General features: G+C 32.2%; 5 protein-coding genes and 4 long non-coding RNA genes across 10 annotated transcripts; 5 read left to right on the top strand and 4 right to left on the bottom strand.

The window, feature by feature from the left end:
• Positions 1-40,738: 40,738 nt before the first annotated feature.
• On the bottom strand, positions 40,739-42,428 carry LOC140175878 (uncharacterized). The gene is made up of 4 exons (XR_011866814.1): positions 42,187-42,428; positions 41,537-41,629; positions 41,021-41,180; positions 40,739-40,828 (listed from the first exon to the last, which is right to left on the bottom strand). It is a non-coding gene; the product is annotated as an uncharacterized lncRNA (long non-coding RNA).
• A 14,928-nt stretch (positions 42,429-57,356) lies between these two features.
• On the bottom strand, positions 57,357-59,892 carry LOC112716087 (uncharacterized). The gene is made up of 2 exons (XR_003160156.2): positions 59,693-59,892; positions 57,357-59,183 (listed from the first exon to the last, which is right to left on the bottom strand). It is a non-coding gene; the product is annotated as an uncharacterized lncRNA (long non-coding RNA).
• Positions 59,893-91,561: 31,669 nt separating this feature from the next.
• On the top strand, positions 91,562-95,236 carry LOC112716086 (uncharacterized). The gene is made up of 7 exons (XM_025767936.3): positions 91,562-92,327; positions 92,794-92,832; positions 92,960-93,030; positions 93,227-93,291; positions 93,619-93,708; positions 93,795-93,887; positions 94,498-95,236. Exons 1-7 carry the CDS (start codon positions 91,951-91,953, stop codon positions 94,906-94,908), a joined length of 1,146 nt encoding a protein of 381 aa, XP_025623721.1. The 5' UTR covers positions 91,562-91,950; the 3' UTR covers positions 94,909-95,236.
• A 1,538-nt stretch (positions 95,237-96,774) lies between these two features.
• On the bottom strand, positions 96,775-98,371 carry LOC112716085 (lachrymatory-factor synthase). Its single transcript, XM_025767935.3, has 2 exons — positions 97,796-98,371; positions 96,775-97,126 (listed from the first exon to the last, which is right to left on the bottom strand). Exons 1-2 carry the CDS (start codon positions 98,258-98,260, stop codon positions 97,124-97,126), a joined length of 468 nt encoding a protein of 155 aa, XP_025623720.2. The 5' UTR covers positions 98,261-98,371; the 3' UTR covers positions 96,775-97,123.
• A 7,772-nt stretch (positions 98,372-106,143) lies between these two features.
• On the top strand, positions 106,144-108,071 carry LOC112716084 (small ribosomal subunit protein mS33). The gene is made up of 2 exons (XM_025767934.3): positions 106,144-106,456; positions 107,713-108,071. The coding sequence occupies exons 1-2, from the start codon at positions 106,230-106,232 to the stop codon at positions 107,801-107,803; spliced, it is 318 nt and encodes a 105-aa protein (XP_025623719.1). The 5' UTR covers positions 106,144-106,229; the 3' UTR covers positions 107,804-108,071.
• Positions 108,072-113,805: 5,734 nt separating this feature from the next.
• Positions 113,806-114,868, top strand: LOC112716083 (uncharacterized). Its single transcript, XM_025767933.3, has one exon. The coding sequence runs from the start codon at positions 114,080-114,082 to the stop codon at positions 114,701-114,703; it is 624 nt and encodes a 207-aa protein (XP_025623718.1). The 5' UTR covers positions 113,806-114,079; the 3' UTR covers positions 114,704-114,868.
• A 6,713-nt stretch (positions 114,869-121,581) lies between these two features.
• LOC140175877 (uncharacterized) lies at positions 121,582-122,352 on the bottom strand. The gene is made up of 2 exons (XR_011866813.1): positions 122,213-122,352; positions 121,582-121,902 (listed from the first exon to the last, which is right to left on the bottom strand). It is a non-coding gene; the product is annotated as an uncharacterized lncRNA (long non-coding RNA).
• A 467-nt stretch (positions 122,353-122,819) lies between these two features.
• On the top strand, positions 122,820-126,017 carry LOC112716081 (uncharacterized). 2 transcript variants are annotated; one of them, XR_011866812.1, is made up of 2 exons: positions 122,820-122,966; positions 125,117-126,017. It is a non-coding gene; the product is annotated as an uncharacterized lncRNA (long non-coding RNA). The 2 variants fall into 2 exon arrangements; XR_003160154.3 differs by lacking the exon at positions 125,117-126,017 and adding an exon at positions 123,569-123,876 and having other exon boundaries at positions 122,827-122,966.
• A 3,220-nt stretch (positions 126,018-129,237) lies between these two features.
• On the top strand, positions 129,238-137,829 carry LOC112717795 (protein FAR1-RELATED SEQUENCE 5-like). Its single transcript, XM_025769734.1, has 6 exons — positions 129,238-129,346; positions 135,121-135,233; positions 136,176-136,744; positions 136,859-136,918; positions 137,023-137,114; positions 137,567-137,829. The coding sequence occupies exons 1-6, from the start codon at positions 129,238-129,240 to the stop codon at positions 137,827-137,829; spliced, it is 1,206 nt and encodes a 401-aa protein (XP_025625519.1).
• The last annotated feature ends 6,350 nt before the right edge of the window (positions 137,830-144,179 follow it).

Below are 144,179 nucleotides of genomic sequence, written 5' to 3'. Positions count from 1 at the left end.
TTATTGACAACTAACAACAAATTAAATAATAAAGCTGAGGCCTTTACAGAATGAACCATGGTAATTTGTATTTGTACATATTAAGTCCAATCCGCTATCATGATTCATGAGTAGTCCTTTTTATTATTAATTGGTCCACTAGCTAGCAATATAGCACTGCAACAATTAATATAATCTTTCTGTTGATGATATGCATGCTTGATATAGAGAAAATCAAATTCCATGCATCTATATATTTAGGCTCATTTTTAAACACTTATTATTTATTAAATATCGTTATATTTTTTTTGTTAACCAAATACATTTTAATTTTTTATTTATTATATTTTATATTAATAGTTTAAATTTAAAATTTAAGATATAAAGTATTTTATTTTTATTTTTTTACTTTTAAGAACAAGTTAACTTTTAAAAAATATTATACTCCTTTATTTTTTTGCAGCATATTAGCATTCACTATATATTTAATACGATAAATATTTAACGTATTCATTTTATGTTAAAAACTAAATATACCATCTTGACGAGTTAATATTCAATTTAACTAATAAAATTTGAAATCACATTTAATTTAATTCTTAAAATTTTAATGGACTCAAATTATATCTTGCAATTTATAATTATAATTTACATTAATTTTTGAGTTAATCTCTATTAATGATGTGTTGATTTGATACATTAATTTGTTATAATTTAGATTTTTCATTTAAATTTTATGTGATTAAGATTTATTAGAACTTCACAAATTTGATTGTTCTCAAAACCACAAAATTTTCAAATTGAACTTGTTATTATCGTCTTCATACATGAGAGTGTTGGAGATCTAATTAAACTTTTAGAAAAATTTAGTAGATATTATTCACATGAAATTTATGTAAAGAGTCTGAATCTTAACAAGTTTAAGATAACGTGCAAAATCAATATACTATTTATAAAAATCAACTCAAAAACTAAAATAAATTACTATTATAAATTTTAAAGACCGAATTAAGTCCATTGTAATTTTAAAAATCAATTTAAATTCAATATAAATTGAATATTTACTTTCATTTTAACTATTACTTGTAGTAAAATGCAAAATCCACATAAGATAAGTTTGTCTCTTACAAATTATTCAATATTAAAAGGAACATATGTGTATGAATTCAATGTATAAAATTAAATAAGTACAAATAATGCACCATATTGAAGAAATACGTATTACTGTGTATGCATGTACAAGTTTGGAGACAAATCTAAATCACTTTATTATATACACTTATTAGGTTATATAGCTAGCTAGCCCTTCCCAGATTTCCAAGACAAGTGGAACTAACTATATTGTTTTGTGTCTATAGCTGCAACTCGTGAAGGTTCAGAAGAATAGTGCATGCATTTAGAACAAGTTGCACTGACATGCCAAATCCTTACCCATATACGTGGCCACCTTTCTATCATTCAAACGTAACTAATTAGAGAACAAAACACAACTTAGAGCTAATTACATAAGATTGTTGTTTTTCCGGATATAATTGTCTTCCGGTCTTATTTTGTATGTAAGGTACGCCAGCTTAATTTCATTCACCAACAATAACCTTATGTGATTAGTTCTAAGTTGTGTTTCTTTGTTCCTTACTAGTTAAATATAGTGTGTATATATATTTGGTAATGTTAGAAAGAGAATAAACAAAAGTTAATTACTTTATTAAATTTAATATATATAATTTATATAAAAAATAGTAAGAAAATATTATCTAAGTTGAATTTTGAATTGATATTTTTATTTATTTTGTATAATTCTAGCCGTAATTCAATTGATTTTGAAGAAATAAAATATTTGAATCAATTATATTGCATCAAGACTGAAGATAAGAAAGATTTTTTAGAAGATTTGTGGAGATTCAAAATTAGAGAGAGAGAGAGAGGAAAAACTATGAAGGGGTAAAATTTTGGATACGGGAGGAGAAGAAATTAAAAGATGTTAAGAACAACCTAGTTTTTTTGGATCCTTGATGTTTTTCTACTTTTTTTATTTATTAATATAAATTGTTTTAAGATTCGGATTCAGGGATTGATCTATACTCCTGATTGATGTATTAATGTTCAAATATTAGAATATGCTAAACAAATTGTTACCCTAAGGTCACTGCACTCGAGGAATTATGGACTTTGACTATAGTTAAGAGTAATTCGATTAATGATTTCATTAAATAAACGAAAATAGAGAACGGTAGGTATTATATAACCTTGAATGCTAGATGAAGTTAGTTTTAACACTCGTCTCTCATATTTTTATTCTCATATTTTAATTATTTTATTAGGTTTTAGATTTTATTTATCTATCCATTCTATTATTTGAACACTCAAATAATGACAATTATTATAAACAAATTAGTAATTGATTAACAATTCTCATCAAGAGAATGGCAACCCTTTTGTTCGGTTTTTTTTTTATTACTTGTGATCTCTGGAACACTTGTCAAAATTAAATCGTATAAATTAACTAATTTGGGTTGGTCGAATGGTCAGCTTACCCATTCGCTTAAATAAGTGTGGGATGTTCGAATCCCGTCTTTGTGTATGCAACAACCTAGATAACCAACAACAAACCCTTAAATTGAACTCCGGTCCACATAAATTAGTTTTTAATGGCTTGTCAGATTGGAAAATATCGTAGGCAACAAAAAATAGTATAAATTTGATAATAGTTCGTTATTGATTAACTCTCAAGAAGAGAAATTAATGACTTTAACTAACGTATTAATCTAATCAACTTGAATTTATCAAGTGGCTATTTCTGTTTGTAACAATTCATTAACTACAGACAAATTCTTAAATAGAACTTTTTCGATTTGTGACGAATTAATTAGTCTTTGACATAAAAGATACTCCAAAAAAAAAACTAACATTTTATTTAAATGAGACCAATTATAAGATAATATCAGTTAGCCAAATTTTTAAGCTAAAACTAAATCAATATTCTTATTTCCGTCTTAAATTAATTATTATCGCTTTTTTTTTTTAATATTAAAAACTCAACACATACATATGTGTATGCGTTTGTTTGTTACATATATTCATATTTTGAAACGTAAGAATATTTCCTAAAATTTCGTTTGTGAATTTGTGTTTTAATTTAGAGGCCTGGGAAATGGAGGAGAAGGATTGAAAATGCTTATAATGTTGCTTAACTTTTGAATTCTACAATATATATAAACCCTTTTATTATTTCTAATTCTCTCTCCTTCCAAAAGTCCTAATTAACTCGCAAACAATGCAACTCTTAAGAAAAATCAATAAGTAAACAATAAAATCTTAATATAAAGTAAGACTATATGCATGGTTACATTTTAAATAAATAAAGTGCATGCACTCTTGTAACCATGCAAAAGTGCAAAAGTGACATTATTTATTTAACATCTGTGAAAAAGACTTCCAACAAATTTCCTTACGTTGAATCTTCACATCATGCAAAATAGTGACATTATTTATTTAACAAAAGTGCAATTTATTAAAAAAATCTTTTAACTGAAATTATTTCTAGTTATTAGATATACCTGTAAAATCCACAGGTAACAACTTATTTCCAGCTATAATTGGCTTTCTAATTTTTATTAATTTCGTTAAAAATTGATATTTTATTAAATATCTTATTAGTTCCTTATTTATGTATCATTCTCGAAACATATTTTTATAAATATATAACCAAATGTCTTCTTGCTTTATATTGTGCTTATAATTTTAAAATATATAACCAACTACTGTCAAATATTTTTTTTATTCAGGAATTACTTTTTATATTTAATTGAGTAAATTACTAAAAATGCACTCAAATAATTGTGTCACCGATAAAAATACACTTAAATTTTGTTATCGACAAAAATATTCTCAAATAATCTAAAAATGCGACAAAAGTATCCAACATTAAATATATATATTCTCAAAAAATACTTTAAAAATTGAATTTTGATGTAATTTTTTGCAAGCATGATTGGAAATATAAAATATTTATATTCTTAAAATTTGGTGATTTTTCACTAAATATATATTTTTTTGTCAACAATCAATAATACTTTTAAAAAATCACAAAAAAATATAGTTAGCAAAAATTACCAAATTTTAATAATAAAAATATCTCATTTTTTAATCATATTTACAAAAAATTATATCAAAATTCAATTTCTAAATCATTTTTTAAAAATACATATTTAATATTGAATATTTTTGTCGCATTTTTAAATTATTTAAGTGCATTTTTATTGATAGAAAATTTCAAGTGTATATTTTTGTCAACAATAAAATTATTCGAATACATTTTTAATAATTTACCCTATTTAATTTTAGACTACCAAATTGAAGGATAAGAAATCAATGATTATACGTGTTTTACATATAAAGAAAATCAATAATCGATTCATGTCTTTTCCGGTTGTTTTTTTATCTTTTATTTTTCTTTATTTTCTCTTTATTTATTGGCATGCACCCACGGTCATTGTCTCTTTCCTTGTTTTATTTTTCAACTTTTTAGTCACGTAAATCGTGGTATTTTCTTCTATTTTATACTTTCGGTTGTTTTTTCCTAATGCACTCATAAAACTTGCGATTTACTTGTATGTATGCATTATTATGGTAAATTATTGGTTTTGCATGTGTTTTATAAAGGTTTAATTATTCTGTTAATCCCTATAATTTCGCAAAATTTTTAGTTAAGTTTCTATACTTTTTTTTTCGTTTTAATTGAGTCTTTGCACCAATTTTTTTTTAATTGAGTCTCTACATTTTTTTCCTTTTATTTGAGTCACTGCACCAAATTTTTTTTTAATTGGGTCTCTATACAATTAAGCTAATTATTAACAAGAAGGACCTAATTAAAAAAATGGTGCAAAGACCCAATTTTAAAAATAGTATAAAAACTTAATTGAAAATTTCGCAAAATTATAAAAACCAATAGAATAATTAAACCTTATATATATATATATATATATATATATATATATATATATATATATATATATATATATATATATATATATATATATATATATATATCATCTACAAAACTCACGATTTAAATAAAAAGTGAGAGAACAAAAATTTTATTGGAATTAGTTTTAGGACAATTATGTAGTACTATTTTTCAAATCATTTATGGAACTAAATTATCCAAAAAGTGGAAACTTCAAATTGGTAACATTTTTTAAACGTCGCCAAAGATATATAATTATCATTGCTAATATAATGGATTAAGATATTATAAAGTGAAAAAGTTGGTAAAGTAATAAAATAAAAAATTAATCACTTTTAAATTAAGATAGTAAAATATACATTTCATAAAAGTTATAAAATCAATAGTAATTAATCGCTCATTTTACCAATTTTTTCAATTAAAAAAAGAGAAAATTTCACTTCTCTCTTCTACGAGATGCTAAAATGACATTCCCTTCTCCTATATTTTATAAATGTACATTCCCCTCTCTTCTAACTTTTAAAAAACATCCTCTTTAATCTATTTTAATTTTTTGTGTTAACAAATATTAACTTTATCCAATTTTTTAAAAAACATAAATTATTTTTTGAAAAAATATCCATTAGAAAAAATTTTATTTTTTATCATTAAATTTTGCTTACCAAAATACTTTTAATAAATTATTTTTTTTATTAATTAAATTGTATTTTTATTAAAATATTTTTAAAAAATTAATAATTAAATTATTTTTTCTAAGATACCTACTTTTCAATAATTTTTTAATTATTAAATTGTGATTTTACCAAAATTTTTGTTAACAATTATTTTTATATTTTACTATTATTTTTTTATATCAATATATATTATTTTAACGTTAAATAAAAAATCTTATCACTGTTAATATATATAGCAATTAATATATATTGATATTAAAAAATAATATTACTAAAATTTTCTATTTAATGTTAAAATAATATATATAGATATTAAAAAATTAATAGTAAAATATAAAAAAATTGTTAACAAAAATTTTGGTACAATTATAATTTAATAATTAAAAAATTATTGAAGGATATTTTAGAAAAAAATAATATAATTATTAAATTTAAAAAAATACAATTTAATCGATAAAAAAATAATTTATTAAAAAATATTTTGGTAAGTAAAATTTAATGATAAAAAATAAAATTTTTGTTAATGGGTATTTTTTTAAAAAATTTACTTATTTTTTTTTAAAAAATGGATAAAGTTAACATTAGTTAACCCAAAAAGTTTAAAATGGATCAAAGAAAAAGTTTTTTAAAAGTTAGAAAAGAAAAAAATATACATTTATAAAATAAAGAAGAGGAAAATATCATTTTAGCATCACAGGAGAAAGAGAAGTAAAATTTTATCTTAAAAAAAAATCTAAATTCCATCGTAATAATATATAGCTAACACATGTGCGTGCATTCAGTACATTGCATTTAAATTGTTTGACTTAACACAAAAAAAATAATATTGGATATTGACACCAATGCTAAAGGAGCTTAATTACTGCATGTAGTTCATGAAAAGAGAAACTTGATTTTATGGATTATCCCTTTCATGAAAATGACTTTGGACACCCCAAAGCACAAACTAATTTAGGGTTTAGGACCACCATATAGTTAATATTATTTGTAGCTAGTTGCTAGTTGTTACCCCAAAGCAAAAACATGAGAGCTATAACAAGTGCCATATTCTAGCTATGACCCCAGGCCTAACTAGGTTTTCTGATCTTCATGATAATCTTTATCGGTCGTGCCTAGGGTAAGATCATGGAAAATTGCAATTTTTTTTTTCTTTTTTTAGATAGTGTTTTTCATTCATAATGAGTAAAACACGGAAAGGATAGTAAAGTTGATAAATGCAAAGGTCGCTACTAAGGGTCACCACTCATAAAAATAGAAAAAGTAATTTTTATTTTAAAGTTGTTTATTTGACCATAATTAAAAAATATACTCTAAAAGATATATATAGATTAATAATAAAAGTATAAATTATTAATAAAATTAAAGATTTGAGAGAAAAAATAATTATATTATATTAATGATTTTAACTAATTAATTTAAACAACGACACTAAATTTTTTAAATTTATATAAAATAATTTTTTTTTCAAAATCTCAATTTCATAATAAGTTTTATTCAAAGAATTGAAAAAATAAATAAGAATTCTTAGACTAAAAGTAAAATAATTAGCAATAAGAATTATTAGATTAAAATACAGATATTCAAAAATTAGAAAAAAATATTTAAAAAATTATAAAATTGTAAATAAAAATTCAACTCGTAAAAATTATGGTAAAATGAGAAAAAATATCAAAATAATAATAAAATAAAAATAAAAAAATAATATTATAAAATTTATAAAAAATAATAAAAAATAAAACAATCTTTTAATAAAATTTTTGTTACAAATTTAAAATTTAAACAAATTAAAAAATTAGTATTAAAATTAAAATAACGATTATAAAAATCTAAAAATACTTTTTAATAAAAATAATATTTTTAATTTATGCTACATGTCAATAATTTAATACATAATAATCTATTTAATAAACGAAATCAAACGTCTCTATTTAAAGATATTTTAAATATCTTTTTCTCAATATCCACTTTTATATAAATGTAATTAGATCGAGATATTTATGTTTGATATTCTTCTTATTTTTATAATAATTATTGGTTTTAACTTAACCAATATCACGAATTGAGGAGTTTAACGTTTTTATTGTAAAGCATTTTTTATGGATATATAGAACCAACGAATTGAAACCGCCGCAAAAGGTCCTGACAAACACTTGAGTTAGATGTCATAAACAATAATTATAGTAGATGGATATTAAAATTAATTACTAATATAAATATATATTAAAACATAAAATATAAATTAAAAATAAATTAAATATTATATATATTCATATTAAAATATATAATTTATTTTAATGACTGATTTTGCAAAAATTTACATTTTTGTATATACAAAAACATCTTAAAATTATTTAATAACAAAATTGCTGAAAATTAGTACTTATAAGTTATAATGATCATATTTTTTTTGTGCAGTCCCAATCCAGTCTAAAAATTAATACTATTATTTGATTTCTCTTTATTAGAAGTGGGTAATGGATAAGGTAATAAGACAGGATTTAGACCTAAGTCTAATTTTATTTATGGGTTGATTTTTTTTATTAAAATTCAATTATATCCTATCCCGTCGATTTATAACATACCAATCCTAATTCTTCTTATTTTCATTTTGCAGGTATCCGACTTTATCTTTGAGATATAAAAAAAAATATAATATTCAATAATTTGATGAGATATTAAAATTGTAATTTGATATTTATATATCACTAAATAAATTTAATTTTTATATAAATAAAAGTAATAAAATTTCAATTGAAAATGTTGACATAGTAATAAAGGTATTTATAGAAATGAAAGATTTTTTTTTTGACACACACGCATACGCACACGGACAGAACATATACACGCACGCACACACACATAGAGTGCGGGTTAGTCGGATAGGATTAAACTTTAATAGTAACAAATCGAGTTCAATCCTACTTATAACAGATTGAGTTGACAATCCTACGTGACCGAATTAGATCGAATTAAATAATTGCGGATAGAGTTACTATTGTCACTAATGCTATTCTCCCTCAACAAAACCAGAATTAAAAATTAAATGGCGTCTACATTATAAAAAAAAATTGAAAATACTATCATTATCATATATTATTACAAAGGAAATTGAGCAACAAAAAATCTTAATATATATAATTATCAAAATAGAATAATATAATATGATTAATAAATTTTATTATTTTTAATTAATATTTTAAATTTTAAATATTAAATATTAAATTAAAAAATTTAAATTATAATTTTAATAATATAAAAATAAATTATTAATCTAAAATACTAACTAATATTAATAAAGAATATTAATTCTCTAACATTTCTCATCAAAATATCGCACCACTGCCCGAGAATTTTATGTTAGGAGATATAACAAATTAAAAGAGATCCGATATCAAAATAACCAAATGTGTAGCACGCAATATGCATCATATGCATGCGAAGAAAGAGTGTTATTATTGATGAACAACTTAATTAGCTAGCGAGGGAGAAGAGGAAAGGGAGACGTAATTAACTACCTAACATTCACGAGTTTCTTGACTTAACATTTTAGGTTTTATATCGCACACCTTTTTTCATTTGTAGGGTTAAAAGTTAAAACCTCCTATAGACATATAATAATATATAATACAGTTAACTTTTAGGTTTCATATCTACATCCTATGTGTAAAAAGAATATGATATTTTTTTCGTGAACTTTTTAAATTTTGAGTACTTAATAATGTTAAAGTTAAAGGCAAAACTTTTAAAAGAGAGTTAAAGTTAAAACTTAACTCATTTATGTTAACAATAAATCTAGGCATCCAAATATTTTATAAATTAATTTTTTAATTAAATTATTATTTTTTGTTTTTACGTATTTGGATATTTTTTTGTTATTATTTCTTTTTTTTTTTCGTTGGCATCCCATCATCATCTGTTTTTGTTGCGCACTTCTTTTTTTAATATTTTTATTGACATCTCTTTTTTTTCTCTTCATTCTCCTTTATTATTATCATTATCATCTTCTTCATTTTCATCTTCTTCTTATCTCCTATACACACACACACAACACACACACACACATATACATATACATATATATACATATATATATATATATATATATATTCAGAAAATTAGAGTACATAAATTTTGATACACAACATAAAAATTTTAGTTCACAATATAAAATTTTATTATAAAATACAAAAATTTTTAAAACATTACACGCTAAGAATATTGACATCCAACTGACAAAATATGTATAATACAAAAATTTCAATGTACAATATAAAAATTTTGGTACATAGCACAAAAAATTTGGTACCCAACACATAAATTTTTGAAGGATTACGTCAAAAATATGACATCCAACCAACAAAATATGCACAACATAAAAATTTTGGTCATAGGATAGAAATTTTGGTACATAACACAAAAATTTTGATATGCAATAGAAAAATTTTTGGAAGACTATATACTTAGAACATTGACTCACTCAACCAACAAACTACATTTACAACAAAAAAATTATGTGCTATGTCCAAAAATTTTTAGATTATATTAATAAATTTGTGTTATATGTAAAAATTTTGTACTATATCAATAAATTTATGTGTTCTCTAATAAAAATGTAAAATAAAAAAAGTGACGACATATACGCATATTTTTTTTTGCTGGACTTATGTTAATTTGTAGTTAGATTAGGTTACAAAAATATTTGCACATATAGTAATAGCGTTACTGATATGCTAAGCTAACTTCCTTTGGGTATGATATAGAAAATTACTGTTATGTCACACTCATAAAACTTTATTAGATTTTTTTTTTGGGTTTGGTTGGATTATGATCACCTATTCATGTTTTTGGTTGAGCAATAGATATTATTATTGTTTTCTTGTATTCTGATTTTCTGCCATCGCATTTTCTCCCTTGAAGGAAAACTCCAAGGCCCAAAGAGAAGCAAACTAGAACACTAGAGATTTTGAGCGTGGCTGTTGTCTAGGCAACTATAAATCAAAAAACCTATGACTATATTTTTTCCGGTTATGCTACACATACAAATCTTTTTAGTTTATAAGTCTTATAAATTGGTTCAAATTCAACAGAAACTACACTCACTCACAAAAACATGTTAACACGCACATCACGTTTCCAAAGCGTTCCCTCACCATTAAGAACGACTCTTCTTCTTCTTCCTTGATGAAAATCATAATTGTCTTTTTTTTCGCGTTTCTCCTCTTCCTCCTCTTCTTCCTTCTTCTTCTCATTTTTCTTTGTGTTTCTCCTCCTTTTTTCTTCGTGTGTTTCATCTTCTTCATCGTGTTTCTCCTCCTTCTTCTTTTGATTTTGCAACATTATGTATTTTTTCTTTTTTGTTTGATTTTTTCCTCTAAAAAAGAATTAGAGAAAATATGAAATAAGAAGATGAAGAAGAACAGCAGAAGATGAAGAGGAGGAAGATGAAGAGTTCTGAATTATGCAGAACTTATCAGAATAAAAATACACCCAAATATCTTCGTTTTACACCCAAATTTGCTGCAAATACAAAAATGGGTTAAGTTATATGTATACTAAAATCAACCACCAAAGTCAGCCACTAGTATAAAATACTTACTAGAATACAAATAATACATTGAAAATAAATTAAAGCACATATATATTTATACACAAATACATTGGTGGTTGATTTTAGTGGCTAGTTTTAGTGTACAAATAGCATTTTTGTACAGAAAAATATTTTCTCTAATGCTGCATTTTTTTCTTCTTCTTCTTTTTCTTATTTCTTTCTTTCTTTTAGTTAAATGAATGTAAGTTCATCCTATTCCAAGTAATTTTGTAGCATTATGTGTTTTTTCTTCTTCTTTGTTTGATTTTTTCGTTTTTATTCTTGTTAAGAGAGTAAAACAAGAAGAAACTTGAGAAGGTAAAACAAAAAGAAAAAGATGAATAAGAAAAAAAAGGAAAAAGATGGTGATAATGATAAAAAAAGAACCAGCAGAAGATGAGGAGGAGGAAGAAGAAGAGTTCTGAATTATGTAGAACTTATCAGAATAAAAATACACCCGAAATTCCTTAAAATACACCCAAATATCTTCGTGTTACACCCAAATATCTTCGTTTTACACCTAAATTTGGTGCAAATACAGAAATGAGTTATGCTACGTGTATACTAAAATCAGCCACCAAAGTCAGTCATCAGTATAAAATACATACTGGAATACAAATATACATTGAAAATAAATTAAACCACACATGTATTTATACACAAATACATTGGTGGCTGATTTTAGTGGTTAATTTTAGTGTACAAATAGCATTTTTGTACAAAAAAAATATTTCCTCTAATGCTGTATTTTTTTCTTCTTCTTTTCCTTATTTCTTTCTTTCTTTTAGTTAAATGAATGTAAGTTCATCCTTTTTCAAGTAATTTGGAGCATTATGTATTTCTTCTTCTTCTTTGTTTGATTTTTTATTTTTGTTCTTGTTAAGAGAGTAAAAGAAGAAGAAACGTGAGAAGGTAAAACAAAAAGGAAAAGATGAATAAGAAAAAAAGAAGAAGAAGATGGTGATGATGATGATGAAAAAAAAAAGAAGCAGCGAGCAGAAGATGATGAGGAGGAAGAGAAAGAGTTCTAAATTATGCAGTACTTATTAGAATAAAACTACACCCAAAATTCCTTAAAATACACCCAAATATCTTTGTTTTACACCCAAATTTGCTGCAAATACAGAAATGAGTTATGCTACGTGTACACTAAAATTAGCCACCAAAGTCAGCCACCAGTATAAAATACATACTAGAATACAAATATACATTGAAAATAAATTAAATTACACATATATTTATACACAAATACATTGGTGGCTGATTTTAGTATACAAATAACATTTTTGTACAGAAAAATGTTTCCTCTAATGCTATATTTTTTTCTTTTGAATTGAACCACACCTCAGCCACTTGATTGGATTCAAAGCAATAAAAGGAGAAGATGACTTGTAAAGACTTGTATGAGAAAAACGCTTGTAGGTGTAAAATCCGGTCTAACCGTAATTAATTAAATAATAAATTAAATAGGAGCGAATATGGTTAGAAGATTTGGCGATTGGAATTTGATAATTTAAATATGATATTTAGATTTAGTGAATTTTTCTGAGTTGAAAAACATAGTTTCTGCGTAAAAACGCGCACTGGAATTTTAACCGGCAGTACCGGCTGAGATCTGTCTAGTACTGCAGTTGAAAAAATTGAATATGAGTAAATGAGTTTAAGAAATTAGGAATTTTAATTAGAGAAGGTAGAAAGATTTAAAATGCGGTTCAAAGCGCTAATCTTAAAGGTTTTACCCCAAAATTGGGCTAACGGACAAAAATAAGTGAATCGGGCCTAAGTGAGCTCAAGATCCAACATATATAAACATTAGTTATGAGTATTTCAGCTCATTTTACCCTAAAGAAAGGGTTTGGGCGCAGCTTGGAGAAGAGAGAAGAGAAGAGAGAAAACCTAACTCTCTTTGATCTCCAAATCACCATAACTTTCTCTCCAGAACTCCGATTGACGAGCCGTTTGCGACCACGCATCGCTCTTCTCATTCTCTACAGTTTTATTTATGTTTTTGTTTTCCTCTTTAAATTTGAATTTGGTTTGGGTTTTGAGGAAACCTTGTGATCTTGGTTGTTTAGGAGTGCTCTAGTATGAGCCATGAGTGATATTCACCACAAACTTCAGAGGGTTAAGGTAAGAAGTAATCAAATCCTTGTGATTTATTAATTTCATGAATCCTAGGTTAATGTATATATGTGAAATTGATTATGTTAGCGTATTTGGTGATGTTGGTGCACAATTGGGAGATTGGTATTGCTTGAAGAGCTTTGGTTAGGCTTGAAACTAAGGTTGGTAGAGACTTCCAAAGAATAAGCTCAATTAATTTGGCTACAAGAGGTACGATTTAAGTTTCATTTAAGTACCATGTGGTGTGAGGAGAATTCCTAGGCTAGATGCTCCTAGGATTAAGTTTGGATTGTGTGAATGGTTGGTGCTAATGTGCATAATTGATATATAGTATGAATTAATAGTTGGGTTGAGAATTGTGTGAAATTGTGTGTTGGTGTGTTGAGAATATGATGAATTGGATAATGAGTATTGGTTTGTAGATTATGCAATTAAATTGTGAATTTGGGCCGGAGGCTGGAAAGAGGTAAGAAAGGTAAGTTGATGTGTGCATTGTGTGATGACATAAGTGATTGGATGAATTTTAGATATTGAATTTGTGAATGATTGGGTTAGTTATTGAATAATAAGGTTTGAGGAGTTGAAGTGTGGAATTTGATAATCTTGGGTTAAATTGTGTAGATGGGGTATGTTTAGTTTTGGTTGAGATATATTATATGGTCATATATGTGATTATGATTATTGATGCCTTGATGGTATGATGCATGAGAGATATGCATGTTGTGATATATGCCTGATGAATGATTAAGGTTGATTTGTGGGTGAAACCATGTGATGGTGAGTATGATATTGACTATGTATAATGATCGTTGATTGGAAATGGTATTGTTGGAAATTAGAATGAGGAAGGATGTATGACATGTTAATGTGTTTGTAATTTAGCCATTTGTTTGAGATGGGTAAAATAGTTGTATGGCGGTCTTGTGAATTGTGGTAAAGTGTTAATATATGAGTTGAGGAGGCTTGATGTTAATTTTGGTATATTTTGATTGATTTCAAAAAGGGTTGAAATTGGCATGTTTTGGTTGATTTTGAAAAGGGTTCAAAATGGCTTGTTTTGAAAATGGCACTTTGTGGTTTTGTATGAAAATATGGTTTTTGGGCATACATTGATGGGACATAACTTGGTTCCGGATCTCCGTTTTGTGCCAAACTTATTTAGAAATGAAATTGGATCCGCGATGTTTATGTTGTTCGAAGAATGAGCGAAAAATGATTTGAAATGAAGAAGTTATGTCTGTCGGAAGATTGGGGGTTGAATTTGTGAATTCTGCAGCTTTTAACTTAGAAATTTTTGGCAAACGCGCATCCACGCGTAGGCGTAACCAACGCGTACGCGTCGGTCTGCTACAGCACATGCCTAGCCATTTTTTTGAGAGTTGTGCCAGGATTGTGCCAGTTTTGTGCGTGGGACACAAACGCGCCCACGCGTATGTGTGGCTGACGTGTACGCGTCATTTGGCTATTTTTTCATCCACGCGTGTGCATGGGCGACGCGTACGAGTCGATGAACTAGCTAGGGGATGTGATAACTTGTGAATGGAGCAAGGGAAAGATTTATGATCAATGATGATCAACAATGATTGCATGAGATACGGAGGATGGCGATGGAAGTGCGTTATGTGCCATGAGCCGAAGGGCTGTACATGTTAATAAATTGGCTAGTCCTGGATTGGACTGTGAGCCAGATGGCTGAGTTATTGCCGAGTTTCGGCGAAGTCATGTTGATAAATTTGCTAGTTCTGGATTGAACTGTGAGCCGGATGGCTAAGTTATTGCCGGGTTACGGCGGAGCCATTATTGATTATGGCTGAGTATAAATGCATATATGCTATTGAATGAAATGTGAATGTTGCACTTCCACTATCTGAGATACGAGTTTCCCTGGATGAAAGAAGTGGCTAGCCATCACGTGCTCCAGGTGGAGGCTCGATACTCTGCTGATCCTATGTCGTAAGTGTGGCCGAACACTGTGAGAGTTCCGGATGAGCTCGCCCCTGTGGATAAACACCAGTGTGGGTGTTGTATGATTATGATTATGATCATGATGATGATCGAGAATAACTCGAGCTGGGAATGTGCGACAGAGGGACAGTCTAATGGTTAGCTACCAGGACTTGTCGGATTGGCTATATAACCGACAGATGATATCATCAGCCTTAGGCAGGCATGCATCATATTGCATATGTTTGAATTGCTTGGGTGTGCCTACTTGTTTTGAATTGCCATATCGTATATGCTACATTACCTGATTATGTGATACTTGTTCTACTCGTACCTTAGTTGTGCATTACTTATCTGTATTGCTTGTGTTTGTACAACTGAGAGGCCCTCATGCTGGTGTCGGTGGGCGTTGAGGGCTGTTCTTGATGAGATGAATTGGTGATGCGTTTGCATGATGATGATGATTATTGAATGAGATAATTTGAGCTCCTTGGGTAGATGCAATGAAGTGGATTCACATGCTCCTGGTGAGGATATGATGTATTGATATAGAATTGTTAAGACAGAACAACTGGTGATGGTTTTGTTTATGATTCTGAGTCTGATTCGTGGAAGAGTCAGCGAGTTGGGAAACATGTGAAATATGAATTAGACTTAGCATTCCCTTATGACAGTTGCCTATTATGGATTAGCGAGAACATAGGGTGAATGTCTGGTGAAGAGAAGTTTAGGATGCTTAGTGATTTTTTTTATTGCAGTGCATTGTATTTATTTGGCACTTTTACCGTACTAGGAACCCATGGGTCTGGGATTCTCATTCCAAATATATCTCTTGTTTTTCAGATACAGATCCAGGTGCTCAAAAGTGAGCCGTGGTTTGTCTGAGAGACGGCGAAGATCTTTATTTTCTCTACTTTATGTTTTGCTTAGAATCTCTCCACCTTTATTTTGAAAAGATTATATTATGTATTGAACTCTTTTGAACTTGTCTATAGAAACTTTCATGTTCTATTTGGGAGAGATTAGGAGTTCTGTTGTCAACTACTTTCATACTGTCCCCTAGCCGGCCTAAACTTCGCGGGTCGCGACTAGTGGCTATTTACTTATGACATATATATCTATCTGTTATCTATCTCTTAATCTCCTTTATGCCTTTATTCGTATATCGCTTTCGGCTTCACACTTTATCTTTTAATTATCGAAAGTGAGTGATACACCTTCGTGATTTTATTTTTAATCTTTTTAGGCTTCGCGATTAATACTCCTTTCAATTATACTTATATTTGTATATTAAAGATCCACCTGAGAGTCGTACCACCGTAATATCATTGACTTATGACTCGAGCATAAGGATTTGAATATTAGGGTGTTACATTATGGTATTAGAGCAGTTCGTCCTCGTGAGCCTGAGGGATGGAACTGCTTATGCTTCAATGCATACTTTGAGTCTGTGCCTGTGCTAGTTAGGGTATCTAACCGATATATCTAGCATGAAGTTTATGAGTGTACCTTTGGTAATTTGAAGCACTTAACTTGAGATATTGAGTCTGATCACCTCGATATCGCTTGTTTAGTGTGGACAAGATTCGAATGGTGTCTCATAGACATGAATGAAATAATCAAAAACAGGGATTCCCATGAACGAACCGGTGATGGAACGCCGTGACAGGAATCTTGGAAGTGGTATATATAAGAATGGTGTGTTGATTCTGGATTGATGAGTGGAACACTTGGAGGTGGATAGTTGCTTGAACGATTTGTTTAATTATGCTTGAGTTGATTAAAATATGATTATTTAGAGCAGAAGGGGCTTGTAATTGACGTTGGAATAGTTGAATTTGAATGGGAATGAAAATTTGTGAAATTGAACACTTGTGTAGGAATTTAGAAATGACTAATTATCAGAAAACTTATGCTATAGGCCTTGAATGATTAAGATGTGAATTGGAATAACATTGGGTAGATGGCGAACTATTAAGTGTTGATGTAAGTAGAGTATGAATTGGGCTTGAAGTTGGCTGAGTTTGATATTGATCGGCATATGCATGTATTTCTGATTAATGGGATTCATCGGATGCTTAGTATATAAGAGCATGGCATTATGCTTAAGGAGGAATAAGATCAAAATTGCTAAAGAGTGTGTGAAAAAGGTGGTGTCATAGGGAGCACAACCAAGGGTCCACACTAAGTGGACGAGAGCTTAAGGAGAGAGGATACACACAACACTTTCTCCAAGGACGGAATAACTTTGCAACAAATGAGGAGTCCCAAGGGAACGGTAAGGGAAAACAGATAGCGACTGCTTCAGATGTTTTGAGCTGTCAGAGATGTGGAAGTCATCACCCAAATAGGCCGTGCTGAGTGGGGTTAGGTGTGCTACAAGTGTGGGAGATCAGGGTATATGTCTTGGAATTGTCCCTACAGAGAAACTCGGGATGCAACCGAATTCGATTCTCATACCCGAGGTAATTGTAAAATAGCAGTTGAATTTCTTACTCCCCTGCATATCATTAATATGTAATATTCGTTCATGATGCATGACAAGTGTTGATAATCGTTGAGTCCAAGTCGACGATTAGTCGAGGAGCATTAGTTGCTGAGACGGAGCGATATTTAGTTAACTTAGAGGAATAGCTAGACTCTTAAAGGTTAAGAATAAGAGTGACATAGCAGAAGCGAGTTGGATTATATATAAGGGGTCGGAAGTGTTGAGAACTGTACGGAGTTATTGTTCGAAATCCAGTGACAGTGAACCGCAAAAGAGAGAATAGAGCTGATTCAGCCTTTACTTGCTCATCGTTTGAGAGGCGAGTGAAGACGAGACCAAATCCCTATACGAGGGATTTTTTTGAGATAATTTCCGAAGGAACAACAACAACAATCACCAAGGGAGGAGGTATGGAAAGCAACCTCAGAATAAATTGACTTATAGGCGATGTGAAAGCTATCATTCGGGAACTCCATGTTGAGCTGGATTGGAACTTTGCTATAGTTGTGGATGAGCCAGACACATGTCCTGGAACTGTCCTGAGAAGGTCAACTGGAATACTACCAAGGGCCAATAACAAGGTCGTGTGTTCACTACGACGACGGGGGATGCCACTAGATTCGACAGTTTGAAAGGATGTAAGTGAAAGATCGGTAATAACGTGCTAAAGGTACGATTAAGTTGGTATTTGGTTTTGGCTATCATAGATAGAAATCTAGTGAATGCCAGTCATGCTAAGTTGTAGTTTAGTACTTGAGGGAATAAGTGATAGAGCTAGTACTAAACGAGAGATTAGAGTAACGCAGCGGAAACTTACGGAAGCAGTAACACAGGATAGTTACGAATAGGAGCTGTAAAAATTTACTATAATATCTTAAGTTTGAATACTCGAAGGCTTTACTGAGTTACTGCAAGTAATGATCCCCAAATAATTGGAATTGATTGCGGCTATGAACTTTGATGGTTCTGAAATGGATGACAGAAATTATCGTTGATGCGTAATTGGATTTAGATAATGAGTGAGTGCAAGTCGCCATATTTGAGAGATGAGTACTATGATATTTGGTCATGGTGACCTTGGATTTAGATTGAGATTTATAATGATTGGTTTTGAAAGACGAATTTGAAAACCATTAAATTGAAATGCTGATGCGGTACTGAGATTGGTCTGAAGGAGCCCGTAACGGGTGGTAAACTCCAATTTTTGGGGAGGTGCTGCCAAAATTTTTCCTCAAGAATTTGAAAGAGCGTTGGTTATGGTTTTGAAAATGATTTTTAATTTGAGTAACTTTAACAAAAGAAATGTGTCTCGAATGCTTTTATAGATTATTAAAGGAAAGCGGATTCTTATGATTTTGTTAGCTTGTTATTTCAAACTCATTTGATTTTTAAAAATGAAAGAAGTTTTGATTAATTAGTCAAAGACTTTATAATAGCAAGTTATATAGAAATTCGAGGGTTTGGAATAAGAAAGTAGGTTTGGAGGTTATGCTTGGAGTTGAGCTGTGATTAGTGGTAATTGACTTAGCACAGAGAGAGAGAGAGAGGATAAGGATGGAGTACAATTAGGGTATGGTGATGATTTTTGGTTGATTATAGTGACGTGGGATGATGACTATGATTAAGGATGATGGCTATACTATTGTGACATGATTTGAGATTTAATAAGATGTGAGTTGATGAGATGGCGAAAGTAACGAACGAGGCTATCGGTCGGCATTGGACGATTGATCGAGAGCCTCGGATATAGAGGGATCAGAGCGCGGCAACGGAAGCGCGCAGAGTAAAAAAACCTTGGACCTACTATGTGTTGGATATAAAGGCAGACTACGATCACGTACTCGTAGTGATGGATGGAATTTTCGAGGGCGAAAATTTTTGTTAGGGGAGTAGAATGTAAAACCCGGTCTAACCGTAATTAATTAAATAATAAATTAAATAGGAGTGAATATAGTTAGAAGATTTGGCAATTGGAATTTGATAATTTAAATATGATATTTGGATTCAATGAATTTTTTTGAGTTGAAAAACATAGTTTTCTGCGAAAAAATGCGCACTGGAATTTTGACCGGCAGTACCGGCTGAGATCTGTCTAGTACTGCAGCTAAGAAAATTGACTATGAGTAAATGAGTTTAAGAAATTAGGAAATTTAATTAGAGAAGGTAGAAAGATTTAAAATGCGATTTAAAGCACTAATCTTAAAGGTTTTACCCCAAAATTGGGCTAACGGACAAAAATAAGTGAATCGGGCCTAAGTGGGCCCAAGACCTAACATATATAAATATTAGTTATGAGCATTTCAGCTCATTTTACCCTAAGGAAAGGGTTTTTGGTGCAGCTTGGAGAAGAGAGAAGAGAAGAGAGAAAACCTAACTCTCTTTGATCTTCAAATCACCATAACTTTCTCTCTGGAACTCCGATTGACGAGCCGTTTGTGGCCACGCATCGCTCTTCTCATTCTCTACAATTCTATCTAAGTTTTGTGGTGAGTAATCTGCTGTACTCTGCCCAGTTTTCGTTGTCCTCTTTAAATTCGAATTTGGTTTGGATTTTGAGGAAATCTTGTGATTTTGGTTGTTTAGGAATGCTCTAGTATGAGCCATGAGTGATATTCACCACAAACTTCAGAGGGTTAAGGTAAGAAGTACTCAAACCCTTGTGATTTATCAATTTCATGAACCCTAGGTTAATGTATATATGTAAAATTGGTTATGTTAGTGTATTTGGTGATGTTGGTGCACAATTGGGAGATTGGTGTTGCTTGAAGAGCTTTGGTGAGGCTTGGAACTAAGGTTGGTAGAGACTTCCAAAGAATAAGCTCAATTAATTTGGCTACAAGAGGTACGATTTAAGTTTCATTTAAGTACCATGTGGTGTGAGAAGAATTCCTAGGCTAGATGCCCCTAGGATTAAGTTTGGATTGTGTGAATGGTTGGTGCTAATGTGCATAATTGATATGTAGTGTGAATTAATGGTTGGGTTAAGAATTGTGTGAAATTGTGTGTTAGTGTGTTGAGAATATGATGAATCGGGTAATGAATATTGGTTTGTACATAATGCAATTAACTTGTGAATTTGGGCCGGAGGCCGTGAATTTTGTGCCGGAGGCTGAAAAGAGGTAAGGAAGGTAAGTTAATGTGTACATTGTGTGATGACATAAGTGATTGGATGAATTTTAGATATTGAATATGTGAATAATTGGGTTGGTTATTGAATAATTAGGTTTGAGGAGTTGAAGTATGAAATTTGGTAATTTTGGGTGAAATTGTGTAGATGGGGTATGTTTGGTTTTGGTTGAGATATATTATATGGTCATATATGTGATTATGATTATTGATGCCTTGATGGTATGATGCATGAGAGATATGCATGTTGTGGTATATGCCTGATAAATGATTAAGGTTGATTTGTGGGTGAAACCATGTGATGGTGGGTATGATATTGACTACGTATAATGATGGTTGATTGGAAATGGTGTTGTTGGAAATTGGGATGAGAAAGGATGTATGACATGTTAATGTGTTTGTATTTAGTCATTTGTTTGAGATGGGTAAAATGGTTATATGACGGTCTTGTGAATTGTGGTAAAGTGTTAATGTATGAGTTGAGGAAGCTTGATGTTGATTTTGGTATATTTTGATTGATTTCAAAAAGGGTTGAAATTGACATGCTTTGGTTGATTTTGAAAAGGGTTGAAAATGGCTTGACGGGACATAACATGGACTCCGGATTCTCGTTTTGTGCCAAACTTGTTTAGAAATGAAATTGGATTCAGGATGTTCATGCCGTTCGAAGAACGAGCGAAAAATGATTTGAAATGAAGAAGTTATGTCCGTCGGAAGATTGGGGGTTGAATATGTGAATTCTGCAGCTTTTAACTTAGAAAATTTTTTGCAAACGTGTACGCATCGGTGTGCTGCAGCAGATGCCTAGCCATTATTCCGAGAGTTGTGCCAGTATTGTGCCACTTTTGTGTGTGGGGCACAAACGCACCCACGCGTACGCGTCATTTGGCTATTTTTTCATCCATGCGTGCGCGTGGGCGACGCATACGCGTCGATGAACCTTGTGGCCATCCACGCGCGCGTGGAGAACGCATACGCGTGGCCCTGTTTTCATTCCATAGTTGATTTTTGAGTTTTAAAAGCCAAATTTCATACTTCTAAGCCTCCAATATCACCCCTTGTGTATTAAATCTTTATGATATGCCTAGCAATGAGAATAGAGCTGGGGGATGTGATAACTTGTGAATGGAGCAAGGGAAAGATTTATGATCAATGATGATTAAGGATGATTGCATGAGATACGGAGGATGGCGGTGGAAGTGCCTTATGTGCCATGAGCCGAAGGGCTGTACTTGTTGATAAATTGGCTCGTCCTGGATTGGACTGTGAGCCAGATGGCTGAGTTATTATCGAGTTACGACGGAGTCATGTTGATAAATTGGCTAGTTTTGGATTGAACTGTGAGCCGGATGGCTGAGTTATTGCCGGGTTATGGTGGAGCCATTATTGATTATTGCTGAGTATAAATGCAAGTATGCTATTGAATGAAATGTGAATGTTGCACTTCCACTATCTGAGATACGAGTTTCCCTGGATGAAAGCAGTGGCTAGCCACCACGTGCTCCAGGTGGTGGCTGTACCCTAACCGGCCTAAATTTCGCGGGTCGCGACTAGTGGCTATTTACTTATGACACATATATCCATCTGTTATCTATCTCTTAATCTTTTTTATGCCTTTATCCGTATATCGCTTTCGACTTCACACTTTATCTTTTAGTTATCAAAATGTAAGTGATACACCTTCACAATTTTATTTTTAATCTTTTCAGTCTTCTTAATTAATACTCCTTTCAATTATACTTATATTTATATATTAAAGATCCACCCGAGAGTCGTACCACCGTAATATCATTGACTTATGACTCGAGTATAAGGATTTGAATATTAAAGTGTTATAGTATGTGGAGAACAAACTCCTCATCAATACCATAGAGGGGCTGCAAAATACACCCAAAATATACCATATTCAAACAAGCATAAACTATAGAATGCAAATAAAATTATAAAACCATCATAAAAAATAACAAAATTCAGATTCATGAATCATCATTAAACAGAAACTAAAACAATTCAACTAAAAGAATAAGATAATTCACCCTCAGTGAGATGAAAAGTCATAAACTGTAAATGCACCCAAACTTTTCCAAAATATACCCAAATATTCCTGATTTACTCCCAAATGTCTGATATAAAATGCAGAAAATTCATCAGAACTAGTACATTAGATTCAATTCAAATAAGGAATAATGAACAGCAAATTTCACAGACAAGGTTCACGCTTTATTCAACTACACAATTATAAACTACTAACTGGATTTTCAAATTCAAATTCAATTATTAACTGGAATTAAACCACACCTCAGAAATTTCATTGGATTCAAATTCAAAAGCCACTTCGCTCTGGTTCAGTTGATAATCTAAAGTTGAATTATCCATTATTTTCAAAACGATTTCAGAACTTAATTTCAGAAATAATAGAAAACAAGAAAAACGAAAAAAGAGAACAGAGAGAGAAACTTACGTAAACGGTGAAGGAGAAGGGAGAGAGAAATGCATGAGAGAGATCGAAGAGAGAAAATAAGAAAACGCAAAAAGAATTCAAAAAAGAAAACGAAATCCTTTTAAAAAAGGAAGTTATATATTTGCACGTTGATTGATTGAAAAATTTGTTAAGGAGGCACGTGAAACCTACATGCCATAAGAGGCGCATTTTAGAAATTAGGGATTTTCAAGACTTATATAACTTATACAATGAAAAGGCTTGTATGTGGAGATTAATCCTATTTTTTTATGAATCTTCCTAATAAAAATAGTATCTTGTAAAATTTACATATAATTTTAAATCATAATTTAAAAATTAATTTAAATAAAAAAAAATATAATTTTAAATTAACCAATCTAACATACATAGACTTTTATCATATTATCACAAAAAAATAGGCTTAGTTGATCTTATTATATTTTAACAAAGTATCAAAAATTAAAATCATGATAATAATTACCCATAAAATAATAATATATAAATTACAATTTTAACAATTATTAGTTTATTACTCTTTACATATTTTATTACAAAATATCAAATTTTATAATTAGTATGATCATTCATTCATTGTAAATTCTATTATTTTTATAATTATCCTGTATAATTTTAAATATTATTGTGTTAGTACATCTTGAATTTTATCACTATTTTCAATTCAACCAAAATTTTTCTAAGCAGCAATGATTCAATGGAAACTAAGAAAGTCAGTGTACGGAATCCTTCTACCAGCAACATGACACCATTCGTCTAATATTTAATTTTATTTTATATGGCATTCTAAATAAATATTTTCACAGCGGATCAATCATATTATAGGAAAGTTTTGAGGTATGCCACTGTACTTTCCTGCCTCATTGCTATGGTCGTAGTGTGCAGTGCCCTTGATTCTTATAATAAAAAAATCTGATGGTGCAGATTGGGTATTAAAATGATAATGTAGACTCGTAAATGCGAAGGTGCATCGTGAGGATGAAACTGGTAGTATTGTGAACTGTTGGAGAATTTGTGGGCAATTCTATTAGCTCTTGTCGTTTTGTGTAGTCAAGTAATGTTAGCCTTGGTGTCAGCTGGTAGTTGAAGCCATCTGAAGAGTGGGCTGTAGGTCTTGTTTTTGGTATTTGGGCTTATGGGTTCTAATTTCTAAACACTTCTGGTTGAAAAAGTATCCCTTTTTGAGGTGTATATGGAATAATGGACTGCACTCATCAATTTATATGATTTAGTGATAGGCAAGTTGACATTTGTGTGTTAAATTATTTTTGAAATTTTGGGTCAAAAATATTTTATCTGAAATGGAATAATAATAGTAGTAGTAGTATGTTTTAGTAAATATGTATAAAATTTGCATAATATAAAATTTTCTTATAATAGGACATTAATTTTAAGACTTTAATTTGCCTATTTAGAGTAATACTTCAATTCGTTTTTTAATATTTTTTTTCAAAAAAAAAGGAGTTTGACAAATTGGTTTTAATGTTTTTAGAATAATAGATAAATTTGGACATTTTTATTTTAATAAAAAATTATTTATTTACTAATTATGTTTAAAAAATATAATGTACTCTTATAAGTATTATTTATTAAGTTTGCAGAAAACTTTATTTTACAATCACATTCTGTAAAAATTAAATAAGTAAAAAATTAGTATTCTATGTTATGAAGAGTAAGATTTTAAAATTTTAAATTAATAACGGTTTAGTGAAACACGAGTAATTTATTTGCTGTGTAATAATTCATTAAAAATTTAACTTAGTATGATCAGCATGTTATTTATTTTTAAGCTTTTATATTCATAATTGCCTTTGATTTATTCGATTTACGAGGAAATTAATAGTAATTTGATTTTTGGTGAGAGTTAATAAGTTTTATTAGTCGTTTATGCATTATTTGCAAAATATATTGTCACAAAATTATTGATTTTTTTATTATTTAATCTTGAATAGGTTAATCAAGATACAAATTAAAATGTAGGATATAAATATCTAAAAAATATATATGAAAAAATTATAGATTAGATAACACAGACAAATTTATAAGAGGACAAAGTATAAAAGACGATGGTACGCTTTAATTGTTATTAATGTGCATTATTTATGCAAAAACAGAAACATTGATTTTTGCTAAGAGATTAAAATAGCCGGTAAAAGAAGTTTTTTATTGATGAGTAGAAACATAACACGATTGAAATCAAGAAACAAACATGATAAAAGAAGCTTTATGGCTAAGATGGGCCTAAGGTGAAGAAACGTATTGGTTAGTGGGGTCGTAGGAAGTCTCAAGATATTTGCATTTTTCATTCAATTTAGCAACCCTGGCAATACAAGCGTTGTTAGCCTCTTGCAGAATTGTTGTACGGAGATAGTCGTAGTCCCTAATTTTCTGATGTCTCATGTGAAGGACGGTATCGAGCATGTGATAAGCTGCGTCTTCTTTTGCATCCCGCTCAACTAAGAAGTATCTTCCCTTTGCATGGAGATGGATTTCGAACGGTGGCCAGGGAACACAACTTGAAAGGTTTCATTCCGGTAGAAAATAGGCATTGGAATTGCCGCATCGTAACAAACTTTGAGGAGCCAATCCTCCATGCTATTGGTAATGGCAAACGCTGGACTTGCAGCCTGATTTGTTGGAATTGTGTCAAAGTCTAAAAAATATGTCTACTGTTGTTAAAGGTTGAATATATGTACAATAACAAAATGATGATAAAGAGGATGAGTTCAAAATGAACTGTATTTATTAAGTCGAAATAGGTAAGAAATGATTTATTGTGATTCTAGTATAAGTCGCCATAAAGGTAGGAGCATTGTGAAAATTTAGACTTAGAGACTTGAATATGTTGCATGTGAGAGGAAGATAAGGACTTAGATATCCAGTGATACGAAGAGTTAGGAAGGTAGCAACACAACCTAAGGAATCACAGGAAAGCAGAGCATGCAGAGACTACTCAAAATAGATATTGGGGCACGGCGGCCGTATGGGGTTTTCCTTGTCCTCGGTTGTGGTGGCGGCGATGAAGAGGGAGAGTTCAAAATGAACTGCATTTAGTAACTCGAAATATGTAAGAAATTATTTATTGTGCTATCCTAGTGTAAGTTGCCCTAAAGGAGGAGCATTATGAAAATTTAGACTTAGAAATCTGAATTTGTTGCATGTGAGAGGAAGATAAGGACTTAGACATATAGTGATATAAAGAGTTAGGAAGGTAGCAACACAACCTAAGGAACCACAGAAAAGCAGAGCATGCCGAGACTACTTACAGTAGGATATTGGGACACGGCGGCCGTGTGGGGTTTTCCTTGTCCTTGGTTGTGGTAGCGACATCTCCTTTGAGGTAGTCGCTACTATTTTTCAGCAATCTCTTCAATTTCTGTTATGAAAGTATCAATTCTTGTTTAGAAGACGTTTTCAGCCAGAAGTATAGAACGACACCTTGAGCTTAATGTAAGACCCCGAATTTTTAAAAGTTATTAATAAATTATTTATTATCTATTATATTTATTTAAGATTATATTTTTAGAGATTTTTATATACAAGTTGAGTAAATTCTTATTTATTATTTAGAGTTCTTATAATTGAAAAATAGTGAATATTTTATATGCCTTAATTTTAAATATTTATATTTTTAATCTTATTTTATAAATAAAGGAGAATTAATTTACTTATCTCCACTTTTTATTAAATTAGTATTTAACTCAAAATAATTTATAGATTGGTAATTAAAAGGTATTTTAAAGATGAATACTTTATATTTAATTTGGTTTTTAATTATTGTTTTACTTTTTCTAATTATTTTATAAAATTACACTACTACTCCTATTTTTAATAAAAATACCTAAACTAACCCACACCACCCCAAAACCCTAACACACTTACACTCACTCACTCACCTTTCACTCTCAGCCGCACACACCCTCACTCACCTCACTCATCCTCTTTCTCACCAACACACACAGAAACACAGTTTTGAGAAGAAAGAAAGAAAAAAAATAGAAAATGGAGATCAGGGAGTGAGGGAAATGAAGAGGAGAAAGAGAGAAGGAAGAAGACCACGCCGGCATAGGGAGCTCGTCGCCACTGTCGCGTAGCCACCGTCACAGAGCTGTTGAGTAGAGCCGCAAAAAGACAGACAGCTATGCTGCGACAGAGAAGAGAGAACCGTTGTTGTGTGTCCAGCCACTGAGCCGTCATCGTTGACGCCAACAAGGAAAGGAGGAGCGCGAGTTGGGGAGTTGTCGCTGATGTCCCATGCTGTCGCATCTCACCAGCCGTTGCTGTCCATCACCCCCAGTCGTCACTGCCGTCATTGTGCCGTCGAGAGGGATGCCGTCGTGTCACACAGAGAAGAGAGGACAGAGCACGGAGAGCAAAGGAGAGAAAGGGGAGACCCGCGCCCAGGCACCGCTGCTTCTGCCACCAAGAAATGCCGCTGCCGTCGTCAAAAACACTGCCGGTAAGGGTTTTGAGTTTGGTTTACATTCTTTGAGATTCTGGAAACTTTATCATCTATGCATGTTATTGCAGTCACCGTCGGTGAAGTTCTAGTCGCCGCTACCGCTAGAGGTGGCTACTGGAGCTGCTGCCAAACCGGTTCAGAGACCGCTGCTGCTTCGTTTTGTTATTTCAGTAAGTAATTATGTTTCGAAAATTTTCGAGTTAGTATTCTGTTATGTTTGGTTATAAACTTTGAGGTTCTGGTAACATAGGGTCGTGCACGAATGTTGCATGTCGCTTTAGATGTTGCTGTGGTTGCTGCAAAAAAGGTTTGAAGCTGAGGTTGCGGCTTTCGTTGACCACGGGCCGGGAGAAAAGATTTTATGTGATGCGTTTGGGTTACAGGTTCGCTTATCGAGGTAGGAGCACTTTCTAAAAACTTACTTTTGTAATTAGAATTGTTATAAATTGATATGGATGTGCGAAATACATTCTTAGTGATTATGTAAGTCTTATGAATTGTTTGGTTTGTCTTCGATGAATATGGTTGTTTGTTGATTGAATTATTGATTGATTTTGTTAAAATGGAGGTTGTTGAAATTGGTTTGATTTTGAAATGATTTTAATAATTGAAAGTCTAAATTCTGTATTATTGGAAACTGATTTGGTTTTGAACCCGTTAGAAAGGGTTGCGGAATGTTTTGGTTGGGATCTGAAAAGGGTGGCAAATTCCAAGTTTTAGGGGAAGTGCTGCCGAAATTTTTATAAAACTCGAGACTTTATTTAAAATGTTATTTAGAAAATTATGAATTTAAGACTTATATTATTTGACTTGAATTATTTAAGAAAGTGATGAATTATATTTTGAAATGAATTGTTAAAAAGAGAATTATGATTTAGTTTTGTTTCTTAAGAAAAATATTATATTTTGGGTGCAAGTCATTTAGAAAAGTCTTATGTTTTGAGGCCGTTTTAAATGTGAGAAGAGTTTATGTTTTTGAATTTTACTTAAGGATTTCATTTGGAGGAGTTTTAGTCAATTTAAAAGAAAATGGATTTTTATCGAATAACTCTGTTTGCGATGTTTTAGAAAAGTTATGGAATTGGTTTTAAGGAATGAAATTGAAAATGGTTTTTAGTTCAAACGGATTGGATTTTGGTTCTAAATGATTTGGTTTTTATTTGGATTTTCCTTGATTTAGTTTAAACCAGGAAAACATGATTTTAAGAATTTTAATGAACTTAAGGAAAAGGGATTTGGTTGTTCTCCCTTAAAGTCTTGAGACTTTGCTGAAATAGTTAATGGACAACTCCGATTTAAAGTAGCTAAACGGATGATTTTAAAGTGAATTGAGTCTTTTCAAAGAAAATTTTCACTTGATATGATTTTGGAATTGTTGGAAGTTTTGGGAAATGTTATATAAAGTGGTTTTGTTTTGAAAGAGAATTGATTTTTGAGGAAAAAATAGATTATGAGCTTGAAATAATTTGAGATATGAGGATTTTGAAATTGAGACAAAGATGATGAGTTTGAATTTGGTTTCAAAGTAAAGTGATTTGAGGAAAAGTGATATATGGCATGAATGATGATTTGACTTGATATAGATTGTTAAGGAAGTACGGAAATGATGATGAATGGTAATGAGGCTTATGCACTTCTTTTATCTGAGATACGAGTTTTTCTGGGTAAAGAGCAATGGCTTATCACCACGTGCTCCAGATTGAGACTCGATACTCTGTTGACCCTACGTCATAAGGGTGACCGGACACGTATAAATTCCTGGGAAGGGTACCCCCAATGAGAAAAATTTATACATGAATGAGAAAAAGCTATGCATATACTCTTGGGGATGCACGTACAAGGGACAGTCCAGGATTTAGCAGCCGGATTTGTCGGGTTGGCTTGATAACCGACGGATGAGACTCATCAACCATAGGGCAGACATTCATCATATGCATCTATGTGACATTGTTTGGGTGTGCATATTGTAATTAGTTTGCCTATGTGAATAATTATGTTTAACTGCTAATTGCTCTACTTGATGTAATTGCCTTGATTGTATTTGAACTTTCCTACTTGTGTTTGTGACTGAAATTGAATGTTGATTGAGTTGTTTGGGCCTAGGGCCATGATTGGGTTGTGATTTCGATTTAGTAAAGTATGAAAAATCAAACTGGTTCAGCATAAACTTAATGAACCTACACTTGGAATGGCTTGGTCATTCATACTGTCTAGGAAATATTTTAATATTGATACAAAAGGAAATGGTTTTGGATTTTTGAAGAACTAACAGCTTTCTCTTTTAAAAAGGATTTCAGACTTTTGAATGTAAATCTTTGGTTTTTGAAAAGATACAAAAGGCAGGCATTAGTCACTGTACTTTAAAAATAGTTTTATTTTACGTTTCTTATTATAGAAATTCTCTAACCCTATAGTGAGAACCAGCGAGGACGATATTTTCACTCCCCTATAGGTTTTTTCCTTTTTAGGATATGGACGACGAAGATCAGAAAAATTTATTTATTTTGTTCTGTTTTAAAGACGTTTTCTGTTGTATTAGTAACTTTTTTCCTCGCCCTTATCTTTACAATTTTTGTAAGAGGGATAGGAATTTTTAATATGCAAGGCTTGTAAATTATACTAAGTATGTATATATGTATATGATTTGTAAATATTGTATTTGGTTAGTATGTTCGTATTTATGTTTTAAGCTAAAAAGTCTTTTTGAAAGATTAAACGGTTTAAAGTTTGAAGCAGACTCCTATTTTAGTATTAAATATGTTAAGATTCGTCGTAATACCCGATCTATCAGAGTGGCACAGTTGGAAGCGTGACATTCTAATAGCTAGGGTGTTACACTTAACCCACACCATCTTCTCAATTTTTCACAATCTTGCAACCTTATCGTCCATTTGTCTTTCTCACTTTCTCTGCTTTTTCCAAAGAAAATAGCATAGAACAATTGTCTATTTGTCTTTGGCGGGCTAGCTTGTCCCATCCCTTTTTAGACAAGAAGCTTGCTCTGAAACTGATAACATATAGTGGTTTTTATTTTTATGCATTTTTGTTTCAACTAATTAGCTTTGGTGAAAGAATTGAATATTGACACCACAAGAAAACTAGGATTTTGCTACGCTTTTAAAGCGTGGCAAAAAGTTGAAAAAAGCGTAGCGATAGCTTTTCGCCACCTTTTTTGAGCTACTGGCACGCTTTTGAAAGGGTCACAACTGCTATCGTGTCGGTTGCTCTAATGCCATGCTTTTTCTGTCACCACGCTTTTATATTGACACGCTTTTAAGCGTGGCCGTATGTGAAAGATATTACTATGCTTTTAAAGCATGCCAATAGCATGAGATATCGGTATGCTTTTAAAGCGTGCCAATAGCTGGAGATACGGCTACGCTTTTAAAGCGTGCCAACAGCGAGAGATATAGCTACGTATAACACCCTACCATACAGAGTCTTATGCTTAAGTCATAATTCAGAAATGGCAAGGTATTACGACCTCTAAAATAAAAATTTAGTAAGTATAGTAGTATGAATGATTGATTATAACTAGGAGCCTTTGTAGAAAAATGGGTAAACAAAAATCGCAACTCGAACGCGCAACACTCCGATCGATAACGTAACGAACAAGGATAACCAACGCGAGATTATATATATACAAAAGAGTGTCAAAAACAGGAATATCAAGACTCAAAATCCGGCTGCAAAGATAACCGGTCCGAGCATAGCAATATATACATATGATAAAATAAGGAAAACCCCAAAGGAAATCCAAAGGGACACAAATACAGAAACCTATTCTCCAAAATCTCCCATAAGAGGAGTCATCACAGTTTGTATTATTTAATGGAAATAAAAGTATCTAAGCAAAACATATAAACTAAAACATAGTCCCGAGAACAAAGGATCTTCGCAAATCTAGAAGTCTCCAGCATGCCTCAGCGAGAAACCTCACGTCTTGCATCTGAAAACCACAAAATCCGCATGGGTGAGAACCAGAGGTCCCCAGCATGGTAACAGCTTCCACATATATAATACATAATAATAGAGGAAAGTCGAAGGCAATCCTAGAACTTCCTCCAGATAATTTAAAAGCTTATAAACAAGCTAAACCATATAAGGGCATCTGACTAAAGATTCTTCAGTCTAATTAATACTTCCCTTTCCAATTCCTTCAAACCTCCCAACCACCAGTAGGAGTAGAAAATATAGGAAATACAGTTATATCAGACAAGACATATACAAATAGGAACAAATAAGGCATTTAGACAAATAGCAAGTAATATGCAGTCAAATAGGCAATCTCAATCAATTCACATAGTATGCATATGATGAATGCCTGTCCCTAATGGCTGATGATATCATCTGTCGGTTATAGAGCCAACCCGACAAGTCCTGGTAGCTAACCATTGGACTGTCCCTCTGTCACGCATCCCCAACTCGAGTTATACTCGTCATAAACTTGATCATAATCATGATCTATATCCATCACCTTCACTGGTGAATATTTACGGGGGCGAGCTCATCCGGGTCTTTCACAGTGCCCGGCCACACTTATGACATAGGGTCAAAAGAGCTTCGAGTCTCAACCTGGAGCACGTGGTGGCTAGCCATTGCTTCCTCCCAGGGAAACTCTCATCTCCAACAGTGGAAGTGCAACATTCACAATTCATTCAATAGCATATATGCATTTATACTTAGCCATAATCATGGCTCCGCCGTAACACGGCAATAATCTAGCCATTCGGCTCACGGTTAAATCCATAACCAGCCAATTCATTAACAATTATGGCCCTTCGGCCCATGGCATAACAAGCACTTCCACCACCATCCTCCGCATCTCACATAATCATGCTTGATCCTCATTGATCATTCATTTTTCCCTTGCTTCACTCGCAAGTTACCACATCCCCTAGCTTCTTTTCCCATTGCTAGGCTTATCGTAATGATCTAAGACATAAATGGTGAGATTGGAGGCTTAGAAGTATGAAATTTGGCTTTTAAAACTCAAAAATCAACTTTGGGATGGAAACAGGGCCACGCGTACGCGCACTCAACGCGCACGCGTGGATGGCCACAAAACTCATCGACGCGTATGCGTCATGCACGCTAACGCGTGGATTGAAAATTAGCCAATGGACGCGCACGCGTCAGCCACGCATACGCGTGGGTACTCTCGTGCCCCAGGCACAAAACTGGCACAGTTCAGGCACAACCCTCTGGAAAATGGCTGGGCATTGGGTGCACCACATCGGCGCGCCCGCGCACACCACGCGCACGCGTGGATGGCGCTTTCTGGAAGAACGGTGCGTACGCGCCAAGTGCGCCTACGCGCGGGGGATTATTCTGCTAAAATTTTTCTAAGTTAAAAGCTGCAGAATTCACCGATTCAACCCCCAATCTTCCGACGGACATAACTTTCTCATTTTAAATCGTTTTTTACCCGTTCTTCGAACGACATGGACATCCCGGATCCAATTTTATTTCTAAATAGATTTGGCATAAAATGGAGATCCGTAGTCCAAGTTATCCATATTTTCATACAAAACCACAAAGTGCCATTTTCAAAATAAGCCATTTTCAACTCTTTTCAAAATCAATCAAAACATGCCAATTTCATCCCTTTTCTTTGAAATCAATCAAAATATATCAAATTCAACATCAAGCCTCCTCAACTCGCACATTGACACATTACCACAATTTACAAAATCACTATCCCATCGTTTTAATCCACTTCCCCCAAGTGGCTCAATCTCAAACACATTGACATATCATATACTCTTCCTCATGCCAATTTTCAACAACACCAATTTCAATAAATCATCATTGTACACAATCAATATCCTACTCACCATCAACATAGTTCAATCCATAATTCAACCATAACCAATCATCAAGCATATATCACAACATGCATATTTCTCATACATCATACCATCAAAGCATCAATAATCATCATCACATATATGACCACATCATATATTTCAACCATCCAATAACATCAACAATTCAATGCCTATCTTAGGGCCTCTAGCCTAAGTATTTCCTACCACATTACATATTAGATACGAGAAACTGAGACCATACCTTAGCCAATTTCCCAAGCTCAACCGAAGCACTTCCAAACCACTTTTCCTCAAGCTAAGTAAAGAACATAATGAGATAAACATAAAACATAGTTTGGATAGTATTTGGTGTAAAAAATAAAAGAGAATTGATATTGTTTGATATTTATTTTTATGATTAAGATTTGTTAAAATTTGAGTATTCCAAAATATAAATAAAGTCTAATGAATTTAATGGAGGAAAAGTTAGTTTAACCATTACAAAAGAGTTTAATGTATATGAAATTGTTAGTGAAATATTAATAAATAGGTACTAACAAATAGAATGGAATTCTTAGAGTTCAATATATATGAAAATGACATAAATTTGATATGGATATGAATGAAAAGTTGAAAAGGAATTACTGAAAAACGGAACATAACTATTAATCGTTGGGGAGAGCAAACTATTTTATGTGGCAAATACGTAGCATTTAGCATTGAAGTTATGGATCTTGCGGTTGAACATCTGACATTGAGAAAATCATAAGAAAGTTAAACACTATGATACAAATTTTTCATAAAGAAAGGATGTTGGTGAAATATAACATAATAATTGATAATAAAGTCGAAGCAATAACAATGAAGAAAATATAAGTTTATTGAACAACCTAACTGATGCTTCAATATATGAGATAACTGTAAACAAATACCTCATGTTGAAGGTTTTATCACAAATTTCTAAAGACTTCTGGGTAGACAATATTCTCTGTTTTAGTAGTATTTTTAATATGAGCAATAAGAATCTTTAACCCTTTTTAATTTGTGATTCTTGATATGGCAACATAAAGTTGGCCATGCATGAAGACAGGTTTTTCAGTAGCAATCCTATGTTGTCCAATAATTGTCCTTAACTTTTGTTTATGGTCATTGCGTAAGATAGCATAAGAAGAAATTATCTCCTTTGGAATGTAAATGGTAGCCTAACATCTAAGGGGGGTAAGTGTTATTCTAGGAATAAAAACCTTATCGAGGTGTTTGTTCGAATTCAACAGTTTTACTTTAATGACTTTATCTCCAAGTCTTGTTATTATCAATTTGGTACCATTGCAAAGACCTGATGAGTGATCGATATTTCTAATGAGCATAACAAGGCACCCAACTTTTAGTTTCAATTCATGATTTGGAACCCCAGAGCATTTGATTGTAGCTAAGAACTCTGTTGTGTGCATACCTTCAATTCATTGCTACCTCCATTGGGCAAAATTTATTGGAGCTTACGTAAGTCTTTTATTCATTGTTGTTCATTGCCGTGATGTAGTCATTCACTTCATCTACTGCATTAATTGTAGGAGCTAAAATAGCGCAACCCTTCAAGTGGAATTCATTAGGCATGTCAGCAATATAATCCGAATAGATTGCTTTAACGATTACTTGAATCGGATCATTATAATCAGTGATAAGGAATTCAGAGGGTATTTGAATCAAATTGTACCATCAGATGTCCCTTCAACTATTCCATTACCCAGTTGAAGGATCCATTCAGAAAATTGCCTTAAATCTTCTATGCCACTATGTGGAGACATAGATTGTAGCTACATATTTTTTGTAAGTTTTAAAATCTCAGAATGCGAGATATGATGAATTTAAGGAAGCATTAACGATGTCTTGTCTGGTTCCTTTAGGTATCACTGGTAAGATTTGCCTAAAATCTTTACTAAAAATAACAGTTTTACCTCCAAAGGGCAATTGTGGGCTTTGCTGATCTTCAAACCTCAACAAATCTCTTATTGTCTTATCCAAAGCTTAAAAGCAAAATTTGCTCATCATAGGAGATTCGTCCTAAATAATTAGCTTTACTCTTACAATTAACTCTGCTAACGGACTTCCATGCTTGATATTTCAAGTAGAGAACTCTTTGGGGTTAATGGTATGGCAAACCTAGAATGTGTAGTTTGACTTGCAGGTAACAACAAAGAGGCTATGCAGCTAGATGCAACAGTTAACACGATTCGACCATTTGATCTGAGTGTTGCTGATAAAGCTTTCTAAAGGAAAGTCTTTCCTATACCTCCATGGAAATATAAAAAGAATACACGTCCATATTGACTTTGTACAACGTTGATGATCTTGTCATACACCCTTCTTTGCTCTTCAATTAATTTATAGAAAGGCATTCAGTGTGCTCCTTTTCTAATTCAATACGATTATAATTTAACTCATCAAAGATCATATTGTTTCGAGTTCCCAAATGGCTAGTATCTCTTGATGGAAATGGCATGGTGGGATAATTCCTCAAGCTTTTCCAATTACTGTCCAAGATTTGCTCAATTTCAGTTAAGGTTAGCTTCCTTAGTTCTTCGTCACTGAAGATCAGACATGAAATGTTCAAAAAGTAAAAAATAGTATCTAGGGTTGGTGAGCAAAACGCATGGTAGAAAAAATATTTGACAAAAAAAATCTATGAGCAAGATTTAAAAGGAATGAAATTTACATAAAAGCACGTTAGTAGCAGTTGTTTGCTTACCAAAGAGACATGACCCTATGATTATGTAAAATTCTGTCAGACAATAACATGAATGTTTTTTTCCAGACAACTTCAGGTCACACCATTGAATTAGACCATAACAAAGTCGGAAACAATCTTCGCAGATAATGGCCTGAGCCCCAATGACTTGTTTCGTTGATCACATCAATATATTCTTTGTCATCATAAAGCAAGTCACGTGCATAATATGCATCTCGAAATGATTAGTAGATTACCCCATTGTAAATTCTTATATCTGTGTAGGATGTTGGACCCTTTACAATATTTAACAACCTCCTTAAATAATATAGCTCACCAGCTGATGGTGGAAGGAAGATTATCCTTCCAATGACCTGATGACTTCGCCTTGGTTCCCAAGCTCGTGGTATGGGTTTCCAAACAAACTTGGTTGGAAACTCATTATAAGTTAGTTCTTTGGCTTCATGGTATTTTTTGTTAGCTGCAAACCAACCTAAAAACATGGACTCTTTAACAGTAGCCTTTGCAATGGCTTCAACTAATGATTCATCATCTGAAAAGATAACTAGTTGCTGATCTAGCAAATGAAAACTAAGCCTCTCAACAGATGGATTTCTATAGTGAATGTCATAGGAAAATATCCTCCAAAAAGCTTCATAGGGAGATATATATCAGCAATCATAAAACATTTTGACTTCATCAACTGCTATGTTTGAACTTTCATTGCTGAACTTTGTGTGAAAAGATGTTGTCACACGATCATTCCCTTTGTTTACATATTTGAACAAATACTTGTCGATCTTGAGTGGTTACACCATTTAACGTTAATGTGAGCACGGTATTTTAGTAACAACCTATTGTGTGACACGACATATCTGTTATCGAGATGAATACTAGACACTTCCACCGTGCGTTTATTATCTTGACGCTTATAAACTAGGTTGCCATCCTCGTTGACCGTAGTAACTTCATTGAACTTCTTAGAAAAATGACATATACAACGACTTTTTTCCATATAAGGTAAAGTTAGTCTGCTAATACCACATGGACCATGAAGTATAAAACTCTTCACTGCTTTATAATATACATTGTCAACTTCAAGATCGGGAATTTCAGCGCTGACAATTCTGTCTATGTCTGCAGGGGTAGGATATTTATCTTGTTGGTGCAAGAATAGTAATATATGTGCATGTGGAAGACCCCTCTTCTGGAACTCTATCATATAAATAATTGATACAAAAAAAAGAGATTCAATGGAGTTAACATGTAGAATTTTGAATTACAAATCATCTTTGGACATTACCGAATACAATTTTTGAAAGATATATATTAATTTGATACCTGATTTTGTTGCACCAAATAACTTGTTGTATCTAAGATCCTTAATCATCTTGTCTACTTTAATCTTGAATAGTCTACAAATCATGTCTGGCTTGTCTTCTGGTTCGATCTTGTACTTTGTGCAGTACCTCTGTATTTCGTACTATTGCGGATTGCAAGTAAAAGTGATGAACAAATCTGGATAACCAATGCATCTACATATTGCCATGGCGTCTTGATAATTTTGTATCGTGTATCTTGCCCACACTAGTAAATGTTGTCGGCAGTATTATTCGTTTTCCTTTTGAGGCAGCATTGGTTTCCCCGTTAAAAATGACATCTTGAAGCCCATTGTATATTTTAGCTCTAAAGTCCCTTTGGTGGGTATAAACATATTTCAACCTAGAGCTTTCAACAATTGAGAATGCATCAACTAAAAATTGTTGGAATAATCGATGCGAATATAAGAGGACACCATTCTGTGATGGGTGATGTTGGATTTGAAATGCGAAAAAGTCCTGCATGTTTACATTTTTGTTTTCATCTCTTGGCCTTTTTTTAATTCTGTTCAATGGAATATTTGGTCTCCATCCATCTTCACCGTAAGGGAATAAAAGCGGATACTGTAAGCCTAAATAAGAGGGGTGAAGCTCTGTTATTCTTTGAAGTGCCCCTAATTTATTCTCAACAATAATAGCTCACTCTGTCGTAAATCCATTAAAATCACTGATAACTAAGGTCGCACATTCAGATACTAAAGGCAAATTATATCTCCGACCATCTTTTCCTCTTTTCCCTATCAGGCGAAGCTGAACAAAATTGGCAGCTTCGGTTGCAAATGCATCCCGAGCAAGTCAAAATGATTTTGCAAGCACATTATGATCATCAAGCATAATTTTGATAGTGGACACAATATCCGCATGAAGCTTGATCGAATTATCATTAAAGCAGCAAAGAATAGGAAGAAAATTATATAAAAAATGAACAATTGTCGTATTTTTTACTTAAAAATAAAGTTGCTTTTATGATCATTATTCAATAAAATGGTGTGTACATTACCTGTTAGCAGAAATTTTGTATCTCATTTTTGGTATCGTTTATATATATAGATATATATTTGTACAAATTTTGCTGTTCCTCCATCTGGTGGAAGTAGACTTCCCATTAAATGATAGTTTTGGCCATGCAAAATAAAGGTTGGGGGTCCACGACTTTGATTAATCAAGCGTTGTATCTTTCTTCCCAATGATGTTAAAGCAAAAGTGCTCTGATTTTTTATTACTATCAAAGTAAAGTTTTCTCAACAACTCAGGAGGTTCTTGCATCATAGGAAGTTGAACTTGACCTTGTCGACAACATAATGTTAACTTTGAGAGTTTAGGATTGTAATGCTTTTCCGTGCACTCCTCATACCAAAGTAGAGCTCCATAATGGTGGCATGCAAATTTTGGATCTCTGATATCCCAATAAGCTACAAAAAATAGCACATAAGGCTCTTAGTTAGAAGTGCATGTAAACTAAAATAGTGATGTGAAGAGTATTTGTTGAGAGGCATTTACATTTTTAATTTTGCATGCAATGAAGGCTGGTGAAGTTCAATTTATTTCACTTTCAAAGTCCTCACTACAAAAATAATCACTTTTAGCGGCCATTTATTTTACTTTTAGCGGCAATAAAAATAGCCGCTAATACATTTACCGGCAATTAGATATTAGCCGTCTTATGCTTTGCCGCTATAAGATTTTAGTGGCCATTATAACAATTGCCGGTAAAGACCATTTTAATGGCTGCAAAAAGTATATAACTTTTAGAGGCAATTTTCTTGGCAATTTATATGGCCACTAAAAGTAATTCTAAGATGGAAACATTGTTCACTTTTAGTTGCCATTACTATTGCCGCTAAAATCTTTTTTACCGGCAATTTATATGGCCACTAAAAAATTCTAAAATTATAATATTATTTACTTTTAGCTACCATTACTATTGCCGCTAAAATCTTAAAGTTTTTTTTAATTATACTCACTTTATTAATTAGAACTAACAACCTATTTTTTTCTATAATAATAATAATAATAATAATAATAATAATAATAATAATAATAATAATAATAATAATAATAATGATAATTTGCATTTAAATTTTGATTAGAAAAATTTGAAATAAGCTTTCTATTAAAATGCTCCTTTTGACAAACTAAAATGTTAAAAATGATATTTGTCAATACATAATAGAAGTTTATTTGTCATTTCATTGACTTTGAATACATTTTCCAGAAAATAAAAAAAAAAGTCCAAAATATGTTCAATTCTTCTAGGCCAATGCTACAACAAAGCCACCAACTATAAGTCCCACAGTAGTATAACACCATCTGCATAACAAATTGAAATTTAAGTTAATGTTCTAATGTATGGTGAGAAAATCTTGAGTAAGAAACAGGTGCATTATGTGAGAACAGATTCCATTATATCTATTTATTACAAGTGCATATATTCAGGTACCTCATCTGAATGGGAGAAAAGAAAGCGACAACCCAGAAAACAAGGCATGTTTGCAAACCACATGTTGAAATATTATCACAAAAATAAAATAGAAAGTTTCTCTAACAAAGCCAAGAAAAAATTCCGATAATTTTGGACTTCTTTGCTTATATGCAGTTGCACAATGCACTAGCTAGAGCGTGCTATTAATAATTAATTTATACCCTCAATACATGCTACTTCAAATTCAAATCAAACACCACTCCCTGCATAGGCATGTTCAGAATTTATACATATACACGTAGTAAAAGAATTTGATGGATGGAGAAGTCTTGTATAATGGTTTATAAACATACATTAAAAGAAAGCAAAAAAAGAAAAGAAAAGTAATCTTAATGGGTAGTTGGTATAATATTATGTATGGTATTAGTTAATTAGTTATGGATTCAAACAATAATAGATAAAGATATAATCTTTTAAGAAAATAACTATTAGCATCAAACTTGATTTCAAGTGCTGGATGGTGCTAACTCCTGACCACTATTAGCATCAAGAACCTAATCAATGCAGTAATGTCAAATAAAAAAATAGCTCACAAGAAAAAATTTCAAATTTCAAAAATTACCTGCATAAAAGAATTTTCATTGAAATCTTGAGTCATAGATGAACCTGTTAAAATAAATTTACACAAAACTTGTCTCATAAAAGATAATTCAGCCAACATTTTATTTTGATTTTCTTTCATCAACTTCATTTCTTCTTCATGTTTCTCCTTTAGTACCTTTATTTCTTGTTGTAAATTTTGAGCAATCTCATTAGCAAAAGTATCTGAAGAAAATTTACCATAAGATAATTTATTACCTCACAATAAAGAAGGTGTTGGACCAAGTCCTAAACCACGTACGTAACCACTTGTATCACTTCCCAATACTTGAGAATAAATATCTCCTTCCCAAGCAACACCATTATTAGATTCTTCATTAGATAGCTCGTCATTGTTCAACTTCTCTTCAATTAGTTCCTATATAGAAAGATCTAAATGTCACAATTGAGTGAAGCTAAAAAGGAGGATACATGTATGTTCCTATTTTAGAACTAAATGCATGATTTAGTTCCTTTATACTTTTCAATCACAACAAGAAGATACAAATTCATAAATTTTACCACTGCTTTTGCAAATTCCTCATCCAATAGTCTACCATTCTTACGCCTTTTATGAATTTTGAGAAAAATCTCTGCTCGTGAAGGTTCGATTCCAGATAAGGACAAATTTTCAGTTTTCTCATTATATATACTGTGCTGCCTTGCTAATGGTTCCAGATAAAAAATAGTGCATTATTTTATAAAATATCTGAAATAAAAATTACGCATAAGTACCTGTTCATCCATCAATGTTGCAATGCTTTTGGATCCTTCCATGTGAGGCATTTTTTGCTTTGTCCTATTAATCCTATTTGCTTGGGTACGTTTCTATTATAACACATTATGGATTAGTAAAATACACTACTACACACACATGCCATTATTTCTCTATTTTTCCTATTTTCTATATCTATACAGCTTCAGTAAAATAGTAAATTCTATACAGTTTCAGTAAAATTTACTTTGGCCTAAATAATTTGCTGCAGTTATAGCAGAATTAGAATTAAAAAATAAAAAAATGCTAATAAAACAAGTGACGACAAGCCTTATTAGATTCAGTAATAATATTTATCTTATATTTACATGTTAGTTAAGGCTTTTAAAGTACATTTGCTTTATCAGAGAACCAATATGAGACAAGACCCATTGATCTCTTAGGATTCGTTCCGATCTATTCTTCAATAAAACATCTTTGGTTTTGTATTGTCCCAAATACATACCCTTTAAGTCACATTTATAATCTTTCCATTTCTTTTCAAATGATCTTTTTACAAATTCCTCACCACGTATTGGGATAGAAAACTTCTTCTACAAAACATTGAAGCAATTTCTTAATAAATCAAATAAAATTAAATTAGAATCCATTAAGAATAATAAATTCTTACCCTCACAATTTTCAGCAACTTATTTTTCTCCTCTTTATCATAACATCTCCAGTCATCTATGTTTAAAGGCATTATTGAAGGAGTTCTAGCTAGAATACCAAGAAAACTAGCAAATTTTCTGCCTTCTTTTCTTATAGCTTGGTTGCGGTCATTAAATTGCACATCAATTATCTTTCCATGAGGTATGTTCTAAATTTTTTTCAACAATGTAGGTCCTCTAACCCTCTTTGTCTTTGGATGACCTAACAAAAAATGCAATTATTCAGTGAAAATAAATATGAAAATATAATAATATCATATTTAAAGCAATAATAATATCACATAATTCTTCATCTTACTCAGAATTTATACTATTAGAAATACTAGGAGTTTGAAACAAATCCTCATCATTCAATAGTTGCTCCATAAAAGGCAGCACTTCATCAGCATAATTTTCCTTTTCAACAAATCTCACACGATTCTTTTTAGGCACTCTTAAATCTATACTTGAGACAGCACTCTAAAGATCATTATCCTCAATAAGTTTGTGTCTTTTGCTTGCCATTGAAGCACTCATTTCTTCCAATCTCTTTCTCTTCTTTTTTCTACTGGTGAAGCCTTCTTCTTCCCATTTCCTTGTAGCTTCCCCATCAATTTCATGCCTTCTCTTTCTCTTCTTATGTTTTTCCTTTTTATTTGACTCCAAATTATTTTTCAAATTGTTTCCTTCAATATTTGACTTTTGATAGTTCTTCTTTGATACATCCATATCCTGCAAAGTCAATAGAATTTAAAGTACAAAACTTTTACATTTAACAAAATGAAACAAAAAACAGATTATAGAAAAGAGAAAAAATTATAAGAAAAACAGAACCCAAGGATTCTAACCTGAGTTTCCAAAGCTTCTATGTAATAACAGGACAAGGGTAAAGTGAATCAAGTTATATTATACCAACTTTATTAAAGAAATCAGATTCTTACTAACATGAATGTTGTTTTACGATGGAGAAAAGAAAAAGGTATCATAACATATAAACTCCCTAGGTAAACATTAATAAACATAATAAGTAACCAATCTTAAGACATAAAAGACCCTTCAAACTCAAAGGTCAAAATTCAAAACATCAAAGTAAGAGCTATATATCAAAGTAAGGGCTGCATCTGCTTCTCCATGCGTGTACCAACACCTCTCCAAACGAGCATGTGCAGAAAAATGCAAGTCACTTGGTACACCTCTCAAAATAAAAAATATAAACTTAATAAAGAAATAAGAAAAATACAAAAAATGAGAATGCAAAATGTAAAAGTTCTCAAAATATTACCTAACTTACTCAGAATTGTCATCAGTTTGATTTGGTGAATGTCCATGATCAATTACTATACCATTAACCCCACTTCTAACCCAATCATTATTCCCATCCTCAAAGTGACGAATTTCCTCCATGTAATACCCGGTCTAACCGAAATTAATTAAATAATGAGTTAAGTAGGAGCGAATATGGTTGGAATATTTGGCAATTGGAATTTGATGATTTAAATATGATTTTTGGATTCAGTGAATTTTTTCGAGTCGGAAGACATAGTTTTCTGCGTAAAAGCGCGCAGTGGAATCTTGACCGGCAGTACCGGCTGAGACCTGTCTGGTACTGCAGCTGAGAAAATTGATTATGAGTAAATAAGATTAAGAAATGAGGAATTATAATTAGGGGAGGTAGAAATATTTGAAGTGCGATTTAGAGCACTAATCTTAAAGGCTTTGGTCCAAAATTGGGCCAATGGACAAAAATAAGTGAACTGGGCCTAAGTGGGCCCAAGACCCAACATATATAAACATTAGTTATGAGCATTTCAGCTCATTTTACCCTAAAAAGAAGGGTTGGGCGCTGAATTAAGAAGAGAGAAGAGAAGAGAGAAAACCTAACTCTCTTTGATCTTCAAACCACCATAACTTGAGCTACGGAGCTCCGATTGACGAGCTGTTTGCGGCCACGCGTCGCTCTTCTCATCCTCTACAATTCTATCTAAGTTTTGTGGTGAGTATTCCATTAATCTCTGCCCAGTTTTCGAAATTCTCCACTGTTACACGTTTTTGGGAAGTTAGTGTTGAAATCTTGTGATTTTGGGTGTTTAGGGATACTCCAACATGGATTCTAAGTGGGTTCTATCCCTACTTCATATGGGTTGAGGTAAGAAGTGCTCAAACCCTTGTGATTTATCATCTTTATGAGCCCTAGGTTGATGTATGTATGTAATATTGGTTATGTTAGTGCATTTGATGGTTTTGATGCACGATTGGGAGATTGGTGTTGCTTGAGGAGCTTTGGTGAGGCTTGGAGCTAATGTTGGTGGAGACTCCCAAAGAAGAGGCTCAATTGATTTGGCTACAAGAGGTACGGTTTAAGTTTCATTTAAGTACCGTGTGGTGTGATGAGAATTCCTAGGCTAGATGCCCCTAGGATTAAGTTTGGATTGTGTAAATGGTTGGTGCTAATATGCGTAGTTGGTATGTAATGTGAAATTAATGATTGGATTGAGAATTGTGTGGCCTTGTATGTTTGGTGTATTGAAAATTTGATGTATTGGGTAATGAGTATTGACTTGTGGTTTATGAATTTAAATTGTGAAATTGGGCCAGAGGCCGTAAATTTTGGGCCGGAGGCCGGTAAGAGGTAAGGAAGGTAAGTTGATGTGTGCATTGTATGATGACACAAGTGATTGTATGGATTTTAGATAATGAATATATGAATGATTGGGTTGGTTATTGAATAATGAGGTTTGAGGAGTTGAAGTATGGAAATTGGTAATTTTGGGTGAAATTGTATAGATGAGGTATGTTTGGTTTTGGTTGAGGTATGTTATGTGGTCATATATGTGATCATGATTATTGATGCCTTGATGGTATGATGATGCATAAGAGATATGTATGTTGTGGTATATACTTGAGAAATGATTAAGGTTGATTTGTGGGTGAAATCATGTGACAGTGAGTATAATATTGATTATGTGTAATGATGATTGATTGGAAATAGTATTGTTGGAAATTGGGATGAGGAAAGATGTATGACATGTTAATGTGTTTGTAATTTAGCCATTTGTTTGAGATGGGTAAAAATGGTTATATGGCGATTTTGTGCATCGTGGTAAAGTGTTAATGTATGAGTTGAGGAGGCTTGATGTTGATTTTGGTATATTTTGATTGATTTCAAAAAGGGTTGAAACTAGCATGTTTTGGTTGATTTTGAAAAGGGTTGAAAATGGCTTGTTTTGAAAAGGGCACTTTGTGGTTTTGTATGAAAAGTATGGTTTTTAGGCATACTTTGACGGGACATAACTTGGACTACGAATCTCTGTTTTGTGCAAAATCTATTTAGAAATGAAATTGGATCCGGGATGTCCATGCCGTTCGAAGAACGGGTGAAAAATGATTTAAAATGAGAGAGTTATGTCCGTCGGAAGATTGGGGGTTGAATCTGTGAATTCTGCAGCTTTTAACTTAGAAAACTTTTAGCAGAATGACCCTCCACGCGTAGGCGCACTTGGCGCGTACGCGTCGTTCTTCGAGAAGGCACCATCCACGCGTGCGCGTGGTGTGCGCGTGCGCGTCGATGCGCTGCACCCATTGCCCAGCCATTTTCCCGAGAGTTGTGCCAGAGTTGTGCCAGTCTTGTGCCTGGGGCGCAAGTGTACCCACGCGTACGCATGGCTGACGCATACGCATCGTTATCTATTTTTCAATCCGCGCGTCCGCGTGAATGGCGCGTATGCGCCGATGAGTTTTGTGGCCATCCACGCGTGCGCGTGGAGTACGCGTACGCGTGGCCCTGTTTTCATCCCAAAGTTGATTTTTGAGTATTAAAAGCCAAATCTCATACTTCTAAGCCTCCGATCTCACCCCTTATGTATTAAATCATTATGATATGCCTAGCAATGAGAAAGGAGCTAGGGGATGTGGTAACTTGCGAGTGAAGCAAGGGGAAAAGTTATGATCAATGATGATCAACGATGATTATATGAGATATGGAGGATGACGGTGGGAGTACCGTGTATGCCATGAGCCGAAGGGCTATATTTATTGATAAATGGCTGGTTCTTGATTGGACCATGAGCCGGATGGCTGAGTTATTGCCGGGTCACGGCAAAGCCATTATTGATTATGGCTGAGAATAATTGCATATATGATTAATGAATGAATGTGTTAAATGGATAATAATGGAAGATGTTGAAATGTGATGTGTAACCCCGGGTAGTAGGCAGTGGCGTTGTCCACTTGCTCCGGGTGTGAGACGGAAAAGGATGTTTATGATAAATGAGCTTAATTATGGAGTTTTGAATGAATGTATTTGTGATACCTGGGTAGTAGTAAGGGTTGTGGTTCGTCCCACTTGCTCCAGGTTAATGTTTGAGATTTGATAACAATGAGGATTGATAATAGGAAATGAGATTGAATGAATATATGCTTAAGATACCTGGGTAGTAGCAAAGGTTGTGGTTCGTCCCGCTTGCTCCGGGTTAATGCTTAAGATACCTGGGTAGTAGCAAGGGTTGTGGTTCGTCCCGCTTGCTCCGGGTTAATGCTTAAGATATCTGGGCAGTAGCAAGGGTTGTGGTTCGTCCCACTTGCTCCAGGTCAGAGATTGTGACGCCTGGGTAGTAGCCGCAGTAGTGGTTGTTCCACTGGCTCCAGGTTGAGCTGTTAAACACCCGCCTGGGTAGTAGCCGCAGTAGTGGTTGTTCCACTGGCTCTGGGCTGAGCGGGTAGTAGCAAGGGGGTTGTAGCTCAAACCTACTTGCTCCGCAAGGGGTGTTTCTGTCCATGGTTAGCTACCAGGACGTGTCGGGTTGGCTATATAACCGACAGATGATATCATCAGCCATAGGGCAGGCATACATCATTTGCATATGTTTGAATTGTTTGGGTTTGCCTATTTGTTTTGGATTTCTATCTCATATATGCTATGTTACCTGATTATGTGCTACTTGCTCTACTTGTACCTTATTTGTGTATTACTTGTCTGTATTGCTTGTGTTTGAACAACTGAGAGATCCCTCATGATGGTGTCGGTGGATGTTGGGGGCTGTTCTTGATGAGATGAATTGATAATGCGATTGCATGATGATAATGATTTTTGAATGAGATCATTTGAGCCCCCTGGGTAGACGCAGTGATGTGATTTCACTAGCTCCAGGCGGGGGTATGATGTATTGATATAGAGTTGCTGAGGCAGAACAACTGGTGATGGTTTTGCTTATGATTCTGAGTCTGATTCGTGGAAGAATCAGCGAGTTGGGAAACATATGTAACATGAACTAGATTTAGTATCCCCTTACGTCAGATGCCTATTTATGGATTAGTGAGAATCTAGGCTGGATACTTGGTGAAAAGGAGTTTAGGATGCTTAGTGAGTTTTATTGCAGTGCATTGTATTTATTTGGCACTTTTACCGTACTGGGAACCCATGGGCCCGGGGTTCTCATTCCGTATATATCTCTTGTTTTTCAGATACATGTCCAGGTGCTCAGAAGTGAGCTGTGGTTCGTCTGAGAGCCGGCGAAGATCTTTATTTTCTCTACTTTGTGTTTTGCTTAGAATCTCTCCACCTTTGTTTTGAAGATATTATATTATGTGTTGAACTCTTTTGGAACTTGCCTATAGAGGCTCTTATGTTTCCTTTGGGAGAGATTAGGATGTACTGTTGTCAACTACTTTCATACTGTACCTTAGCCGGCCTAAACTTCGCGGGTCGCGACTAGTGGCTATTTACTTATGTTATATATATCTATCTGTTATCTATCTCTTAATCTCCTTTATGCCTTGTCCATATATCGCTTTCGGCTTCATGTTTTATCTTTTCGTTGTCGAATCGTGAGTGATACATCTTCGCGATTTTATTTCTTCTCTTTTCAGGCTTCTCGATTAATACTCCTTTCGAAATTACCTATGTTTATATATTAAAAATCCACCTGAGAGTCGTACCACCGTAATATCATTGACTTATGACTCGAGCATAAGGATTTGAATATTAGGGTGTTACATTATGGTATCAGAGCAGTTCGTCCTCGTGAGCCTGAGGGATGGAACTGCTTATGGTTCAATGCATACTCTGAGTTTGTGCCTGTGCTAGTTAGGGTATCTAACTGATACATCTAGCATGAAGTCCATGAGTGTACCTTTGGTACTTTGAAGCACTATACTTCCGATATTGAGACTGATCAACTTGATATCGATTGTTTGGTGTGTATAGGAACCAGATGGCGCCTCGTGGACCCGCTCGGGGACGTGAGAGAGATCGTACTAGTACACAGGAACCGGAAACCAACTCGAATAACCCGATAAACCTTATGGCGGCGTTGGAGAATATGGCTGCTGCTATGCAGGCCACTGCGGAGGCCCTTGGGCAACAGATAAACAATAATGGCAATGGCGGAAGGGAAGCTCAGGGCCCGATGACACTGGCAACTTTCTTAAAGGTTAACCCACCTAAGTTCAAGGGAACCACCAATCCGACTGAAGCTGATACTTGGTTTCAGGCCATGGAGCGAGCACTGCAAGCGCAGTTGGTGCCTGAAGAGCAGCGTGTTGAATTTGCTACCTATCTGCTCATGGGGGAAGCATCGCATTGGTGGCAAGGGGCTCGACGTCTCCTGCAACAGGGGAATGATCCTATCACTTGGGATGCCTTCCAGGTGGAATTCTATAAGAAGTACTTTCCAAATTCCGCCAGGACAGCCAAGGAATTGGAGTTACTACAGTTGAAGCAAGGTGCTATGTCCGTATCTGAGTATACAGACAAATTTGAGGAGCTATTCAGGTTTTCCCGCATGTGTCATGGAGCTCCGGAAGACTTCGAGGAATGGAAATGCATTAAGTATGAAGGAGGGCTTCGGAGCGACATCTTAAGTTCAGTGGGACCAATGGAGATCCAAACTTTTTCAGAGTTAGTGAATAAGAGCAGAATTACTGAAGAGTGTGTGAAAAGGAGGGTTGCAGAGGAAGGAAGTCATAGAGAGCACAACCAAGAATTCGCACCAAGGGGTCGAGAGTTTAAGGAGAGAGGATACATACAACACTTTCCCCAAGGACGGAATAACTTTGCGACGAGTGAGGAGTCCCAAAGGAATGGTAAGGGAAAACGGGCAGCGGCTGCTTCTAATGTTTTGAGCTGTCAGAGGTGTGGAAGTCATCACCCAAATAGGCCATGCCGATTGGGGTTAGGCGTATGTTATAAGTGCGGGTTACCAGGGCATGTATCAAGAAATTGCCAACAAGGAGAGAGTCAGGATGCGGGCCGATTGCGGCAGTAAGATTGAGGTAATTTCAATAATCAAGCTTAAATGGTAGTGTGTGATTTTATAATACCGCCTGTACAGTAAAAACTCGGAATGTCGAGCTTAATATTAGACTGAGAAGCAAACCAGATGGTCCGAGTAAGGAATTTCCTTAATACAAATGGATAAATGCCTCTGATGTAAATGATTTTCTGTTAAGAATGATGTGTTGTGTTTGTTATATAGTTGGTTAATTTCTGGATTTTTGATGAAACGGATTGAACCCGTGACTTTTAGTTCCTTTGATTTAAATAGATAAGGAATGGTCCTAAATGATGGATTTGGAAACGTTGATTTGAAATACCAGTCATGCTAAGTTGTGGTTGGGTACTTGAGGAAATTATCATTGATGCATAGTCGGATTTAGATGATGATTGAGTGTAAGTTGTCGTGTTTGAGAGATGAGTGCTATGATGTTTGGTCATGGTGACCTTGGATTTAGATCAAGATTTGTAATGATCGGTTTCAGAGGAATCGTTTGGAAACCTTTAAATTGCAATACTGATGCGGTACTGAGATTGGTTTGAGGGAACCCGTGACGGGTGGTAAACTCCAATTTTTGGGGAGGTGCTGTTGAATTTCTTTTTCCCAAGAATTTGAAGGAGTGTTGGTTATATTTTTGAAAATGATTTTTGATCTGGGTGACTTCAACAAAAGAGATGTGTCTCGAAAGCTTTTATAGATTAGTAAAAGAAAGCGGACTCTTAAGAGTCAGCTTCTTAGTCCAAACTCATTGAATTCTAAAAACGAAGAAAGCTTTGATTGATTATAGTGATGTGGGATGATGGCTATGATTAACGAAGATGGCAATATTATCGATGACATGATTTGAGATTTAATAGGGTGTGGGTTGATGAGACGATAAAAGTAAGGAACGAGGCTGTTGGTCGGTGTTGAACGAATGACCGAGACCCTTGGAGATAGAAAAATCAGAGCGCGGTAGTGGAAGCGCGCAGAGTAAAAGGACATTGGAACTGTTATGTGTTGGATATAAAGGCAGACTACGCTCGCGTACTCGTAGTGATGAATGGAATTTTCGAGGGCGAAAATTTCTGTTAGGGGGGTAGAATGTAATACCCGGTCTAACCGAAATTAATTAAATAATGAGTTAAGTAGGAGCGAATATGGTTGGAATATTTGGCAATTGGAATTTGATGATTTAAATATGAATTTTGGATTCAGTGAATTTTTTCGAGTCGGAAGACATAGTTTTCTGCGTAAAAGCGCGCAGTGGAATCTTGACCGGCAGTACCGGCTGAGACCTGTCTGGTACTGCAGCTGAGAAAATTGATTATGAGTAAATAAGATTAAGAAATGAGGAATTATAATTAGAGGAGGTAGAAATATTTGAAGTGCGATTTAGAGCGCTAATCTTAAAGGCTTTGGTCCAAAATTGGGCCAATGGACAAAAATAAGTGAACTGGGCCTAAGTGGGCCCAAGACCCAACATATATAAACATTAGTTATGAGCATTTCAGCTCATTTTACCCTAAAAAGAAGGGTTGGGGCGCTGAATTAAGAAGAGAGAAGAGAAGAGAGAAAACCTAACTCTCTTTGATCTTCAAACTACCATAACTTGAGCTACGGAGCTCCGATTGACGAGCCGTTTGCGGCCACGCGTCGCTCTTCTCATCCTCTACAATTCTATCTAAGTTTTGTGGTGAGTATTCCATTAATCTCTGCCCAGTTTTCGAAATTCTCCACTGTTACACGTTTTTGGGAAGTTAGTGTTGAAATCTTGTGATTTTGGGTGTTTAGGGATACTCCAACATGGATTCTAAGTGGGTTCTATCCCTACTTCATATGGGTTGAGGTAAGAAGTGCTCAAACCCTTGTGATTTATCATCTTTATGAGCCCTAGGTTGATGTATGTATGTAATATTGGTTATGTTAGTGCATTTGATGGTTTTGGTGCACGATTGGGAGATTGGTGTTGCTTGAGGAGCTTTGGTGAGGCTTGGAGCTAAGGTTGGTGGAGACTCCCAAAGAAGAGGCTCAATTGATTTGGCTACAAGAGGTACGGTTTAAGTTTCATTTAAGTACCGTGTGGTGTGATGAGAATTCCTAGGCTAGATGCCCTTAGGATTAAGTTTGGATTGTGTAAATGGTTGGTGCTAATATGCGTAGTTGGTATGTAATGTGAAATTAATGATTGGATTGAGAATTGTGTGGCCTTGTATGTTTGGTGTATTGAAAATTTGATGTATTGGGTAATGAGTATTGACTTGTGGTTTATGAATTTAAATTGTGAAATTGGGCCAGAGGCCGTAAATTTTGGGCCGGAGGCCGGTAAGAGGTAAGGAAGGTAAGTTGATGTGTGCATTGTATGATGACACAAGTGATTGTATGGATTTTAGATAATGAATATATGAATGATTGGGTTGGTTATTGAATAATGAGGTTTGAGGAGTTGAAGTATGGAAATTGGTAATTTTGGGTGAAATTGTATAGATGAGGTATGTTTGGTTTTGGTTGAGGTATGTTATGTGGTCATATATGTGATCATGATTATTGATGCCTTGATGGTATGATGATGCATAAGAGATATGTATGTTGTGGTATATACTTGAGAAATGATTAAGGTTGATTTGTGGGTGAAATCATGTGACAGTGAGTATAATATTGATTATGTGTAATGATGATTGATTGGAAATAGTATTGTTGGAAATTGGGATGAGGAAAGATGTATGACATGTTAATGTGTTTGTAATTTAGCCATTTGTTTGAGATGGGTAAAAATGGTTATATGGCGGTTTTGTGCATCGTGGTAAAGTGTTAATGTATGAGTTGAGGAGGCTTGATGTTGATTTTGGTATATTTTGATTGATTTCAAAAAGGGTTGAAACTAGCATGTTTTGGTTGATTTTGAAAAGGGTTGAAAATGGCTTGTTTTGAAAAGGGCACTTTGTGGTTTTGTATGAAAAGTATGGTTTTTAGGCATACTTTGACGGGACATAACTTGGACTACGGATCTCTGTTTTGTGCAAAATCTATTTAGAAATGAAATTGGATCCGGGATGTCCATGCCGTTCGAAGAACGGGTGAAAAACGATTTAAAATGAGAGAGTTATGTTCGTCGGAAGATTGGGGGTTGAATCTGTGAATTCTGCAGCTTTTAACTTAGAAAACTTTTAGCAGAATGACCCTCCACGCGTAGGCGCACTTGGCGCGTACGCGTCGTTCTTCGAGAAGGCACCATCCACGCGTGCGCGTGGTGTGCGCGTGCGCGTCGATGCGCTGCACCCATTGCCCAGCCATTTTCCCGAGAGTTGTGCCAGTCTTGTGCCTGGGGCGCAAGTGTACCCACGCGTACGCATGGCTGACGCGTACGCGTCGTTATCTATTTTTCAATCCGCGCGTCCGCGTGAATGGCGCGTATGCGCCGATGAGATTTGTGGCCATCCACGCGTGCGCGTGGAGTACGCGTACGCGTGGCCCTGTTTTCATCCCAAAGTTGATTTTTGAGTATTAAAAGCCAAATCTCATACTTCTAAGCCTCCGATCTCACCCCTTATGTATTAAATCATTATGATATGCCTAGCAATGAGAAAGGAGCTAGGGGATGTGGTAACTTGCGAGTGAAGCAAGGGGAAAAGTTATGATCAATGATGATCAACGATGATTATATGAGATATGGAGGATGACGGTGGGAGTACCGTGTATGCCATGAGCCGAAGGGCTATATTTATTGATAAATGGCTGGTTCTTGATTGGACCATGAGCCGGATGGCTGAGTTATTGCCGGGTCACGGCAAAGCCATTATTGATTATGGCTGAGAATAATTGCATATATGATTAATGAATGAATGTGTTAAATGGATAATAATGGAAGATGTTGAAATGTGATGTGTAACCCCGGGTAGTAGGCAGTGGCGTTGTCCACTTGCTCCGGGTGTGAGACGGAAAAGGATGTTTATGATAAATGAGCTTAATTATGGAGTTTTGAATGAATGTATTTGTGATACCTGGGTAGTAGTAAGGGTTGTGGTTCGTCCCACTTGCTCCAGGTTAATGTTTGAGATTTGATAACAATGAGGATTGATAATAGGAAATGAGATTGAATGAATATATGCTTAAGATACCTGGGTAGTAGCAAAGGTTGTGGTTCGTCCCGCTTGCTCCGGGTTAATGCTTAAGATACCTGGGTAGTAGCAAGGGTTGTGGTTCGTCCCGCTTGCTCCGGGTTAATGCTTAAGATATCTGGGCAGTAGCAAGGGTTGTGGTTCGTCCCACTTGCTCCAGGTCAGAGATTGTGACGCCTGGGTAGTAGCCGCAGTAGTGGTTGTTCCACTGGCTCCAGGTTGAGCTGTTAAACACCCGCCTGGGTAGTAGCCGCAGTAGTGGTTGTTCCACTGGCTCTGGGCTGAGCGGGTAGTAGCAAGGGGGTTGTAGCTCAAACCTACTTGCTCCGCAAGGGGTGTTTCTGTCCATGGTTAGCTACCAGGACGTGTCGGGTTGGCTATATAACCGACAGATGATATCATCAGCCATAGGGCAGGCATACATCATTTGCATATGTTTGAATTGTTTGGGTTTGCCTATTTGTTTTGGATTTCTATCTCATATATGCTATGTTACCTGATTATGTGCTACTTGCTCTACTTGTACCTTATTTGTGTATTACTTGTCTGTATTGCTTGTGTTTGAACAACTGAGAGATCCCTCATGATGGTGTCGGTGGATGTTGGGGGCTGTTCTTGATGAGATGAATTGATAATGCGATTGCATGATGATGATGATTTTTGAATGAGATCATTTGAGCCCCCTGGGTAGACGCAGTGATGTGATTTCACTAGCTCCAGGCGGGGGTATGATGTATTGATATAGAGTTGCTGAGGCAGAACAACTGGTGATGGTTTTGCTTATGATTCTGAGTCTGATTCGTGGAAGAATCAGTGAGTTGGGAAACATGTGTAACATGAACTAGATTTAGTATCCCCTTACGTCAGATGCCTATTTATGGATTAGTGAGAATCTAGGCTGGATACTTGGTGAAAAGGAGTTTAGGATGCTTAGTGAGTTTTATTGCAGTGCATTGTATTTATTTGGCACTTTTACCGTACTGGGAACCCATGGGCCCGGGGTTCTCATTCCGTATATATCTCTTGTTTTTCAGATACAGGTCCAGGTGCTCAGAAGTGAGCTGTGGTTCGTCTGAGAGCCGGCGAAGATCTTTATTTTCTCTACTTTGTGTTTTGCTTAGAATCTCTCCACCTTTGTTTTGAAGATATTATATTATGTGTTGAACTCTTTTGGAACTTGCCTATAGAGGCTCTTATGTTTCCTTTGGGAGAGATTAGGATGTACTGTTGTCAACTACTTTCATACTGTACCCTAGCCGGCCTAAACTTCGCGGGTCGCGACTAGTGGCTATTTACTTATGTTATATATATCTATCTGTTATCTATCTCTTAATCTCCTTTATGCCTTGTCCATATATCGCTTTCGGCTTCATGTTTTATCTTTTCGTTGTCGAATCGTGAGTGATACATCTTCGCGATTTTATTTCTTCTCTTTTCAGGCTTCTCGATTAATACTCCTTTCGAAATTACCTATGTTTATATATTAAAAATCCACCTGAGAGTCGTACCACCGTAATATCATTGACTTATGACTCGAGCATAAGGATTTGAATATTAGGGTGTTACACTCCAACAAAGTTTAGTCACCATTATCATTTTTCATTAATTGCTCAAACTGCATGATTTTCTTTTCTCCCATATTATATATGTCTCGAGGACTAATTAGCCTAGGGATAAACCTCTAGTTTGATTCAAAACTAATGACCCTGATATTGGACCAGGCGCAACTTTTGATTCTTTAGTCTCATCGAAAGACATTGCATCATTTTGATATTTATGATTAGACTTCAAGAAGCGTCGATGACCCATGTAACAATACTTTTGACTTTTTGTGAGCCTTATAGAATGAGTGTTTATATTGCAAGAAGGGCAAGCAAATTTACCATAAGTGCACTAACCAGATAAGTTACCATATGCTGAAAAATCATTTATTGGCCACATGAGCGCTGCTTTCATATTAAATGTCTTCTTCTCAAAGGCATCATAGGTTTTCACCCCAACATCCCATAATTCCTTTAACTCTTCTATCAAAGGTTGCAAGAAAAAATCAATATTATTTCCAAGCACTGTTGGTCCATGAATGAGTAACGAAAAAATAAAAAACTCTTGCTTCATGCACAGCCATGGTGGAAGGTTATATGGCATTAAAATTACTGGTCATGTGCTATGTTTACTTTTCATTTTACTATATGGATTAAATCCATCAGCAGCTAATCATAAACGAACATTGTGAGGATCTTTAGAAAATTCTTCATGAGAATTGTCAAAACTTTTTCACGCTTCAGAATCTGCAGGATGTCGCAAAGTCCCATCTTTATTGCATTTGTCATGATGTCATCTCATCAATTTAGAAGTTTTTTAAGATATAAACAGTCTCTACAACCTTGACTTAAGGGGAAAATACCTTGGAACCTTAGCAGGAATTTTTTTCTTATTGTTTTTCCACCTAGAAGCTCCATAAACTGAGCATTCGTTGATGTTCTTATTAGCCAATTCATTCCTAAAAAGTATACAATCATTGAGACAAGCATGGATCATTTCATACTTCAAATGCAATCCCTTGACCATCTTTTTAGTATTATAATAAGAACTAGGTAACTTCTCACCATCGGGTAATACTTCCTTTAATAATCCTAGCAACGCATTAAAAGACTCATTGCTCCATTTGAATAATTGCTTTAGATGGTAAAGTTGCAATAGAAAAGAAAGCTTGATGAATTTCTTGCATCCATGATATACTTCTTCATCTGCATCTTTTAGTAACTTGTCAAATATTTTCACTTCTAGATGAGATTCATTTTTTGACGCATGTTTGGCTCCAAAGTTTGGCTCCTCTTCACCACTTTCTAAAGGGTCATTATCTATGCTCTGGGTAAAGTCATTATAAACATCCTCTATCATTCCTACCATATCATCACCCCTAAAAGTTTTTTCTATACAATTAGTTTCTCCGATAGGGGTATGTGAGTTTAATAATTCTCCATGATAAAACCAAGTGTCATATGATGGCATAATACCATTAACCACAAGGTGATCATAGGCCATTGTCCAATCCACTAAATAGTGTAACACACATTTCTTACAGGGACAAGCAGTTGATTCTCCATTACTATGATGAAAGGCATGATCTAAAAATTTTTTTAATCCCTCTAGATACTCTTTACTAATTCTATCACATTGCATCCATCTTCTATTTCTAGAATTGTCCATGATCCTTCTATAAAAATTTTATATCCTAATTAAAATGAATAAATTAAAAATATATAAGCATCAAACATCAAAGACTAGGAAATAAGGTAACTAATCTCTAACAAAGGTAAATAGAAAAATTAGTTAATTATCACTGACCTTAAAATTGGCAAAAATCTGAATTGAGACTGTTTAATTTTGGCATAAGTTGTATAGGTACAACAACTAATTTTTCTTTTTATTTAAGCTGGGGATTTTTTCCTCTTTTATACCTTCCACCACCTTGTTCTGAAACAATGCAATACAATCGTGTTGTAAGATTTTTTCTAATGTTAAAAATTTGAAGATACAGAACCTGGTGCCAGAATGCATATAATTAATTACTGAACTATTGAACCAATTAAAAACGTCTTTTATTTCTATTTTTTTTAAAAATATATATCTAAATAAATTTTAAATAATTAATCCAACATAGCAATTAATTGACTTTTCAGTTGAAATTGAAAATGGAAATTTAAGTATAGGAAAAACAAAATCATGCGGAGACATGAATGATTTGCAGACATAAGGTTCTAAATAATAATAATAATAATAATAATAATAATAATAATAATAATAATAAGTAGAAAAAAGGCAATCAGATTCATTACTAAAAAGATACAAGGGAAAAAATATAACAAAGACATGCGTGTATGAATTAGACACCACGAGCATAATATATATTCTCCTCCACCTTGAATAATTTAATCTAATATAATATTATATAGTATTTTTGAGACCCACCAAGTTGCAATGAAAACAGACCAATAGTATAACCCGAGTACCTGGGGCTTTGTCATCTCAATTCTCAAAGTCACACTCCCACACACAATAGAAACAAGAATTTTCCAACAGCCACCAAATATGACAACTCATCCTTTCTGTCTCTTTTCCTTGTTCTCATCCAACTTTTATAAATTATCATGGTAACTTGCAGATTAGAGTTTATTTAGATGAAGATTAGATGCTAACTTGTAGAAATAGAGTCCTGCTCAGGCGCAGAAGTGGCTCTAGACCCCAGACAGCAAAACCAATGATACCAATGGGAGGAATAAATTGATGTACAAATTGTACAATGAATTTTTGTGATATAGTGCACTGTGGTCTACATAAATTTGAAAATAAATTAATTAAAAATATAAGTATGTCCACAGAGATTGTATTCTGCAATAAATAGGTGATAAAGGAAGAGATGTGCTGAATTCAGCACTAGATAAAACTCTTGTGGCGTTGCTGCTCCATATCAATCATCACAGAGTGAAGGTACAACTACAATATATATAGCTCCAGTGATATTCATAATATATAACTACCAGAACGACCAAAATTCAGAGGTAACATGGCCGATAAAATTAATCTTACGAAACCATGGTGTTAGAGTACAATATGCATCATGCAATAAAACAATGAGTAACTTAAGAACTCAATTTTTTTACACGAATACCTTTGATAAAAGTATGCCAATTAATTAAGCATATGAAGAGATCATTAATGTTATTAAAATTTTATATACCTAGATCATATTTTTGCCATTTACCTATATTCAATTATTATTACAAAGAAGGCATTTTGTTTATTCCCATTACGGAAGAAGAAAAATGAAACAAATATGGATACAATGATTAATGAAAGGGTAAAAGTTGCTTACAAATCTCAATGTAAGACTGGCAAAAAGCAATATGGATAAGCAAAGAGCAAGAGAAAGGTAGTCCAGGCAGCCCAAAAAGCTATTATTGCAACCAAAGCAAGAAAGTGATTAGGATTTAGGATTGTGTTGGAGCAAATCAAGTACAGAAATATATAGTTAGGGACATAAATGTTTTTCTCTTACAATAGGATACCTTTTTATCCTAAAATCACAAAATTGTCCACAAAATTACTATCAAAATTGTCCAAAATTCATAATATATAACTACCTCATAAATGAATTTACTATCAAAAGACAGATTTATTAAGGTATACAAGCCCAACAAATTTGATGCTATCCCCTGTAACCAAAGGGCTTCTTGCCAGAACCAAAAAGGGTGGTGTACTATTACCACCACCTTCTAAAACTGAAACTAAGGTAGTGCATCACAATTAAACTTATATTTATAATTTAAAATATGAGATGAAAAAGAATAGAGTATGAAAAAACGAAATTACCAAATGCATGCATTTACCCAAGAAGTATCATGAGGCAAATATATTAAAGCACACGTATGTAAGCAAAAGTGAACTAATTAATCAAGTATATTATGGATTATATTATGGATTATTTTTGTGGTGAGTATAGACAAAAATGAACTAATTAATCAAGTATGCCATCTCTTCTTTATATTAAAATAGGGAACAGATACAACAAGAAATCGTCGCTCTGTGGATGGATCACCATAGCAGGAGCTGCATGACCAAAAATCATGGAAAAAATAAGTGCCTTGAGAATTTAGAAATCACCAAAGCTAAGCAATTCTATCTATGACCAAAACAGGTATGAAATTCTGAGAGGACAAATCGAGTCCATTCTTTCAAACTTCAAAGTCACAAAACCTTGACTAATCAAAATTAAGCTTAACAAGGACACACCATGTAACTTTTGAATCTTCAAATTCCAAAAATGGACAAGAAAGCACAAAATCTTTTGCAACAAAATAAAAAAATCACCTGAACAATTTTTCCAAAACCTTCAAACGAAGCAAAAATAGAAAGCAATTTGAACCTAATTAATAAATGAAGAGAAATTAACAAATGAAGAGAAATTATGAAATTATACTGAACTAATGAAGCAACTAAACACATTATTTGAATAGTGAGATTAGAGAGAGCGTGAATTTTCACTTCAAACAAACACAGAGACATAAATCAAATCATAAAACAAACGCAGATCTGAGTAGATCTGGCACGGATTTGACCTAGATCTGAGGCAGAGCATGTAAACAGGAAGACAGATGTGCGTGGCGGCGATGGCAAGACCTCTGACGGCGGTGGTGGGCGGTTGTCGGTGGAGAAAGTTGAGATGGAGTGGGTTTTCAAAGAGTGGTTATCTGAAGCAAGGTTCAGTGGGATATCTGAGACAAGGTTCTCTCTTCTTTGCATAGGTTTGTAATTCAATAAATTAAATAAAATTTTTAGTGGCAATTAAATAATGGCTGGTATTAATTCAAAAAAATTAAAATTAAAAGTAAAAGTAAATAATAATTTAGTGGCAAGAATAATAATTACCATTATAATATATAATAACAATGTCAAATATATAATTGTCACTAAAATTTGTCTTTAAAATTTTTTTATGCATTTTTTAGCGGCAATAAAAATAATTGTCATTATAATATATAATAATAATGGAAAATATATAATTACCGCAAAAGATAACTTAAATTAAGAAATTAGTGGCTATTATGTTATTGCCACTAAAAATTTGTCGCTAAAACATTTTTCTTGTAGTGCCTGTAGTTGAAAACAATGCCAGTTAAAAAATAAACTATTTAATGGATGAATTTTTAGGAAAACATGGTGAATTTTTTTCGGTAGATATTTATACGAAATTATTTTAATTTATATAATAAGATGTATGTATATATTAATTTAAATTTGAATTGCTAACCTATATTGATATCTATAAAAATGATGATGAAAGATATAATATGAAATGCAAAAAATCTTAAAGCGGTTATAATTTAAAAAGCTTCAGTGAAATAATTGCATATATTTATTTTAGAATACATCTACGACAAAATATTGTAAACCATATAAATATTCTTACTATCAGAATGTCACACTTCCGTCTGTGTCACTCTGATAGCGAGGGTATTACGATGACTTCTATAAACTTAATAATAAAATAGGAGCCTTTAACTCGAAACCATATAGCTGTTTTCTTAAAAAAAACCAAAATTTCTTTTTCACTTTTTACAAACATGCATATACAAAACTTCTTATACGAGCAATTTACAAATGTTCTATACATACATATCATTACAATCATGATTCCTATCCTTCTTACAAGAATATAATAATAAAGGTGAGAGGAAATTATAGCATATATATATACAAACAAAAACAGCACAGCTAAGAACTTAACAAAACTTCATAAGCTTCCTCGTCCATCCTGAAAAGAAAAATCTGTAGGGGGTGAAAACATCGTCCTCACAGGTTCTCAGTGGAGGGTCTAAGAATTGTCATAAGTAAATATTTAAAAGAAAACTATTTTTCAACCACAGTGATTATCACTCGTCTTATGAATCTTTTTAAAAACCAACGGTTAATTAACCGAAATCCAAAACTCATATTTTTCTTATAAAAAAGCTTAAAAGTTACTTAGAATGTATGAATGACCAACCTGTTCTAAGCATAGGTTCATTAAGTCTATGTTGAACCATCCAGATTTTTCATACTTTGCTAAACATCAAAGACAAACTATTCACGGCCTCCGGCCCATCAAAAGATCAATCACGGCCTCTGGTCCAAGCAACTCAATCAACATCCAATCATCACAATCTATTTAACTAGTCACAATCACAAGTAATGAAATTCAAACACAATCAATAGCAATTACAGAAATAATAAGTAGGAGTTAAATAAAATCATTCACATAGACAAACCAAATACAATATGCACACCCAAACAATGTCACATAAATGTAAATAATGTGTGGCTGCCCTACGGCCAGTGAGCTTATCTATCAGCTATACAGCCAAACCCGATATGTCTGGTAGTGAACCCTGGATAGTCCCTCGGTGCGCACATCTCTCAAGATGTATTTACTTCCCTTGGAGGAATTATCCAGAAAGGTCTATGTGTTCGATCGCATCTTGCGACGGAGGGTCAACAAAATCTCCAATCTCAACCTGGAGAAAGTGGGGCGAACCACTGCATCTACTTAGGGAGACTCGCGACTCAGATATCTCAAATCATATATCATTTGAATTTCAATTGTAATTCATCATAATTATTACCGTCCTCAACCATATCTCAATATCTCAAGTATTCATAAATATACATATACACATGATCCCCATCATCATCATCTCGTCATCCAATCATATCAACCCAACTCATTTGATAATCAATCATAAGTCTCTATACCCATCTTTATCTCGATTCAAAATCATTCTTGGCCTATTCACTTTCAAGAAAAATATAAATTTAGTTCACATCATGTCAATAATCACTTTTACTCAAATTTTTCCTTTAAAATCAAAACCACTTTTGTAGCATTATCTAAAACCTTCAAAACAACTTCACTCTAAACCAGTTCTCTTTCATAAAACTCATTTCTCACATAACCAAAATTCTCGAACTAACTTCAAAACGGTTTCAAGTTTAAACCTCTTTCAAAAGACTCAAAAATCATTCATTAATTAAACTCCACGGCAGAGTCTCAAGACTCCAAGGGGGCAACAACCAATCTCGCTACTTTAAATTCATTACAAATTTTTAACTTATAGCTTCTTCAATCAAAATCAATGAAATAAAGTTTTTAAAACAAAGCCTCTAGCTTTTATGAAATTAGCACGAAAACTTAACACTGTAAAAAATAGCTTTCTTTCCAATTTTTTTTTAAAATAGTTAAATCTTTATTTCATCCTTTTCAAAACTCCACTTATAAAAATTTCGGTTGCACCTCCCCTAAAACTTGGACTTTGCCACCTTTCTCAGGTCCCAACTAAACCATTTTTTAAACTCTTCTCAACCATTTCCAGAATCAAAATCATTTCCAAAACCAAACCAATTTCAATATTAAATCTTTTTCAAAACCAAACCAATTTTAATATTAAATCTTTTTCAATAAATCAAGAAAATAAATCCAACAAGCTCCACCAGACAAATAGTTACATTCATCTAGAGCAACTCAATTCAATCCATAAGACTCACATAATCACAAAGATATATTTTTCACATCAATATCTATTTATAACGATTTTGTGATATAAAAATAAGTTTTGAAGAAAAACCCTTACCTCGAATCGTGAAACCCAAAAGCCATAAAATGCACTAGAACTCGTTTTCTCTCGGCCTGCAACAGTGACAACCGCAACCACAACTTCATTCTACTTTCGCAGCAACTTAAATCGTGACATGCAATAATCAGAACTCGACCTTACATTACCAAAAGCTCTGAATCTCAAACAAACTTATAACAGAATATTGATTTAAAAGGCTTTGGAGCGAAAATGCTTACCGTAACAAAGCAAGACTGGATGAACTGAACAACAGTAGATCTGCCGGCGGTTTCGGTGGCCACAACCATGTTCCCGGTGACCAGAATGGCGGTGGAGCAGCTCTACAGCGATAACACATGCAGATCGGCAATGGTGGCGCGGGCTTCCTTTTCTCCATCGCGTTCTACACCTTCGATGACAGTGGACAGTGATGAGCTCGATGATGGCAAGGCAAGGCACGATGGTGACGCAGCTGGTGGTGACGGGAGGCACAAACGGCGGCAACTCCACCCCCTGGGCCACCAGCTCGTGTTATCTTCTCCTACTCTTCTTCAATGGCGACGCAATGGTGACACTGGACGACGGCGACAGGGACCTCGACGACAGTAGCAGCGTGCAGTGACAGTAATGGCAAGCTGGACGACAGCTAGGTGCGATAGCGACATGGCACAGTGGCGGCGCAGGGCAGCTCCTTCCTCTCTTCTTTCCTCCTCTGTTGGCGCTCTCTCTTTCACTCTCCTCTATATCAGCATGTGTGTGTGTGGTGTTATGTGTGTGGGTGCCGTAGGTGTGGGGGGTGAGGGCAGTGACAGCTAGGGTTAGAAGAGAGTGGTGTGTGTTAAAATTAGGGTTTGGGATAGTATAAGTTAGGGTTTGTTTTGGGAGTTTTGGGGTTTGGGTAGCGTAGCAATTTTAGTAAAAATAAAAGGGTAGAATAATCATTTAAAACTAACTTTTATAAAAAATAATTAGCTTTAAAAATACCAATTATTCTTTAACTTACATATTATTTTCGATTAAGTACTAATTCAATAAAATTAAAGATGATAAAAATTGATTTTCCTTTATTTCGTAAAATAAAGTTCAAAGGCTTAATATTCAAAATATAGTATATAAAATTCTTGTTATTTTTCAATTACTAAAACTTCAAATTTAAAATAAGAAATTGCCCTATTTATATATAAAAATATCTGAAAATATAATTTTAAATAAATATAATAAATCATAAATAATTTATTATTTAATTTATAAAAATTCAGAGTCTTACACCATATATTTATTTTCTAAAACAAAGCTATTTTATTCTTATATAGAAAAAATTAATTAATTTCATAATGTTAGGAGTAAAGTGGGTTGATTCCCAATATTTGTTATGTTTCCAGCTTTAAATATAAAATGAGTTCTCTTTTAAGGTATAACCAAGGTTCTGAAAATCGAACCGGTTATCGAATCGCTCTAACTATTGGTTTATTGATTTATTGGTTCGACTAGTTCGACCGTACTTCAACCGAAATAATCATTTTATAATAAAATAATAAATAAAATATAAATAAATACATTAAAACATAATTATAATTTACTTATATATATATATATATATATATATATATATATATATATATATATATATATATATATATATATATCAACAAAATGTTATTGATTGCTAAATTCATTGTTTGCATTCTCTTACAGATTATATAACCTGGTTTATTGAACAAACAAAAAAAACTTAATTCGAAACATATGCACAAAATAACTGAAGGGTAGAATAATGCTAATACAAACTGAAATTCTTGCACTAAAACACCTCTTCAAACCCACACATTCAACACATTATTAATAGGGTGTTTGAAAACCCCTTAGAATACAATTTCCACAGAAATTGAATTCAATTCCAATATTTAAAACAAAAATAATTAAATTAGTTTAGATAGAATTTAATTCAATTCCATTGTTTTCTCTTAAAATCAATTCCAACCCAAATAGGTCTGATTTGAAATTTTATTCCATTGGAATTTTACTTAAAACTAAAAATGTCTAAAATATCTTTATAATCTAATCATTTCTTCTTAACTTTTCTCATTCATTTTCTCTCAATGTCTCCCACCTTTCAACACACACACTCTTTTCTCTCACCACTGTTATTTTCTTCCCTTCTTTTTTCTTTAACTCACTTAATATAATATGAGAAAGTCTAGAAAACCAACTCCTAAACCAGCTAACTTTAAACAACTTCATTTAATATTTATTAATTTTAAATTATATTTCAAAACCAGAATCAAATTAATTGACATTAGTTACGTTTTTGAATAATTAGGATTAGACAAATAACCTCCACACAAACCCTAAATACACGCCGCACCGCTTCGTCGTGCCTCCACCGCGCTGTCGTGCCTCCATCGCAGCACAAAAAAAACATTCACCAGTGCAGAAAACAAACATCCAAATGTCTCAACAAAAATCATCTGCCAATACAAAAAATAAACATAAAAAAGAAACATCTATTACCACCAAGGCCCAGGGAAGTAGAGGCCTGCCTTCTTCATCGTCGAGAACACGTGGCACAGGGAGAGTTTGAGACGATCGGCGGCATTGCTTCCGAAGAGCACAGATGCGGCCAAATGCATCGGAGAAGAGGACCATTTTCTTGGTCCAGAATGTGCAGCACAACATAGGAGGAGAAGAGGATGAACGGCGGCGTTGCTTGCATGGAGCATGGTCGTGGCGCGGCGTGGGAGTGAAGAAGGCGTAGTGGCGACATTGGTTGCAGAAAACACGGGGGCGCACGGCTGTGGAGAGTAGAGACAACGGTGTGACGGCCTATAGAATAGGAGAGTGAGGTGGCTGCATGTTTTTTTTTTTTGAAACTAGGGTTAAAAGGAGTATAAATGTTGTGGTTTTTTTTTTCTTTAGTGGCTTTTGGTCTAGTCTAATAGGAGTTGGCAGGAGTTGGCGGACCCCCGATTGGTTACCTAACGGGATTGATATAATATATACCTTTTTTTGGAAAGTCTATTATGTAAATCTAAAAAAATATCCATACGTATAGATTTTATGTGTTTAACTTAGATCAATAACACCAAGTGTTTGCTAACAAATTAGTTCTTGATAGTTCATGTTTGTTTTTTGTTGTTGGTTTGTCGTTAAAATCACTATGACGAACCATTTAATTTTTTTAATTAATAACAATGTTTTTTTAAATTTAATATTTTTAGATTAATCTAGTTTTTATTTTTTTAAAAGAGTTGAACAAATTTTAGTTGAAAAAAATATAATTTTTTTAATTATTTCATATATGTTAATAAATAAATATATTTATTATTTAAACATGATATTATATTAATAAAGGATAAAATATTAATAAAGGATAAAGTTGTCTATTATAAAACTTTAATTCATTTGATAAACATTCCAAACATTTGAAATTAATTCAATTCTATAGTTTTATTAATTCATTCCAGACACTAAAATTTAATTCAATTCTAACCGAAATTCAATTCTTGATAGAATTCAATTCTATACTATTATAAGTTTCCAAACAGGTAGTAAAAAAAAGTACATACCTTGTATTAAATCAAGCAAACGTTCCAATTTGTCTTGATATAAGTTCACTTAGTCCTAAAAATACATATGTCAAGCACTTCAATCAAACAAATAGAAAGAAATAAGCATGCAACAAAGTTAGAGCTCATTTGGTTTCCATTTATAAGCTGTAACATATACTATGATAAAATTTTCACAAAGAAGTTCTTCAGGAACATACAAATTTTAACGAAAGAAATATAAATCAAATAAGTCCTTTTACAAAACTAGCATAAACTTACAAGTTCTAATTTAATAGGATGATCACATGGGTGAAACTCGCTACACCTCAAATTCACTGTAGACAACAAAACAATAATATTAAGGAAAAAACAAAACATTGCATTGAAGCAGAATAAAAAAAATTGACATGGTCAAATTACAGAGTGCTAAAACAGAATCAAAACAAAATTAAAGTGAATAGAATCACAAAATATCATAATAAAAATCCAAGAACATCATTAACAATCATAGATTAAGATCAGAATATTAGTAAACTATAGATTAAGAATCCTAAAAAGAGCACAGAGGTGAGGGAGCACCAGAAGGTTGGACACAACAAAACTGGAGAAGAGGTGGCCTAAACTGCCGTGACATTGGAGCTGAAGAGGGTGGTCCGTAGCAGAACTGGGGCAGAAGAGGGTGGAGCCAAGCAGAAGTAGAGCAGAGAAGGGTTGGAGTGCAGTAGAACAGTGCCGATGTGGCAAAACAGGAACCCTAAACTCTAAAAATTATACCCTAAACCCTAAAAATTACCAGCAATCTAATAACAATACAATCCAATTACAATATCACAGTAACCCACAACAACCTACTCTAACCCAGTAATATCAACAGTCAAAATTATTCAACCCATTAACAATAGTAAAATTCATAGATTAACTAACAACAACTATTCAAAATTATTCAACAATAATTCAACCCAATAACAATAGCAAGGTTCATATATTAACTAACAATAATTATTCAACAATTATTCAACTCAGTAACAACAGCAAGATTCACAGATTAACTAACAATAATTATTCAACAATTAGTCAATTATAGTTACAAAAAAATTAATACCTAGAAGCTAGAATAAAACAGACTGAGCAAGAAGGGGATAGGACACGACTAAAAAGCTGACGCGGCTGAAGGGATAGGAGCGCTTTGGAACAGAGCTGGCACCGGCGGGACAGTGGCTGCGCGACAGAGGTAGGAGGCGACACCAGTTGCAATGACGACGGTAGTTTCAAAGTTCAAACGGTGGCTGCACGATGGAGGGGAAGGAAGTTGCAGTCGTGGCTTCGAAGTTTGAAGTTCGAATTTGCGATGACGGCGGTAGTAGGCCGGTTGCTGGACGGAAGTAAGGGAGTGAGGGAGGAGCTCGATGAGAAGAAGGAGAAAGAGAGTGTCTCGAGGGTGATCACTGTTGCTGTGCTGCGCGTTTTGCCATTTTGGTTAGGGTTAGATTGGTTAGGTTTCTCTTAGACCAAATAGCATCATCTTGAGCTAAATTCAGAAAATCGGCTGACTTCCAGTTCGGTTCAATCGACTACTTCTCGGCTGGTTCGACGGTCCAATGGCAATTTCTGAAACTCCCAGTTTTGGCCTTTGATGGATTCGCTGTTTCCATCGGTTCGACCAGTTCGATCTAGTTTTCAGAACCTTAGATATAACTTTTAGTTTTTATATATTAAGGCAATTTGGTTATAAATTTTTTTGGGTAAAATCTTTGCGATGGATATTTTATACTACTAATAAAATTTTCATTTTTTCTATTTCAAATGTTTAAATTTGAATTTCTACTTATTATATTTTAACTTTTTATCTAGCTTTTTATATTTCTTATTTTGATATTCTTCACATTATCATACTCTTATGCCTATTCACTAGTTTTGGATACTGACGATGTCAAATAATTGAAGCGGGTCTTTAACTATGAGGACAATGACAGAGAAAAAATAAAGTGAGAAATTATGCAAAAGATAGAAAAAAAATGGAAGGAAACAAGGTCCAAGTTGTTTCATAAGTTTTATGATGAAACAAAGACTTCTGAGAAAAATGCTAAGTGTCACCCATTAGGAATAAATGCAAATCACTGGAAATGGTTAAAGGACAACACAAAGGTAACAAATAATGAACTGGTATTTCATTCTCTCCAATTTGAAACCCTTCGAATTGCTGCTAAACATGTTTAATTCATTGTAATAATAGCAAAAGTATTCCCTAAAACACATTTACTTTATATTTGTTTCCCCTAAACCATATATGGCTACGTTAAATACTCTTTAAGTTTTATTTATTTATCCTATGCTCATATGTGTTTGTTTCTTTATTTATAGGAGAAGTGCAAACAAAATGCTTTAAATCATTCGAAGCAAGCTTACACACGTACTTGGATTTCCAAAATATTGGCAAGATGAAAAGACGGAGACGTAATCAATTTATATTTTATTTTAAATTTTGCTTTGTTTTTAATAATATAATGTTGTTAGTTATAGGATTCTGTCAATATCAATGTTATAGGAGAAATGATAGGGAAAGTGCATTAGTAGAGGAAAGATATAGAATATGGTTCATAAAAAAAGGATGGCTCGTATATCCATGATGATGCGCGTGTTTTTGGTGTAAGAAATGTTTTAAAATTTTCTACTTCTCTTTTTGTGTTTATAATGGTAAATTTAAAATAATTATAATCCCAATTCTAGTATGTTTATAGGAAGCAATTGTGAATATTGAGAACCAAGATGAATCCTCCAAGGAGCTTTCACAAAATTTGCTTGCACAGGTCCTTGGAAATGAGCACCCAGGACTAGTTTGTGGTGTAGGTTTTGGACCATGTCCCACCCAAATTTTTCGTAATACTACACAGTAGTCGAACTCTAATGTGCAAATTGAGGAGTATCAGAAGACAATTGCAGAATTAAAGGTAGAGGCAGCAAAAGAGAAGACAAAGAAACAGACGATGGAGAATCTTTTGAGATACCTAATCCAACAGCAAAGAGATAATTTGCTACCTGATAATGTTGTTGCAGAGCTGGATTCTTTGAAAAGTGCACCAACTTTATCACACACAAGGCCACCTTCTTCTGGCAATCATGATCTGCAAGAAAAATCATGAGATTGAGTCAACTGAAATAGAAATTATAGAATTTTCGTTTGTTTTAGTGTTCATTGTTTATTTACCTAACATTACTTCTTTTTTATAGTGAATTATGCACTTAGGACAAATTGCTATTATATCCATTATTTTTACCTAAATATATTTTTGTTTCTTATAGCATTTAGTTTTTTAATTTGATTGAATGTTACTTATTTTAATTAACTTTTTATAAATTAAAGCAACATACATACATACAAAATGACACAATGTAAAAGGAACAAATATATTAATTGTGGCATACAATAAAAATTTAGTTAAAAAAAAAAACACAATTTGGCGATAGTTACTAATCCGCCGCAAAATGAATGATAAATTAAGTCTGCTGACATTTTATAATATAGCAGTGGTTATAACCGCCGCAAAAAAGATCCGCAGAAAAATTCTTATTTGCAACAGTTATTCTAGTGGTTTAGAGAAACCACCGCTAAAGATTTAACAGTGCATTATGTTGGAGTGATTTAAAAATCGCCGTTATTTGTCTCTAGAACCGTCGCAATCTGTCGTGATTCTTGTAGTGTGAGTTGAGTGAAGAGATGAGAAGAGCTTTCTTTTTTGAGTGAGATAAAGTATTGAATTGAAAAAAAGGTCAAATATACAATTTGTCTTTAAGGTTTGTGATATTTTTAAAAATATTTATAACATTTAATTTTGTTCAATTTTGTTCTTAACATTTTCAGTTCATTCAAATTTTTCCTTAACATTTTTTATTTGTTTCCTAACTATGCCTAAATATTTTCAATCTTGTTCCTTGATTTTTATGGATGGAATTAATATCTAGAGATAGTTTTGATGCGATCCAAAAATGTTAGAGACAAAATTGAATGCAATAAACATTAAGAGTATTTTTTAAAATGTTAGGGATAAAAAATATATTTTATCTGAAAAAAATTAGAGAAAAATCTAAATTATTTTGAAAATCTTTTTTGCTATGTTTGTTATCGATTTTTATCTAAGTCACGTTTTACAAGCGTAACGTGACCAAATTTCTCATTAATCACTATTCGCATAAAAATGTGGTTATTGACCACTTTAGAACAAACTTTTGAAGCGTAGCTAAAAAAAAAGATAGCGACATAACCACATACATTTTTTGTCGTCTTTTACCTCTCATTATCAAATTTTGGTGCATATCTTTAAATCGTATAAATAAATTTATTTACGGATACAATACACACACAAAAATTTGTCAAATAAAAGAGGGTTAAATTTGAAAAGAGAATTTTAGATCACGAAAACATACAAAAATGGTTAGAACACTTAGAAAACATCTTTGACAATGACTCAATTTAATGTTGTCCAAAAGAAAACTACAGCTAGGACTTGTGGCAGAAACTAGTATTTAATATAGACGATATAAGTGATTGGGTATCTGTGTTAGTGGCGGAAAATATGAGGTACCATTTTGTCTTTTTCATTATATGTTTGGTTTAGGTCCCTCCAATTTTGAGAGCTAATGATATTGTTGTAAGCTTGTTAGCCTAATTGCAAACAAATAATGATGTCTATTTGGCTTTTTGCTGCCCAAAGGACAATCAATCTACTAATTATCAATTATTTTCAATGATTATACTAGGCTTAACTTAATAAAATTTTTTAAAGGGATATTGTATTTTTTAAAAGAATAGACTCTTTATTTTATATTTAATAATAAAAAAATAAAAACGTATTTATACTTTTTAAAAGTACAAACTCTTCATTTAAAAGTAAAATTTTTTTAAGATGTGTTTTTAAAAATATTTAAGGTAGAATTTTTTAAAATTAGCTTGTACTTATTAAAAATTAAAAAATATAATATAATATTATACATTAATTAATTTTTAAATTTAACTTTTTATATTTATGCCTGGTATGATCCTTTTTTAATTTTAAAATTTATTTTATCAAATATAATTATAATGCTTGTACTTATTGAAAATTATTTTTAGTTTGATTTTACTAAATAAAAGTGTTATAGTTTTTAAAAACAGCTGTCTTTTAAAAGACAATTTTCATAAATTACTTTGAAAAAGTGAAAATTTTACCACAAAACTTTAGTAGTAGTTCTTCGTATAGTGTAACCTTGTTCTTCGTATAGATATGGTTCTTGACTCTCCGAGACTCCGACTACGGGTGTGTTTGGGAAATCCGTTGGAAGGGAAGAAGCACGTTTAAATTTCTTGAAAGTTTCAACTTTTGGTTTGGCAAATTTTTTTCTCATGAACGCAGAAGTGATTCTGCTGCCAAAACCAGCGTTTACAAGAAGCAACTATTTTTAGCTTCTACGTTTTCTTAACGGGCTTTTAGCCATAGATACTAACCTTTTATTTACTTTTTACCAACTTTATCCTTTGTATATGTTATTGTATTATTTATAAAATTCTTGTTATTTCTATTTATATGAGCTCTAATCTTCTATTATTTATTATTTTTATTTTTTTAACTATTTGTTTGACATTATACACTTTTATAATCGTGATTTTTATATATTATGTTTGTTATTATCTTTTTATAATATGATTTATTAATTCTATTAGGTAAAGTAAATTAAATAAAAAAATTAACTGTAAATAATAATAATAATAATAAATTATAACATACTAAAAAAAGAGTACTAAAAATACTAAAAATATATTATATAAAAAGATCATTAAGAACTTTTAGATTTGTTTCAATCACTTAATTTTTTTTATTATTTTCAGTACTATCTTTTATAATTATAATTCTCTTATACTATATTTTAGTGTAATTTTTTATAATATAGATTATGATTCCATTAAAAAAGATAAATTAAATAAAAAATTAATCATATATAATAATAAAATCATAAACGTTGGATTTCAAATTAATATTAAGAATAAGATTATTGAGAGTACTAGAATAAGAGTACGATGTAAAAAAATACTAAAGTAACATTTAATACTTAAAAAATGTAACATATTTGATTAAATATTCTTATATATATATATATATATATATATATATATATATCTAAAATATATAATTTTTATTTTTATTTAAAAAAATATTTTGTCTATTTTTATATGTTATTTTTATTTTAGTAAGTAAATATTAATTTTATTATAAAATTAACTAATAAAATCTATTTAAATATCTAAATTAAAACAATAGGATAATATAAAAAAAAAAATCTAAGTTGATGTCTATTTTAGTAATTTTTTATCTAAAAGTGATTTTAAATGGTATAAGCCAAACAACATTTATTTTACTATAATCCATTTTGATACAAAAATTACCAAACATAAATCACTTTAACACAAACCTACTTTTGACCAAAATCAAGTTTGCAAAATCAATTTTATGCAAACTTCCGTTTGCAAACTGTAATCCAAACACACAATATGTTTGCACGGTCTTATAAGAAAATGAGTAAGGTTTAAATCTTGACTTTTTGATGAGCTATTAATTATTCTGATGAGGAGGCTGGGATTCAACTTTGTTATCAACAAGTTATACCTTAGATAACTTCATTATATCTCTTGTTATAACAAATAGCTATATATAAAATACATATATAGGACTTACATGTTCTAAAAAAATCCATAATTACCTAGCTATTTATAAAAGAATATATAGTTACAAATCTTTTTGAACTAATATGATATCAAATGTGCTTAAAAATGTTTAATTATTCCTAATAAAACAATTTCAACTGGTATTACTACTAGTTAAAAGTAAACATCTCATTCAATTTATGTCTATCTTTACAAAGGACATTATAACTCTTGACAAAAGTAAATAAATAAATAAATTGATCCTTAACGTTTGCCATTGATTGTGGTGACGAACAGAAGTTGATGACTTGACATATTAATTCATTGAGCTGACTTTTAAGTATCGCGCTAACCAAAGGCAAAATTGTTTACACTTGTTAAATGTATAAAAAGACCACAATAAATTTGAAAAAAATTATATTATATAATAATATTTTTAACAAAAATAGTTATTAGTTAAAAAATTTTAAAGATAATAATTTAATTATTTATCAAATAATATAAACTAAAATTTAATTATTTTATACTTTTATATTAGAGTTTAAAATATTATTTTAATGTAATTTTTTAATATTATAAAAAATTTATTGCATAATAATTAATTTAATAAATAAAAATATTCATATTTTTGTATTAATATGTTTTATATTTATTTATATATTTAAAAATAAAAAATTATATTATTATTTAAAGTATTATATATTAAAAAATATTTATTTATATACTAAGATATTATATATTTATTAGAATTTATCAATACTTTTTTTATATTAACCTTTAATTTTTATTTAATAAAATCTGATTATTTATATAAATATAACACATCTAATACACAGAAAAATATTGTGCTTATTTTAAACATACTCATATTTTTGTAATTAATTTTAATCAAAGTTGACCCAATAAGTACTAATTGGACAAACAAAAACTATGTAGACCACTCAATGCGTAAAAGATACATAAATGTTAGTTGAAATAAAAAGATAGAAATATAAGTTGAATAAACGAAAAAAATAAAATTTTAGTTGAATAATACAAAAATATAATTTGAATTTATGTATTTATCATCAATAAATTTATATAATTTCTTTCTAGAGGATTCTTTTTAAAAATTTGTATTTATACTTAAACAAAGTATGTGTTCATTATCATAAAATTTCAGTATTTAATTTATTGTCAACAAACTTGTGTGTGTTCTTTTAGTATTTCTCTTAAAAAAGTTATGTGTTAATTTTCAAAAAAAATGTTTATTATCGTAAATTTTTTGTTTTTTCTTCCTAAAATTCTCTTAGAAGAAGTTATGCTTACCTTCACAAATTTTTGTATTTGCTATCAATAAATTTTTATATCTTTTTTTTGTTTCTCTTCAAAAAGTAATGTATTTATCAAAAAATGTTCTATGTTTATCAATAGAAGTTAATCTCTTGAGTAAAATAAAGAGAAAGCACGCATAAAAATGTTTAATTATACTTTGTTATAAAATTATTAACTTGACCAATGTTCTGAAAAATAAATTCAAATTGGTTGGTCTGATCAGTCGAACCAGAAATCGGTGGCTTTAGCAGCTCAGGTAATAAGTAGAATCGCTTTTTTGAAAATTTAATATCAAACCATAAAATTGATCGAAAACTAGTCAGTCAAACAAAATTGAGACCCATTGATTTTTGAAAAAATGTCCAATACGATATCGTTTCGCAAGATTAAAAAAAAAAAGACAAAACCTTAAATTTTTTCTTCAACCCATACCCCTCTTCTCATCTTTGAGAATGCAGAGAGGCAGTCTTAAGCATCCATCTGCTCGCCTTCTTCAAGCTGTCCAGCCACCACCACCATTGTGTCTACTCCGCCGCTGTCTACGCTGCTCCAATGTCGTCGCAACGCATCTGTTCTGCCTCTGTTCGCCACACTTCTGCGTCTGTTTTGAGCTTCCACCTCCTCTATATCGCCATGCGTCCGCCACTGTGCTCCCTCATCATTGCATGTTTGACCTACAGGTCTCTAGGCCTCATTTCTACTCTAGCTCTCTATTATCACCATGCTTTCACCTCTATTTTGCCGAGCTTCCTCCGTGGTATCCCCATGCTTCTATCACTGTTCAGCCCTCCTATGTGCTCTTTCTCCATCACGTATTGGAGCTCTAGTATCACCTGTTCGAGTTTTAAAACGTGTGAAAAGTGATTTTTTTCTTGTTTTTATTCTTTCTTATACTTGGGTTTCTGTTCCAATTCTTTCTTGCTCTAATTATTTTAGATGTTATTTTGATGATGATCTTAATTCATGTTCTTGATATTGTTAATTTGGTAATTTAATAAATTATTGTTGAAGTATTGTTCTTTGACCTTGTGATTGTTAGATAGCTGTATTTTTATCAAATTGTTAATTTAAATAATTATTCTTATCTTAGTTTATGTTCTTGATCTTGTTAATTTGGTAATTTGATAAATTATTGTTAAGGTGTTGATCTTGATCTTGTAATTATTAGGTTATTGTATTTTTTCCCAATTGTTAATTTGTATAATTGAACTTATCTTAGTTTATTTTCTTGATCTTGTTAATTTCATAAATTATTGTTATCGTTGTGGCATTGTTCTTGATCTACTTGTGATTGTTAAATTGTATAATTTTTGTGATTTTTAATTCATTATTCTTGTCACTGAGCTGTTGTTAACAAAACTTTGTTGTTAGATAGATGATAGTATCAATCAATTTGATTAAATGAGTCTAATTGATATTTCTTAATTATGGATGATAGTATCAATCAAAATGTACTTAGAAAAAAATGCATATGCAAAGAATAATTTAGCTTCTAATCCTCTTGGTTCCAATGGTGTTTCTCATTCTCCTAATTTCAATGATCGTCAATCACAAACTTGTAATATTAAGGAAAAAAATAGATTCATCTTGGAAACATGTTGCTTTACAAGTAGTGAGTGAAAAGTCGCATTACTAATGTTTGTGTTTTCTTAGTACTTTTGGAGGAGGGGAAACTAACAGAATAAAAAAATATTTGTCAAAAATAGATTAAGACATTAAAAAGTGTCCTAAGCTTCCTTACGATGTAGAAAGATAAATGGAAGGTTTATTAAAAGAAATCAAGAAAAGTAAAACTAGTAAAAGAAAAGTAAGCTTTAATGAAGATGGTGATAATGAAAATGAGGATGCAATTGATAAAGCAATAGTGCAAGAAGAACAACAAACTCCGAGTCAGCTACCATCTAACAAGCAAGTAGTTGGAAATGATCCAAAAAAGAAAACAAGAATCATTACTCCTCCTATGTTTGCACCAAGATCAACTCCAGGAGCTCAACTAAGTCTGAAAAGTGTGTTTCAAAACAAAGAGGTGATACATGAGGTTGATAAGTGATTTACTAGATAGGTTTTGGATTGTTGAATTCCTGTCAATGTGGTTATGTCGTTAATTTTTCAAGATATATTGGATGGTGTTGCTGGCATTAGGCCTAGTTATAGAGGTCTTTCTTATGATAAGTTGAGGGATCACTTTTTATCTGATCTCAAAGAGAGTGTCAAATGGTTGTTGATAGCTATAGGAGTATTTGGAGAGAAACTGGATGCACTCTCATGGCTAACGGTTGCACAAATAAAGACAAAGAATATTGATTAACTTTATTCTTTATTGTTCGAAAAAGTTGTGCTTTGTGAAGTTTCTAGATGCTTCAATGTGGTAAAATAATTGCTCCAAGCTTGTCTCTCATTTTCGAAGGTGATCAAAAGAATTGGACTTGGATCTTATTCTAAAAGATAAGCAACATGGTGTAACATCCTACCATACAGAACTTTACTCTTAAGTTCATAAATCAGAGATGGTGAAGTATTACCACCTCTAAAAGTAAAATACGTATACTTATATATATAATAGTTTAACTAGGAGCCTTTAAAAAAAAGTTGAACAAAAGGAACTCGAGAGTCGCATCACACTCGAAATGGTTAAGCTTAGAAGAAACAGATAACAGCGTACAGAAAAATAATGTACATATATATATGGAGTTCTAAAAAAATACATGTAGGGAGCTCCAGACTCGACCTGTTAAGCAAAGGCTGCCAGAGTATATATATATACAACCCAAAACATATAAATATAAATCCTATTTCTTTGAAATCAACCTCTCAAAGGGACAAAATACAAGTTATATAAAGTGGAGAATATGTACATGTCTATATACTAAATACAAACTACAACTCTCCAAAATAAATCTTCACTTGCATAAGAGTCTCCAACAATGCTCAACGAGGTGCTGTAACACCCTAACTACCAAAGCTCACGCTTCCGGCTGCGCAACTCTGATAGCTCGGACATTACGACGACACTTATACTATTTAATACTAAAATATGAGCCTGTTTAAAAACTTTAAACCGCAATACCATTCCCAAAAATACTTTCGCCATACAACGTACGTCCATACATACCATACAACTTACAGAAACTCATAAAGAGTACATCCATATATATATATACATACATATATATAAATAATATTACAAACATTATCCAGTACAATTCCTATCCCTCTCATAGAATATATCAAGATAAAGGCGAGGGTACAAAAATAATAATCTAAAGCAATACAGAGCATCTCAATAACAAATAATTAAACTTCTCGTGACTTCTGCGCCCATATCCTGAAAGGGGAAAAATGTAGGGGGGTGAGAACATCATCCTCGAAAGGGTTCTCAGTAGAGGGTTTTTGGGAATTACTGTAATAGGATACATGAAGATAAACCGTACCAGTGATTAATAACCATCTTATGCCTCTTTTCAAAAACAACAGTTTACAATAAAAGTAAAGTCAGAAATCTTTTCTGAAAGAGGAACTGTTCAATTCTCAAAACATCAAAGCATTTCAAAAAGGTTTATCTATACTGAACCAAAATAACCTTTCATATCTTATTCCAAACCAGAACCACAAAACCGAAATCAACCATCGGTCCATCTCATTCAACCACGATCCTAGGCCCAAACAATCCAACCACAACCAATCCACCACAATCCAACAGAGTTCCAGATGCAAACACAAGTAGGAAGATGCAAACACAAACAAACAGTTATTACAAGTAGAACAATTAGCAGTTAATCACATAGGCAAACCAAGTACAATATGCATACCCAAACAATGTCACATAGATGCATATGATGCATGCCTGTCCCTAGTGGCTGATGATATCATCTGTCGGTTATAGAGCCAACCCGACAAGTCCTGGTAGCTAACCATTGGACTGTCCCTCTGTCGCGCATCCCCAACTCGAGTTATACTCATCATAAACTTGATCATAAACATGATCCATATCCATCACCCTCACTGGTGAATATTTTGGGGGCGAGCTCATCCGGGACTTTCACAGTGCCCGGCCACACTTACGACATAGGGTCAACAGAGTATCAAGTCTCAACCTGGAGCACGTGGTGGCTAGCCACTGCTACTACCCAGGGAAACTCGTATCTCAGATAGTGGAAGTGCAAAATCACAATTATCAATAATTCAGCATATACATGCATTCATTCTCATCCGTGGATCAACATCCATCTCAGCCATCCGGCTCACGGTTCAGTCTAGAACCAGCCAATATTCATAGCATACACAGCCATTCTGGCTCACGGTTCAATCCAGAACCAGCCAATATTCATAATCATACACAGCCATTCCAGCTCACGGTTCAATCCAGAACCAGCCAATATTCATAATCATACACAACCATTCTGGCTCACAACAAAACAGCACTTCCACATTCAAAATCATCAAATTCATGAAATCGGCATTTAAGCTATAAATCATTTTCTCTATTCATTTCACTTTGAAATCAAGTTTCAACTCTTTTCAGCCTTGGCTTTAGAAATCTCGTTTCTCAAATCATCTCAGACTCATAAGCCAAATTTACTCAAAGTGAGTTCCCCTTTTAAAACAGAGCCACTCTCGACATTCTCTTTCCAAACTTCCAAACCATGGCAAGTTAAGGATTTATTTCAAAGCATTCAAAATCACCCATCCAACAATGGGATTTTATAACAAAAGTCTCTCGGCAGAGTCCCAAGTCTTTAGGGAAAGTCAACCTATATCAATTCCTTAAAATTCATTGAAACTCTTAAAATCATAGATTCTCGGTTCAAGTAAATAAAACTGAATTTACTATAAAACCGGCCATACAAAATCGCAAGTTCCAACCCGGTCCAAAAATCAACTCATTTGAAACGGAACCGGTTCATTTGAATCAAACCACTTTCAGGTTTCTTTTTGGAACCCATTTTTCTTCTCTTTTTTTTTTAACTCTTCCAAAATGCCTCAAACTCAATTACTCAATCAAAAGTCTAGATTCCTTTGAAATCACTAAAAGCTCCTTTTTATATTGAAATCAATACTAGAGCATCATTCTTTCCTTCAGTGATTCAAACGGTAAACATAGTTCGTTTCTAAAAAAGTCGAACTCAAGGCATAAAGTTCACTAAATAAATTAAGCTTGAAAACATCAATATTCTCTTAATAAATCAAATAATACAACTTCTCAAATCCAACCCTTTTCAAATAACTTTTCAAACAAGGCTAGAATTTTGTAGAAATTTCGGCAGCACCTCCCCTAAAACTTGGACTTTTGCCACCCGGTTCGGGTCCCAACTAAACCATTTCTCATTCCTTTTCAACAGCTCAAAACCAGAAATCAATTTAAAGCAAGCTAAATCCAACAATCGCCTCAGTGGCGTATCTCAAGGATACCATTTCATAATTAACTCAATATCAATCGATATAACTCATTTTCAAAGCTTTAAAGAAACGGTTCAATAACAAAACATTTGTCCAAAACCAAATCAATTAAAATAAACCAGGCTGAATTCAAAAGTGCATTCGACTTTTCACATTATTGAAATAATTGACTCAATTCAAACCAATCCTCAACGGTATAAACTCAGATTTTAAATCTTTAAAGAATCAACTTCAAAACATTATATTTCACAAAGCCGCACAACAACTCAGCCAAACCAACATCCATAATCATTCAAGTCAATCAAATAATACATAAGGCAGATACAATCACCAAATACACAATCTCTCACATCAGTATCCATATGTAATAATTCCAATACACAAAACATAGTTTTTGGAAAGCGCCCCTACCTCAAAACGCAATTCCATAACTCAAACGCACCACAAGAAGTCTCTATCAACCTGAAGTTACCGGCAGCTCACATCACAGCTTTGTTCACTTTCGCGGCAGCAATTACAACCCTTACGCGCAACATGTGGCTCCGATAGCTTAATCCTAGAAAACATTATTATTGCGAAACCTTAAAACACATCACGGGATATGAACTGGCAAGGCCTCGAGGCAGAGGTACTTACGGTAACTAAAGAATACTGACCGAACCAAAGAACACAAGCCTCAGCGATGGTTCCATTAGTAGTTCCAGCAACAGATGAAGCAGTCCCCAAAACGAATACTACTTGTAACATAAATCTCCAAACAGAGCCAGCAACCATCTCCAGTAAAGGCAGCGACAATGCAACTTACTAGAACCATTTTATTCAACACAACTAGTGTCAGCAACAATGCTTCTAGGTAGGAATGAATTAATGGAACAAGAGAGAATCGGAAACAGGGTAAGGCTTACCTAACAGCAGCGATTCCAAATGGAGCCAGGGCAAGACCAGAGCAACACTAACTCCACAGCGGCAGTGGCGCCTGGTCAAAATCCAAAACCCAGGAGCAGAGGCAGAAAGGCATCTCCTTTCCCTGATTCACGCGGCGCTGTTCTTCGTGGTGCTCAATCGGTGATGGCATGAGCTCCGGCGGCAGTGGACTATGGAGAGGTCAACAGCGGCGAGGCATAGTGCGGTGGTGACGCAGCTGGCGGTGGCTCTAACAGCGGCGACAGCAGCAATGTCCTCCACCCCCGCGCGAGCGCCCTCTAATCGTGGATCTCCGAGAACAACGATGACGGCGCGGCCACACGGAACGGCGACAGGGACTTCTCCTCCTCGCGACGGCAACGGGTCGGGACGGGCGGATCTGCGGGGACGAGTCAGACCCGCGCCTCCTCTTCCCGCGACTAAGCTCCCTCACTCCTGTTCTTCCTTCGGTGTGCCATGGCGGCGGCGGTTGGCAACTCGGCGGCGACGGCGATGCCCACCGTTGCTAGCCGTGCCTCTCTTCCTCCCCTGCCTCCCTCTGTTCCCCCCCCCCCCCGTTTCTTCCTAGCCCTTTCTTTCTTGTGTTTTCGTTTGTTTGCAGCTGCTGCTGCTGTTAGGGTGCTGGTGTGGTTGAAAGGGAACCGGGTAAGGTTTTTAGGGTTAGGGTTTTTCTTTCAAAAATTAGGGTTAGAGGCATTTTAGTAATTTCAAATAAAAATAGGGATATTATAGTAATTAGAAATAAATTCTAATCCATTAATAATAATGTATAAAAATAATATTTGCTCATCAATTTCATAAATTATTTTCAATAAAATGTCCCCACCAAATAATTAGAAATAATATACTTATTTTCCAAAATAACAACAGTAATATTTGAAATATTACTTATCTAATCCAAATCATGTAAAATCCCTATTATTTCATAACTGCCAAATTTATAATCTAAATATAGAAAATAATTCAATAATTATAAAATTGGATAATAATCATAACTCATCTCAAATTCAATAAATCAAAACTTGCCTTAATTATCTTTAATAAAATAATTTCTGAAATTAAGGCTACAAATAACTATATGATTTGAGACTTGATCATAATAAGACTTTTCAAAAGTTTTGGGTCTTACAGGTGCCTCACGTATTGCATCTGAAAAATAATAGAACATGTATGGAATGAGAACCGGGAGGTTCTCAGTATGATAAAGGCGCCCATATAGATAATACATAAGATCTCGGAAAGCCAAAGCCATTCTAAAAGTCCAACAACCCATATCAAATCCTAGAATTCACACTAAGCTAGAAATATGGTGACTATATCTAAGGATTTTAGTCTAACTCTTCGTTTTCCATTCTCTACAAACCTCCAAATCACCAAGTGGAACAACCCTTAGCGTCTCCTCCAACTACCAGAGGGATCTCTCAGAAACAAAAACAAGCAAGATAGATAAGGAAAACACAAATATAGAAAGCAGATACAATAAATATATTAGGTAGCAGTTAAGTACAGTTAAGCAAATAGGTAAGTCAAAATAAATGCATACTCAAACAAAACATACAAGTGCATACGATGCATATCTGTCCTATGGTCGATGAGCTCATCTGTCGGTTACACAGCCAAACCCGACATGTCCGGTAGTAAACCCTAGATAGGAACACCACAACACGGAGCAAGTGGAACCAAAATGCAACTCTTGCATCTTACCTGCGTAACTTGGAGCAAGGGGGATAACCTCAACCCTTGCCTCTTACCCAGGCGGTGTTACAATTCCCAACCTAAAACAAGTGTGACAAAACTTAATCCTTGCATCTTATCCGGTGTCTCGAACCATTACCTGGAGCAAGTGGATCATGCCACTGCATCTTACCCGGTGTCTCTACTTTTATCCGGAGCAAGTAGACAACACCACCGCATCTTACCCGGTGGTATATCTCAATCAGATTAAATTTTGATTTTCAATTCCATTTTCCATATCATTTCAATTTATTCAAAAATCATAATTAAAATCAATCCTCAGTATTCATATATATACTTTCATACTCTTTCCTCCTCATAATTATTTCTCAATATCACACTTCATAATCGTCTTCTTTAATTTACTATTTCAACCCCTCAAATCTCATCCCTAACCCTTCTACTCTCTATTTCACCTGCTCTAGAGTTGTAACAGGGCTTACAAAAGGTATAAAGGTTAACAAAATCAAAAACACAAAAATCCATGCTGCAGCAAAACATGGTGGTTATGTGAACACATGCCACCCATGTACGTGAAAATTTAAAGAATTACAGTGCCGCATATGCATGCATCTGTCGACGTACGTGAGATTTCAATTTTACAGTGCCGTGTACGTATGACCATGTCTGCATAGGCGAGATTTTTGGGCAGAGTCTAATACTCGCGTACGCATGACCCTATCGCATACGCACGCATATCAATATGTCCAAAAAGTTGTTAAGTTCAAAAATCAGTTTTTCACACCAAACTTCAAACGCGCATAACTTTTTTGTTAAAAATTATTTTCAATCCATTCTTTGAACGTTATAAATTTCAAGAATTCAATTTATATTAAAAATAAGTTTTACAAGATTTAGGGGTCCAGAAACCAAGTTATGGCCCGTTGAAGTTGGTCAGAAATAGATTTTTACCAAAATTTTACCAAAGTCCTCCATTTTCAAAATCCTCAATCCAATTTTAAATTTAACCATACCAATTCCATACTAAATACTCCTACACCATAACAAATACTCCTCAATTTCTTTTCAATCATTCCAACACCTAAGCCATTCAATTTCCAATTTGTTCATTTCAACAACTTCCAACAATTACTATCCACACAATAATCACACCAAGTATACACAATTCCAATCCATCACAATCATTATAACACCCTATCACATAGAGCTTTACCCTTAAGTCATAAAACAGAGGTGGTGTGGTATTACGACCTCTAAAATAAAATATGTACATAAAAATAATGGAAAGAAATTTATACCAAGGAGGCTTGAAGGAAAGCTTAAGCAACAAGTCGCAAAAGAAAAGCATATCGGTCACGTAAACAGTTACTTAGTTAAGAAGAAAAGTAAAGACATAGGTGCATAAAGAGCAGAGTATCCAAAATACAGAATATCAAGCTCTAGACTCGAGCCTTGAAGCCAGGCTGGCCGGAGAATATATACATACATACATGTATATAAGTATATCCTATAAAATCCCAACATACATAAAGAAAGCACCTAGTTCTCCAAAAAGCCTCTAAGAGGATTAAACATAAGTTATTTATACATAAAAGAGTCTATAAATATAAATACATATCCAACAGCCCAAAATATAACATCACAACTTCGCTTGCAATAGGAACCTCCAAACGCTCACCGAGGCGCATCTCGACCTGCATCTGAAAAATGACAACATTTGTTTGGAATGAGATGAGAACCAGGGGTTCTCATAATGTTAATGGTTCCCACATAAATAATATATAAGGTCCCAAAAAAGGCAGAGACAATTCTAGAACTCCGACACTCAGATTAAAAACTTAGAGTTATACTTTAAACCAAAAACCAGGTGAACTATCTATAGTACTTAGGTTCTAGTCCAATTTTAACTTAACACCTCAATCTCTCCTTCCTCCAATATTCCAAACTCTGGTGGAACTGCCCTCGTTACTCTTCTACCAAACAAGGGGCCTCTCAGTTGCACAGAAAAATAATACATACAAGGGAAACACAGATAAAATACAGTTACAGCAAGTACAACATATAGCAAATAAGCATAGATATTCAAATAGGCAAATCCAAGTAATGCAAACTCAAACAAGACAAACAGATGCATATGATGCATGTCTTTCCTACTAGTCATGAGCTCACGTGTCGGTTATATCGCCAAAACTCAACACATCTGGCAACTAACTTGGATGCCGTCTCTCGTCTGCACATCTCCAGGAGGCATAACATTGAGTGATTAGTGCCTACCACCTTCTCTTGGAGGCATACACAAGGAAAAATGAATCGGGGGATTAGTGCCCTACCACATTCACCAGAAATATATTTAGCAAGTCATATCTATTTATAACAATTCCAATTTAAAATAAATTAGTTTGTATAAAACAATCCCCTACCTTGATTACGATTTAACCACGTGGTTTCTGGCAGTCAGAACGGCGATGCAAAGCTTCGATGGTGACTGGGCAGTGATGAACGGCGGCGCAACAGCCACCCAGACACGACGACAGCGAGGCCAGCAACACGAATGCGATGGCAACTCCGCGACACCCCCTTTCACGCATCTTCACCCTCCCTTGTTCGCGATTCTAACGGCGGTGGCAAGAACGGGTTCGGCGGCAGAGATCCGACAAAGCTGGTGGCGATGATGCGACGGTGGCTGCGAGGCATGGTGTAGTGGCGGTGCGGCTCCTCTTCAATGATGATGACCACTCCTCTCTCTCAAGGTTGCACTCTATCTCCCTCTCCTCTGGTCTCGCGACGGTGTGGCGTCAGCGGCGGCGAGGCCCACCAGCTCCGGCGTGTCTCTCTCTTCTTTTCTTCTCCCCTGTCATGGCTCCCTCTTCTCCTCCTCTCCTTCTCCGCAGCCCCTCCCCTTTTCCCATTTCTTCTTTCTTTTCTTCCTTCTTTCTTCTTTCTAAGTTGTTGCTGTGTTATTATTTTTGTGTTTAGTGGGTGTGTTCCTGTGTGACCGTGAGTGAGGGGGTGAGAGAGTGAGTGTCACGTGTGAGGGATGGGGGTGTTATTTAGTTAGGGTTTGGGGTAGATTAGAAAATTTTAATAAAGATAGGGATAATAATATAATTTTATAAAACAAATAAAAAGATAAAATAATAATTAAAAACCAAATTAAATGTAAAGTATTCATCTTTAAAAATATCTTTTAATTACCAATCTATAAATTATTTTCAATCAAATACCAATTTAAGAAAAATTAGAGGTAAGTAAATTAATTCTCCTTTATTTATAAAATAAGGTTAAAAATCTATATATTAAAATTAAGGCATACAAAATACTCATTATTTTTCAATTATAAGAACTCTAAATAATAAATAAGAGTTTACTCAATTTTTATATAAAAATATCTAAAATATAGTCTTAAATAAATATAATACATCATAATCGCGTGCTTTAAAGATTACAGTGTTTGTGTATACACATGGTGTTCTTGTCCTGGCTTAGACAAAGACCTATTTGAAAGGAGATTGTTTTTCCATGTGTAACTCATTTTGTCACTGTCTTCATCACATTAAAGAGTATCTTTGAATACAAAGCGGATTTGCAAGCATTGGTTATGGATTGGGTGTACAATTTTCTAGTCACAAATTCGGAAAGAGTACTAGTGGTATAGCTATTAGTGCAATTATCCTGAACAACAAATTTTGGAATGATTATTTTACTGCATGCAAACTTGTGATCCCATTGATTAAATTGTTGAGGATTGTATATGCTAATAATAAACCATCATTGGAATATGTCTATAAGGGTATGATGAGGTAGAAGATGCAATCAAAGAAATGTTCAAGAAGAATAAGATTGCATATCAACTTTACATAGAGATTATCAACTCAAGATGGGACAAAAATGTTATCATCCACATCCGATCCACACTCCAATAGAATCGGATCGCAGATATCAGGTCTATATCCGCAAATCTGCATATCTACACATTCATAATCATAGTTACCAGAATCGTACTGGACCGAAAAAATGGTGAATCGGACCTCCAGTCGGTTTGGTCCAGTCTTAGGACCCTTTTAAGTTGAGAACCAGTATGAATCGGTCAAAACCGATGAAAACTGGTCAAAATTGAAACACTCAGATAAAAATTCTAAAATTGATGAAGACGAGGTTTAAATTTAGGTCCTCCTTGTTACTACATACTCCCTTTACCATTAAGCTATACTGTTCCTTGTTATTTCATATGATAATTATTAATTATATAGTAAAAATATACAATAATTTTGTTATATATTATTTTAATTTTATACTCACTTATGTTTAAATTAATTATATTTTTTATTATGCATAATTATTAATATAAATATAAATATTATTAACTATATATAAATAAAAAATATTAAATATTTTTATTAATTATAATATAATTATTTTTTTTATAATTATATGATATTTATTAATATTATTTTTTCAAAAATACATATAGTATATAATAATATAATAAATATAAACTAATTAGTTAGCTATTAAAAGTAGTTACTTTAATGTAAAAACAAAATTAAAAAAATCATTATTGTGTAAAATACTATAATTTTATATAATTATTTAATAATAATTGGATTATAACTTGTTGATTATAATTTGTTGAGACTTGATTGTTATTAAAATATTAGTGAAAATATGTATTTCAAATTTTTTACTATTTTATATTTTTTATTCACATGAAGATCAAGTCCATCGGTTTAACTAGTGATCCACTAGTTGAATCAGTGAACCAATAACCTGACCGATTTGATCATCGGTTCGATACTAACAACTGTGTATGTTGACGTGTGTGTGCGTGTGTATCTGAACCCTACTCTCATTTTCGATGCTTCCTTCTTTCACCTACACCCAAACACCAAGTCACCCCACTCGGTCACTCCCTCTCTCTGAACACCACTAGACACTTCTTGCTAGAGATCGCTCGCCGCTCATTCTCGCATTCATTTTATCTTCATCGCGCTCGTTCTAACTTCATCGCGTTCATCCTCTCTTTGCTGGTTTTGTATATGGTTCAGTCATTGTAGTTTTGTGCGTGGTTCAGTGATTGTGGTTCTATTGCCATTCGTGCCACCTCGTTGTGATCCGTTCTTGCCATCCTCTATTCTCGTAGTCTTTTATTTGATCACCATCCTTCATTCTCGCTACCTCTGTTCATTGCCAAATCTCTGCCTCTCTATATCGCCTCGCCAAATCGCATTCTACTTTGCTTTCTAGTTTATGAGTTCCCGCTCTTCATATTTTGATTTGCTTTTTGATTTTTTGAGTTTCTATTCTTCACATTCTTGTTCTTTGTGTTTTAATTTGCTTCACTTTCTGCCTCATAAGTAATTATTTTAGTATTTTTTGTTAATTTTTATTCATAACATTAATTTGTTGTTATTTTTTGGTGAATTTTTGTTATTTTTCTATTTTGTGGATATATCCAATATCATATTCGATCCTAACCACAAATGTGCATATCAGATGGATTGAGTATGAGCCTAAAATATGGATATTAGATCCGATCCAATTTGATGATTTTAATTCGGATCAAATTGAGATTTTGGCCATATTTGATTTGATCTAATCCAATCCATAAATACTCCTATCTTCATACAATGGCTTATTTCCTAACTCCTACTTTGTTTTTTTGATGAAAACTACAAAGAAGCACCTGATGTCATGCGAGATTTTTTTAATCTTGTTACATTACATTGTAAGGTTAACAATTTAGAATCAGTTGAGGCAACGAAGGAAATACACTTATATAAAAATTGGAAAGAAAGCTTTGATAGGCTAAAAGTTATTCGAGCTATAAAAAAATTTGTTAATAATAACTTGTTCAATGTTTTTATTTTTTTTAATTTGATAGCTAATAGTATGGTTATGGATTTGTAACTTTGTAGATGAATAGTAGAGGTTGTTCGTGGTTCTACTTCATATTTATAAAAGATGGTCGTTCGCATTCTTAGCTAAGTATTTATTTTTTCAGGATGTGAAAAGGAATTGGAGTATTTTTTATTAGATTCTTACAAAGAGAAGAAATAAATTGGAGTATAATAGGCTAAATAATATTGTGTATGTAACATATAATTTGCGTCTTAAATTTAGGTAATATATGTTTCATACTTTCATTTCATATCATGAATTTTGTGTATTTAGGATCAGTTTGGATTGACTTTTCAAAAAAGTACTTTTTTCATCTTTTTTAAAAAAATTCTTTTTTAACAGACAAAAATTATTTCACATTTAGATAAATTTTTTAAAAAGAGTTTTTAAGTATTAAAAACATCTTTTGTTTTTACTTTTTTTACACACAAGGTATTGCTAGTTTAAAAAAAAGTAAATAATTTATTTTTTTAATAAAAGTATTTTTTTTTTAAAGACATATTCAAATAGGTTTTAAATTGAATAAAAGTACTTTTTTACTAAAAAAGTCAATCCAAACTAATACTTAATATGTTATGTTATTTTTCGTGTATTGTATTTATTTTTTTAAGAAATAAAAAAAAAGTAAAAGGTGCAATATAATCCAATTAATTATAAAAATATCAATTTGATTGATTTTTGGGTAATGGAAGAGATTGTTAAAAAATAGTCTAATCTTTCTAGTAACGTTGAAAACTTACTAGGTGAATGTTATACTTTATTTTCCGATAATTTATTAGAATGATTTTAATTTTTAATTTATTGATAACGTGTTATATATTTTGTTGAATGATATTAATCCTGATTTTTATTAAAGTAGTGGCGATAGTAGTAGTGGTATAATAATATATTTTATGTTGTATCACTTGATTCTTTTTATTTAAGTGGTAAAAATAAAGGTGAAGGTGATCTCAATAAAATAAATCTATAGTAAATTTTTACAAATTTTAATATTATCATTTTATGTTTAGTTGTTTCTTTTATTATTTAATTTTTGAGTAAAATTATAATAATATGATTGATCTAGTACTTTTAATTTAAATAATATTTTAAAAGAGTAAAGTATCATTTTTGTCCCCAATGTTTGGAGTAAGTTACAAAGTTGTTCCTAATGTTTTAATCGTTTTATTTAAGTCCCTGACATTTCAAAATTGACTCAATGTTATCCTGCCGTTAGGGATCCGTTAACAAAATTGATGGCGGGAAAAAATTGAGACGATTTTAAAACGTTATAGACTTAAATAGGACGAAAATGTTAGGGACAAAAACGATACATAAAAATAAATTTTAATTTAATTTTATCTTTCAATAATATTAATTTTTTTACTGTACATAGTATTCAATTATTTTTTAATTACATCTAAATAAATTACACTTAATCATATTACTTTTATTTTAAATAAATTTATTCTTTTATAATTTTAAAGAATTTTGATACATTAGAGACAAAAGGTATAATTTATATTTTATTGTGTGTATATATATATATATATATATATATATATATATATATATATATATTTTTTTTTTTCTGCAAGTTTATATACCAGTCATTCAACAAACATTTCATGATAACTAAAAATATTTAAGAGTAAAATTATAAAAAAAATTAATTTATTTAAAATGAAAGTAATATGATTAAGTGTAATTTATTTAGATGTATGTGATTAAAAAATAATTGAATACTATGTATAGAAAAAATTGATATTATTGAAGGATAAAATAAAAATTTATTTTTATGTATTATTTTTGTCCCTAACGTTTTCGTCCTATTTAAGTCCTTAACATTTTAAAATCGTCTCAATTTTGTCCTGTTGTCAATTCTGTTAATGGATTCCTAACGGCATGACAACATTGAGTCAATTTTAAAACATTAGAGACTTAAATAGGACGATTGAAACGTTAGGAACAATTTCAAAACTTATCTCTAATGTTGGGGATAAAAATAATACTTTACTCTATTTTTAAATTTATATTAAATTATAATTATATATTTTAATATATTTATTTATATTTTATTATAAAATAATTATTTTAATTAAATTACATACAATTAAACTAATAAATTAGTAAATCAATAGTTAGAGCTGCTGAATCATGAGTTCGATTTTCAAAACATTGAGCCTGACCACTCGGTATTTCTATTTTTGTAAATAAGAAAGATCCGTTATTTTCCTATAAGAATTTAAGTGGAGTAAAAATAAATTGTAATAAGAGAGTTTAAGCGTACAAAAATGAATTATTAAAACGCCGAAGTGAAACTCGAGGCCACTGAGAGGAACTTGAAAAGAAAATCAAACCACAAACGAAACTGGGAAGAAGTATTCTTTCTTGTTCATGTCACCCATTCGGAAGAATCTCTCATGATACACAAAGGAACACGTCCTTGGTCCTGCATTTTCCAAGGTCTAACTTCGTTATTTATTTTTTAATACTTTTTGTAAGGTCCAATTTCTTCGGACTTTCGATTGAAATCTCCGCCTTTCCTTTTGCTATAAATTATGTAATTAAAAAAAAAAGGGTGAACTTTGAAGCAAATGTACAAATATATTTTTTATTTTTGTACTGATTAAACAACTAGTATTTAAAGTTTATTATAAAAAATTGATTAATTCTAAAATATAGGAAAAAATAAAATCTTTTTAATATAATTTTTTCAATTACTAGACTCAAACTTAGAACATTTTTTCACCAAATAAGAGCTTAAAATCCCAATAAAGGATAATATACAACTCCACTTTAAAATCGATTCTTAACAACATGGAGTCACCCAAAGCATTTTGTCGTCTTCATTTAATAATTAAGAATATATTTAAGAAGATTTCATTTTTTTTAATTTAAAAAAAATGCCTTTCCTCCATTTGCCTTTGTGGCTTTGTCTAACACATGACATAAGTTATTGACGGCAGTCAATAATCCTTCTGTCATTTAAACCGCCAATTTTGGATTATATAATTGGCAATGTTTAACGTGTTTTTTTTACGAAGAAACAATAAGAGTAAGACTGTCTTAGTAACAAAATACAATTAAAATTATAAATAAAAATCACAAATCAAGCCACGTAAAATTAATAATTATGATCTTATTTGATTTTTTATTAATTTTATAATTATTATTGTATTGTATATCTATAAATAAGAATATTCTTAACATACTAGTACACATTAACAAGTCAAACCCCATTTTGTGCAGCAGCTACCGCCTACCAACGACCCCGCCAGAAATGGAGCTACAGACTAACGACTACGCGGTTCTCTCCGCGATCTATGACCAATTAGATACTGCCACGTAACAATCATGCCAAGTCACCTCATTTCCTGAACTAGTATTGGCTGTACTTTAGAGATCACCGTCCGATTCTACTTCTAACAAATCCTAAATCTCTTACTTTCTAGTTTTTACTTTTTCCTCTTTTAAACTGAGTTATTTTTTTCTTTTTCTTTATTCGTCCAAATAAGACAGCGTAATCACAAACACATCCTCATCCGTGTGATCTCTACAACTCCAAAACCAATCCAACGGCTTGAAATCCCCATGAACAAATATAAATAAATCCCCAAAAGACATAAACAGCGTTTCTTGCAACCTTTTAATTCCGTATTTTCGTGTCTCTGTGCGCGTTCATTTTCTCTGCTGTGTGTTCCCGGAAGCGTTCATTTTCATTCCGTTTGTTTGTTTTCGGTTTCCGGTTTTCGGTTTCTCCGCCGTCTCCGCAGATAAAAAGAAGAAGAGGAGAAACGATGTCTTCAGCGGAGGCGGGGAGGATGGAGCCGCTGACGTCAGGTGCGAGCAACCGTATAATTCCGATCATGAAGGCTCTGAGAGCTTCATTGATCTTCGTCTACACGTTCTTCCTCTCGTTCGTTCTCTTCGTTCTCCCTCGCCGTTCTCGTCGTGGCACCCTAGCCGGTGCGCCGCCTTCGTCGCCGAGGAAGCACTTCAAGAAGAGATGGCTTGTTAGGGAGGAGGAGGACACGTGCCGGAGGAGAGCCCTCGCTCAGGGCGTTGGGATGGGAACCGATGACTGGCTATGCCGGTGGAGTACTTCAATCTTCTACGGCGTTAGGAACAACGCTCTTTTTTGTCGCCAGTGGTTCCCGGTTGCCGGTGATCTTAAGTAAGGGTTCTCTCTCTCTCTCTCTCTCTCTGCAATTTCGGTCAAAATGCGTGTTGCTAGTTTTGTTGTTACGAGAATTTTTATGTTGTTTTATGTTAAACGTATGGAGATCAAGCTTAATTGCATGGGATTTCAGCGTTAGGTAACTGAGACGGTGACTATGGATATGTAATTCTATTGTGAATGAGCTTAAAAAACCAGTAGCAGCTTGATTGAAGTTGTTAATGCTCCTTTGCTGTTGTTAATGCTCCTATGCTGTAAATTGGCCAAAAACTTGGAAGATGAACTCGGCTAAATTGATCATGCATGTCTTGAATTTAGTCTTTTCCTTCTGCGGATTATAGTAATAGACAATGATATATGAAAGAAAATTGTAATCATTGAAGCAGAGGGGTATTCTGCAACCTGCAGTTGTGTTGCTTTGTTTCACATTTGATTTAATTATTTTCTACTCTTTTCCTTTCAGGGGAATTCTGGTCATCATTCATGGGCTTAACGAACACAGGTAGTCTACTATGCTTTCTGTTTTTTCTGATATGTCCATTTTCAAGTGATTGTTATTTGTTAAGGCATTTGTAAGATGATAAGAATTACAGTTTTTCCCCTACCTCTAACCTAGAGTTCAATTTCAGTGGAAGATATGCTGACTTTGCAAGGCAATTAACATCATGTAGCTTTGGTGTCTATGCAATGGACTGGATAGGTAACTTTTAAGGCTCATGTTTTCATTAGGTCCCTTGAGATCCTGATTTATATGCATGGGCATCAACATGATTATATAGTTTTCTTTAGTAGTATATGATTATATATTTATATGTATATTCAACCCCTTTCTTTGGATTGTCTGTCGTTACCCCTTTTTTCTGACGAGTTTGGAGTTATTTGTTCACTTGTTACAGGTCATGGAGGGAGTGATGGATTGCATGGGTATGTACCATCTCTTGATCATGTGGTTGCAGACGTAGTAAGTATAAAATAATGCTCTATTCCCGGTTAATAAATATAGCTTCATTTGGTGGTAGTGGTTCTTCTAATGTAAAACATTTAAGCATCTATGTGGAGCCAACAATTCTTTTCTTGCTTTATTCACTCTAGTTGCACATTGATGATCTGGTTAATTCCCCACCCCACCCCACCCCACCCCAATCACTTTCATTGGCACTTCAAAATCTTATAATGATCATTATGCAGTCCTTTTCTTGTTCTCGTATGAGATCTATTGTTTGTGAAAATGTTACTCTATGATTTCCACTTTGCACTTTGATGGTGAATTAGCCATGATACAAAACAGGGTGCTTTCTTAGAAAAGATAAGATCAGACAATCCCGGTGTACCATGCTTTCTCTTTGGACACTCCACTGGCGGGGCTGTGGTTTTGAAGGTAAGGGTTGAAATCTCCTGCACAGCTTCATGAATTAATTTATCCATCGTCGAAGCATTAAATTTAATGGCTACATTTTTGTGTAGGCGGCCTCCCACTATCATATTAAAGCAATGGTGGAAGGAATCATATTAACTTCACCAGCGTTGCGTGTGAAGCCAGCTCATCCAATTGTTAATGTAAGTTTTGCATTTTGAAGGTTGTTCATCAGCATTACGCTTGAAATTTAATGTGTTTCTACTTTGCTACATACTGGATATGAAGTTATCATGAAAGTAATATTCCCTCTCCTCAACAAGGGGAAAAATTGCTATAGATAATAATAAATATGATCTACCATAGTCATAAATACCAGTTAGATTGTTATTGTTAACTGAGCGATCAAACTTGAGCCAGGATCATATGAGCTGTAATTAACTATAGCACAGCATTTGCAAGGGAATTTTGTCATATGATTTTTGTAAATTGGAATTGGATATTAAGATTTCCATCTAATCGTAAATGCTAGGAATAAGCACATGGAAGACAAGAGCTGAATTATTTATCACTATTTCTTCGCCGTAGCTTCCTTTAGATTTATGCATTCAATCATTCATCATGGTTTGCATAAAGGGATCAAAACTCCCAAGACTGTGCAAGCAGTACTAGTCTTTTTTTTTTTTAACCTCAAAAAAGTATTAATTTATAAAATTACTTAATTATAATTTTGCGTTGTAATATGTTTGTGATTGTGGACCTTTCTATTCTTGTCCATTCATGTTAAAAAGGATATGTCTGGTGTTGATACAGGCTATTGCTCCAATGTTGTCTCTGTTAGCTCCAAAGTACCAGTTTAAAGGAGCAAACAAAAGGGGTATTCCGGTTTCAAGGGATCCGGCGGCTTTGTTGGCCAAGTACTCTGATCCATTGGTCTACACTGGACCTATAAGGGTCCGAACGGGCCACGAAATACTGAGAATTTCCTCTTACCTTATGCGGAACTTCAAGTCTGTGACGGTGCCATTCTTTGTCCTCCACGGAACTGCTGATAAGGTTACTGATCCCCTGGCCTCACAGGATCTATACAACATGGCGGCTTCTGAGTTCAAGGAAATAAAGCTGTATGATGGCTTCTTGCACGACCTTCTGTTCGAGCCTGAGCGCGAAGAGGTTGCTCAGGACATCATTAACTGGATGGAAAAGAGGTTGTTAACTCTTTGAAAATGTTAATGATATCCGGGGTTCTTATTGCAAGGGCTAAGACAATAAAGAAAAGGAATGCCATGTCTGTTTTGACAGTATAAAAATGAAGTCGCCCCAGGAAAGGGCTAAAGGGTGGCGGAAGCAGTTAGGATTTTGCTCATTTCATCTCTTGAACTTAGGTATTAGATATAAAATATATTGGGATTCTCTGGGGATCGATGGTTTCATCAAGAAAACATGTACATTTATTAGCTGACTTTATAAGTTTCAGTATTGTTTTCTTCCCGCATTCTTCCAATTTGTGATCCTCTGATCTTTTCTATGTAATATATAAAATTATTGCACACTGTTTTTTCCTCTTCTTTTATTTGATATCTGCAGGATTTCAATTCTTTTAAGAAGTTCGTTTAACGTCCTAGCGGTTGCGGAAAGCGACGTAGATAATTTGAAGATTGCACTCTGAAAATCTAAAGTCAAATTGACGTAAATAGTTTACGAACGGCACCTAGTTATTTTCCTCTTTCTTGATTGCGAACTTTCGTGTGTCTTGTTTTACTTAAGGTGGGTTAGGAAGAAGGGGACGTTACAGGTCAAGAACAAGCAAAACAAAGAGGAATTATGCAATTTGTTGTCATAGGAGGAATTATGCCCTTTTTCTATTTTTGGTACTTCTATATCGGCTGCACGTAAGCTGATTGCCAATCATTCTAGGAAACAAGCTGAGGTTATTGTTTTCAACAAGAGAAGTGGTAAACATATTTGCCCCATTCTTCACCTTTTCTTCTTGCTCTTAATGCGATATCTATCATATTCATTTTTTTGTATGGAATGTGTTACTTTCCCATCTTTCAAAAGTTACTATACTTTTCTATTTTTTGGCGGAAGGTACAAGAAAATTTCTTACAACTCTAGGACTCAAGAAATTTAACAAAATTAAAACTGATTTGGATAAATAATTTACTTAATGGTGATGCTACATGACTAAGAACTTACCCTCATAATATAAGTTTTCAGGTTGCTGAACCTTGTAAGCATTCATTTGCAACAACCAGAAACTGCTAATTAATTCATGAACCTATATAGCGCTGCCATTTAGTTGGTTAGTAAATAGCTATGTTGACTCTCAAGGTATAAATTTTGAAAAAAAAAAAAGATATAACTTCTAGAAGATAGCAACGGAAAATGAATCTCGAAAGATATATTATAATCTCTATTTGACGAATAGTTTAATTTATTTTATGAAATGACTAGTTTAATCTTTTTGGGTAAAAATGAAGCTGGTGAATGTTAAATTAGTAATTTCATAAAAATATTAATTGACTAAGTAAGATAATATTTGAACGTTTGAATCATTTTATTAATTCATAAATCTTTCGAACACTATTTTATTATTGTTATCTTTTAGAGGTCCTTTTGTCAATTTAAAGCGTCTTATCTTTTGAGTATCAAATTAATGCACGATCATTTTGACTAATGCCTCACATTTTTGTATATATTACTTATATATACTATTTTGACTCATTAAAAATTATCGAGACTAAAATGATTCATGTATATACTTATATAGACTAAAGTGAGCATTAATTCAATAATTATTTAGTTGCAGTATTGTCCACTTTATTGCATAAGGGTTGTTTTGATATCCTTTCTCGCAAGATCTTCATATTAGCTATTATTTCGGATCGCGAGGAAGGTCGTGATTCTTGTGATTGCCTACACCCCGTTGATACAAAGACTGCGTTTATGAAATGTGATAGGTATGCATTTTAATATTTTATGTTAGTAATGGTGGTGAGTTGAAACTTTATTTTAGTGGTCTATCCTCAAATTTACTTGTTCTTAGTGCGATCACTTATTTAGTTGTTTTCTATTGTATACATACTATTTCTAAAGATCAAATTAAAAGACATAACATTTAAACAACCAAACGAATAACCATTTTTTGGTCGCATATTGTTTTTTTTAGGTGAGTTTGACCGTTCTTAATTCTAAGCATTACATCACAAAGTCATTTATGTTACACACTTACACATAATACTTTATGAATTCTTATTCACTATTTGGTCTCAGCAGATTTTCGAATGTCATTGCGCGAAAGCCTCAACTACGATGGCATGCTTGCTACTGCATCTTTCTTTTTTTGGTTGTTCATGGTATTTTTTGTTTGATAGGCCAATGATTAATCCGTCGTAAATTTGAGTTCTATTTAAGAAATTTACTGTTGACCAATGGATTACTGCATACACAAGACAGAATTCGAATTCAATACTTATTTAAACAAACGAGTGAACTACGTATATAGACTGATGTAATGGGATTGGCTTATAACTGAAAATGAAGCAATATGAACCCAAAAATATTAATAATTGGCCACAACTTTGCTCCAAAATCCAAATGTGGGAGCCAAATCTAACACACGGTAAATTAAAAAAATCCATCACACACATATTTTCAAAAATTCTTTTTTCATATAGAAAGAAGAGTGGTGTATTTGTCCAATATTGACAAAGGGAGTATTTTGCAGGATTGTGGGTGTAGAAGCCTGACGCAACAGGCAGGGGAGTGTTACTATCATCTTCATTATCTCTGCAATTATACGAAACACCCCATTTCCAACAAAAATACCACCAATATTTTCGTATAGAAAAAAATCAGCTACATATTTCTAGTGTTTTGTATGGTGTCAAATGTTTCAATTATTTGATATAAAAATAAAAAATATGACCCACCTTAGTCTCACTCACTTTTTAGACAATTTAAGCACTACCATAAAATTTTCCTTTATTTCTTTCACATCTCTCAAAAGTATAATGTCATTTAAAGGTACAAGTTCGAAAACAACAAACAGCATCAAATATATTATTCTGGCATAATAATCAAATCCTAGTTAATTTCAGACGCTTGCCTTGGAGCATGCAAGCTCAATCTTCTTGGCCATGAACTGAAGAGTGGAATCTATGTAAGAATTGAGATCTTTGAAACTCCAAGATTCCATTGGATCACACACAAAGCTCCACTCGATCTTGCAACCTTCCAATGATGAAGGCACAACCTTGATTGTGCCCACATAGTTCTTGAAGCCCAAGTTGCCATCAACAACATCATAGGAGAAACATCGTTGACCTTGGTCAACGGCAAGCAGCCTCTCTTTGACCCACAACACATGATCATCTTTAGGAGCGGAAGCACAATAGCGTGTGGGGCCAGGGTGGCCTTCAACACTCTCAACTTGGTAGCAAGTGTCTATTGGGATCAAGTTGTGTAGGTTGAAGAAATCCTCTAGTAAAGGCCATGCTTGATTTGCACTTGTGCTTTGAAGCTCAACAATGGATTTGCCTTCCCATTTTGATGCCTTTGACTCTTCTGCCATATCTTCAATGGTGTAATGATGAGAGAGAGAGAGAGAGAGAGAGAGAGAGAGAGAGAGAGAGAGAGAGAGAGAGAGAGTTGGGATGGAATCTTATTGAAATGTGGGTGCTGAAGGAATTAATATAGCATAGTGGAAACAGAAAACTCTTGCAACCACTCATTAAAGAATCTAAGATCTAAGAAAATAATATTTTGTCTCTTTTGTAGCTGCTAAATTTTATGGTGTTTATAATTTCATGTTTAATTTATTTTTATGATAAATTTTAAATATTTAATAATTATTTATTTTTATATTTTTAAAATTAAATCTCTACCATATTGTTTACAATTTTATAAATGTTACTGCCAATATTTTGTTTGTTTTACACTTATACCCTAATCAATAATTCTTCATTTTTTTTTCTAGTAAAAGTATTGCCGTGTTGGTCTCTTATCGTTCTTCTTATATTTTTTAATTTTTAATATATATTTGACAATTGATTATATTTTGGAAATATTATTTTTTTTAAAAGACTCTAATAATAATTTATGTTTTAAAAAAGGAGAACAAATATAGTATGTATTTATTATTTTAATAAAATCTTTTTATTCAAGATTAATTTTATTTTTGCACATAATTAATTTCTGCTATTATTAAGAATTTTTTTAATTTTTTCTTAGACTCACTTTTTATTTTGGGAGCCTCTCAGATAAAAATATCAAAAATAATTTTTTTAAATATTTTTTAATAATTAAAATTTAACATATATAAATATAATCGATCATATTGTGTTATTTTTATTAAAATTAGATTGGATAAATCAATTTAGCCAAAAAAATCAATAAATTAAATTTTGAATCGGTTTAAATTAATATTTTTTTATAAAAAATGATTACAATGCTCTTATTATAAAAAATAACTAAAATACTCCTATTATATATGTATATATTAATTTTAAAAATTTTAAATTCTAATCCTATGACGACAAAGAACAAAAGAGTTAGAATTTAGTATTCTCAATAAATATATATATATATATATATAATATGAGTATTTTAGTTATTTTCTATAATAAAGGTATTGTAGTTATTTTTTATAAAAAATAATATTAATTTAGATCAGTTTAAAATTTGATTCACAATTTTTTTGAATAAATTAATTTGTCTAACCTAATTTTGATAAAATAATACGGTTTAATTGATTAGATATATTAAATTTTAATTATTAAAAAATATTTTAACAAAAGACTTCTTAAACATTTTTATGTTCTTTTTACTTTAGGCCATTGTTATCAAAAGGAAGTGAAAAAAAAAAATCTACGTGTACGTAACCTAAATTTGTAGCAAATGAATATTTTAAAGGTCTTTGCTGGGTTTAATTTCTCATATGGCGGATCTAATTATTAAGAAATGTCCTCATCTTTGAGAATGTTAAATTGTTAATGCTGACCCTTTATATATGTTCTTGCCTTGGCACAAAGTCTCTACAATAGTAGTACACTGGACTTATGAATGCTGCTCTCTAATGCTTTAATTTGTTTGATTGAGAAAAGAAAATGTAAAGCAAGAAAAAAAATGAAAATAAAAAGGAGAAAAAGTATATTTTTTTTCATTAATGTGTTTGGATCAGGAAAAAAGAGCACATTTGAGAAGAGAGAAAGTAAAAAATATGTACAACGACATATATAATTTTATTACACGAAAAATAATAAAATATAAATTTTACATGTATTTTAGTTTCGATTACACTTAAAAAGTTATAAAATTAGTTTATAACAATTAGTTTTAATTATCTATTAATTGTAATCTATTTATTCATATTATTATTACTTTTTAAAAGTAATTTATCAAAATTAATTTTTGAAAGATAAATTTTTAAAGGATGTAACATTTATATTTGATAAATCAAATTAAAAATAAATTACAATAATTATTTTAATAAAATAATTTTTAAAATTTAAAAAGACTATAATAAATATAAATATAAGAATATAATTATATTTTTTATATATATGAGGTTATATTGCAGAGGATATAGACAAAATTTGTGTTTGGGTTTGTTGAGTTTAATAAACACTAATAACTTTTTTGGTAATGACAAACATAATTTTAATTAAGTTATAGTCTAAAAGGATTTTGATGAAATTATTTAGTGTTGGAAGTCCAAATCACTCTTCATTAATGGAGGCCAGACAAAAAGAGCAATCAGCCCATTGTGTTGTTACTTGGACTGTTGTGTTTTGGACAAGATCAACAAAGTTACTAGTAAGTGGATCAAATCTATCTTCAATCTTAACCAAGTCCATTAGCATCATGAGAAAGAAAGAAAATGTGCTACGGTTACTTATTGGTCAGCGACAAACCCTTAAATGGAGTTCAGTATTGTAAAGAATTAGCCCTTGACCTATCGGGTTGGGAAATACCGTAGAAAACAAAAAAAAAAAGTGTTACTATTATTGTACAATTCGGATAAAGCAATTAATCAAGAAAAATGGTGCTTCATTTTTTCATTAAATACTAAATCAGAAGAAAGAAAAGCAAATCTTGGAGACTATATCAATCAAATACAAGTTGAAAGCAATTTGCTTAAATTAAGCTAAATCAGAAAAAAAATAAAATATTTTTAATAACATGCAATTTAATTACTTGTTAAATTATTCTTTTTTTGTATATACAATTTTGGATAACAAAAGAAAAATGGAGCCTACTTTTTTCTACTATGAATTAATGACTAATATTAAAATTTAGGACCAAATATAAGATTAAAGATTTAAATTTAACAAATTCATTAAAAAAATTAAATCAATAAAATTGTTGTTGCTCATCTTTCTTCTATTGTGCTTATCTCTGATCTCAAATTTCTGATTTTTAGATCTGGTTGAAGAAAAGAAAGGGAGGACTTCATCTGGGTAAATCAAGGGATGGCAATTCGAGCCGATATGCCCCACCTCGCCCTGCTTTAAATGGGGTGGATTTTTTCAACAATTGACCGAATATGAGACAGTTTTGGCCTTTTGGGTTCACTTGATTATTTTTTATTTGGATACGGGACAAGTATGGGTAATAGTTGCCTTACCCCATTAATAATAATAATAATAATAATATATTAAAAAATAAAATAAAGTCAATATTAATACCAGTTTAAAGGATACACCTTCAGTCTTTTTCATCCACACTCAGAAATTCTACTGCATCGGTTTCTTTTTTCTCTTCCTCTTATTCAATCATCTTCTAAGTACTTTTTTTTCTTATTTTAATGTATTATGAGACCATTTATATCTTATGTGTTATTATAAATAATTTAAAATTGTCTTTACGTTTAATTGAATCTATGAAGTATTTAATCATGTTTAAAATTTTATTAATTAGTTCAATTTAATTTATTTATTTTTATGTTTTAGATTTTTCTAAAAAAAACTATAAAGCAATCAGGTTGTGAGACGAAATGGGACAAGACAAGTACAGGGCAGGTATATATTTGCAAATTCGAGTATGGGTCAAAAATTAAAATACCCGTGAATGTTGGAGCGGATAATAGAACAATGGATCAAAACGGGTATAAATATTTAAATACCTGTCCCGTCCTATTTTACTTTATTGCCATTTCTAATTTAAATTAAGTAAAAAATATTTAATTTAAAACACTTCTAAAAATTTGTGTTTTAATATCAATTTTATTATAAATTTTTAATATGAAACTATAATTTAGTATTGAATTATTATCACATAATTAGATAATTTGACTTTAAACCTTAATTGTAAATATTAGTCTTACCGATCAGATTGAAAAATCAGTGAACTGGCCTTAAAATTGGTCTTGACAAAGTATAGGTTCGGATAAAGATAAGAATTGGTTTGATTCGTTCGGTTTTAATAAAATCAGTGAATCGACAAGTTTTAGATACTCGGACTGGTTCAATATTAAAAAAAAAACTAACCCACTGTCCTTAATAGGGCTGGAAGTGAGTCGAACTGAGTCAAGTTAGATCAAGCTCAAACTCAGCTCACAAAAATTGAGTTAGGCTCATGGCTCAACTCACTAACAATCGAGCCTATTTCTTAAACTCAAGCTTGGTTCACCGAAAGTGCATGAGCCGATTCGAGCTCACGAGCTTATTTAAATAATAGGAACATAACCTATAATTCTATATTAATAAATGATAACTTATATGTATTAAAAATATTAATTTTATATATTTTGTATCTATTAATTATATTTTTTATTTATTTCCTACATCAAAATCATATAAAAAATAATCATAAAATTTTAAATAAAAACATTAATATATATAAGATTATATATTATTATTTTTTATGTATATATATAATATTAAAAGTATAAATTAAATATATATAGAATTTATGTATTAATATATATATATAATCGAGCTAGCTCACAAGCTAATGAGTTGAGTTTATCTAAATTCAAGTTCGACTCATTTAATTTATAAGCTCAATTTTAGGCTCAAACTCGACTCATCAGCTCACGAGCTCAACTTATCAAGCTATTAACGAGTTGAGCGCGAGCTGGCTCATGAATTGACTTGATTTACTTCCAGCCCTAGTCCCCAACCCTAACCCACTATCCCCCAACCCACTCCTTCATTCTCTTCCTCTGAAATAGATGTGAAAGGGGCATATGGCCCCTCAACCTTCTCAATTCCCATCCTCACAGTGCCGCTGTCGCTGACATTGTAGGTCACCAGCTCCTCTGTGCCTTTACTGTTGTCGCATCATCTGTACCTCCGTCCGCGTCACGTCGCGTCGTGTGCCTCTCTTGTCGTCGTTAGTTTGCGCCTTCCTCTTCGTCTCTCGTGTGCATCTCTCATCGTCGTCAGTCTCTGCACGGTCCTCTTCTCTGCTTCGACGTGCTTGTTTTCCCTCTTCTCTGCCTTCGTTCTGCCTTCAAAGGTAAGCTTTTTAATCTTTTCCTTAATTATTCAGTTACTGGATTATAATCTGTTTAACTGATTAATACTAATTAATTGATTAACTGATGGGTTAAGTTTCATTTTGGTCCCCAACGTATAGGTCGAAAATCAGAATTGTCTCCAACTTTTTTTTTCTCACGAAATGGTCTCCAAAGATTCAATTTGTTTTAAAATCGTCCCTCGAACGAAAATACCCTTCTCCATTCACCCCAAAATCAACCACCACTACCAGAACATAAGCCTACGCCCAACCAGAACCACCACCACCACCACTAGTATCATCATGGTCATCGTCATCTTCATCAGAATTTTTTCCAAAAATCAACCAGAAGCCCAAGCTGAACAAGAACCCACCACCACCACCACCATTGTCATCATGGCCTCATCATCATCATCATCAGAAAATTCAAACAACATGCACTTTGAACAATAATCAACAAATTCAGCAACAACAATATTCAAAATTCAAATTTCAGCAACAACAATATTCCACAAAAAATTTCACAAAAAATTCAAAATTTCACAAAAAATCTAATTCAAAGAAGCTGGTGGTGGTGCAGTGGTGCGGTAGTACGGTGCGGCAGGACAGCATCGCGGCAAGACGGTAGGGCGGCAAAGAGAAGAAGAAGAAGAAGAAGAAGAAGAAGAAGAAGAAGAAGCCGGTGGTGTGGTGGTAGTGGTGCAGTGCGGTGCGGTAGGCCGCAGGGCGGCGAAGAAGAAGCTGGTGGTGGGGTGCGGTGCGGCAGGTAGCAGACCGGCGGTGCGGTGATGCGGTGGTGCGGCGATATGGCGGTCCCCCTTCTCTCCCCCCTCCTCCCCCTCCTCCCCTCCTTCTCTCTCCCTACCCCCCGGCTTCTGTATCCCTTTCTTTCTTTTTTTTTTATTTATTTTATTGGTGTTGTCTCTAGTGCCTACGTTAGTGTGGTGACTATGGTGACTAAGGTCTATCAATCAATCCAAACTTGAAACGTGGCATGTTTGAAGTTATGAGAAGAAAAGTTTGATAAGATGTAATGATCATAAATGTACTAACGAAACACGGTAATAATTATAAATCAATAAACAACTACTAGTTAATATTTTTATGAAATCAATAAATTATTGTTGAATTTCAAAAATCAAAATTACAAAATTTGGGTAAAGTGGATCGAAAATTTGAAAAATTCTCAATTGCAATACCAGAGGGTGTGATTCTCTTCAAGTTATAAAAAACCTTGTAATTACTAGACTAAATTTATTTTTTTGTAATATATTGTGTTTTTTATAAATATATTATTAACTATTAGACATATCCCTATTAATAATTTTACGTAATAACTTTTTTAGTCATGCAATTTTAAGATATTTTTATTTTTTTATTCTAATAAATAATATTTATATTAATTTAATTTTTTTATTTTATATTTATTTTTTTAAAATTAATTATTTTTTAATTATATATAATTATTTAAAAATAAATAAAATCTTTTTATTAATCATAACATATTTTTGTTGTTAATAATTATATGACATTTATTAATATTAATATTTTTTAACATATATTTAAATAATATAATAGATATTAATTGATTAATAAATTAGAAAAAAATTAATCTAATATAAAAAATTAAATTTTATATAATTATTTAATTATGACCAAATTAACCAATTTAACTTGTGACTTACTAGTTAAATCAATAACTTAATGATCTAATAATTTAGTTGGATCGATTGTCTGTTCGATTTTTATAACTATAATTTCGATCCTTCAAATTTTAAAGCCATTAAAACAAATTAACATTTTTAACTTTCATAGATCATCAATTTATTTGCAATGCTATATGCATATTAACAAAAGAAAAAATTACCGTATTTAATGAGAATAAAATAAAATCTATTTATCATTTTTTTATTGGAGGTGTGTCTCATAGTCACCACTAGCCACCATAAATGCGGCCACCAGAGACTTGGCCTATTTTATTTTATAATTTTTTTATTGAGGGGTAATTTTGTAATAAAAAAATAAAATTGGTAAAAAAGCCGATTTTAAAATAAACTGAAATTTTGAGAACCATTTTGTAGCAAAAAAAAAGTTCGGGACGATTTTGATTTTCGATCTCTACGTTGGAGACCAAAATCGAACTTAACCCTTAACTGATTCAATTGATTCTTGATTATTGTTGATGATAATGTGTTGATTCTTAACAGATTATTCAAGTTTTGTTGATACATTGTAATATATGTAAGTTTAGTAGTTGATTGATGTTTTTTTCCTCTGATTAGTGCTATTTAAAGTTGATTTGTTGCTATTTTTATATAATTACCGTACTGATTTTATACTGTTGGTATTGTTTTTATATTGTTTTAAAAATTTATATTATTGGACAGTGGATAGGTTATTGAACCGAGTCAACTGGTTTAACTTGGGGTTCACTTGTTGAATCAGTGATCCAATAACTTAGTCTGTTTTATTATTGGTTCGATTCTGATAACTATATTTTAGGCGGTATAAATGCAAGATTTAATAAATTATAATAAGATTTTGTTTGAATTGACTTTTTTTAAGTGAAAAAAGTAATTTTTTTAATGAAATATTTTTATTTGATTTAAAATCTATTTAAATGTGTTTTAAAAAATATTTTTATTAAAAAAACAAATTATTTATTTTTTTTAAAAACTAACAATACTTTATTATAAAAAAATAAAAATAAAAGATATTTTTTAATATTTTTTATTCTTTTAAATATAAAATAATTTTTGTTCGTTAAATAATTTTGTTTACAAAAAATAAAAAAATAAGTATTTTTTTCAAAAACTAATCCAAACTTATCCTAAAACCATTGTTAAAAATAAGTTTGACTTATTTGAAGGTTATTTTTTTTTTCGTTTTGGACAGACTCTAAAAAAGCAAAACTATTTTTAATTGGGCCGAAATCCAAGGTCCATATGGGCATCTCACTAGCATCACCCTTGCATTGTTTGTAAATTTAACTCTGTTGGGGAGCAAACTGAAATTAACGCATAGTTATTTCATCAGCCACTCGCTTTCGCCACCATATTTTTTCTATTCTTCTCTCTCTCATGGCTGGTAGTGGTGGTGGTGGTTTGAAGCTGTTAGTAGGGTCAGCCATCAAGCAAGGAGTCACGGAAGCTCGGGCCCGAATCTTTGGCCACCAGCTGAATCCAACGGGCCAGAAATCGGCCCACAAGATTCTCCGTCAAAAGCTCTTCGGCGAGAAGGTAGCGCAATGGTACCCTTACGACATCAAAAAGGATGACCCTCTGGTCATGGCTCGTCAAGAACAAGAGTAAGTACCTTCTCTCTCCCTCATTACTTTCGCTCACACTCTGTTCCACACTTTAGTTCAATTTTCACAATGCCCACTATGTGTTTGTGATTTTGTCTCTGAAAGTTTTCGTTCTATTTTTTGTTTTTGGGGTTTGATGTGATTTTTCAGCATGTGTGAATGAATGCGGTGTTCTTATTTTTATCAATGAAATAAATGGTGTTATAAAGTTTTTTGTTTTTGACTTATTAAAAAAATAAATTATTAGATGGGGCTATGGTTTTTGAATGGCTCATGTAATCAGAGTATTCTAAAAGGTCCATTATATGAGTTATTAGTTGGTTAATATTAACGAGTTCTCAACAATGACTTACTTATAGATTTTGATACTCTTTAGTCTAACCAGGTGTACATTTTGTAGTTGCTACTTAACTTCATGTATCTATATCAGTCAATATTAGATGGATCAACTATTTCTGTACCTTGATCTGTTTGGTTGAGGTTATTTAAGTATGGTGAATGAGCTCCATTAATTTTGGATGTTGAGTGCAATGATGTGTAGTGTGGACAACAATTTCTGTATAATTTTTACACTACCTTAACTGCTTAACATTAAAAGCGAAAATTGATATTGTGAATAAATGAATAAATTTGATGTCACCATTTGATTGTTTGAGATTTTAATTCCCAAGGGAAAAATGTTATCTTCTTCCTTTGTCACATTTTTCAGATATTTGTGTTATCCCAATTAGACTATATATATATATGAGCTTCTTGTTTAAATAGAAATGACAGATGGCTAAACAATGCATCTCTTATTTAGTTTAAGGCTTTTTACAAGTTAATGAAGTTAGAAATGATCTTCTATCAATGATGGTATTTTTTTCTATTAACTTAGCTAAAAGTGCTCTACTTTTTCCTCAATATGCAAACTTATTTGATAGTTTAATCTAGCAAGGTTTGTGTTCTCCGTTGTGAAGTTGGCTGTGTTGTTTTGCACCAAAGTGCACTATTGTGATGCAAATTTATGAATGTCTAGGATTTAAGCATCTGCAATTTTTAAAGGATGCCCTTTAATCCTTTAATATTACAATCAAAATCATTTATTATTCTTTTTTCTCTTTTATCCGTTACTATCATGTTTTGGTATATCCTTGGACAAGATCAATGACATTGGTTCAAAGATGGACCTTAAAGTGGGAGTGATAGATAAAAAGAACAAAATTATTTGCACTCATTCTAGGAATTTGATGATTATGTTATCTCGTTCTTTCTAGGCGTTTATCAAAACTTGAAATGTTGAAGCGACGTGGCAAAGGACCACCAAAGAAGGGCCAAGGCAGGCGTGCAGCCAAACGCAACAAATAAACTGCAGTTTACTTGTGGCTGGAATCATCACACACCGTTTACTGTTTCGGGTTAGACAACTACCTTTTGATGTCTAAACTTTTAATTTGATTTCTTAAAATTATAGAACTTGTCTTGCCTTTGTCCTCAATGTGAAATCTCTATAGAAAGTGGAAGACGTTAACCTAATAATCATTGCATATTTGTCCTTGTGCTAATTAACTATCCACATCTTGATTCAGTTTATCTTGGATGTTGGCTTTGAATGCAATCACGATGTTATAAGCTACCTTATGTTACTCTTCTTTTTTCATATGGTGGATCACATAATTTATATACTACAATTCGTACTAAATTTATAGTTCAAAAAGCGAGTGATGCAAAATTTCCAATGCAATATTGTGAAAAACTTCCAAAGTGGCTGCAATGAACTAGTGGGTCAATGCTAATCTCTTTTCAATTAGGCCTATTATGGGTTCCTTGGATTTAGTGCTCTGCTATGTATGAATTTGATGTTTATTTGTCTTTGAAATCTTTGTTTAAGGACATGCAATATTTCAGGGGGAAAAAAGTTGTATAAAATGGTTTCAATTCAACTCATACAACTCAATCCAATCCAATCCATCTTAAGAGCCCGCTCATTTAAGCTGGTAAACAGGTTGGTTCGACGAATTTGATCTATTTTGATTTTTGACGGGCCAAACGTTAAGTAATGAACTAATGATGCATATCCCTATGAAAAGCTTAACATTGTCGTAATTTTTATTTCCAAAGTACCCGTTGAGCTTGGGTGCTCACATTCCTTTATTTTCAACCAAATTATAACTCCTCTTATAATCAAAGCTCAACCTCGATCATAATCGATTACTGACTCAAAAGCAACGGTCATATTTTCGTTATAATTTGAAAATGGGTAAATATTTTATTCCCATTATAATTATTTATAACTCGATGGTCGAAGATTTGAAAAAATAAACAATTAGATGTCCACCAATAAATTTATAAAAATAGAGAAACTCCAAGAAGTTAAGGGCATATACTAAATCATAAATATTCTGCGAAGTTATTATTTTGTTTTAGCTGACTTGAGTGTTAGTGTTTTTCACTTATTTACAAGAATAAATGGTCAAATTAGTTTCTAAAAGATTTTTTAATCAAATTTATCTTTCGAAGATTTTAAGTTAGTCATTTTAGTTCTTACGTTACTTTTGTTGCTAACGGTGTCAAAGTTTATTGATGTGACATGTTAAGTGACATCACAATACACATCTAGTAGTTCTAATTGGCGGCTAACATAGTAAGTTTATAAAATTAAGTCAAATAAACTCTAAATTGAGGGATTTTAATGCTTTAAGTTCCCTCCTCAATTAGGTTTTGATTTGATCCAATTTTATAAGCTTATCATGTTAATAGTCAATTAAGAATCTTATATGTGTGTTGTAGTATTATTTAACGTGCCACATAAACAAATTTTGACGTCGAATAAAAGAAATAATAGAAGGACTAGTGCGATTAATTTAAAATCTTTGAATGACGAATTTGATTAAAAAAATCTTTTGAGAATTAATTTAAAAAACAAGTGATCTTTTAAGAACGAATTTGACCTTTTATCCTTATTTACAAGTAGTGACCCTCTATATTTTTTGATACCAAAATACACCTCATCTGTTGAAGAAAAAGCAGATTCTACTTCATCCAAATGAGTGAAAAACACTAACACTATGCGTGTAAAAAGTAAGTGATATCAATAGACATAACCTACTTTGTTTTATAGTGTTCTAATAATAATAATAATAATAATAATAATAATAATATGCACAACAATACACAGAGATGTTGATCCATATTGGGAGCATATTAATTAGAACTTGGCTGCTGAAGACAGAGAAATAGAGAATTAGTTGTTGGAAGAAATCATGGTGCTGACCAAGTGAAAAGGACATGGCATTGTTGTCTGGTTTTCTATGCGGATCATATACGTGTTCTTGAAGTAGAAACCCAACAACATTAACACCACACTGACACCAACTCATCTTTGTATATCAATAGTGTTTGTAAATCAGCATTCACTAATATTGATAGGACCACCATTTTAAATTTTAATACCCTGTACCTAGGTAGGTATGTTGCTTACAATTACTAAAAATATTTTGAATATTAAATAGGGCCACAAAATTCATTCAAGGGTAAAATAACTCATTCCAATGAAGAGATTATGCTCTCAGCTCGTGTAATTAAAGGGTATATTGTTCTTTTATGAAATGTTAATGAATCTAATTAATATTAGTCAAATTCTTAATAATAAAATATTTTGATTATTTATAAAAAAAACAAATAAACATAAATTAACGGGTACTCTTCATATATCAATATCATTCTCTAGTCTCAAGTATAATAAGGGGAAGACCCTGAAATCTTCAACATATATAATACGCACACAAGACACTAACGCAATACATAGATAAGCTATTAATATTAATGATCATATCATGGATCACTACAAAATATGAAATTAAATTTCGACATTGATAAATTAAACATATAGAAAGTGGTAGAATATTGTATAACGAATCTTGTGTTGTGACTATTTTCGATATGAACAAGCAGAAGACTTTTACCAGAAATTAAATAACATAATGGAATTCAGTTACTTAACAAACATAATTATAAATGCATAATAGTACTAGTACTAGTCATGATGAGAGACTAAACAAAAGGCTAAAAGCTACATGGGATTCGTAATTGATACTATCATCATTACCGTAGGCCATGGTCGGAAATAAAATAAACAAAGTGCTCCAATTATACATGTTGCCTAGTGTTACTTTTACATCTAAGTTGGAAATTTAATATGGATAATGTAGGGATAAAGGAAAACTCACGCCTACCCAAAGTTTTCATTTGAAGCCTCCTCCTCCACTGTAATGCATTCATAATTAATAAATAAATTAATTAATTATTTATAATAATTGTGTGCGTAATCTGTGACTGAGAGTCACTATTGCTTTTTCTTGACACATATCAATTATATTATTTCATGATTTGTATAATAATAATTGACAGATAAAAGAAAATATCTCACTAATTTATAATTATATTTTAAATTTTATATATTACACTAAAGTGATATCAAGTTTTCCACACATATATACCAAGGTGGGTCCACAAGACCACACTAGCACAGATGAGTAATTGGGACCACTCAGAGGGGTAACAAAGTCGCCACCAGCAGTTTTGGGTTGGTGGTTATACTCAGTTATATTATACATGTTCTACTTAATAATTCCAATCTTATTCTCAAGTTGGCCAAGGTAAACTCACTATTAAAAAAATCATTTTTAATGGTTATTTATTTTATTTTTAGTAATAATAAATATAATTATTAATATATTTATTGGTAATTAGATAATAGACGTCTTATATTTTATTCTTAAAAAGTTTTAGTAGTAATGATATAATTATTAGTAATAATTTTTTAATAGTCACAAAAAGTATATAATTGTCATCCTTTTTTTAAGGTAGTAAGTTATATTTCATTAATTATTGAAAAATAAAATACAAAGATATTAAAAAATAGGACAACATAATAAAAGATAGAATTTCTTAAAACAATATACTGAAAGTATTCATTAAATATGGTACATGATCGAAAAATAAAAAAAATCTCAAAGAAAAAATAATAATAAGTTAAATTGAATAAAATTAACAGTTTGTCTCATGGAGATGATAATCTAAACGGAAAATTCTTTGGATTTCACGGAATAACTTGACAGAGCTTGCTAAAATAATAGACGACATTGAAGTAGATAACGACAAATAATAATAACAACAAATATATAATTGACGCAAAAATATAAATTAAATAAGATATATAATGACCATTATATTATGGGCAAGTTACATAATTAAAATGAATTAGTTTGGAATATATCCAATTGCAACTTTCTAAAAAAGAAGACATATTTGCAACTTTTTTTATGCTATGTAAACTGTTACTGCCTGTAGCAGTTTTAACTTGAACATAATTCGCTACAGGTTAGCTGGACTACGTACGAAAAAGTGTTGAGCAGAAACTGTTAGAGGTTGCAGCGGTTTATGAAGAAACGTTGGTATGCATAATCCACGGAGGCTCTAACGGTAGTTTACGTTTAGCTGGTTTGTCTATATATACAAGTGCAAGACAATTGAAAAGAAGTGGAGATATTTAGAGATCCAATTAATGGAATATAAATTAAAATACTATCTTTGACAATTTAAAGTAAAAAGAAAATTTATTAAATAGATAAAAAATGTATTAGATGTAAATAGGGTATCAATGTGGATTGAATCGTTCAAAATTTCAATTCAATTCGCAATAAAATCATCGGATCGGATCCAATATCTATATTTTTTATAGTTTAGATCTGATCCACATATTTGCAAATCAGATATATTTTATAATAATTTTTTATTAATTTTTAAAATATACATATTTAGTATAAAATGATAAAAATCGTTATAATAGTTAGTTACTTTACTCATTTAAACTCCAAATAAATGATTATCACAAGATAATTATTTAGCATTATCTCTTAACTCTCATTATAATTCGAAATAATAATAATAATAATAATAATTTATTTTTTGATTATGTTACTAATTGTAATTTTTAATTATAATTATTTTATTATTTCAAACATTCTCATATTTTAATTGCTTTCTATACCTATATATGTCAAATGTAGTATATATATCTATCATAATTAATCCTAATAGTGATGATAATTAGCTGATTTTAAATAAAATTACTCAACTTAATCCTACTATTCATATTTATAATAGAAAATCTAAATGTCAATTTAGTTATATTTAAAGATTATCAAAAATTTTACACATTAAAATCTACTTGAAAATAATCAGCTTCGTGTAAATTACTAGAATCTTTCATAAATTGAACATACTACCGTTTTTTCATAAACTGCTATAACCGTAACGATTTATGTATTGCTTGAATCTTTCAAAAATCGTTAGAGTCTCTAATAATTTCTGCTCAACACATTTTTTACATAATCCACACTAACCTGTAACAGATTATGTTCAAGTTAAAATTGCTACCGCGAATAGCGATTTACATAAAATAAAAAAAAGTTGCAAATATATCTTTTATTTTAAAAGATTGTAACCGAATAAATTCCAAACTAATTCATTTTAATGATGTGACTTGCCTTATATTATTGTCACTAAAATTTTTTCACTAAAATTGATTTGTTATAGTGATTGTTTGACGTATTATATCCCACTGAAAATTTGTATTATGTGTATTTCATACAGAAATAATATTTACACTTACTATTTAATAATATATATATATATATATATATATATATATATAATGCACATATATATATATATATATATTATTTATTATTCAATATAATGTCTAGTTAAGTAGTTGATGAATCCAAAATTTAAAGTAGAATGAATTTCGTGTATTCTATGGGAGTTTAAAATTCTATGCTCGCCTTTTGTTATATTCCTCTATCTTTATTATTTTTTATTTTAAAGAAAAATAAGAGAATAGGACATAAACCTAATTTAAATGGAATTCAAATCTCATTTAATATTAAGTTATGTGTGAATTGACAACATATTCTATACACATCATATTTAGGAAAGCAAAACTCTATCCCATTTTAATTTGATGCTCATTAAAACCTTTAGCACCACACAAAGACAAGGACTTCTTCACAGACCTTTACTTTAATTAATATAAACAATTTTAAGAAGAAGAAAAAAGAGACATACAAAAGGAAAAGGAATATGTGCACACATATGAAAATGAATTAAATATTAACACAATGATAACAAAAGAAAATCCAATAGCAAGGAAAGAGTAAAAGGTAGTAAAAAAAATAAAGAAAAAAAAAGTTTAAAGATAAAAGAAGGCATGTACAATAAAAATGTCATGATTAGTCTATCACTAGCAACCATATATTATACATTTATATAAATATCCAAAACATCAATAATAACAAAAATAACATCAATCTAAGTTCCTCCTTCTCCGGCCTTATCCTAGCTACCTTTTCTTCTTTCTTTTTTCTTCTTATTTGCTTTCCTTTAAATTCCTCTCCCCACAAACCAACTCTCTTCACTTAATTCCCTCACCTTGTCCTTATATATATACACACCTTATAACTTATTGTACCACACTTATTAGCTTCTTGTGCGTGTGAATGTGATAACTTAGTAAGTCTATAATAACCCCTTATATATATATTTTCTAGTACATATACAACACTACCAAGCTATAACATCATGAAACCACACAAATCCACATCAACACCACAATTTCCTAATAACGTGGCTGATATCACGTGCATTGACCAACCAATTGTGGCGGAGAAGGCTTGCAAAACGGTGCGTTTAATAGGCTTCCTTATCCAAAACGGAGTCTCCAAGAGTAACATCAACATGCAAGATTTTATGAGAAGGGGGAAGAGTATAGGGAAGGCGCTAAACAACGCCGTGGCACGTCACCACGAGGCACTCACGTGTCGTGGTGACGCGGCCACGGAGTTTGTTTCTCCTTTGGATTACCAGTTCAGCTGCAGCGGTAGTCCGCCGCGGCCGTCTTATTATGCGGCCAGGCGAAGGCTCTCCCCGATCCCTACGGCACATGGAGAGAGGCATTCCCCGCAAGCTCATAAGTTTGCGAGGATGTGTCGTGGCGGCGGGGAGGGCGACGCGCTGGTCAGGCATTACTATCCGGTGAGGAGGCGCGTGAAGATTGCGGCTGCGGGATCCCCGTCCGCGGCTTCTTCTTTGGCAGCAGCGGAGGAGGAGAAGGAGGAGTTCCGGGTGGATGAGGCGGCGGAGGAGTTCATCGAGAGGTTTTATAGGGATCTGAGGTTGCAGAAATGGTTGGATCATTGTTGCTAGTATGTGTACGTTAGAATTTTGAGCGTCCACGTGTTAGTTGGTGATTGGACGTGTTCGATCGAGAGTTTTGAGGTTTAAGCTTTCCTTAATTAACATGTAAATTAATCTTTTACATGCTTATAGTGTAATATATAAAAGCAACATGTGTGATGGGTTTCGTAATTATTTTACATATGTTGAAAGATTAATTTACATGTTTAAAATAGATAGCTTTTTTCCAAATTAAAAATTCACCGTTCTCTTTAATTTTGAAGTGTTATATGATTCGAAGTTGAATTCTGGAGGATGTATCTGATCTTTTAGCTAGGGGAAAAAAAAGAAGCTTTAATTCTTCCACTCACTTATATCATGTTTTCATGTTTTGATACTTTAATTATTTAAAACTAATTAAGAGAAACACGTTATAACTAATAATAATTCTAAGTCATTCTCATATGTTTGTTCTTACTTTGTTTTCATTTTTTTTAGCAGCAGCAGTGAATTTGCTGTTATTACCTTGTAATGCATAAGCATTAATTAATACGTTTAGCTTCTTAATATATAAGTTTTCGTAGTAAGAAACGGAAAAAATTAGACAGTTAATAATATCAGCTAAAAATATGTCAAGCCATGCTTTAGGGCAAAATATAAATAAAAAGAAACGATTAATGTGATGAGTTACATATCATGTTAAGTCAACAAATTAGATCAGAGTATTACCCATAGCAAATCCTTAAATGAGATTTAACTCTACAATGAATTAGTTCTTTATTTATTGAGTTGGAAGATACTGTGCAAAAAAAATTAAAGAATCATGCTGTATATGATTTATTTTTAAGTAGATGATAATGTAATTTAAAATTGACGATATAGATAAAAACTTGTCATAATAACATACTTATGTTTAACTTTCAAATATTTAGCTATTTTAAAATGAATGTCATAAATAATATGAGTATAAAACCTATTTTTACACATATATTTAATAATATGTATGTGTTCATATTTCAACCCATTAGAAGGGTTTAATTCAAGCACCCATCACTGTAAGAGAAAAACATTTTGTTAGTGAATACTGATCACTTATACCTTTTTAACTATATTCATTTTCGTATAATAAAAGATGCTAGAATTTACGTATTGGAAACATAGATTTCAAAAGTATTTGATAATGTAACTCTATCTCTTGAATTAATTAGTTTTCGGTATCATATTAGATACAAATAATTCTAATAGAATAAGAAAATTATCATTTATATATATATATATATATATATATATATATATATATATATATATATATATATATATATATATATATATATATATAAAGTTTCTATTCTAGCACCACTTAAGAACTTCAAATTATTCAAAATAAATATATTATTATATTCCATGCATAGTAACTACTCAAACTCGAATTATTTTCAACAAGCTAGAAAAACCTTTGACTAAGACACTTCATCACACGACGAAATAAAATTGCACAGGATCGGAGCTGGCTGTATGATTTGTAACACCCTGAATAATTTTAATTAATTTAGTTTGGTTTTCATTTTGCACAATCTCCTACATAAATCAACAATATAACAATTGTTTGCATTGGTTGAATTGTTGAAATAGCAACACTAGTACAAATATACATATATCCCTCTTGATTCTTAATAAATGAAAACAAGCTGAACCAATTCCAAATAAAATCACACACAATTAAAACCTGTTGTAATGGGGCCAATATTTTTGCGTGTGTTGGTTTGGTAGTTTATAAATTGGGAGAAGCAGCTACTTACAGTAGTTGCAGTCATAAATCCCCAGAACGTGTCTCAGTTTATTATGTTAGTTGGTGTGTGTAAGAACTCTTTTCATAAATATATTTAACGAAAATGTACTGCCACCACTGTCAAACCCTTATGAGGTAGCTACGGAATATGATAGAACCAGCACTAGTAAATAGTAACAATAAGAAACCAAAAAGCTAAGGTAGTTCATGTGGTGGAAAATTGATTGGGAGACAAGAATTGAAGTGGAATTGCAATAATAAAGGTAAAAGCTATAAGACATTGTCAATTCAATTATAATACCAATCATATAATCATATGTTATATGCACATTAAAATTAATATTATATTAGTATAAAATATATATTAAATATAAAATATATATTAAAAATAAATTAAATATATAATAAAAATAAATTAAATAATATATATATATATATATAATAATTAATTTTAATAATTAATTTTACGGTATAAATAATATTTTTGTTATAATAAAACGATAAAATTTGGTGTAATCATGAAGTTTGCATTATTCAGTAATAATGATGATGTAAAATATATATATATAATTAAGGTGTAATAATTAGTACTTTTTGTATTTATATGTGGGATTATGATATTATAAAATATATAATATGATAATGATATTGACTTGTGTGATGATGAGCATGCCGTTGTTGCTGCTAGCTAGTTAATTAATTGCGGCTTTCACAACGTCATTGCCACTAAAAAGGCTTTGTTGTTCGGTGGATGCTCTATGCAACGAAAATATTTTTTTTGGAAGGAATATGACTGATGAATAATGAGAATAGGATACTTGAAATAATGTTATTGTTCGATTAAATTTAGTTTTATTTGTTGAATTGAAATAATTTTTTACTAAACAATAAAATCACCCAAGTATCATATTTTCATTAAGTAATAATATTCTATTTTAAAAAGTGCTCCGCTTTATTATATTAAAGAATGAAAAAGTATAGGTAGACAATGAAAATATTAAACAATGTGAGTAATAGATATATCGGATATTTATTTCACTAGATATACGAATAGTTGTTTTAATATTAAAATTTAAGTAGATAATTTAGAGGTGTAATATATTTTTATTTGATTGGTGGTTGTTCAAAAAAAATTATTGGTTAGTATAACCCTTAAAGAAATTACCACTTGCTGTTTGGTGTATGTTTGCAAATTTTTTTTATAAGAGTACTACTTACCTTTTGTGTGACCTCAGTTCCAGGAAGTTTCACAGGATTAGTGACAGATTAAACCTGGGTTCCAGGAAGCTTCGCAGGATTAGGGACAGATTAAAGCATAATTAAAGGGATCAAAGGAATACTATAAGTCATTCATTTTATTAATAGGGTGAATTATATATTCGAAAAGAGAAAAAAAATTAGAAACTAATCGTTGGTCATCTATTATTTTATTCTCTCGTTAGTTTTCTAATTAACAAATTATTTTAACCATTTTTGTAATATTTTTTAATCTGTAATTGTATTTTCATAATTATTCTTTAATTTAAATGTGTATATATATAGTAATCAATTCTTTATTACTTTCAACTATGGTTACAAAAATGCCAGAGTAATTAAATGAAATATTTCATGAAAATACCTTCCTAATTTGGAGCTGAGCTATGGGAATACTCCACTTCGATTCTCTTTTTTATTGTCGAGTTATTTTTCAACAACAATAGAATTTGATCTTAATTTTTAAAGTAAATTAAAAGGAAAAAAAGAAAAAGACATAATCGACCTTGTTCTAATATATTTGAACTTGGCCGAGCTTATTATCTTTTGCTTGTGTATATTTCACCTTTTTCAGTACTATAACATAAAAATTTGTAAAAAGACATTCAGATATTCAAATTAACATATATATATATATATATATATATATATATATATATATATATATATATATATATATATCAAAAATAATATTTTAGAGCTAAAAAAAAATTCAATTCATTCTATCTCTCTGTTTTCTTTTATCATGTGCTCTTATAATTGTTCTAGTTCTAAATGATATATCCATTTTAATCTATTTCATATTTGGTTTTGTAACTAGATATTGTAATCTTGAATTTCAATTTTTGTTCATGTAATTTCTCATTTCAAAAAATTTAGAAAAAGAAAATCTATTTACAAATGATAATTCTCTTATTTATACAAAGACTTAAAACAGAGAACCCACTTCTAAATATACTTAACTATTATTAGCACATTTACTGACACGTCAACCTAACTAATTACAATTAATCTAACTTCGTACAATTAGTTTTTACAATTAATTATTTAGAAAATACATAGAAGAACTAGCTCATGTAACACCTCTTTTAAGTCGGAATGATCTTCATTTATCATTCTAAGCTTAAAATTGCACTGCCAAAACAGGTTAGAGCCTAGTGTCTTGGTCAAAATGTTTGCAACTTGGTTGTTTGTTGAAATTCAACAACTTGGCTGTTTGTTCCTGTTACTTATCCTTTACAATATAGCAATTCATTTCTATGTATTTTGTTTTTTCATGAAACACTGAATCTGTTGCAATATATAAAGTAGATTGGCTATCACAATAAATAGCAATTGATCTTCTCAATTTCACTTTCAAGTCTTGCAAAATGTAGGCAATCCATTGTGTTTCTCAAGTTACCATGGCTAGAGCTCTATATTCAACTTCACAGAATGAGCAAACAACTGTATTTTATTTTTTGCTCTTCCACGATACAATTGAATTTCCCATAAAAAAATAGTAACCCAATATAGATCTTCTTGAATCGGAACATGTCCTCCAATCATTGTCTGAAAAATTAGTTGGCTCAAGGCCAGATTCAGTTAAGAACATTAGGCCTAGTGCTGGATCTCCTTTAAGGTATTTTAACATGTTTAATGCAGCCTTAAAGTGCTTATCAGTCGCATAATCTAGGTACTGGCTTAATTTTTCAACAGCATAGCTTATCTCTAGTCGAGTATTGGTGAGATACAATAGCCTGCCAATCAGCCATCGATATTCTGAATTTGATTGAAACAGTGTTCCTGAGTGCTTTGACAGCTTGGTGGTATAGTCTATGGGAGTTGTCACTACTTTTGCTTCTATTAACCCATGCATACTCCTTTAATATATCAATGCAGTATTTTCTTTGGCACATATAGAACCCCCTCTTGCTTCGAACTACCTCTAAACCGAGAAATAATTGTAATTTTCTTATATTTTTAATTTTAAAAAGTTGATGGATATGCTGCTTGATGAATTGTATCTCCTTGCAATCATCACCTGCTATTATTAGATCATCTACATACACTAATATAAGAGTAAAACTAGTGTTTGTAGAATTACTAAAAAGGTTATAATCATATTTTGACTATTGATACCCTGGCATTACTAAGGTGGAAGTCAGCTTTATGTTCCATTATTTGCTGTCTTATTTCAAGCCATATAATGACCTGTCTAGTCTGCACACTAAGTTAGAGTTAGCGAGCTTTAAACCTTGTGGAGGTTTCATATACACTTCCTAATATAAATCACCATGAAAAAAGGTCGTATTTACATTTATTGATGTACTATTCAATTGTTTACTGGTGCAATAGAAAGAAGAATTTGATGGGTACTCATCTTTGCTACAGACTAAAGGTCTCAAAGTAATCAACTCTCGCTGTTTGAGTAAACTCTTGAGCTATGAGGCGTGTCTTATACCTATCAATCATGCCATCCGGATTCAATTTCAATTTGAAAACCCATTTGCATCCCACGACCCTTTTTCTAGCAGGAAGGTGATCAACAGTCCAAGTTTTATTTTCTTTTAAAACAGTTAACTCCATATCAATTGCCTTTTGTCAATTAGGATCCTTTACGGCCTCAGTATAACAAAAGTGTTTTGGTTGGTTTGTGTTTGATGTGGTGGAAGGTAAAGTTGATTTAGTTAAGAGAATAAGAGGTGATGTGTTTGGAAGTTGTGTGTCAAAAAATAAAATGCATGATTGTTCGAAGAAATTATTTGATTGATCTATTGATAAACTAAGTTGATTTTCAAAAAAAATATCAGAAAAATATAATGTGCTGTTAGATAAAAGATCTAACTCCGCATTATGCAAACTAGTACATGAAGTCATGCATTGATAATCATTCAAGTATGTTGGTCTTTTTATTTCTCTAGTTGATCTCTTAAGTTGAAAGTTATGTTATGCAGGTTTAATATTATTGAAATCAGTTTATGTTTGAGAGTGCATTGTGTCTTGATTGTGGAATGATGCATGAGAATGAATGTTAGGAGTTTTAATAATGGGTATTTTAAAATTCTATTCACTATGTATAGATAATTGTTGTGATCCATTTGTATGTATTTGTGCCATACTACAAACCAGATTGCAAAAGGGATCATCAAATGCAACCAAATCTTGCATTGGAATATTGGGGATAAATTTAGATGTATTTTGGCTCTTATGCATGGATTTTTGTAGAGCAAATGGAAGAATATGCTCATAGAATGTTACATTTTGTGAAATAAAAATGTCTCTATTACCTAAGTCATACAATATATGTCCTTTAACCCCTTCCTTAGTTCCTTGCTAGATAGACACACTTTCTTTTCTTTTCATCCAATTTGCTCCTATGTGCTGTTAGAATAGAGGCATATACTAAACATCTAAATATCTTAAGGTGTTAAATGTCTGGTAATTTTTTTATTAAGAATCTGATATAGTGAGACATTGTTCAACAAAGTACTAGAAAGATGCACTGAATGTGCTACTGCATAGTGCCAGAATTTCTTTAGCATATTTGAATGAAACATCGATGTCTTTGTAACCTCCAAAAGGTGTTGATGTTTTCGTTCAACTATGCTATTTTGTTGAGGTGTCTCAACGCAGGATGTTTGGTGTAAAATACCTTTCGATGCATAGAAGTTGGCTAATCTAAACTCGGGACCATTATCAGTCCTAACTTTCTTTATTTGTGTTTCAAATTGAGTTTCAATGAATTTTACAAAAATTTTAACTAAATCAGCAACTTCTTCTTTTGTTTTCCTAAAATACAGCCAAGTAAACCTACTTTTATCATCTATTATAGACAGAAAATATTTGAAACCTGAAATTGAAGTGGTGTTTATAAGACCCCAACTATCAAAAATATTTTTACTTTTAGAAGTTCTTGGTACAAATAGAGCCTTTTGTGTTTTGCATAATGGCATGAGTCACATATTTTGTAACTTCCAGACAAATACAAATCACTATAGTCTTTATTTATTACTTGTATCCTATGTTCAGATAAATATCCTAATCTAAAGTGCCATAACGTAGATTTACTTATTTGTGTAGATTGTATGTTTAATGCAAATGAAAATATTGTGGATGATGTAGCTGGAATAGAAACCAAAGCTTCAAATGCATAAAGTCATTTCCTTTCTTCAGCTATACCAATGGTATGTAGTGTGATCTTTTCCTGAAATACACATTTATTGTCATCAAATATTAGTTGACAATTTGAATATGTTGTTAATTTTAAAACAGAAATTAGATTGAATTTGAAACTTCGAATATCGAAAATATTGAAAAGTTGTTGGTTGAAAAAATAACAGTTCCTACTATCTTCGCCGTTGTACTTGTGCCACAAACATGTCAATAAGGGATAGATTAGATATGGTAAAGTCTATGAAATGATTTGTGTGAGTATGCAATATGATTGGCTGCTCTTGAATCTATAACCTAGGATTTGGGATTGAAAATTAAAAATGACATTATATAAGATATACCTTGATCAGATGGTAGTGTGGTTGAAGTGGTGATCTGATTGATGTTATGCCTTGGTTGAACTTCTTGTTGACTTAAAAGTGCAATCAGTGCTTCCTTTTGATCCAAAGTGAGACAAAACTTAGATTTATTTTTTTCATTTTCTTTTGAGATTGGCTACTGATTTCATCATTGTCATCCTCAGCTACCATATTGTTTATTGATACATTGTTATTCTTGAGATGAAGAGGATAACCATGCTTTTTATAATAAACATTCACCAAGTAATCATGTCCAGTAGTGGATAAAAAAAATCCAAATTTTGGATTTTAAACCAAATCCAAACCAAACCATTAAAAAAATCAATTTTAAACAAAAAATTCAAACCAAATTAAATTTATTTTATAGTTTGGCTTTTAATCCAATCCATTTAAATAGTTTTAAATCCGGATCCAGATCCAAATCTCAAAAAAAAATCCTAACTCTAATTCGGTGAACCAGTTCACACTTAACTCGCAGAAATCCTAAAATCCAGTCCTCTTCTCCTTTGCCTCTTCTCCTTCGACCGGGTAGTCTCCGCCGCAGCCAGCACTGGCACCCTGTTGTCTCCTTCAATGTTGAACGGACCTCACCTCTATTTCTCTTCTTCTGCCTTTGGTCTTCTCCGCTGTCGTCTTCCTTGTTGCCGACTCGCTGTCACAGGTGTGGGCTTCCGGTTCTTTTGCTTTTCATTCGCCTCTGCTCGTGTTTCTTGCCTCTGGGTCACAGCCTCACAGGGTTAGTACCACTCATTTCTCCTTCTTCTTACTTCGCCTCTGCTCATGTTTAGTTGTTGTGCCATCATTTCAAAAGAATAATATAAACTTATCTAAAAACCCTTATTTTAGTTTATCATTGTAGTGTGGCCTAAGAGGTATGATTTTTTCCTCTTTTTCTTTTTGACTATAAAACTGTGATAAACTTAAGTTTAGTGCATTTTGTTCCTGTAAGTTTTCAATTGCACAGTTCTGTATGCAATGTATCAATGAACATAGCCAAAATTTTCTTTTTCTATTTTGTTAAGAACATCTATTGATAGATCATGAACAATACACTTAGAAGTGTTTCTAATTTTTTTTTTTGAATAAACATGAATTAAGTTTTAAAATTAAACGGATTTTTGTGTGTGTGGAATTTGACATTAAGTGCTAATCCTTTCATAAATTAAGTGCTAACTAGGCAGGATGATTGTTTATATGTAATTATGTTCATGAACTTACGGTTTAAGTTTATTCTTTCGTTTATATATGTTCTGAGATCAAATGAATTGTGCTTGAATATAATGCTCTATAGCTATATAGCTTACAAAATTTATAAGTTCTTCTTTTTAATTTTAGCAGCCTTTTCTTGCTTCAAGTACTTTCCTTATCACTAAAGAGTGTCTCTTGAATAAGAACAAAAATTCTCATATGAGAATAACCAAATAGAGGATCAACTTAAGACATATCTTGGAGTCAGCAAGATTATGTGGTTGCCTTGTGAATTGTATGGTATATAAACTTGATGCTGATCTTTTAGACTAAGAATTTTTCTATGAATTGATATTATAATTATCAAAATTTTGAATTTGGTGTAGTCAAAGATTTTTGTAAAGACCATTTATCATGAGGTGCAGTATATTTTCTAATATGGATTGATGTTTGGATAAGACTAACTCCATTTATGAATAAAAGCCTCTTTTCATTAGTTAAAAAAATGGGCCAATCTAATATGCAGCTTGGTATGCAATATAACTTAAGAACAAATTGTACACCCATTTAATGATACCACTTTGGTTCAATAAGTTCAAATCTAAATGTGTGTGTTTTCTAATGCATATTTTGTATGGAAATTAGTTTCTTGTTATTTTGAATATGTTTTTGCCGGTAAATTAAAGACTCCAAAGCTTCACTATTATCGTTTACACATTAGTACATTTTTTTCTGTAATGTAATGTTATTATTACATTTATACTGATTAAAGCAATTTTTGGACAGTTTCAAAATGTGTATCTATTTTTCTTTTCATTACTCTGTTCAAATAATATATTTGGAAATTAGATTTTAAAAAACTAATTTTAAAATTAAATTTTTGGTTGAAAAAATTGGTTTTAAAACTGAATTTTCAAAAACTGGTTTTAAAACTGGATTTTTGGTTAAAAAATATGATTTTAAAACTAGAATTTAAAAAAAACGAATTTTAGATTTGGATATTAAAAAACCGAATTTAAAACCGATTTGTAAGTAAAATCGAATTTAAATTCTAAAATCAATTTAAAACCGATTTTTATTTTTCAAACCGATTTAGTTTTATGAACCACAAAATTAGTTCTGAAGTGGATCCACTTTGGATTTTTAAAAATCCAAACCATGCCCACCCCTAATCATGTCTTCCATAATAGGTGCATTGTTTGGAGCTTTCGCCACCTCATCCAGAGTTTCCATAGCCACCTATTCCAGTTTCATTTCTCTCATTTCCAACTCCATTCTTTGCATTAATCAAGAGTATTTTGCCATCCAAAATCTTACTTGTACTCAATTATTTTTCTTACTGTAGAAAAGATGCAAAGACATATCCCACCTTTGGCAGAAGTTTCATTAACATAATCTGTGATTGCACACTTTAATATTGGTCACTTAGACCCCTCAAAAAACGAACCACACGAGACTCTTTTTTATATCCTCTCATAATTTTTACTTCACAGTTACATTCATTAACGCGTCTTGAACAAGCTGGTATTAGACGAAAATTGTCGAGTTCCTCCCAAATTGTCTTTAATTTTGTGTAATATGTTGTCACGGTTAACTATCCTTGTTTGATTATGAACATTTCTTCTTCCAATCTTGTAATCCTGTAAATGTCTCCCTAGCAATATCTTTCTTACAATTCGTTCCATAGTTCTTCAACAGAATTAATCCAAATCACGCTTTGAGCTATGTCTGGACTCGGAGAATGGTTAATCCAAGAAACTACATAGGTGTTACAATGCTTCCAGGCCTCAAATAATTGATCCCTTTCTAGTGGTTTTTGAGTCGATCCATTAATAAACTTTACCTTATTATTTGTGACCTCAGCGCTTTTCACATAGTCTTCTCCCAAACTTGATATTTGTTTGCTCCCAGTACCGTTGAAATTAATGCAGAACTTGAATTCTCTCCAAGATGAAGGAAGTAAGGATTCATCAGATCCAACGCTGGATTTGCTTAAACCCGATTCAAATTCGACTGCATAAGATTGTACCGATTCTTTAAGTTTGTGAATGTTTGGAAATCTACCGATAAAAAGCTCGAATTAGACTCTGGCTCCTTTATTGAAAGAAAGCCCAAAAAAAACTAGTCACCGATTTTATTTATGAATCCAAACATAGACTCGTACTTTTTTTCCAAAAACTCGCTGATCAGAACTGATGCCTGAATCCAAAACTTGTCGAATCAAACACCTCAGATCTCATTAGCCTCTGTTGTGTGAGTTTTTGAAGGAAGAGAAGAAAGAGAAGATGGAGAAAAAAATTGTAGACGGAGGAGAAGAGGGGTGTTCACTAGATTAAAAAAAAAAAATTGAAGACGGAAGAAAAATGAGATGTTTCACTGGATTTAGCCCCTTGCGAAACTTCTCGATCTTCCATCACTCTCAAATCTCAATTCCATTCTCACCGTACCATGTTAAAGGGTGAGTTCATTGAGTTGTAAAGGAAGAGAGAACCCTCACTAAAATTTTGTAATTAGAGATTGTAGTTTTGAATCTCAGTCTTTGTTTCTGTAATTTCTCATTTCAGAAAGCTTAAAAAAGAGAACCTATTACAAGTTATAATTTCTCTATTTATACAAAGACTCAAAACAAAAAATCTTTTTCTAAATACACTTAACTATTAGCATAGGCTTGGTTTGATAAAGCTTTTACTTTTTAAAAGTAGCTTATGAAAGCTGTCTTTTAAAAGACGACTTTTTAAAAGCTACAACATTTGCGTTTGGTAAAATCACGTTAAAGATAGCTTTTAATAAACACAAGTATTATAATTGTATTTGGTAAAACAGCTTTTAAAAATTAAAAAAATTATAATAAATATATTTTTAACGAAGAATAATATTTTTTTTCAAATTTTAGAGACCAATAATTTAAATATTTATTTGATTTACTCTCTATACTAATATAAATAGAGTTATCATTAGTCAATAATAAAACTTGTATGTAATCCAATGTTAATACTGATATGTCTATTACTCATCTATATATATTGATTCACTTCTACAAATCACAGAAAATGAGACACATATCTCAAGTAAAATTATATGAAGATTGTGTTAGAATTTGTGAAGGTTAGGTTGAGAAATTAGAAATATATGACGATTCCAATGGCAACATAATGGCGGAAAATATGTGTGAAAAAATAAATAAAATCTAGTGTTAATAATTAATAATGGTAATTTTGAATATTTATTATATTAGATTTTTTTTAATTTTGATAAACACAAGCCAACTTTGAAAAGCTCCCTCTTAGGTGCTTTCAAAAGCACTCCTAACTTTTAAAAGCCGCAAGCACAAGCATTTGGGCTTTTTAATTTACCAAACACAAAATGAGGTGCTTATGCTTTTAAAAAGCACAAACACCTCTTCAAAAAGCTTTACCAAACCCAGCCTTATTGCCACATCAACTTAACTAAGTACTTATTTGGGTGCCATTAAGTGCTTGTTTGGGCGCATTAAATCGATAAAAAAATATTTTTTTTCAATGAAAAAGATATTTTTTATTTTTTAGTGTGTTTGGTAAATTTTTAATAGTAAAAATAAAAGCACATAATAAAAGACCTTTTTGAGAAGCTACAATTTACATGCTTTTTTAAAAGATTTTTTTTTCTTTAAAAAAATATATTTTTCACATAATAAATGAACAAAAAAGTATTTTTATCTTATTTTATCCAAACATAATTGATAAATAAAAAAATCTTTTTATATGAGATATCTAAACATAAAATCACTTTTACTTTTGTAAAAAATCTTTTTCGAAAATAGTGCCAAAACAAGCCCTAAATTGATAAAAAAATATCTTTTTTCAATAAAAAATATTTTTTATTTTTTAATATATTTGGCAAATTTCTAATAGTAAAACTAAAAGTACTAAAAAAATTAATAAAATATTTTTTTTGAGAAGCTACAATTTACATATTTTTTAAAAAGATTTTTTTCTTAAAAAATATATTTTCACATAATAAATGAATAAAAAAATATTTTTTATCTTATTTCACCCAAACATAATTAATAGATAAAAGATATTTTTACATAAAATATCCAAATATAAAATTACTTTTACTTTTGTAAAAGATCTTTTAAAAAAGATCATTAAAAAAATCTTTTCTACTAATTATAATTAATCTAACTTCCTATAATTAGTTTCTATAATCAGTTATTCAAAAAATACATAAAAAGAACTTGCTCATGTAACAGTTTGAATAGCATATAATTGTACCTAAAAAAATAGCATATAATTTTTAGTTTCATGACTAACTCTAAAGAAAAGTAATCGTTTTGTCTGATTATTTCTTGGATGCTAGCCCGAGCAATAATGGATGAACTTGACCTGATAGTAAATTAACAAATATAATTTTAGATACTATATATAACAACGTAATAAAATTCTAAAAGTAAATATAACATTTAATTGATATTGTATAATACTTAACATACAACATTAATTCATATTATGCACACAATTTCTATGATTTGTACAGGCATGTTGACTTTTTGTTAAATAATGCAAGGGATGAATATATTCGCCGGATGAATTCTATTCCAATTCGGCAATTCTCATGCTTACTGTTTTCTCTCTTTTTTCATTTTTTTTTTCGGTCGAACAATTCTATAGTTTGGTTTTGCTATTTTTTAACTGTAAATATAATTTCATTTAAAACAATTTCACTAGCCTTTTAACAGTCGCGAGATTTCATTTTCATGACAGGATCACAAGGGTCTTTTTTTTTTGGTATTGATCACAAGAGTCTTTGTTTTAATTATTTTTTGATTTTTTTTAACTTGTAATTAATTTTTGTCTAAATGATAGAAACCATTTGTTTCTGGGTCAAAAGATAGAACTTAGAAGCCCATAAAGAACATCATCTTTATTTCCAGCGTAAAAGAAAAACTATGTAATAGGAAACTACATGGGCAATTGCTTGATATGTAAACCCAACAAAACGAAAATATGGTCGATTATATCATTCTATTTTTATTTTGCGACCACTGAAAATGGTTAGCCCAGTCAATGAGCCTTTTAACTGAGTTATGGCCCATAACCCGGACAAAACCGATAATATTCGAATCGTTTTTTCTTTTTTTGGGGAGAGAAACACAAAACCTTAACGGGTTAGCCTAATATCTAATACTAAAAAAAAAGGTATAGGTAGACAATGAAAATACTAAATAATGTGAATAATGGATATATCAGATGTTTAATTTACTAGGTGTGCAGATAGTTATCCTAATATTAAGATTTAGGTGAATAATTTAAAATGTAATGTGTTTTTACTCTATTAAATCAATTTTAAAACTCATTGTTCACATTGTTCATAAAAATTATTATTTATTTAATAAAGTCCATAACTAAAATTATAATTGAGTGTTGTCAGTAAGTAGAATATTGATCTATCTTTAAGGAAAGGTCATGAGGGTTAAATTCTTTAAGATGTTTTCAATTCTAAAAAGTCTTATTTATACTCTCTCTCTTTCTATACATTCATGCATTTTATATCTAATTTCACTTTTTTTTTTTAAATCCTTGTCATGTACCCTTTTCTCCCATTAATTTCCTTCTGCTATAGGGACTATTTGTTCACTTTTCACTTTAATGTGATTAGATATCATTATTAAAATAGATAACTGTATTATTTTATTCTTTTTTGTCTTCCACTCTTGCTCTCTCATTCCTCTCCATTACAAACCCAAATCATGACTGTTTAAACAAATAAATCAGTGTATATTTTTGTACAGGTAAGATATGGTAGTAAAGATTATTGTGGTAGACTAGGCGACAAGGACTATGGTGGTAGAGGATGCTATGGTGGTGGTCGTCACGGTTGTTGTGCGTGGTGGTGGATACAAAGGAGGAGGCGATAGCTGTGGCGATAATGATTGCTATTACTATGGTGGTATGGGTCTTTATCGTCCAGGAGATTGTTCAAGATGCATTCGTTCGTGAGATTCATTTATTCTATTCAATTCGAAGTGCTTCCCAGCTTCACTGAGAATAAGTCCATTGGGTCAATGGATATGATATATCCAAATTTCAAAGGAGTCCTCATGCGGTTTTGTCAGAGAATACATCATTAGCATACTTACTACTAGCGTTTTTGGTTATCTGAGAATTTTGCGATGTTAATATTTTGGGGTCGAATTTTGATAATTGCACGGTTGAAATAAAAATTGCTGCTATTGTTGCGGAAGTAAACGGAGTCGTGAATGCAGCTGCTGCTGTTGTGGGCCGAGAAAAAAAGGAATTTAATACGCTTAATTATGCAAATTACAGTTAATTGAGGTAGGGGATTCATTTTCAAACTAACGATTTTAGATTATGAATGCCAATAAAATTTATCGAATAATTACAAATAATTCATGATTGTTTGGAATGATTGAATGATGAGTTTGAATTGGATTTGTGACTATGAAAATGACTGAATTTGATGAATATGCATTTGATTTTCTAATTATTTGAGAATGCTAAAAATTCTGATTTTTAGCTGGTTGTAAAGAGAATTTGTCGAGTTGTGGCTATAAATGGTGATTGATTTAAAGTTATTGATTAAATTAAAATATGATAAGTTGATTTTTGAAAAAACTGTTATTGTTGAAAAATTGTTAAAAAAAGATTGGTGGATTGTTGAGATTGAGGAAACCATAAAGGTGGTTAAGTTCTATTTTTAGGAGAAGTTATGTCCCAATTTTTATAAAATATAAGGACTTAGTTAAATTGAATTGTGTTTTGAAGTTTGGCAAAGTATGAAAAATCAACTGGTTCAGAATAGACATAATGAACCTATGCTTGAAGTATGTTGGTTATTCATACGATTTAAGTGACTTTTAAATTGTAAAGAAACTGAAATAGATATTTAAATAATGGGTTGATGTTGGTTATTGTTATTACAAGTTAAAAAAAAGCAAGTATATTTTTTTTATGTTAAGGTTAAATTTTAAAGTACTTAAGTATGAATTAAAAGAATGCTTAAGAAAGATAAGGAGAAGTTTAAGGGAATATATGAGAGTAAAGGTTAAATCAAGTCGAGTTTGAAGGGTAAGAAAGTAATTATATAAAAGATAAGGATTAAAATGCATATATATATAAATTTAAGAGTAAGAAAATAATTACGTAAAAAATAAGGATTAAAGTGTGCCTTTATTTATATATATATATATATATATATAAAAGAGGTTAAGGGTATAAGTAAAGAAAAAATAAAGTTAAGAAAAAAGGTTAAAGAGGAAAATTAAGGAAAAAGTTAAGAAAAGGAGTAAAGGTAAGGTCAAGAGAGGTTTGAAGATTAAGGTTTAAGGTTTAAGGAAATGAGGTTTGAGGAATAAAAATTAAAGAAAAGATTGAATGATTTAAATTAAAGAACTTGATTTTGGGCACAATCTCGTGAGAAAGGTAAATATAACGCTCACTTGAGATATTGTGCATGAGACTTAGCGAGAACGTTTACTTGAGATTCGAAGGACAAGGTTCAACGGGGACAGCGATACGTAATGCCCACTTGAAACCGGAAGGAAGGTTCCCCATGAAGATGGCGATACATAACGCTCATGAAAAGGACGTTGGCTGAAGTAGGGACGGCGATATGTAACGCCTATCTCAGGACTACTGTCGGGTATCGGGTAAGAAACCGACATGTAGACACTCATCATATGCATTTGTATGAATTGCTTAGTGTGCCTTCTATTGTTGTTTTATGTTATTTGTGAAATTTCTTGTTATTTAACTTGTGTGTGTTGCTTATATATTTGTATTGTGTACCTTGCTTGTTCTTGTTGGTTTATAAGTATGACTATAAACTGAGATAATTGAGGATTGATTAATGTAACTGAAAATTATTTTTAATTATTTTAAAATAATGTAATTTGAAGGAAACTGCTGAATCATTTAAAGTAAGACTCAAAATTTTAAAGGTTTAATAAAAGAAATTATTCTTGAAAAATAAGAGAGTTATATGCATTTATTCTTTACTTTTGCGGCATTCTCGACCTCTACTGAGCACGAGTGGTTAGTTCTCATCCCAAAATTTTTCACCCCTTTTAGTAATACAAGTTCGAAGACTCAGTATGAAGCTACAGACGAATAAATGAAATTGTTTATGAGTTAAGTTGCTTTTATAGAATTCTCTCTCTTGTTGCTTAAGTTTTTATTTTATACAGAGGGGTAGGTGTTGTATTTGAGTTTCACTTGATTTTACTTGTATAAGTGACAAGGGCCGAAGCGGGTTTCGAATTTCACAAAATAGAATTTCTTCTTGCAAGTATAGTCCAAATCCACATTTAGCACTCAATCAAAGTTTATTCAAAGATGTCACAATCTAAAATAAATTAATAACCGAGAGTTTGAAGTTGTGGGTCGTCTCCTTCGGACTATGCAATTAAGATGTCACACTCTTGGTTGTGAAGAAAGGGGTTTCTTCAATCAAGGAACGAAAGATTAAAAGAACCAAGAAATAAAAGAACTAACAAATGATAAAAAAGGAAATTAATACAATAAAAAAGAAAGAAGATCAAAACTTAGTGAAAATGCTATAAATGCATAAAAGAACCTTAACTTGGGGATGAGAATTAAGGAATCCCATCATCGTCATAACCACAACTGTGGCAACTATGATGAGTAATCTCACTTCGTCAACCCCTAACATCGAGAAGTAAGTCAAGCAAGCATAATTGAACTTAATCTATAAGTCCTATCTAACTTACTAATTAACTTAGTAAAAGTTAACGTCCATAAAAATAAGAGGCAACTAACAACCCAATAATTGCCACTAAATGTCAGACATTATGACTTTAGTATTCTAGGAACTCATTTCTCAAGGCAAGGTGTGAAAATCTACTCAAAATTCTCAAGTGGCATTTTCACAAATATTTGGTGGGCATAAAAGTAAAACATAAGAAATTGCAAAGAAAAATGAAAACTATAATCAAACTATTCACAATATCAACAATATAAACTCAATCATGCATATAGAAATTATAAAAGACCAAATTCATACACAAAAGATTCAATAAATCAAAATTGCATGTATTAACAAAATAATTTGAACCATAAGACAAAGTAGCAAGAGTAGTGTAATTAAAGAGGAAATTAAAGAGTGCTTACAATAAAGATGAGCAAAATCCAAGATTAAAACTGAAAGTATAAAATTTTACAATGAAAATTTAGTAAAATCCTAAGAGAGAATTTCCTAAACTACACTACTCATACTCCTAATGTGTTTTCTCATGTAAAGTGAGCTCCCCTTCGTATGGAATGATGTACTCTTGATATAGCACTCCAAATGGCTTCATCAACTCCAAAAATTGAGCCAAGAGAGCCTCAAATTCGCGAGTCACGTGCTTCATTAATGAAGTCACGCACAGGAGGTTGTGCGTATGCACACTTGACTGTTTGTTTTTCCTTTGTTTTCTTCATGAAATTTCTCGTTTTGATTGCTTCCTTCCACTTTTACCAAATCATTCTTACCTAATTGACCTGAAATTACTTAACAAAACATATTACGACATCGAATGGAATAAAAGTAGAATTAAATTGATCAATTTAAGCACAAAAATACATGTTTTCACATTTAGGTTTAAATTAGAGAGAAATCACAAAAGTATGCTATTTTAGTGATTAAGTGTGAGTTTATGTGATGAAATCCGTTCAATTCAAACGAAAAATTATCGTCAAATATAGACTCATCAATAAGATTTATTAATACTATTTAGGTGTTTATTATTATTTGAAGATTTTTTATATATGATTTTTAATAAATAAAAAACAAAAATTTTTTGAAATTTTTTTAAAACTAAAACAGATAAAAGAAAATAAATTTGTAATGCATTTTAGTACTATCAGGACATACTAAAAGTTTGGATAATACAGTAAGAAAGATGGGCGGCGAAAGAACGACTACAAAGAAAAAAAAGTTAGCCACACAAGAAAGGTCAGAGGGAGACCTAATCAATCAGTATGACAATGTCACGAAAAAGTCTACAAACACCAAAGCGATTAGGGTTAAAGAAAGAATGGAGGATGAAAGAAAATTGAAGACTAGAAGCATCACATAGCAAAATGGGCTAACTAATATACATGAGCACAAACCTCAACAAAAAGAGGACAAAAAGGAATTAGTAGAATAATATCAAAATAGCCAACATAATATAGGACAACACATGAAAATCATCATGAATAATATGCAACCCAAAGTGCAAAATACAAGTGGTCCAAATTCTCAAATTAATAAGCACTCTTGGCAAGGAAAGCTTCAATAAATACAAATCCAATGGGAGGCAACACAATTATCAAGAACCGGACAAAAAAACACATTTGGGCTATGAGAGAGTCAAATAAACAAGCAACAAAGCACATCAGAAAAGAACCAAGTTGGGTTGGTTTAGTGGTTAGTTTACTAGTCCGCTTAAACAAATGTCGGGGGTTCAAATCTCGTTTTGTGCATGCAGCAATCCATTGGTTAGCAGCAAATCCTTAAATAAAACTCAGTATTGCGACGGATTAGTCATTAACCTGCTGGGTTGGGAAATTACCGTGAGAAACCGAAAAAAAAAGCACAATAGAAAAGAGCAAAACAAGTGCATAAGGATATAGCTGGAGGCTACTACTATGTAGAATTAACCCCTGAAGAGGATGAAGAAAGTGAAAAAGTAGGCAACAAACACATGAAAATCATCAAAGTATGAGAGAATGAACTGCTAGAAGGAATGAATGAGAGGCTAAAATTTAAAAGGGACAGAGAAAACATATAACCATTGATGTTAATATACAACTAAAATGAAAAGACAGAAGCAGGCAACAAGAACAAGTAGAGCAAAAGAAAGCATGAAGATAAAAACACTAAAGAAGTAGCATACAAAGACAAAATTGAAGAGCCCCAGAGAATCCAAACCAAGGTTGAGGAGGCGGGGAGCCATGATTGTTCTTAGTTGAAATTGTCGGGGTGTGCGGCCACCGCAATAACATCTAAAATTAAAAAATATAAGTTGTCCATTATTTACCTGATAGAGACTAGAGATATTAGAATTAATATGTTAGCTAAGAAATTGCATTATAGTAGTTACTTTTGTGTAAAACTATAGGGTTTAACTGGAGGATTATGTATTTTGTGTAAAAAAATAGTATTAATATTAATGTTTATTCATGGTAAAAGTTTGGTAACCAAAATTTTTCAGCTATAATCAGCCAGAATTTTCCATAATTTACATCATTTATATCTCTTAATAACAGTTTTATTTTTTATTCCACTCTCTTATCATTCTACTTATCACTGTTCTTATCAAATCTGTTTATTAATGATATTAATTATAAAATCATATACCTTTTTATTAGACACTATTGTAATTAATATTTAATATTCTGTTTTATAATTTGATTTTTATATATAAGAATACAATAAAGATTAATAATGATTTTATTTAAAAACGGTAATTATAATATCAATTACATTAAATAATTGCAATTGATTCTTTGTCCGTTATGGTATTTATCATCAATTATTGTAGATATGAAACATGAAACCTATCCTAATATATACTTTATGTTAATTCACTCATACTCTTTCAAAAATCACAAGAATAACACCATTGCAAGTACAATAGTGTATAAGTCAAAAAATTTTATAAAAAATTATTTTTATCATTGTAATTTGTATGGCAATTGATTTTGACCTTAATACAGTACCTATGACAGAAGGTGCTGAAGAATTTGAACAACAGACAGACTCACCAAATAAAATTGTTGCCAGTCAATCAAGTTCTGAAAATATGAAAAACTACACTAACTCTAATGAGGTATGATAATTACCCGAATTATTTTTTGTGTATTTTTTAGCATTTTACTTATATACGTACCATTCTTGATCATTATTTGTTTGCTATTTATGTCAAAGAAAAAATAAATTTGACATCGACAAATGATACATGATCACTCATGTTATATATATATCCCTCTTCACTTTAGCATCATCACAAACAAAAATAAATCGTTATAAATAAACTGATTTTTTACTTTTTAAATAGAACCGTGCAAGTTTGTACTTTATATATAAACTGGACAGATGGATTCTATTGGTTACACCAAAACTTCATATACCTACTCAAATTTCTTTCCATTAGCCCACTCTTAATAACTAATCTATAATAAGTATTTCATTAAATTGGTCTTCTTTCATTTTTTCAATTACTTTTTTATATTTAAATTTATGCAGATAAAATATTATTAATGTAAAAAAATATTTGAAAGATTTTAAAACAAAATCTAGAGAAATAGGAGCTATGGTCCCTACTATATGCCTTTGATAATTATTATTATTATCATTATTATCATTATTATTATTATTATTGGAACATATAATCAACCATTGCGCCTGTTCTGAAAAAGAAACGTCAGGACATGAGTGTTTTCATCCTCTTGTCTGTGTTTTAAGTTAAATGAGAGATAAATCATAAAAATAAGTATTTTGATGACCAATAACTTTTTATAATATTTAATTCTAAATTACTTAAAATGCAATAGAAAATGTAAATAAAAAAATAAAAAATATATGTAAATAAAAAAATAATTACATAAAATTAACATTCACATTAACATACGTAATAAAACAAAATTAGCACCTAAAATTACAGTATTGTGTTTTATTTTGTTATACTCGATAGTGAAATTATTCACTTTTGTATAGTTAACTACTAGGTAGAGTTTCATTTGTTTTTTTTTCTTTCTTTGTTTTTTTCCAGGTCATAAACCAAGCCATTGGTGAAGAGGAGCTAGATCCCAAGGAGGGAATGTGCTTCGGCACATTAGAAGATGCGCGTACATATTATTACCGATATGCGGCTAGGACTGGATTTGTCGTCAAAATAAGAACCACTAGCTGGGAGACTAGAAGCGATCAGAGGATGGTTGTTAATCAGACTTTGCATTGTAACAGAGATGGATACCGCACATCCCGTGTAAAGGCACGCAAGAGAAGGAAAACGGTGGCCTCAACAAACTGCAAAGCCCGTTGCTATTTGGCATTAGATAAAATGACAGGACAGTGGAGGATTTCTCGAGTAGAGTTATCCCACTCTCACCCGCTTAATCCGAAGCTATCTGGAATGTTCTCAGCAAATCGTCAGCTAAGTATGCATGTGAAGGACCTGATACAGCAAAATAACCAAGCTGGCATTAGACCGAGTAAGACGTACCAGGCACTAGCCAATGCCGTCGGTGGCCCTGCCAACCTCACCTTTACAGAGAAGAATGTTACAAATTACATCAGTCGTCACTTACGCATTTTCGGGGATGAGACAGATCCAAAAGAGTTACTTAAGCACTTCTCACGGATGAAGGAGCTCAATCCGAACTTTTTCTTTGAAATAGATGTGGACGAAAATCATAGAATTAGAAATGTGTTTTAGGCTGATGCTCGGTGTAGAGCTGCATGGGAATATTTTGGTGATGTTGTGATGTTTGACACTACTTACAAAACTAATAGGTACGAAATTATTATTTTTCTATTGGACTTAATTAGACTTTTTTCCATGAAAGGCATTTATAGTTTCCACCTACATTACATGTTCTTATATTTCCATTGTTTAGGTACGACATGCCATTTGGGTCTTTCGTAGGTGTCAACCACCATGGGATGTCTACGCTTTTTGGGTGCGCATTATTGCGGAATGAGGACACTCGTACATTCGAATGGCTTTTTCGTACTTGGTTGAAGTGCATGGGTAAGGCCCCCATATGTGTTATAACAGATCAGTCGCTGCAGATGCATTCTGCATTAGAGACCACATTACCACACACACGTCATAGATGGTGCATATGGCATATCCTAAACAAGATACCAAACAAGCTGGTAGGTTACCGTCGTTTCGATCAGCTTATCACATGCATGAAGAGGATTGTGTTTGAATCCAAATCTAAGGACTCATTTGAGAGAGATTGGCACGATTTTATTGAAGAGTATGACCTCCACAATTCTATGTGGCTAAATGGTAGTATAATCTTCCGGTTCATTGCTGTCCATGTGTGGCTTTTTTATAGATGTTATTTTATAGTCAATATGGATGTTGCACTTATGGGTTAACTTATGCTATTTATTTTTTTTATTTGTATTTTGTTTCCTATTCATTTGCAGATATATTTGCTAACCGACACATGTGGGTGCCAGTATTTTTCAAGGATGAATTCTGGGCTGACATGAGGAGCACACAACGTAGTGAGATCATGCATTCAGTTTTTGATAAGTACTTAAACAGTAAGAGCTCTTTGTTGCTATTTGTTCACCAATACCAAAACTGTTTTATAGACAAGGAGCAAAAGGAGCTTGAGTGTGATGCTGCTGATTTAAGGAGTATTATCCCTTGTATTTCTAACTCACCAATAGAAAAGCAGTTCTAGAGAGAATATACAAACTCCATGTTTCGAGACGTTCAGGATCAATTTATAAGAAAGGCTGATTGTGACATCTCCTCAGTCAACCATCATGGTACAAGTATAGTTTGTGAAGTTGACCAACAAAAGATGGTGTTTGACATGTCAGTGTTTAACTACATACACTAATAAAGATAAAGCACTTCACACTAAAAAATTTCATGCAAAATTCCAACTCAACCTCTTATAAAATTAAAGCAATTCACACTAAAAAAAATCAAGGCATAATATCTCAATTGCACCATATCTAAAAGAATTTTTTTTCTTCACATGGAGTACAAAAAAATAATTTGCTAATAACATTAAATACTCCTAACGTACTCACACTCCAGCCCAAAATGGCATCTTTGCAAGTTTTTTTCCTTTTCTCAAACTCAGCAAAATGAGATAAAGAACAAAAATTCATCATTAACGACAAGTCCAACCACAAGCAACAGCTGATAATGGAGCGCCAGTATGCCAATTATTCGAAACACAATTAATAGAGAGATAAATCTATACAACATACCTATAGGACTCGGAGACAACGGTATGCGATGCTCGACTTTTTAAGTGGACACTTTCGAAATTTGGAGCCAACTTGAACGAAATGGCTGTTTCATATTTGTCACATTATTAATTACTTGAAATAAAGTACAACACCAAGTATGAAAAATAGCAATTCAAACCACATAACATATAAAAAACCAATCAGGGAGCTATAACACATTAGAAAATTAATGTATACTTATCACAACGCACCCAAACAAGTTCATAGCATTTTTTTCATTTGTTTAAGAAAAAATATTCATAGAAAATGGGGAATTGAAATACTAATAGAAAGACTTTTAATAAATAGATTGTCATATTGAATAACATCTATGAAGAACACACCAAATTTCATTGAAGAGTTACGACAAAAATTTTATATGGTCTCTTGCCATATCCATAATGAATTAAGAGAAAATACTTTCTCCCAAAATAAAAACCAAAAAATACAACACTCAACCAAACACATAGTATCAAGAATCAAGAACAATATATACCGTAACATATAATCAGAACATATCACTCTCATTCCAAAAGGAGTATATTATTGTATAATTACAGAGTAACTTCACAATCCCAATTAACAAAGATTTAAGCGAGGAAAATAAGAATCATTATCATATGAAAGTATTCATAATGCTAGTAGAGAGAAGACACGTTACCACAAACACAACGAAGACAGTTGTCAAAAGCATTATCATGTAACATTTCTAACGGTCAGAATAGTTTGACCAACAAAGATTCAGTGAGTTGCAATAAAAAGGAAATGCATTCAAATAATCAAAGTCCAAACTCGAGAAAAGGGCTTTGCTTACCGTGAAAAAACGTGAGTAAATGCAAATATGGTGAAGCTGAGAGTGTGAAAGTGAGAACTGGGAATTGCGTTGAAGTCGTTGGATGTCAAAATTGCGCGGAAGAAATAAGGATTTGAGGGAAACGCGTATCAGCGTGTTATTGAAGAAGAGAAGCGTCGGAAAACAACAAAAACCGCCTATTTTTCTGCTACCTTCCCTTCATCCCTATGCCCAAACCCATGAAAATAAGATAAAAATCAAAACTTTCTCTTGTAAGATAAAAAAATGTATTTTTTTAGCAACTATTCCCTTTTTTCTATGCCCAAACCCATGAAAATAAGATAAAAATAAAAACTTTCTCTTGTAAGATAAAAAAAACATAATCTTTTTGCAGCTATTTCCTTTTTCCTTTTTCCAAACCCATGAAAACAAGATAAAAATCAAAGCTTTCATCCTTAACATAAACTCCAACCACATGCAACAACATATAATGTACTCTCCATATGCCAATAAACTGAAAAATGAAACTAAATAACATACTAACATGAATCAGATACAATGCTATGGCATGCTCCGATGACCAAGCTGGGTTTCTTCTTTCTGCATCTTTTCGTTTTCCTGGTTCCTGGGGTAGTGGATGGAATGAAATGGGAGAAAAAATCTTGATATCTCACTCTATGTAATTTCTTCTTGTCTTCAGATGTTAACTCACTAGATTGAAATTGCATTTTATTTGAATTAAATGTTGATAGAGATTTTTAGGGATTTGATTGAGATGAAACAGAAATTAATTTTGAAAATGGAATTAATTACTCTAGGAATGAAGAAGGAAAAAAGGGTGATATGTATGTTATCGATAAGCAAGTGGAGTACACTCTCTTATCATGAGACTGGCATTTAGTTTCTACTATATCTATACTATACTTTTTTTTTTTGGCTACGTAGCACTCCCCCAAAATTATATTATGACTCACATATGGAAAAATAATGATGACAAGCAGTATTGTAATTTCATCTATAGAAATCTTATATTTTGGAATAGTTTAGCAGGAACAAACCGAAATCGAGGCGATCCAAATTGCTTTGTGGGAGACTTTAATGATATCTTAAGCCAAGAGAAAAAAATAAAAAAGCAACTCAAACCCAAAATCTAGATTGAGGAATTTAAAAAGTTTGTGAACAACAATGAGATCATGGACTTAGAATTGATTTGAAACAAGTATATAACAACCCAAGTTTTTAAAAATTAAATAATGAGTAATCTACGATTTATTATATTTATTGAGAATTTTATTTAAAAAAATTATTTTTACAAAAAAAATTAAATTAAATTTTATGATGCTTTAAATTTAAAATTTATTAAGATTTTTAAATAATTGTTATTATAATGAAATAATTCCAAAAAAATAAAAGAATTATTATTATTATTATTATTATTATTATTATTAAACTTTTTTTTCTTTTCGTTGGACAAAAGTTATTACGTGTCCATTATATATATACATAGTAAAGAAACGTGGCTTATATATATATATATATATATATATATATATATATATAAAACTTACTTATGCTTCCTCCATTCATTATACACCGAATCGGATTTGAGGAAGAAAGAGAAATGACCGTGTGGGTGAGAGAGAGATTTTCATGGAACCTCCAATCTTTGGTGCTCGATTTCTTGGATCCGTAATTTCGATGAAAAAAATCTAATTTGATAAAAGTGTTTGTATTTTTTTTTTATACGTTGGCGTTACTTTTGCTCGATGAAAGTTGACGATAACGTAGTTCTCCTTTTCCTTAAGTTCGGCCAATTTGAGTTCTAGGATGCATATACGATTTTTAATGTTTTTTTCTTCAGCAACTCAATCAAAAAGCTTTTTCGAAATTTTCGTTGTTGTAATTTTCTGCACGAAGGTAGGATTTGCTAACTTTATAATAATTAAATGTGAATTTGATAAGTGAATGTTGATTTGATTGATTATTGTTTGAGTTTAAATGTGTTTATGTTGAATTATTATTGTTGCTTGTGACTTGTTGGTTTGGCTATGAGGAACAGTTTAGCTGTGGTTACTTTAATGGTTTTGGAACGGTTGTAGTGTGGTATTTTGAGATAAATTTGATGAGGTTTGATGGTCAAGAGAAAATATTAGAAGTTACGAAAAATCGGTAATCGAAAAATTCGAAAACACATTAAAACATAAGTAATATTTTAAGAAAAAATGGTTAATGGTTTTGGTTTTGGTATAAAAGAAAGATTAGTAAGTAAATTTTATTTTTGAAGGGTAACATTGTATTTGTATATGAAAACTGAGGTACAATTTGTAATTATATAAGTTTTCTGGGTATTTTGGGTAATAAATAAAGTACGAGAGGTAAAAATGGGTATTTTATAAAAATTTAAGGTTATTTTTATAAATATAAAAATAAGTGAGAGTTTAGGGTTTAAGGTTAAAAATAGAATATTAAAAGGTTCATGATTTAGAAAATAATTAATAAAAGTTTAAAAAATAAAAATAAGATTTTATAAATCATGTTTTAAGAAAGGATATATATATATATATATTATTGTTATAATTTTATTAAGAATATTTAAGTTGGAGAAGATTAAATAGAAGAATTTTTAAAAGTTTTAGAGGACGCAGTTGATTTAAGAATTTTATGATTTTTTTTCATAAGATATTAGGGGAAGGCGAGGGAAGAATGTGAAGTTGAATTATGATAAAGAATTAAAAGATTGAAGAAAATAAGAGAGAAAAAAAGAAATAAAAAAATAAAAGAGAAAGATGAGAAAGAAAAGAAAAGAAAAAGAACAAGAAGATAAGGATATATTAAGTAAAAGGGTCTTTACCACAGAAGAGAAAAGAACAGTGACTAAAAAGATTTTAATGAATGTCTGCCACAGTAGAAAAGATAAAAAAAAGTATTAATTAAGGAAAACTCTGCCACAGGAGAGCAGAGAACAAAGATTAAAAGAATTTGATGAATGTCTGCCACAGTAGAACAGATAGAAAAGAAGGTATTAATTAAAGGTATCTCTACCATAGTAGAGTAGAGAGCAAAGATTAAAAAGAAATTGAGTGTTGTTTGGGTCTTCGTGCCAAGTATTTAGTGGGGACGGCGATGCGTAATGCTCACTTGATACTATAGAGACAGCTCAGTGAGCGATAATGCGTAACGCTCACTGGAGACCGAAAGAAGGTTCTCCCATGAGGATAGCGATGTGTAACGCTCATGGAGATGATGTTGGCTGAGATAAGGATGGCAGTACGAAATGCTTATCTCAGGATCAATGTCGGAAATCGGGCAACGTAACACCCTAATATTCAAATCCTTATACTCGAGTCATAAGTCAATGATATTACGGTGGTACGACTCTCAGGTGGATTTTTAATATATAAACATAGGTAATTTCGAAAGGAGTATTAATCGAGGAGCCTGAAAAGAGTAGAAATAAAATCGCGAAGACGTATCACTCACGATTCGACAACGAAAAGATAAAACGTGAAGCCAAAAGCGATATATGGACAAGGCATAACGGAGATTAAGAGATAGATAACAGATAGATATATATAACATAAGTAAATAGCCACTAGTCGCGACCCGCGAAGTTTAGGCCGGCTAGGGTACAGTATGAAAGTAGTTGACAACAGAACATCCTAATCTCTCCCAAAGGAAACATAAGAGCCTCTATAGGCAAGTTCCAAAAGAGTTCAACATATAATATAATATCTTCAAAACAAAGGTGGAGAGATTATAAGCAAAACACAAAGTAGAGAAAATAAAGATCTTCGCCGGCTCTCAGACGAACCACAGCTCACTTCTGAGCACCTGGACCTGTATCTGAAAAACAAGAGATATATACGGAATGAGAACCCCGGGCCCATGGGTTCCCAGTACGGTAAAAGTGCCAAATAAATACAATGCACTGCAATAAAAACTCACTAAGCATCCTAAACTCCTTTTCACCAAGTATCCAGCCTAGATTCTCACTAATCCATAAATAGGCATCTGCCGTAAGGGGATACTAAATCTAGTTCATGTTACACATGTTTCCCCAACTCGTTGATTCTTACACGAATCAGACTCAGAATCATAAGCAAAACCATCACCAGTTGTTCTGTCTCAGCAACTCTATATCAATACATCATACCCTTGTCTGGAGCTAGTGAAATCACATCACTGCGTCTACCCAGGGGACTCAAATTATCTCATTCAAAAACCATCATCATCATGCAATCGCATTATCAATTCATCTCATCAAGAACAGCCACCAACATCCACCGACACCAACATGAGGGATCTCTCAGTTGTACAAACACAAGCAATACAGACAAGTAATACACAAATAAGGTACAAGTAGAACAAGTAGCACGTAATCAGGTAACATAGCATGTATGATATAGAAATCCAAAACAAATAGGCAAACCCAAACAATTCAAACATATGCAAATGATGTATGCCTGCCCTATGGCTGATGATATCATCTGTCGGTTATATAGCCAACCCGACATGTCCTGGTAGCTAACCATTGGACAGAAACACCCCTTGCGGAGCAAGTAGGTTTGAGCTACAACCCCCTTGCTACTACCCGCTCAGCCCAGAGCCAGTGGAACAACCACTACTGCGGCTACTACCCAGGCGGGTGTTTAACAGCTCAACCTGGAGCGAGTGGATTCACCACTACTGCCGCTACTACCCAGGCGTCACAATCTCTGACCTGGAGCAAGTGGGACGAACCACAACCCTTGCTACTACCCAGGTATCTTAAGCATTAACCCGGAGCAAGCGGGACGAACCACAACCCTTGCTACTGCCCAGGTATCTTAAGCATTAACCCGGAGCAAGCGGGACGAACCACAACCCTTGCTACTGCCCAGGTATCTTAAACATATATTCATTCAATCTCAATTCATATTATCAATCTTCATCGTTATCAAATCTCAAACATTAACCTGGAGCAAGTGGGACGAACCCCAACCCTTACTACTGCCC

Source organism: Arachis hypogaea, chromosome 10 (genome assembly GCF_003086295.3).
Source record: "Arachis hypogaea cultivar Tifrunner chromosome 10, arahy.Tifrunner.gnm2.J5K5, whole genome shotgun sequence".
In the NCBI taxonomy this organism is placed as follows: domain Eukaryota; kingdom Viridiplantae; phylum Streptophyta; class Magnoliopsida; order Fabales; family Fabaceae; genus Arachis; species Arachis hypogaea.
This window is presented reverse-complemented; position numbering and strand designations above follow the sequence as displayed.

Bases quoted from the DNA above. Each gene is read 5' to 3' on its own strand.
- LOC112716086 (XM_025767936.3), top strand. From the start codon at position 91,951: ATGTCTTCAGCGGAGGCGGGGAGGATGGAGCCGCTGACGTCAGGTGCG. The intron at 93,709-93,794 runs GTAAGGGTTGAA...ATTTTTGTGTAG, and splicing joins GCGGGGCTGTGGTTTTGAAG to GCGGCCTCCCACTATCATAT. The intron at 93,888-94,497 runs GTAAGTTTTGCA...GTGTTGATACAG, and splicing joins CAGCTCATCCAATTGTTAAT to GCTATTGCTCCAATGTTGTC.
- LOC112716085 (XM_025767935.3), bottom strand. From the start codon at position 98,260: ATGGCAGAAGAGTCAAAGGCATCAAAATGGGAAGGCAAATCCATTGTT.
- LOC112716084 (XM_025767934.3), top strand. From the start codon at position 106,230: ATGGCTGGTAGTGGTGGTGGTGGTTTGAAGCTGTTAGTAGGGTCAGCC. The intron at 106,457-107,712 runs GTAAGTACCTTC...CGTTCTTTCTAG, and splicing joins ATGGCTCGTCAAGAACAAGA to GCGTTTATCAAAACTTGAAA.
- LOC112716083 (XM_025767933.3), top strand. From the start codon at position 114,080: ATGAAACCACACAAATCCACATCAACACCACAATTTCCTAATAACGTG.
- LOC112717795 (XM_025769734.1), top strand. From the start codon at position 129,238: ATGGTGGTAGAGGATGCTATGGTGGTGGTCGTCACGGTTGTTGTGCGT. The intron at 136,745-136,858 runs GTTACTTAAGCA...TGCTCGGTGTAG, and splicing joins GATGAGACAGATCCAAAAGA to AGCTGCATGGGAATATTTTG. The intron at 136,919-137,022 runs GTACGAAATTAT...TCCATTGTTTAG, and splicing joins ACTACTTACAAAACTAATAG to GTACGACATGCCATTTGGGT.